We start from the raw sequence: 144,179 nt of genomic DNA on the forward strand, positions 1-144,179 counted from the left end.
CTGTCCATCCTGCTTTCCTGCTTCCTCCATGTCTGTCTGTCTGGCTCTAGCTGGCAGGCTGGCTCCCCTTTTCTCTCTGCCCAACAGCCCAGTCTATCCCTCCTCTGCCTAGCTATTGGCTGTTCAGCTTTTTATTAGACCAATCAGGTGCCTTAGGCAGGCATGGTAAAACAGCAACACATCTTTATATAATTAAACAATTATTCTATTTCACAAGCATTTTTCATTTTCTGGAAGTGATTGATTTTTAAAAGGAATTTTGCATGCTGAACTCTTTTTTTTTTTTAAACCCACTCCCTTTCTTAGGCACCATAAATTTTAAGTATACATGAAATAAAGGAAATTGTCCTCTGGCAGAGGGCCTCTGCATTACTTTATACAGCATCTTCCCAGAACTACAGACACGGTCACAGTTTGTATCATCCTTCTCAGAATTGTTTCCCTTGATTCGAATTTAAACCCAGAGAAATGTATCTTGGGCTTGCAGGCAACGGCCACAGTGTGTACTTAGAGCAACAACATTCCAAAACAGCAGTCAGAAACCCAAACAAATCCACACTCTCTCCTAAATTTAAAAAGCGCCAGGCACTATTGGAGACAACAGTGATGAAACATCTTATTACCCCCTGAATGTAATTTGACCTTTGCCTTCTGCGGTCATTGGGGTAGTCAGAGAAAAGGCTTGTCTAGTGTGGACGTCTGTCCAGAGGGAAGTGAAAAGCCCTGTAAATAGTTGGCAAACCTCTAAACTCTAAACAACGTTCTCATGGAAAACAAGATGTTGAGAGAACTCTCACGAGCTCACTTAGCGCAGGGGTCTGTGTTTAGTGCAGAGCTACCAGCAAAGACGCACAGAATCTTAGTAGGTGCGACGAGAACGCGCTTAACAACCATCATTTCGCTGAAAACTTCCTTTGGATGAAGCCTTGCCTGGCAGTCAGTTTTTGTTCTCAAACTATTCACACAGTGACACTTTACTGGGGAAAAGATACCACCTGGAGTACTTATTAGCTTAACAAGCTCCTGCCTGGGAGCTTAGGTAGATTGGCTGGCTCCTGAGTGGTTCAACTCCAGAGCCGAATGCGGTTGTTCTGGGGTAGAGCCTGGAGCATCACGCCACTAGAGGATGCTATTGCTTCTTTGTTCCAATTCCCGGCAAGATCAATTCTGACCTATCAGTTTCAGTGCTAAGGAGAAAAGGAGGCTTTTACTCTTGCCAAGAAAGTTTGTTCTTCTCAACTCTCAGAGGCAGCTGAGTCTATTGGAATTGAATTATTCCAGTTTTGTTCCCAATTCAATAAAATGGCTAGTAACGTAAAATAGGCATGCCAAATCATTTCCCTCAAATAGAACCACCCCCCCCCCCCCCCCCCCCGCCCCACTCCATGTTGGTACGTGTTATGGAACAAACTGTGTCCTGATATCTTGAGTAGCCTAAAAGTTTCCCCAGAAGTAGAGGGTCTTGTCAGATTCCAGGGAACTGAGTAGAGATGGGAAAGGGCTTCTGGGTCATAGAGATGAGGAGGGCATGTGCTCTTCCTGACCCCCTCCCCAGTCAGGCAGAAACCTGCGTTCCCCTTTTACTGATTTATCTTGGTTCAGATGCTATTTACCAAAAATGCTCTCACACTTAATCTCATTAGAAACAGGCATGTGGGGGATGTTGAATGAACTTGGGGAGTTCCGGGCTAAAGATGTTCAGTGAAAGTATTGCTTTCTGCCAAGACTTTCAGAAAACATACTTTACAACGTACCATGGATACGAACCTGGGCATTTGCTGGGAATATAGTGTAGCCATGATTCTCAATTAAGGGATGTGTTGGGCGTTTTGCCTCATGGGACATTTGGCACCAGGAGACATTTTCAACAGTCATGACCAGGGCAGGACCAGCTGGCATTCCCTACAGGCCAAGGTTGCTGCTGAACATTTCCCATTCCACCTGAGGATGCTTCTTCCCCAGAGAAGGAAGCATCCTATCATCAGGCCCCTAAAGTCAGGATCTTGGAAGCTTCCTAACTCAACTCTATTTTATATACTTACAGTCCTATTTAGCTACAAATTAAGGTTCTCTTTTTTTCTTTCTGGAAGTGTCCTGCAGTACTAGAATCATGTGGCAAAAAGATTGGAAAATGCTACCCTAAGTTTACCAACAAGTGTGCTTTCGTGGTTGGCTTGGTGTTCCCTTAGCATCCCTTCTTTCTGACCACCATTTCTCATTGCCCATTGGCTTCATCTCCTTGAAGTTCCCCGAACTGGATGATAGCATTGCTTCCCTCTGTTAATCATTTTCATGACCCCTCTTTCTCGCTCCCTTTTAAAAAATGTTTCTTGCTCCCCAAATGGGATGTTTCTTGTGGTTTATGCCTAAGTATGATCAGACTCCAGCTGTGTTTTTTCCACACCAGTAGCTCACTTACATAACTGGGGTGACCTTGGTCTTCCCGAAGACACCCCCCCCCCACTTGCAGGAATATTCTGGATGCTCTCCCAGACCACAAATATCCCTCTTTAAAAATCACCTCTTCCTCTTTGAATCTCTATTTCCTTCCTCATTTAGCTTCTTAAATTCTTGCATTTCTCGCAGTCAGACTTGAAATCCTGTTTAATCACTAAGGCCCGAGAATCTTTCTAGACGTTTTGTCTATCTCCTTAAATGAGGCTTTTACTGCCTTTTTTTTTTTAACTGAAAAATTCCAAGTTATGCTTTCAGTTCCTTCCCCTGCATGTACACATCACCACTGTTTGACTCATCTTGACCCTCAGTTTCAGGTCTTCCCTAAGACTTTTCCACGCACGAATTTCCACTGACCTTTGAAAAAGTCCACACAGCGTATGCTGGCAGCCAATCTGCCCACAGCGCAGACCCCATCTATATTTAAAGCTCTTGTCCTAATGGTTTTCCCATTGGAATTCCTGTTGGAACAGATAAACACTCATGTGACATTGTTACAGTAGTGTTAAATGTCCATTAGGGGAAAGCCATTTCTTTCTGGTCAAGAGAATGGAATCTGTGGCCTGGGTGGACACCTAACATTATGGTTGGACTGATCAATCACTTGGCTTAGGAAGGCAGATTCACCTATCACCAAGCTAAAGAGATGGGAGGAATATTTATCCCTTCAATGAGATAATGCACTTTTCCTTCCCAGAATTCCACCCTCTGTGCAGCTGCTAAGTGCTGTCACATGGTTCTGTTAGGTCTGTCTGCTCTTCTGAATCCCAACTCAAAGGTGTAACATTTCCTTTTTCTTCTCTTCTGCCTCAGATGCTGCCAGAGCCTAAGTATATTTACAGCTCCCTCAGGGACCATTACAAAGGGAGCGGCGAGTTAAGATTGTGCAGACACATTTTACAAGTCTTCTTTAAAAAGGTGAGTCAGGGCTGGAGAGATGGCTCAGCAATAAAGAGCACTGGCTGCTCTTGAAGAGGACCTGGATTCAGTTTCCAGGACCCACATGGTGACTCACAGCCATCCATAACTCCAGTTCAAGGGAACCCAATGCCTCTTCTGACCTTTGAGGGCACCAGGCATGCACATGGTACTCATACATACATGCCTGCAAACATTCATGCATGTGAAATAAAGTAACTCTTAAAAATAAAAAAAGAAAACTGGCCATCAAGATGACTCAGTGGGTGAAGGGGCTTGCTACCAAGCCTGAAAATCTGAGTTCGAATCTCAGATCCCACAAGGTGGAAGAAGAGAATGGACTCCTTATCCTTTGATTTCCAAGCAAGCTGTGACACCCAAATATTTTCTGTGATTAATTTGTGGAAGTTAAAGACAAAAGGATGAATGTGTGGTACTGTTATGCTCTATTTTGTTTCCAGAAAAATTCCGTGCTAGAACATTCCATTTGTTTTTGGCAGAGAGAACTATATCCAGATCTATTATGGTTAACATTCATCATTCCAAATTCCTGTATTGAAAATTTACTATCCATCATCCATTAGTAATATTTGAGGTAAGCCCTCTAAAGATTAGATAAGGTCATGAGAATGAGGCTCCTATTTTTAGCATTAGTGGTTTTGTATGACAAGGAAGAGAGACTTGTGCTACCACATTTACTATGTTTCACTATGTGATAACCTCTTTTGTGCCATGATGCATAAAGACAAGCTCTTACCAGGTGTTAAATGGATTCCAGCACCGTGCTCTTGGCCTTCCTAGTTTTCAGAACTATGAGCCAAATAGACTTCTATATTTTAAAGGTCCGAGTCTCAAATGTTTTGCTACAAAAACAGAAAATGGACAAAGAACTCTTCTTTCACAAAGCAACCTCAAAGCCTGCTTTATAACACCCTTTAAGAGAATCGTGAAAACATGTGCTCAGTTTAGTAGATTGAAAAAGTAAAGAGGTTTTAGCCCTTGTTTTACAGGGTCTCCTTTGATTGGAAATCACTTCAATGCTGAACTGAGGACATTTACTGTCTTTCCTGATTAGCAGATACATTTCCCAGAAATGTATCTGTAACTTCCAAACAGTCCCAGCTGGCTGCAGCAAGGGTCTGTGTAACTGACAAAATGCATCTGGCTTCAAGGCACAGATCAAGTACAGAGGCAGGCTCATTTATGTCCCTGGAGAATCTAGTTGGGGTAGGAGCTGAATCTCAGTGCAGCTGACTCTATAAATGAGTGGAAAAATAATCCAGAGCGGGAGAGGCTGTGGGGGAGACGAAAGCTCGTCTGTCCTTACAGATGAAATTTTCTTGTTCTCGTCTGTCCTGAATGTTTCCCAAGCATGAAGGTAAGATAATTTCTGACTTACTTACTTAAAGGCATCTCAAAGGGGAAGGTCATACTTAACTGAAAGAAATCAGATGACTGGAAGGATAGTGAGAAGGTCTGGGGGTGACTTTAAAAAACATCCTGATCTAAATAGATTTTAATAGTTCAGCCAAAGTCAGAAAGAGCTGGGGAAAAAGAACTGAAGGCAATGTGTCTGGAAGTCCCGAGAAAGCAATAAAGGAACACAATAGGATCATTGTCACTTCTAAGGCAGTTTTCTCCAGTCTGATTGTTTGTTTAATTTTAGGCCATGTAGTGAGGTCTTGACTGGATGATATATGAGCTTTTTATAGAAAACTGACTTTGTAGCTTTGGAAAATTAGAATTCAAAATCTCGAATGAAAATGGACTGTGTGGGTGGACAATATAAGTACATGGAGTGAAGCAATGAGTTTAATCATATACACACATGTTGGACCAACATAAAACAATCAAATATCTTTAAAAAGTTAATATACACAAAAGACCAATGATAGAAATTGTTATTTTAGAATGAAATTCTAGGATAGGAATGCAAGTTGGAATTGCTATTATAATTTGTGTGTTCACATGTATGTGTGCATTCCACAGGTATCTTCCTCAATTGCTCTTCTTTCCTTCCTTTCTTTCCTTCCTTCCTTCTTTCTTTTCTCTTCTTTCTTTCTTCCTTTTTTTTGAGATAAAGTTTCTCATTGAAACTGAAACTCACCAGTATGACTAGACTGGATGATTAGCAAACCCAGGCATCCTCCTGTCTCTTCCTCCCCAGTGCTAGGATCATAGGCATCTACTGCTGTGCTTGCCTTTTTGTGTGTGTGTGTGTGTGTGTGTGTGTGTGTGTGTGTGTGTGTGTGTGTGTGCACGTGCACGCGCATGCATGAGGTGGGGTGGGGAGAGTGTCTACAAACACCACGGCCATCAGAATGTCAATCCAGGGAAAGCAAGAAGGAAATTCGATTCAACACACCTCAGTAGCTATTGTTGGTTCAAACTTTGAGAGTCCGACACTGGATAGTTTATTTTCAGACATATTTAAGCACAGCACAATTTGGAAAAAAGATTCCTAGTATAAGCACACACCCTGTGTGCTTAAGACATGATTCCACTAAGTACAAGTGTCTTCTCCCATAAAGATAGGTCCTATAAATCACCTAAGGAAACAGGCTCAAGGAAAACAATGCTCATGGTTACAGTCTAGGGGAGAATAGTTATGTAGATTGACTGAGATAAACAGGCTCAAGATAAAGGTCAGAAGGAGCCAGTGTAGCCTGGCCATCCAGATAAGTGCAGAGCTCACTAGGCTATTCATCACATCTATGCCCAGCCTTCTGGGTAGAACCCAGGTTGTATATCTCTCATTGAAGAGACAACCCCATGTGTATAACATTCCTGGTTTCCCTAGTACTTATCTGTGAGCACACAGACCCACATGCCTCCTATGGATGCTGGGCACCAAGAACCTATATGCCTCCTATGGATGCTCTAGACCAAGGACCTACATGTCTCCTATGGGTGCTGGGAATCAAATGCAGATCCTTTGGCTTGCACAGCAGGTGCATTACCGATTGAATCATCTTCCCAGACCCAATTCTATCACTGCAGATTTGATATTTAAAATAAAAATGTTGCATTATCATCCTGGAGGAACAATTCTGCCACTCTGTCAGCTGTGAGGTTGTCCCACAGTCACTGTCCTGTCCACTTGTTTTACAGAGTCCATGCTCACTAGTGAGGCTGGAGCAGGACCGAGATGTAGATCTTTGGTAACCTTTGAATCAAATAGTTAAATGTTGAACATAAATTACAAAGTTGATGCGTTTAAGGCTACAATGCTACGACACCAAGGAAATTTACAAACTTTGATTTACAGTATAATATTCTGGTATTTATTTTACTGTGCTTTGTAGGTTTATTGAACAATTTAGAACACTTGTTAGTTCAAAAAGGAATATGGTATGCTTGCTAAAGTCATCTAGCTAACCTGTTTTCCCCAGTATTGGGATTAACTGCCAATCAATTTTCTTCCTTATTTTATGGTGAGACATCTTAATAATTGTTTTATGTTTAAAATGTGTTTCACAGCCATTAATTTATGACATTTTAATGTCGTGATAATAAATACACTTTTTTTCTTTTAATTGGCTGATAGGATGTCAACAAATGAAGCAACCGTTTCACTCCAAGATGCATGCAGAATTTCTGCTTGTCTTTAAAAGTAGATGTTTACATTCTTAGCATAAACCTGAAAGGCAGGCTTGTGTGATATGTTTCCAACAAGGGAGACATGGGAAAGTCTGGAGCTATACAATCGCAGAAGTGATCTCTAAGTCTGGTATTTTAAGGAGGAATGATCTTTGACCTCCTTCTCCATCCATGTCAGCTCAACTTGGGAGGATGGCTCCAGAATTCCCCTTGGTTCTCTCGGTGTCACTTGAATAGGTGGTAACTTGGGGCTGAGCTGCTGAAGAAGGGTTCAGAGTCAAGGAGCTTCCCTCTGAGCTAGCTACAGGACAGTTATGTAGCTTGCCCCCTTGGTCTGAGCTCACCCCAGAATCAGTGAAATCAGAATATGGCCCATGTCAGGCACAGCGATGTCTCAGATTAGCACGTCAGCTGGAACATAGTAGTGGAACCAGGAAATGCTAGTGTTCATTCACGGACGAAAAAACAAGACAAAAGAACTGGAGGTGCTGTAGGTCTAGCTGAGTGTCACAGACCCAGTTCATTCCCTATTTTTCAACATGGCAAACTCTAAACCGATTATTTATAGTCAGCTTGTGCTCAGGACTGTTCTATTTTCATGTGCATTATTCTCTTTCTAAAGGGCAGGAAGACAAATGGCTCCCATTTTAGGGACTGTCTTGGTTTTCTGTTTAAAAGTACTCTGACAAAAGCAGCTCAAGGAAAGGCTCATTTTAGCTCCCAGTGCAAGATGCAGTCCTCTGTAGGGGTACATCAAGGCTGCGGCAGCTGGTCACGTGACATCTGTGGTCAGGAGTCAGTGAATAAACGCTGGTGCTTAGTTCCCTTTCTCCATTTCTACAGTCTAGCGTCCCCTGTGAATGGTCCTCCAGTTGTTGTTGTTGTTTTCATACTATTCCACTGGCCTTTCTAGATATTGATGTCTAGCTATCTTTTCAGTTACAAGATCCTACTTGTTTACCTCTGTCCCTTATACATCTACAAATCGGCACTTTGCAGCATGTCTCTCTCTCTCTCTCTCTCTCTCTCTCTCTCTCTCTCTCTCTCTCTCACACACACACACACACACACACACACACACACACACACACACAGGTGCACGCATGTGCACGTACATGCGCATGCACTCATGCACTAAAACCTGCTGGGTCCATTTCATGTTCCTCTTGTGTATATGTGTTTAGTGCTGACCATTTGGGATTAGATAACGCATAGGTTCATTCCTGTAGAAACTGATTCTCCATCTCTCAGCAGCCATTGATTGTCTGTTGCTCTTCATCCAGAGTTAGGGCCTTGGGAGACTCCCTCAGCCATGTTAGTGTGTGGATCTTTAGGCAACAATAGTCATGAGATTTCTCAGGTGCAACTCCCCTGTGGTGTCTAGAACACACTATCTTATAGCAGGTGTTGTATTCCTCTTCAGTCTCTTCAATCTTTCCACCACCTCCTCAACCGTGTTCCCCAAGCCTTAGCGAAAAGGATGCAGTAGGTGTACCAGCTGGGGTTAGGAACCAGGTAGTCAGTCCTTGTTCACTCTCCATTTTACTTCCCAGAGCTCAGCATTTTTCGATATCACCTATAAATGACTTTTATCCTATGGTATTTCTCGTTTTGTGCTTGGTTTATCTTATTTAACACAATACCATCTAAGCTAAGCTATGTTGTTGCAAACAGGAGGTTTTTCTCTTTTAAGGCTCAATGCAAATTACTTAAGCACCAGTGAGCTACACTCCTGGTCTCCTCTTACTACCTTTTTCTTAATTCTTTCATCCAATGGTGGACACCCTTACATTTCTTGTTTTAGCTATCATGACTAATGCTGCAATAAATATGGGAATGCAGATATCTTTCTTGGCGTACTGATTTCATTACATTGGGATCGCAAAATCATATGGTAGTTCTATTTTTAAGTTTTTTTTTGAAGAACCTTCAAGCTTCTATTTAAAACACAGTCTCAAAAAGAAACGTCATTTATCTTCTATATGGTTCTTCCACTCATATTCTCCCAACCCACAAATCCATACTCCAGTGGATGTATTCATTTTTAACTCATTAAGGAAATGAAAGCTAAAGTAATATTGCATTGTTTTCTATTCTAGACAACACACTTACTCATTTTGGTGGGATTTATGGCAGAGTTTCAAATCTTCTCAAGGTAAGAATATTTCAGATTTTGTATGAAAATTTTAAAAATGTAAAAAATAGTAAATTCTTCAGAATGGTTTAACTTTTATGTAGCACACTGGATGTGTTTATGCATCTCATCTTTCCACATTTTTTAGAAAATATAATAACTATACTTTTATTCTTATTTTATTTTTTCCCTTTAGGAAGAAACAAGGACAAAAATACCTCATGGTTCTTGGTCCCAGTTCCAGGGTTTTACCTTAATTCAGAGAACTCAGAGGACCCAGAGCAATATTAGATTTTTAAATTTAGTCCTTGATAAACATTCTCCAGATTTTAAAGGTCAACAGTTTTTTTTTTAAGAAAATAGTTTTATTGGTTCCTGAAGGCTAGATAAAAGCCAGCACAATTTACCCATGCCCTTGTGTTTACTCACACTGTTGGATTGATGGAAATAGGTCAGTTCACTTGATGGAACTATTAGAATAAGTGTCAGGAGCTGTGCAAGACCCATGGACACAAAAGGATGAGATAGCATGTAGAGTCCACTGGTGACTAAGGTCCTGAGGCTAAGAATGTGCGTGCTCTAAGGGTTCTATGCAGAGTAATGAGGGAGACAGGTGGGGAAGGCTACAGAGTATCCATCCTGTGCCTCCATCCTTGGGGAAGGCCTCTGTTTCTTCCTGGGGCACAGGAAGGCAAGTAACAATACATTCAGAGGGCCGTTTAAGGGTCAAAAGATTTAGACATTTGGCTCACTGCTACCATATATAAACAGGTTACCAAGGTTCTTTCAATGCATACTACAGAATGGGATTCATTATTTTTAGGATCACCTGACAACTTTAGGATTCAAGAATCACCTGGACTCAAGAAGTCTCCCAGCCCAGTAATGTGCTATGAGTCCACAAATCCAGAGTCCTGGTTCCATGATCTCTTCCTAAGTCTTCCTTGACCTTTGAGGACTCACCCAGGTGTCTTCCTCCACAGCCAGGGTTTAGCATTATTTGAGAGCAGCTCTACCACCCACATATTCTTAATCAGAGTGGCATTGCTTAAACTCAGTTTTTTCACCTGTGTATGTACTTAAGAAGGGGCCTGAGTGAATATGGAAGACATTTAAATTGCTGTCACATAGTCTTTGCTAGCATTTTTCTAGTGTTCTTAGAGCTTGTCTCTCAAGTTTCTGGATAGCTTCAAGTCATTGTTGAGTTTCTTCAAAGGCCCAATAACTTCCTCCCAAATACTTTCACCTACTCTCTTAATTTTGACTACTCCTTTATTTATATTCCCACGATAACTTTTATGTAAACATTGTCTTGGTTAGGGTTACTACTGATGCGATGAAACACCATGACCAAAACAACTTGGAGAGGAAAGAGTTTATTCAGCTTATGTTTCCATATCACAGTTTATCAAAGGAAGTCAAGACAGGAACTCAAGCAGGGCAGGAATCTGGAGGCAGAAGCTGATGCAGAGGGCATGGAGGAGTGCTGCTTACTGGCTTGCTCATCATGGCTTGTTCAGCCTGCTTTCTTATAGAACCTAGGGCTACAAGACCAGGAATGGCATTACCCACAATGGGCTGGGCCCTCCTTCTCCCATCAATCACTAAGAAAATGCTCTCCAGGTTGGCCTACAGCCTCATCCATTTATGGAAGCGTTTTCTCTCCTCCTGATGACTCTCCTCTCTGATGACTCTAGCTTGTGTCAAATTTACATAAAAATAGCCAGGATAAACACTGTTATGAAATTTATCACATTAGGTATAGTATATGATGATTAGAAATTTCTGTGTTCCTATCCTTACAGCCTACTATGTTAACAATACTTTGTACAAAATAGATATTTAAGAAAAATTAAGCTCTAGTAAAAAGAGGTACCCCTCTTCCCATTTTCATGTATTTTTAGGATACTTTTAATACCTCTTAAAATTTTTTGGAAGTATTTCTTCTTTTTAACCAACATATAATAATTATATAAAATGTGCTTTATGGTGACATTTTCATATAATTACATTCTGCATCTTAAAGCACGTTTTTGTTGTTGTCTGTTTTTTTTTGAGACAGGATCTCATGTAGCTCAGGTTGTCCTCAAACTCATTGTACAGCTGAGCATGACCTTGAACTTCTGATCCTCCTGCCTCTACCTTCCTCCTCTCGTGATGGGGAGGGGAGGCTGGATGACAAGTGATCACCACTGTCTCAAGGAGAGGTGCCTTTGATGACTTTTGACTGTTCTTGTCTATTCTTTGTATTTTCTTGCTTCTCATCCCACCTGCTTTATGATGGACAATCTGGTGCCATGACAGAGCTTCTTCTCCAGTCCACTGCCAGTGGGACTCCTTTGGCCCTTGGTCAGAATGTGATGGCTGTACCAAGACACAGGTAGGCTCTGACAGAACTTTTGACTTGGTTATTGTTACATGAAGGTATAACCACAACAGAATCAACTCAACTTTTGAATGTTCATCAATTAGTGTTAATGTATTTTGAAACTTATTTTTGTAGAATTTTCCAGGAAGAAATGAGAACTTGTTTATAATACTGTTATATTGTGATGTCTATATTTTTCTTGACTTTTTTTTTTTTAAACACAGGCTGAAAGTTCAGGGTAACTCAGTAATTCTTTATTAACCAGACAAGAATCACATAGAAGTAAGTTCAAAATCTGTGTTTTGTTCACAAGTTTTAACTTTTCCTCCCATTTCAACCAGCAAACAGTGAAGCTGATGCTTCATTTTACTTCACAGATAGAGACTAACTGAATAAATCAAGTGTCTTCAATGTTTTAAATTTATTTCCTAAGTAATAATATAAAATAAAACAGTTGACTTGACCTGGCTATTGCACAATATTTCTAAAAATGTGTCTTTCTTTATAAAACATTCTCTGATGAGAATACAGAAATATGTAGTGAAAGAAAACAGCACTCATAATTTTGTTGTTTAGAAGAAACAAATATATCACTGTTTTGCTATTTAGTCTTCCAGCATACTTTCTCTCTGTGTGCTTATAGTCTTTATTTTATTTATTTTAACATTCATTATTATTTTCTGAGAATTTCATTCATGAGTAATGTATTTTCAATACTGCATATAGTTTTTAAATATTATTATTATTCTTTAAAGTGATTTTTTAATTGAAAATACATCTTCTATCATACAATACATCCCTACCATAGTTTCCCCTCCCATCACTCCTCCCAGCTCTCTTCCACCTTTCTCCCCCAGATCCCCTCTCCCTCCATTTCCCTTAAGAAAAGAGCAGGCCTTCAAGAGCCAACAACCAAACACGACAAAAATAAGACACAGTGGTGGATAAGGCAACCCAATAGGAGGAAATGAGTCTCAAGAGCAGGCAAAAGAGTCAGAGATACATCTGCTCCCACTATTAGGAATCTCACAAAAACACCAAGCTAACAGCCACAACATATGCAGAGGACCTGATGCAGACCCATGCAGGCCCCCTGCTTACTGATTCAGTCTCTTTGAGCTCATATGAGCCATGCTTAGATGATTCAGTGGCCATGTCTGCCTGGTGTCCTCCATCCCTCTGGCTCCTACAGTCTTTCCTCCCCTTCTTCCACATGGGGTTCCACGAGCTCTGAGGAAAGGGACCTGATGGAGACCTCCAGTTTAGACTCTTTCTCCACAAAATATCTGTAGTAGGTCTCTGCACGTGTTCCCATATTCTGCTGGAGGAAGCATCTCTGATGACAGTGGACAAGGCATCAATCTATGCGTATAGGAGAATATCATTAGGAATTATTATTTTTTTTGCCATTTGTGTTTGGTTCTACCCTAGGACTCTGGGTTATCCAGTCTGTGATTCCTGGCCATCCAGGCAGTGTCAGGCATGGGCTCCCTTTCATGGCATGGACCTCAAGTTAAACCAGACATTAGTTGGGCATTCCCACATGTTCTGCACCACTATTGCCCTGGCACATTTTGTAGGTAGAAAAGATTTTATGTAGAAGGTTTTATGGTTAGCCACGGCTTTAGTTTATCCAAACAAAGCATCAGCATATAACAGTAACATATCAGTAACAAATACAATAAAGTCCATTTTATGAACGTAACTATGCAACTTACCCATTTTTCTAATGTTTGATATTTAGGTTGTTTCCACTTTTTGTTGTTGTTTGATATAAGACAGAATCTCATTATGTAGCCTAGGCGGGCATCAAACTCATGATCCTCTGCATACCAAGTACTGGATCCATTTTTAAGCTATAAATAACAGTTTAACGAACATGTTTTCTTTATTTATTCTTCTCTCATATATTACATACTGACTGCAGTTTCCCTTCCCTCCTCTCCTCCCAGTCCTTCCCCTCCACTTTCCCTCAGATCCATTCCGTCTCCATTTCCCTTCAGAAAAGAACAGGCCTCCCAGGGATATCAACCAAGCATGGCATAACAAGTTACAATAAAACTAGGCACATAACCTTATATCAAGGCTGGACAAAGTAATCCAGTAGGAGGAAAGGAGTCCCAAAATCAGGCAAAAGAGTCAGAAACAGCCACTACTCCCACTGTTAGGAGTCTCACAGGAACACCAAGCTACATAACCATGACATAAATGAAGAGAGTGTAGCTTGGACCCATGCAGGCTCCTTGATTCAGTCTCTTTGAGCCCCTATGAGCCCTGCTTAGTTGATTCTGTGGGCTTTGTCTTGTAGTGTCTTTGACCCCTCTAGCTCCTACAATCTTTTCTTCCCATCTTCCTAATGTTTGGTGTTGGCTTTCTCTATACACTCCTATCAGTTGCTGAATGAAGCCTCTCTGATGATGATTATGCTAGGCTCTGGTCTACAAGCATAGTAGGATATCATTAGGAATCATTTCGTTGATTTTTTTTTATTCCAGTCATGTTTGGTTCTATCCTAGGTCTCTGGGCTATCCAGTTTCTGGTTTCTGGCTGCCAGGTTGTGTCAGGCCTGGGCACCCTCTAGGTGTGGGTCTCCAGTTGGACCAGTCATTGGTTGGCCATTCCCACAAGTTCTGTGCCACCTTTACCCCAGCACATCTTGCAGGCTGGACCCATTGTAGGTCAAAGGCTTTATGGTTGTGTTGGTATCCCAATCCCTCCATTGGAAACCTTGCCTGGTTAGAAAAGATGTCTAATTCAGGCTTGGTAATCTCCATCACTAGGAATCTTAATTAGGGTCACCCTTGTAGGTTCCAGGGAGTTTCCATTGCACTAGGTTTCTACCTTGACCTTGAAATGCCCTCTAATTCCAGTTGCCTCTTCCTCTACTCTCTCCCCTCACCTCCCACCTGATCCCTCCTGTTCCCAGTCCCACTGCTCCCAGTCCACCCATGAAATCTATTCTATTTTCTCTTCCCAGGGAGATTCATATGTTCCCCCTTGAGTCCTCCTTGTTACTTAGCTTCTGTGGGTCTGTAGATTGTAGCATAGCTCTCCTTTACTTTACAGCTAATATCTACTTATTAGTGAGTACATACCATGTTTGTCTTTCTTGGTCTGGGTTACTTCACTCTGGATGATCTTTTTTAGTTCCATCAATTTGCCTTTAAATTTCATGATGCCATTTTTTTAACAGTTGAGTAATACTCCATTGTGTAAATGTACTACATTTTCTTTATTCATTCTTTGTTTGAGAGACATCTAGGTAAAGCTGCTATGAACATAGTTGAACAAGTGTCCTTGTGATAGGAGGGAACATCCTTTGGATGCATGCCCAAAAGTGGTATAGCTGGGTCTTGTAGTAAAGTGAATCTCAATTTTCTGAGAAACTGCCATATTGATTTCCAAAGTGGCTGCACAGGTTTGCACTCCCCCCCGGCAATGGAGGAGTGTTCCCCTTACTCCACATTCTTGTCAGCATGAGCTGTTACTTGTGTGTTTTTGATCTTAGCCATTCTGACAGGTATAAGATGGAATCTCAAAGTCATTTTGATTTGCATTTCCCTGATGACTAAAGATGTTGAATATTTCTTTAAGTGTTTCTCAGCCATTTGGGATTATTCTGTTGAGAATTTTCTGTTTAGATCTGTACTCCAATTTTAAATTTATTGATGTCTAGTTTCTTGAGTTCTTTATATATTTTGGAAACTAGCCCTCTGCCAATGTGGGGTTGGTGAAAATCTTTTCCCATTCTGTAGGCTGCCATTTTGACCTATTGATGATGTCCTTTGCCTTATAGAAGCTTTTCAGTTTCATGAATTAATTTTATTAATTGTTGATCTTAGTATCTGTGTTATCGATGTTCTGTTCAGAAAGTCGTCTCCTGTGCCAATGAGTTAGAGACTAATCCCCACTTTCTCTTCTTTTAGGTTCAGTGTATCTGGTTTTATGTTGAGATCTTTGATCTACTTGGTCTTGAGTTTTGTGCAAGGTGATAGATATGAATCTATTTGCATTTCCTACATTTTAATGAATGTTGTAAATATAAAGACATCGGTCGTATGTTCCTATAATAATCTTAGGATACAATGTTTATTTTAAAGGTCTTAAGCATTTGAATGATTAAATATTTTAAATGGTTCACTTTGGACGAAGTATATATTTAAATTTAGTTTAAACTATTTTTAACCTTTTTATTATATTTAAAAATTGTATTTGTATGTACGTATGTGTGTGGACACATGTGTCCTCCAGCACATATGTGGAGGTCAGAGAACAATTTGTAATAGTCAGTTATCTTCTTTTACCATGCAGGTCCTGGAAATTGAACTCTGATCATCAGACTTGGCAGCAAGTTCTTTTAAACACTGAGCCATCTTGCTGCCCCAAGTTTAAACTATTAAAATAACAGAACTATCACTTCTTGGTCTTTTGTCTAAGATTGTGCATAAAATAACAAAACCCTATCATAGAAGATGATTTTTGTCTTGAAGCATCTTCAGAATCACTTTCTCCATCTATTTCCTTTGATGTACTTATGATCAAGCCCAGATTCTTGGGACTGCTAGGCGAGCACTCTGGCACTGAGCCTTCTCCAAGCCATTTTTTTTTTTTTTTGGGAAACAAAGCCTTACTCAGTAGCCCAGGCTGGCCTGGAACTCATGGCAAAATCCTCTTGCTTCAGCTTCCAAAGTGCTGAGATTATTGACATAAACCATGCCATTTGGCAATCATTTTTTAAATGAAGCATTCTTTTATTATTTATATGAGTGCTATTTTCAAAACAAGTTACACAAATGAAAAATTTGACATCTAGCAAACATAATAGAAGATGACTGCTTCCAGAGGGGGGAAAAACACATGAATAACAGAGTCAAGTTAAAAGAAACAGTGAGCCGGGCGGTGGTGGCGCACGCCTTTAATCCCAGCACTCGGGAGGCAGAGCCAGGCGGATCTCTGTGAGTTCGAGGCCAGCCTGGACTACCAAGTGAGTTCCAGGAAAGGCGCAAAGCTACACAGAGAAACCCTGTCTCGAAAAACCAAAAAAAAATAAATAAATAAAAGAAACAGTGAGCACACAAATCATTTTTATAATTTAAAACCCCCCAAAATGACTTTTAAGTAGAAAGACAGACAAGTGTGTTTGTAATGTAAGTATTTTTTTCTTTGATGAAGGTCATTGTGCAATGGATTTATCCCAGTTGATGAAACACAATTTTTATTCAGAAGGAGACAGGTGAAAATGAAAAAGGGTCAGAGGATTAGAATCAGAGAGGTGAAAATGAGTCTGTGGAGAATGGGCAGCCTTTAGGGCCCAGCTGCCAACATGAAGAAGGCCAAAGATTCCTGTGCAAAGTACACCATCTGTATTCAGAAAAGGGCACACTGATAAGATACCTATGTGGCAAGTCTTTGTCAGTTAAACAGAGAGACTAAAGGCATATCCAGAAACTTTACTGGTCCTATTTCTTACAACTCTGCTGTTAACTGCAATGCAAGGTGCCAATGCCAGGCTGAGACTCAGAAAAGCTCAAATTACACAGTGTGACCACTTGTCTCACGTGGTACCCACTTCCAACCCAATGCAAGATGGAGGAGTACATTCAAAATTGGTTTGTGTGCTTAATCTTCCCAGCTGATTGTCACTCAAGGTTTGATTCCTCTCGAAATGAGATGGGCTTCTTTTTATTAATAGAGAAGGGTTATTTTTGTTAGGGTTAATATCGCTGTGAAACACCATGATTAAAATCAGCTTGGGGAGGAAAGAGTTTATTACATTCACAGTTCCATATAATAATTCATCATCAAAAGCAGTAAGGGCAGGAACTCAAGCAGGGCAGGAACGTAGAGGCAGGAGCTGATGCAGAGACCATGGAAGAATGCTTCTTATTGACCTGCTCAGTCTGCTTTCTTACAGAACCCAGGACCACAAGCACAGGGATGGCACTACCCACAATTGCCTGGGACCTCCTCCATCAATAACTAATTAAGAAAATGCCCCACAGCTGGAAATTATGGAGGCATTTTTCTCAACTGAGGCTCCCTCCCTTCAGATAACTCTAGCTTGTGCAAGTTGACATCAAACTAGAGAGTACAAGGCCCAAGTGTAGGAGACCAGTAGTTGAGAGGGAAGATGGTTCAGATCTTCAGTCTGTTTAAGCATTAGATACATGGCTCCCCATTTAATGTGGACCAAGTGAATTTTAGGACTACCTTTGAATTTCCCACTTAGCACAGTAACTTCTTCCATTTTCTTCTTTTCTAAAAGAGACCCCAATTTTGATGCATTTCCCTATCAGAGCTCAACTCTCCATCAGCTAGTAAAATCCCATTGTTAACATCCCTTAACATTTGAATTGCTCACACTCATTTTGTACACATGGCCTTCATATCAGTACATTTCTTTCTGGGTTCTTTTTCCATTTTTGTCTTATTTTTTTTTTTCCTGGAAGGCCCAGCTCCAGTCAGTCACCTACCATGCTTATTAAGGTTTTCACTTCATCCTGCCACCCTCCAGACATGAGATCCGCCTGCCTATGCCTCCCAAGGTTTAAAGGTGTGCACCATCACTGTCTACTAACTTCATTTCATCTTAACTCTTCTCCCTGTAACCCTCTCTGCCCTTTCCTCTAACAAAATGCATTTCATTAGTCTTAAACATTTAGTGCTTAACTCTCAGAATATAGCTCTGGCCAAAATTTTGATCGTACTGTATTGTAATGTATTTACTCTTTCAAGTTACTTTTCAAAAGAATCATCAGGACTTTTTTCCCCCTCACTCAACACTCAAGTGAAAGTAAATATATAGTTTGAAGCTCCATGTAAATAGCAATCTGTCATTGAACCTGCAGGCTCATGGAATTTGTGGATTTTACTCCTGTACCACACCAGAACACGTTCCTAGACAGTATTTCTCAAGTTGAATTAATTCTTAGATTTTATTACTCAAGGAAATGGGATAACTAACATATAAAACACAAAGGGATCTTCTGCTTTGTTTCCAGACTCGAAGGCGATCAGTTGCTGTTTATGGGCAGTATGGAGGCCACCCATGTGTGGGAAGTGCTTTTGAAACACAATCCTGCAACCCTGATCTAGGCTGTCCAGTTGAAGAGGGCTGCGGAGAACGTTTTAGGTGTTTCTCTGGTAAGTTGTCGTCCATGGGCTCAGCATGCCGACTCTAGTTCAAGTGTTATTTGTTAACTTGCTCCATACATATTTGTTTGAATTTATATTGGCCTCCAAATGAATTTTCCCCAAGTATAAGCAAGATTTTTGTTAGTGTACTAATTGCATTATCAGATAAATCACACACTTAGATATCATCCATTCAGAAGCAAGAGAGACATCTGGTTATAAAGGAAGGGTATTCTTCGGTGTGTTGATAGAAGTATAGCTATCGACAGCCTCAACTAATTTCTTCTTTCCTTTTCTTTTCTTTTTATTTTGAAGGGGGAGGGACATGGTATCTTGTAGATGAGCCTGACATTCAACTCCCTATTGTAGCAGAGAATGGTTTTGAACTTCTGATGGTCCACCTCCCCAGTGCTGAGGTTACAGGTGTGAACCACTACACTCAAAAAAAGCAATGTATTGAAGTTTTTTTGTTTTTGTTTTTCCTGAGACAGGGTTTCTCTATGTAGTCCTGATTATTCTGGAACTTACTCTGTATGCTAGGCTGTCCTTGAACTCAGGGATCCTCCTGTCTCTGCCTCCGATGTGCTGGGCTTAAGAGTGTGTGCCACCACTCTGCAACATATTGGAGTTTTATGGACAGATTAGTAGCTAAAGAGTCAGTGTGTTAGATTTTTCTTTTACTATTACTTTAAAAAATTTTGTACAATATACTTAGATCATATTCTTTCCCCTCCCCCAAGTCCTCTCAGATCATCCCCACTTCCCCTTCCACCCAATTTCATGTTCTTTCTCTCTCTGTCAAAAAAATAAAAAAAAAAAACTAAGAAATAAAATGCTAAAAAGGATAAAACCCACAAAACCATAACAACAGAAAGCACTCAGGAAATCGTGGAGTCCTTTTTGTGTTGGCCAGCTACCCCTGAAAATGAGGCCTGTCCTGGAGTATGGTTCATCTACCCAGTACCTCTCCAGTGGAGAAAAATGATTTTCCCTTTGCTAGTGGGTAAAAGTTGTAAATAGCTTCTTGATAGGAGTGGGACCCTGTGTCCACTTTCCCTTCTCAGTGTTGGGACCCTGTTTGACCTGAACTTATGCAGGTCTTTTGCATGTTGTCATATGTACATATGTGCATTTTTCTACATGAAAAATGCTGTTTGCTTGGGGTCATTCATCATATCTAACTCCTATAATCTTTTCGCCTAGTCTTCTGCATAGATCCCTGGGCATTGAGGAGAGGGCTTTGATAAAGATAGTTCATTTAGGACTGAGAGCATCAAGGGCTATAGTTGCTCTTAAATAACAGTTGTAAAGCTCCTGTTTTATTTTGAAAACTCAAATCAGGTGATAGCTGCTTTGGGAAGCCTTTGCCAATCCCTCAGGAGAGAGAATTAACCAACAAATCACTTCTCTGCACTCACTGTCTATCTTACACTCTCCGTAATCCAAATTGGTGACCTGTATATCTCTCTGAGGTTTCGTAGACATAAGCTCTATTTTGTTTATTTTCTCCTGAGGAATGCCTGGAACATAACAGACTCTCAACAGATGTTTGCTGGGTTGCCTTGAGTGATACATAGAATGGGCTATATGCTGTACTGTAAAAATTTCTGTGCACAAAGCATCCTTTGAAGAAATAGATGAAGAATGACCTTCATGGTCTGAGGGATAAGGATAGTTTTAAAAACGGGATAATATTTAATTTGATATTTAAAAGACACATCAGAGAGGATTAGAGAATATGCTTCTAGACAAAGAGAATGATGTATTAGGTCACTGATATGACAGACGACTTGGACCTGCATTCATGCAAATGGTCCAGTATGGAGAAGGCATAGTAAGACTGGTAAGGAAAAGGCTGGGATGATGCTGGGGAGAAAGACGTGGCCAAGGTCATCTGATACTCACTGATGCTTTCCCAGTATTCTGAGTTTTCACAACAATGATGTTGCTGACTTATAATGGTTCCTGTTTTCATAGCCTTTACTAGCAGATTATACAGCATATGGAAAGTCTGGCAATGATCATACCATACATATTTGTTTCTCAACTCCAGCAAGTCTTCTGCAGAGTAGATGCTGAAAAATGCTGAATTTCAACCATTTGACCTAGTTTCTTTTTTAAATTTATTCATTTTTATTTTACTTGCATTGGTATTTTGCTATGGGTGTGCCATCCCCTGGAACTAGAGTTACAACTGGAGTTGTGAGCTGCCATGTGGGTGTCGGGAATTGAACTCGGATCCTCTGGAGGAACAGTCAGTGCTCTTAACTGCTGAGCCATCTCTCCAGCCCCTTGATCTATTTTCTTTGTTCTAAAAAAACTTAATCACCAAGAAAAGAGCAAGTCTGACATCTAGGTTAACAACTACAGAAACAAAATAAAAAGGTCAAGGAGTAGGACATCAATCTGTTTTTTACCAGTAAATAGCATTGCGTGGAACTTGGAGGATGTAGACAAAAATGCTCGATGATTATGGGTTTGACTCTGGACTTTTGAGTTCAGGTCTATTTTCAATTTGCACCTGGAGAAGGTGAAAATCAGTTCTGTGTGTTTCAAAATGGAGATCAGAACCATCCCTAGTTCTTTTCTAGACAATCTGCAGATTTGTCTGGGACCCACACTAGTCTATCAGCACAGTGCTGGGGTGGTCCCAGCCGCTGTTTTTCCTCCTCCTTCTTCCATATTTTATGAGAACTTCTCTCCTGTCCAGGTCAGTGCATTAGCAAATCCTTGGTTTGCAATGGGGATTCTGACTGTGAAGAAGATGGTGCTGATGAAGACAGATGTGAGGATGAGGACAGCAGACCTTCCTGTGACATTGATAAACCGCCTCCCAACATAGAACTTACCGGTAATGGGTAAGGTGCCGAGAGCCTTCCTAGAATACCAATGGGCTGTAGTTTTTACTTTTGTTCTGTTTTATGGCTTGATGAGTCTAATAATAAGTTATCCAACAGCTCAGACATCTTTGCCAAATCCTGCTCCAATTAAAAAATTCATAGCCGAATACCTACAGATACATGTAGTAAGATGTAGAGTCCGCTGTTGTTCCAGATACACCAGGATGTAGTGCTGAAAGTCTTAGGTCAAGGGAAACCCCTCTTCTCCAGGGAAATCTGGACAGTTGGTCACTCTAGGAGGAGGAGAAGAAGGAGAAGAAGAAGAAGAGAGAAACAGAGATGGGGAAAAGGAGGAGGAGGAGGAGGAGGAGAGAGAGAGAAACAAAGAAATAGAGAGTAAAAGAGAGGAAGAAGGGGAGGAGGAGGAAGGAAGAGAGAAGAGAGAAGAGAGAGGGACATAGTTGAAAATGAAAGGGAAGCTTTCTTTTAAAAAATTAGGATTAAGTCAATTCTAGACTTCTATTTTCTAAAATAATCTTAGAAAAATCAATGTGAATTTCCCTACAACAGCTTCAAGTTTATTAACAGAAAAACAGAGCAGAGTTACTTTAAGGAATACTCTACAGCATGCTAAGAGAATCAGCTGGGAACTCCGGGTGGAAAGCAATCTCTGCTCCCCAGTAACCTTAATTGTATTGGCTTTATCTATAGAATCAATTCTGAAGCAGCTGTTGCCATAGATACAACAGGCCCGCGCTTCCCAAATATGTTCTCAGGCTGACAGGATGTTGGATTTCCTTTACTGTTAGTGTTAGCTCTCCCGCCATCAGGAGGAGCTGGCTAATGCATGGCGGGCATTAGGGTGTTGCTCCTGTTTGTACAGCTTCTCAGGTGTTACACTGTAGATAATGATTGATTTCTAGAAGGCTTTGCTCATTTTTTTTTTTCCAACAAGTACTAGTTCTGGTTTTTAATTGCCACCCCCCTCACCCTTCATCCGTCTCCTTTCTCTTCTCCTCACAGTTACAATGTGCTCACTGACCAGTTTAGGAACAGAGTCATCAACACCAAAAGTTTTGGTGGTCAATGCCGGAAAGTGTTCAGTGGGGATGGAAAAGATTTCTACAGACTGAGTGGAAATATCCTCTCTTACACATTTCAGGTACTTAATTACACCAATTTAGTGAATTGTAATCCATGACTTGTCAACAATCGTTGTTTATAGGCATCAAGATTTCAGTACTTGTTAGGAATTTGCTTATGGCCTAATATGTGGTCAGTTTTTTTTTTATTGTTTTAAAATTTCATATATATATTCAGACCCATAGATGTAACATATATAATATAATAGATATTATATGTTATATATAGTGTTTTGATATCATTCCCTTCTCTCTAATTCTTCCCTGTTGTTGTTACTTTTGCCTTCCAACTTCATGTACTGTTTGTTAGAAAAAAACAAAACCCAAACCACTGAGTCCACTTACTGCCATCTGTGTGTGCATGGGCGAGGAACCATCTAATGGAGCATGGGCAGTGTCTCAGGTTGCACATCCCCGGAGAAAATCATCTTTACCTCTCCTAGCAGCCATCAGTTGCCAATAGCTCCCCAGCAAAGGGTGAGACTTCCTTAGCCCCTCCATCATTCATACTGGGATGTTGGCTGCTGGATCTTGTGTAGGCCTTGTGCATTCAGTCCTAGCTGCTGGGAGTTCATTGGTCCATTTTCATCAACGTTTTATGTATGCTTAAAGAGAATGCCTGTTTTTGAAGTCTAGGATACAAGTCAATAATACTTTTAACATGTCTTTTAAGCTGATGGTTCATGTGAGCTCAGGACCTTTTAGCATCTGCACTGTGTGAGTGTTAACATTCAAGGTTCTGGCTGTGACTGGTTACAATGATTTCCTTACTCTGTTATAATGGTAGTTCATTAAAAATGCTTTATTTTAAAATTGTGAAACAACTTATATTTACAAAGGAGTCTGGTAACATCTGTTTGCAATTGGCAGAAAACCAAAGAAGCAAATGCCTGCATTTCTATTATCCACATGTTGAAGTAGAGCATATCCAGTGGCTGCTATATACTCATCCTTGATAATATTCCTCTCACCCCCAGGAATCCACTGTCATATATTTTGTACTAATACTTTCCTTGTTTTGCTCTGAATGTTTATCACATATATATCTACATGCATCTATGTGTCTCTAAATAACTGCCTGTGACTTAGTTTTGCCTGCTTTTGTCATTTACAGAAACAGAATAATATTATTTTATGAGTTATTTTTTGTTGCTAAAATATGTTTTTTGAGATTTATTCATGTTAATGAAGATAGAGTTTTTATTCCTGTTCCCATTTCTTTTCTCATGAAAATGCTTTCAACATCCCTGTGCACCAACCTTACACAAATTCTTTGGGTTGTAAACCTACCATTCAAATCACCATTTTGTAAGATCCGCACAATGAAACTTTACTACGATTCCAAAATGACTGCATCAGTGTGGACAAGTAGTCACGGTTCCATGCTGGTTCTACCTGACTACTCGTCTTTGCTTTTGATGAGAGTCTCTCCTCTTGCTCCAAGTTCCTGCTCTTCAGATGCCATTGCTGTGTTCATCCTGTTTCTTGGCACCAACACCAAGTCTGCTCATACAAAAAACTTAAGGATTTTGGAGATTTTCCCGAGGATTGGGGTGGAGGAAGAGGGTTTTCCAGTAGAGTACCCCAAACACTTTCCACCCATTCTAGTTCATATCCTGACCCTCAAAACTCTTTTCACGGTCTCACCAAAGTGGGGTTTCTCGTCTCATTCTGTTTTAACCTCTATGCTGCATTCATCTTTTAGCAGCTACCTTTTTACTCTTTTTCCGTCCTTCATCTCAGAATTCCCTGCGTTTCTGGTTGAGTTACTCCTACATTTAACTTGCAAATTTTTAAACAAAAATGACTGCTGTGGAGGCAGAAGGACCTCTGCCCACTCAGATTAGCCCTCTATAGAAGCAGCTTTGACTATGAATACTAAGCATTAACCTCCAGTTTATAGTAGAATGAGTTAGTTACAGTGAATACTTATTAAATCCTGGAACTAAAGGAGTCCCAGGGATGGGGAAGGCGGCAAGGAAAAAAGGAATAAAAATGAATAATAGAGGAGATGAATATGGCGTAAGTGCATGATATTTGTGTACAGAAATGCCATCATAAAACCTCTACCTTTTGTACAGTTTCAATATGCTAAAAAAGGTTATCAAGCCAAGTAAGTGGGATATAAAACTGACTTGAGAAACAACTATAACTACCAAATTTTGAGTACCTACTCTGTATTTGCTCTGTTTTAAGCCACAGGGATAGATTTAATCCTTGCATTATTCTTGGAAGGTAACCGTTGGCTATTTTGTCATGTGTAAATTGAGGCTTGGAGGACTCTGGCTTATTCCACATTCCCACATTAAAGCAGTATAACCTAGGTCGAGAGAATCAGATTCTACAGCCCTTTATTTTCCTATTACATTTTGCTTTCCTCATTTCCTGAATTCCATTTCTTTTTTTCCAATTTGGAATTCTATATAATAAATAACACGTGCTATAATCTAACCTCTGGCTAGGAGGGAGAACGTGAGATATGTGCATGTAGATGCTAATAATTATTGTTCAATTACTGTTCCTGGAAGGATATGTTACTAATTCTTTCAGAATTATAAGGGAGAGAAATTGCATATAAATTTTCAAAAGGGTCGAATTTAGAACGTTACAAGAGGAGAGGAAATAACGGGGGAGAATATTTCCAAGTTAGTTGGAAGAGAGACATGCTAGAAGCCTGTGGCCTCTGAGGAGAATGATTGAACAACAGCATGATCCTGACATTCATTTTCCTCAGCAGGGCTTGGTTTGGGGATTGACGTCTGAAATGCCTTTCCCGTCACTGAGAGTGAAGGTGTTTGTCAGAAGTAGAGGGAAATTATAGCCTGTTACTGAGCGCAGAATAGTAATGATTTGCAAATCCAGCTCGAGCGAGGTGAGGTGGAAGCAACAGGCAGTGAACCAGTCATCTGAGTGCTTAATGCAGACATGGAGGCAGCAGGAGCTCCCCAGAGTTCCCAGTGACCCAGGGCTCACTGTGCGGTCAGCTCTCCACAGGGTAGAGGGTGGCTTGGACTTATTTGGGACACCAATATTAGTAAGCATAAACATGTATGATCTCTTGAAATCGGCATGTTGGTTATGAGCAATTCAGGCTTTTAGGGAAAACCTGGTTTCCTCCTGACTAAGCCACTGACCTTGTCATACACATTCTCTGCTTATTCGTACTTCTCACACACGAAAGGCTACTGAAAACCAATTACTCGTTAGGGCTCCTGAGTTGCTTGAGAAGGTGACACTCGGCTTCCTTCATTCTCAGCATGTGGCATGTTGTAGATGGAATGAATTATAGATCATGCTGGAAACAGTTCATTGAATCTCCTGATTTTGGTTATGAATGTATTTCATATTTCATCATGTTGTTTGAAAAGAGACCTTGCATACATACAAAGGAATAATGAAAAAGTCAACTATAGTGTTAAATTACTGCTCCCTTTATTGATGTGAGGAGGATAGTTAAGACTGCTTCATCTACCTTCTAATCAGGAGTAATTTGGACAGTGAGAAAAGTAGTTCTCATATGAGAACCTTCATTTTCTAGGCACTGTTCTAATATTTTCACATGGATTTTTATGCATATGGATATTTTTTTTCTTTATAAAGGTTGATTGTTGAGCTGAGCAGTGGTGGCACACAACGTTAATTCCAGCACTTGGCAGGCAGAGGCAGGTGGATCTTTGTGAGTTCGAGGCCAGCCTGGTCTAAGACAGCCAGAGCTACACAGAAACATCCAGTCTCAACAAAACCAAAAACCAAAATCAAACCAAACAACAACAAAAAAACCAGTTGATTGTACTTAATCTAAAAATCTCAATTAAACTTCTGGATTATTGACATGAAGTAGAAAATTCCACATCTTGAAACTATGTTCCATGCACAAAATATTATATAAGATTAACTTTAGGCTATGCGTACAAGGCGTATATGAAGCAAACATATATATTTTGTGTCAGACATGTCTCATTCTCAACATATCTCATTACATGTGCAAATATACTAAGATAAAATATCTGAGACCCAATTCGCTTCAGTCCCAAACATTATGAGTATGTGCCTGGCTCTAATAGTACATTGACATGATATACACGTATAGATCCCTATCCATGTATTCATATGCATAGCTGTTTATACCATAAATATTTATACTATGCTTTCGTAATAGTTTTAGTTATAATGGGAATGATAGAAGAAGGAGGAGGAGAGAGGGAAAAAGTGACAAAATAGTTGCATCTCAAAATAGCAAGTCTCAATAACTAAAAGGAGTTAAAACTGGCTGGACCAAAGAATGAAGATTAGGAAAGATCAGGAAACAGAGAGGAAAAAGGAGAGAGGAGAGAAAAGAGAGTTTCTGATAGAGATGAAGTGGTTTCTGGTATGGTCAGAGAAAGATACAATGTACTGAGGGGACAAGAAGAGGTTTTCAGAGAGAAGACACTGGTAGGGAAAGAACTATGAAGGCTAAGCTGAAATTCGAAGACAGTTAAAAAAAAGTGAAAAGTACTGGTAGCAAGAGAGACTAAGTTGAAGAACAGGTTTCTGTGATGTTGAATGATGGATGTGTAAATAATAAGTTGAGTCAAAATACCTTGAGATGTTAGGGTGTTGGATGTTTAAATTAGTGATTGGGAGAACCTGTTATTTGAAAATTAGTAAGATCACACAATCTTGAAAAAGGTCATTCTTGTAGCCTTGTGTAGGGTACATAGGAGTGAGGAGAGGTTGTGGTAAGGCAGCCAAGAGTATTATTTGCATAATCAGGAATCAGAGATTTGAATTGTAGATTTGAAGGTGGGGGAAAAGAAGCAAAAAAGTTGGCATTAGATTCTTGTCTCTCAAAAGAAATACAAATAAAACCAACCAAAGTATTGGTTATCTGAAACCAAATGGCACGGAGACATTGTTGTGACTGTAGAAACCTTCACAGTTATTTTATTACTTTTTGTGTATATATGTGTGTAGTTGTGCATGAAAACAATATTCTAATAGAATTAAATACATGAAAACCCACCTTTTCTTGATTTCTGTGTTTAGTATGTGTCCGTATGAAACAGTTTCATTATGATACTTTCCTTCTTCATTTATTTTTCTTTCTTTGAGATAGTCTCACTCTAACTCAAGCTGGCCTGGAACTCACAAATTAACCCAACCTCAACTGTGTCATAATTCTCCTGCCTCAGCCTTTGAAGTGATGAGATTACTCCTATGAGCTGCAATGCTTGTATCATATTTTCACACATGCCTGTCATCCTGCTTTGCTCAAATTTACTTTCATTATGCTCTGTGTCCCTTTCTCTTCTCCTACTGATGTGCTCTCTTCCACCAAATAGTCTCCTACTTGTCTGTTTGTCTATTTGCCTGTTTGTCTCTATCTCTATCTCCCTATCATCTATCCATCCATCCATCCATCCATCCATCCATCCATCCATCCATCCAGCTATCTCTCCTATCTACCATCTTTAACTGTAGACTCCCCATGTGAGAGAAAGCACACAGCAGTTGACTTTCTGAGTTTGGGTTATTTCACTAACGATGATGTTTACTTCCATCAATTTTTCTGCAAATGACATAATTCCATTGTTTTATTGAAGAATATTTATGGTATACACAGTCCGTATTTTAAGTTTTAGTAATATTTATTTATGCTTTTATCATGAAAACCGATGTGTGTGGAATAGAAGTGTTTGTGGAAGGTGAGCTCCAACTTGACTGCTACATAAAATGGAAACCGAGAAAGGAAACCTTTTAGCAAGTTTTGTTTTGCACTGTGGGAACTCACATTTTTAGCAGTTTTGTTGCCTGTAATTTCAAGAAACTAAGAAACATTTACACAAGGAATTGCCTTGCAAAATAGTGAAAAAAAAACTATGTTATTCTTTAGTGCTGGAGCCTGTAGCTATTGTGAATGTATGGATTTCGTGTTGAGTACCCTTTACACAGGGGAGAGACAGCCTAAAGTAGTCACCATCATGCTTTCCACAAGATTCTTGCCCTATTTCGCCAGTCCATGTGATCATTTTACTCTGATGCAAGGTAAAATCAATAATAAACGAGTCATTTGTTTCTCCACAAAAGACACTTCTCTGCCATATGTGACCAACCTGTAGTCTGTTTTAAAATTCTTGTGGGATGGTCCTTTTTTTCCCTATCATTTAACATTGGAAAAAGGGAATTGAATGTTAGCATTAATTCAATAGGATCAGGAAGTTTAAACTAGTGTCATGTCACAAAGTCCGAATGATCTAATTGTTTCACATCACCCATTTGTTTCTCTGTTCCTCAATATGGAAAATCAAGAGGAGAATGCTTCAAGTTCGCTGTTGGTGTAGCTGTATGAATTCGCTCACTTCTGGGCTAAATGCTAAGTAAAGAAAACAGAACATATTTGTACACAGATGCGTTTTGTGAATCATGTGGAGTTGCTGTTAGTGATACTACAGCTCCTGCTCAGCAGAATTGTCTTGGAACAAACACTTTGTGTAGACAGTTTGGTGCCAGTTATAGTTGTTTGTGTAAGTGCAGAGATTTGTGTTCGTGGGAGACCATGTGAAGGGAGCACGCTGCTGTGGGATGTTCTGTATGGCAAATGTGTTGCTTTGATTGGTTGGTAAATAAAACACTGACTGGCCAGTGGCTAGGCAGGAAGTATAGGCGGGACTAACAGAGAGGAGAAAAGAAAGAACAGGAAGGCAGAAGGAGACACTGCCAGCCGCCGCCATGACAAACAGGATGTGAAGATGCCAGTAAGCCACGAGCTACGTGGCAAGGTATAGATTTATAGAAATGGATTAATTTAAGATATAAGAACAGTTAGCAAGAAGCCTGCCACGGCCATACAGTTTGTAAGCAATATAAGTCTCTGTGTTTACTTGGTTGGGTCTGAGCAGCTGTGGGAGTGGCAGGTGAGAGAGATTTGCCCTGACCGTGGGCCAGGCAGGAAAACTCTAGCTACAGCATGCACCTTATTTTTTTCCAATGTATTTATTTTTATTTTATGTGCATTGGTATTTTGCCTGCATGTATGTCTGTGTGAGGGTGTTAGATCTTAGAGTTACAGATAGTTGTGAGCTGCCACATGGGTGCTGAGAATTGAACCCAGGTCTTCTGGAAGAGCAGTCAGTGTTCTTAACTACTTAGCCATCTCTTCAGGCCTGAAAACATGCATCTTAAATGATATAACAAAAGCATCTTGGGTACATACCAAGTCTTCATTGTGTTATAGTAAAAATTCTTCTTCCCCTTACAGGTCAAAGTGAGTAATGATTTTAACTATGAGTTTTACAACAGTAGTTGGTCTTACCTAAAGCATACATCCACGGAACATACATCATCTGGTTCAAAAAAGTTCTTGTTTTTCTCTTCCTCATCTAATAAGTACAGTCATAATTCAAAGACCAAGGAAATCTACATGAAAAAGGTTAGTATAAAAAATAAACTATTTTTTCTGTTTTTAACTAGTATTGAGTGTTATTAACATTAACAAAAGTATATTTTATCAAAAGTACTAGTTTTCTGATTTATATTAAGGCAAAAAATAACTCCTTGAAGAGACAATGCATTCTTTAAAGGTACAATTTTTTTTGTTATTTTTGACAATATATTTATCTTTTCCTTATTAAATATTTATTATTATTATTATTATTATTATTATTATTATTATTATTATTATTATTATAGACAGGGTCTTATGTAGTCCCAGTCTGGCCTTGAATTTGCCATGTAGCTGATGCTAGCTTTGAACTACTGATCATCTTGCTTCCACCTTCCATGTGCTGGGATTACAGGTGTGCACCATGGTGACTGGCTTGTTCCATTATTTCCCTTTCCCTCCCTCCCTCCCTCCCTCCTTCTCTCTCTCCCTCCCTTCCTCTGTTTCCTCTCTGCCACCTTCCCCCCTCCCTGCCTCCTTCCTTCCTTTTTTTTTCTTTTTTGAGGCAGGATCTTATGAAGTCCATTCTGGCCTTAAATTCCAGAGCCTCCCACCTCTAGAGTTCAGGCATGAACCGTCATACCTGATGGATTTGTAAAGTTAGCACTTGGTTTAATCATGAAAGGGCAGCATACAGAAAACAGATCTTACTTGTTTTATAACTAAGAAGCTGGCTGTGGAATAAGAACGGGTTGAGATGTTTATCATCTCTGTATTACACTGTTCACACTGTAGGGATTTAGTCCAAGGTCTGCTTTGAGTATTATTAAAAGATTATTATGGGGAGCTGGAGAGATGGCTCAGCGGTTAAGAGCACTGACTGCTCTTCCAGAGGTCCTGAGTTCAATTCCCAGCAACCACATGGTGGCTCACAACCATCTGTAATGAGATCTGGTGCCCTCTTCTGGCCTGCAGGGATACATGTAGACAGAACACTGTATACATAATAAATAAAAACAAATCTTTAAAAAAAAATTATTAGGAAATGTTCAAAAACCTATAAATATCCCACCATGGGAGATAAGTAATATATTCTCCTGACCTATAAATTATGGCCAAAATGTGACTCTAAAATATCTTACTTTGAACACTTTCTTCCCAACTAGTTTAGCAGGTGTATTGAAGTCAGTTTCCTTTTCCTGGTTGAGATGAGCACTGCTTAAATATTATCCTTATTTGGGCTCCAGAATTCTTCGGGTTACTTCTTGAAGGTGAGCTCAGCAGAAAACTCATTAAATCTTAAGAAAAATCAGACTGGGTGATGGGAATGGGCCGCTGATCAAGATGATGGATAGGGAACTATTCTTTTGTATCTTTCTATCTTCCACTTAAAACTCCCTTTGCTCTTTCTTTTTCCCACAGAGTTATAAATTGTTGGTTGTTCAGAACAGTGTTGAAGTGGCCCAGTTCATTAATAATAATCCTGAATTTCTGCAACTTGCTGAGCCATTCTGGAAGGAACTCTCCCATCTTCCCACTCTGTACGACTACAGTGCCTACCGACGGTTAATTGACCAGTATGGGACACATTATCTGCAGTCCGGGTCCTTAGGAGGAGAATATAGAGTTCTATTTTATGTGGATTCAGGATATACCAAACACAATGGTATGGTATTAAAAATGTTATCTGAAAGCATCCAAAGAGTTTAAATGGTAGAATACACATGGTTAACTTAAACTTTTAAGCTTTAAAATTTGATAGAGACTTAAACTGCCGAGGAGTCCAAAATTGCAGGAATCTATTATACTCTACTTAAATTCTCACATGATTTGAGAAATGTCTGCCTACTCTTTTGAATAATATCAAGTTAAACCATTACCATTATCAGCTGTCTCTAGGGGGTGTTAGATTTTTCTGTAATACTTTACAGTCTTTCCCATTTCTTGGATTAAAAAGTACCTCTTTTTTAAAACAGATGTCTAAGTTAGCTTACAAAGCAATGGTTTGTTACCCATCTTCATACTTTTTTTGTTCTTATTTATTCCCCTTGTTCGTGGCCTTTTCTCTGCACCCTGCTGCCCTCTTGCTGATCTCTTCCCATCTCCTATTACAGTCACTTTACTTCTCTGTCACGTATATTCCATCACTCTCTTTCCCCCACGGTTTCTTCTTCTTCTCTCATGGACCCGTTTCTAGCCCTCCTCTCTCTTTCTCTCTAATCTCCCCACAGTTAAATCTAGGTTCCACAGATGAAGGAAAACTGTTAGCATTTGTCTTTCCAATTGTGGCTCACTTGACTTAACACAATGATTTCTAGTTTCTTCAATTTTCCTGCAAATGTCATCATTTCATTGATTTTTCTTTCTAGCGGAATAAAATTCCATGGTGCTTATGTACATTTTCTTTGTCCTTTCTTCTGTTGATGAACATCTAGGCTGGCTCCATAGCCTTCTGCTGTGTCATGAATAAATGTCACAATAAACATAGATGTGCATGTGTCTCTCAGTGCATTGACAGAGTCAGTCCTTAGGAGACAGGAGTACTAGGGATGGTGGAGTAACATATGATGGCTCCATCCTGATTTCCACTGTGGCTATACCAGTTGACATTCCCAACAGTAATGAACAGGCTTCTCTTACCTCCTCCAGAGTTTATTGTCAAGATTAAACAATATTTTTTTAATACATTTATTTTATGCTCCACTGCAGTTTCCCCTTCCTCCTCTCCTTGAAGTCTCTCTCCCCACTCCCTCTGTTCCCATCCCCCCAATCCATTCCTCTTCCCTTTCTGTTTAGGAAAGGGCAGGTCTCCCATGAGTATCAACAAAACATGGCTTATCAAGTTGCAGTAAGACTAAGCACCTCCCCATGTATTAAGGCTAGGCAAGGTGACCTAGTATGAGGAGTAGGGTCCCAAAAGCCAGTAAAAGAGTCGGAGACAGCCCCTGTTCCCACAGTTAGGAGTCCCACACAGACCAAGCTACAGAACTCTAACATATATATATAGAGGGCCTAGTTGGGTCCCATGCAGGTTCTCTGGTTGTTGGTTCAGTCTCTGTGAGCACCTATGAGCATGGGTTGGGTTAGTTGTTTCTGTGAGTTTTCTTGTGTCCTTGACTCCTCTGGCTCCTACAATCCTTTCTCCCCCTCTTCTGCAGGATTCCCTGAACTCCACCTAATGTTTGGCTGTGGTTCTACATCTCTTTCCATCAGTTGCTGGATGAAGCCTCTCTGATGACAATTGGGCTAGACACCAATATGGTCCCAGGAGATGGCCAGTTCAGGCTATGTATCCACTATTGCTAGGAGTCTTAGCTGGGTCATTCTTATAGACTTCTGGGAGATTACCTTGTGCTCTACTGTTGTACTGTAAACTTAGCCTTTTAAAAATTTTTATTTTTAAAATTGTATTTTAGACAGGGTCTCATCAAATTGCTGAGGCTGGCCTTGAACTCATTCGAACCCAGGCAGCCTTGAACTTGTGATCTTCCTTCAGGCTGTAACCTCCCTCAGTTGCTGGGAGGAGAGCCCTGTGTCACCAGGACCTGCTTAGGAAAAAAAAAATGTTTTAAAGCAGTTCCCTGTGGACTTATTGTTCTTTGTCATTCGCAATTCTTTTAAAACTCATCCCTGAAAATCAACATTTGATAGATACCTTCCTTGGGACAGGCAAGTCACATTGATACCCAGAATCCTCACTTCTGTCTCATGAGGTGGGCACTATGATCTACCCCCCCCACCACACACACACTGAGAAATGGAAACTTGTGTTATGATGAGACTCTTTGAGGTCACATAGATCACAAGGAAAGGATTAGAAGCCAGAATGAACTGCTATCATAATCAACCTAGCTTTCTCCCTGTGCTGCTAAAGGTGACTGATTTTTTTTTTTTTTTTTTGACAATGATCATGCCACAGGAATCCTTGCTTTTGGGATTCCAGCTTGAAAGGATGGCCCACCCCATCTGCTCAGATGAGGGACACTTTCACTGTTCCTTCTCTTCAGAGAATTTTTTGTCTGCCTAGCTAATGTTTCAGGTCAAACCTCTTTCACCTTGTACAGTTGCCCATATTTCCTTCATTGCAACTCATCTCTTCAAGGTCTCTCACTTCAGTAAAGATTCTGCTCTGATCTCAAAGATGAGTAAGAATTCTTATGTGGGATTTAAGGAGAGCTTGTAGTTTTTCCTTATGGGGTGATTGTAATCTTTTCCTTGTTTCCACTGGACCTTTTCAGTTCCCTACTAGTTAAATTTAAATAGAATTTGAACTTTTCCTGTTTCATTTGTTGAGAATGAGTACACAAATACTGTTTTGTTTTTGTAGCAGACAAAGGCATTATTTCTTTGAAAGATTGATCTTGCATATGGCTTGATATAAACGTAGTTTCAATCCTAAATCCTAAATTTTGTGGCATTTCAAGGTAGATTCCAACTACATTGAGATTCCATCTCACTCCAGTCAGAATAATAGTCATTAAGGAAACAATAAAGGCTGTTGAGGATACAGAGGAAAAGAACCCTTGTATACTGATGATAGGACTATAAATTCATCCAACTACTATGGAAATCAGTATTGAAAAACTGAAAATGGACCTGCCATATGATCCAGCTAGACCACTCCTGGCTATATAAGCAAAAGACTCTTAGTCAGCCTACTGCAGAGGCTTTCACTATTGACAACATTAATTATATTCACAGTAACTAAAATACGAGATCAGCCAAGATGTCCATCAAGAGATGGACAGATTCTTGGTGAGTCAGAGCTTTCTGGGTTTAGTTCCTCAGCTCAATGATTAGGTAGATCTACTGTTAAGCCTTGATTCTCTTGGCATTGACTACCTGTTCCACCAGGGTGTGTAGACATTTTGTGTTCTTTAGGCCTAGACCCCTGACCAAACTGCTTACAAAAGAGGGCGATCTTGCTGCTAATTCCTTTCATTAGGAACCACAGAGACTGACCAAGAGGCCACGTGAGTAGGGCCAAGAGTTTAGGAATTAATTTGTAGAGGCTCATAATTCAGCTTTTAGAATCTCCATAAGTGAGAGGGAAGCCTTCATACTCCTGTGTTTATTTATTTGTTTTATTTCTAAGAAACTGACCGTGATTGAGTAGGAGATGCAACTCTTTGAAGTATTCAGTTTCTGCTCCCTCTACTCACTTATGTGAAAATTACTTGGGATTTCTTCACACCCTTGCCCTTCAGTCAAAGCTAATAGGAGGAAAAGAACAAATTACAGTACCCTCTTTTCTGAACTTTGCTCTTTGAGAGCGTTTGAAATGATTCATAGTTTATAAATCGCCACAGACAGCCGGGAACCACTTCTAATCCCTGCTTTCACCCCCAGCTGCACCCCAAAGAACATCTTTAATGAACACAGAAACTAAACCTTGGCTTTTGCATTTCTTCCCAGATTTGGAGTCAGACAAGGGGAAAGAATGTTCTTCTTCGGATTTCTGGCTCTTTTTTGTATCCTCATCGGATAAGAGATGCAAGGAACTGGATGAAGCTTTCGAATCAATTTCAGGTAAATGAGAAAGAGTCCAATTTGCATTACTAGCTTAGCCTTGATCATCTTATAATTAATTAAGTTTTGGTCTCCAGGGCTTTTTAACCGTTAGCAGGTGTTCTGCCCCTGGTGTTTGTACCTCCCTGTACTCTCCTCTTTTTCATACCCCTCCCTGTTTAATAATTTTATTCTAGTTTCCTCTTTATCTCTCCATAATGCTATATTCTATTTCCCTTTCCTTGGGAGATCCTCTGCTCTCTTCTGGTCCCTAACTAAGCACCCAAGCTTTGTGATTATTCAGGTTGTAGCACACCTGGGAACATCCACATGTGAGAAAAAACATGTGGTATTTATCTTTGGGGCTCTAGGTTATCTCATTTAGGATGATTTTTCTAGCTCTATCCAATTACATGTAAATTTAATTTTTCTTAACAGCTGAATAATACTCCATTATGGAAATGTGTCACATTTTCATTACCCATTCATCTGTTGATGAACATCTAATTTGTTTCCAGTTTCTGGCTATTATGAATACAGTAGCAATGAACATGGATGAACAAGTATCTCTCTATAGAGTAGAGGTATTGAGTCCTTTGGGTATATGTGATCTTGATGGACATCTTGGCTGATCTCGTATTTTAGTTATTGTGAATATAATTAATGTTGTCAATAGTGAAAGTGTATATACCTGGATCTTGAGGTAGATCTATTCCTAGCTTCCTGAGGAACCACAACACCCATTTTCATAGTGGGTGTACAAGTTTGTGCTTCCATGAACAATGGATGAGTGGTTATCATCACCAATATGAGTTTTTTTTAAAACATTTTTTAAAATTGATCTTGGTCATTTTGGCTGGATTAGGATAAAATCCCAAATTAGTTTTAATTTTCATTTCTCTGTTGCCTAAGGATGTTGAACATTTCTTTAAGTGTTTCTCAGCCATTAATATTTCATTTTTAAAAATTCTCTTACTTCTGTACACCATTTTTAAATTGACTTGTTTTTTTGATGTTCATTTTTTAAAAAAGTTCTTCATATACATTGGATATTAATCCTCTGTCAGATGTGTAATTGATAAAGATCTTCTCCCATTCTGTAGACTGTCACTTTGTATGAGTGATAGTGTCCTTTGTTGAACAGAAGCTTTTCAGTTTCATGAGGTCCCATTTATTAATTACTGATCTTAATACCTCTGCTATTGGTGTTCTGTTCAGAAAGTCATCTCCTGTGCCGATGAGTTCAAGGCTATTCTCCATGTATTCTTCTTTCAGATTCATGGTATTTGATCTTATGTTGAGATCGCTGATCTTGGCTTCTTTTTGAAAAAAAAATTCAGGTATACAGAGGTGTGTAGAATTATGTCTAGATCTTCAATTTGATTATGTTGATCAAAGTGTTAAGTTTTCATGCAATATCATGCCATTTTTATTATTATAGCTCTGTAATACAACTTGAAATTTTAGATGGCTACTTCTCCTGAAGTTCTTTTATCATTCAGGATTTTTTTTTTGTGTGTGTGTGTATGTTTTCACAGTAAATGGAAGATTGTTAGAGTTTAATAGGGACTGTATGAATCTGTAGTTTGCTTTTGGTAGAATGGCTGTTCTCACAATATTATTCCTACCAATCTATGATCATAGGAGTTCTTTTCATCTTCTTGTGTCTTTTTCAATTTCTTTCTTCAATATCTTAAGTTTTTATTGTATGAGTCTTTCTCTTGCTTACTTAGAGTTATCACAAGATAGTTTATTTTTTTTGAGGTTATTGGGAAAGGTGATTTTTTCCCTGATTTTTTCTGGGTCTATCTGTCTTTTGCATATAGCAGAGCTACTGATTTTTTTTTGTGTGTTAATTTTGTACCCTACTACTTTGCTGTTAGTGTTATGTAGATCAGCTGATATAGATTATATAGGCATGGTGTTAAGGAATTTGAATTTTATTCTGGGTGTCATCAAAACAATTAAAGCAGGAGTAATTAAGTGAAGGTTTACATGGGTGTAGTTGTAGAGAGGGAGGAGGAACAGGGTACAAATGACCCCGTAAGGTGAGAAGTGGAAGAGAAGAAAAGCAAAGGAGTGAGAATTCAGCAGTGAAGAGCTAGAAAGAAGTCAAGTTAGACAGGAGCAGAAAAAAGCATCTCTTGAGTGTGGAGAGTAAAGCTTCTTTCCCATAAAAGGAACAGTGCCTTCTATAACGTGGTGGACTTGGCAGTATTAGAACTTCAATCTTTTTGGGATAAGGGTAGAAACAGGAGTGAAGGCTGACTTAGGCTGCTGTAGTATTCAGTGAGGAAGTACTGAAAGATCCCAAGTGAAGGATCCTTGGGGAGGTCGTGGGCACCAAGGATATGGCAGAAACAAAGCCAAGGAAAATATTCAGTTCAAGGGAATTGATATGGTTAATGGAGAACAGTTTTTATAAATTAAAAAAATGTAACTAAAGAATAATTACATCATTTTCCCTTCCCTTTCCTCCTTCCAATTCTTCTCATGATGTCTCCCTTCAGGCCCTCCCACTATCTGCCTCAATTCCCTCTTGAATGACTTTGAAAAATATCCCCCTGGATGCAGAGGTGGAGAGGGAAGGTCTGGGAAGATGTTGACAGGTGTCCACTGTGCTAGCAACAGAAAGCTGCTCACTGACTTTAGTTTGCATATAATAAACACATAGAACTTATTTTCTTCCAGAACAATTTTAAATGATTTACAAAAGCTAACCAATGTACTCTTCCTGTGATACTTAGAATTTATATTCCCATTCTACTCACAGGCACACTGATCACCCAAGATCACACCTAGCAAGAACATGAGATGTATGTTGTGGAATATTTGTTTACACTCTAAAGATGTAGCTCTGCCTAAGGTGCCTTCTGATTGGTTTAATAAAGAGCTGAGTGGCCAATAGCTAGACGGGAAGAGGTTAGGTGAGACTGCTGGGGACAAAGAGGATTCTGGGAAGAAGAAAGGCAGAGTGGCCAGCCAGACACAGAGGAAGCAGGATGGGCAGTATGGAATGAGGTAACGAACCACATGTTAGTTGTAGATTAAAAAATATGAGTTAGTTTAAGTTATAAGAACTAGTTAAGAAAAAGCTTAAGCTAAGGCCATGCTTTCATAAGTAATAAGTCTCTGGGTCATTATTTGCAGGCTGGAGATCCAAAGATAGTCTGACCAGAAAGCTTGCCACAGATGTGAATGCATGGAATTGTGTTCTTCATTGTTGCACTTGCAATGCTTTCTCAGGGGAATGAGTTTGCCAGAGCAGAGGGTTCATGGGGTCTGGAGACAGAGCACATAAGCTTAAAAATTGCACCGATTCTGTAGAACCTGCTCATCTGAACCTGGTGTGTCAGTAAGGCAATGAGTCCCAATCTTCCATGCTTACGAGTATCACGTGGGGGAAGGAGGGAAAACGTAGATTCCGAGGCATTTTCCCCTCAGATTCTCTTTCTCGTAATAATGATTATTTATTTTTATTCTATTTGCATTGGCATTTTGCCTGCATGTATGTCTGTGTGAGAGTGCCAGATCTTGGAGTTACAGACAGTTGTGAACTGCATGTGGGTGCTGGGAATTGAACCTGGGTCTCTGGAAGAGCTGTCAGTGCTCTTAACCACTGAACTATCTCTCAACTCCCCCAGATATTTTCTTATAAATCTTGCTTGAGCTCAGAAACCTGCAGGTACTCCCCCCCCCCCCCCAGCCAGTGGTGATTCGTTAGCTCAGGGCTTGGACTTGTGAGATACTGCATTAAAAAAGCTACTATTTGCATATCAAACCAGAATTAACAATGAAAATGAGGAGGCACTCAGATAACTTATTAAAAATACCAGGCTTTCATAATTTCTCATTATAAAAGTACACTGTGTTCATTTGACAAAATTGCAAAATTTGGACTGTTACAAGAAGGGAAATGGAAATCACTCAAAATGTGATCTGTAAGATTAAATATGTCTAGTTGTGACCTTTGTAAGGACCAATTATAAGTGGAGATAAAAATACGTCTAAAAGTATGAGGCACAAAATGGAAAATAGGAATTCAATTAGTATTCAAACTTTTCAGAACACTTCCCATGTTTTAGGTAATGTATTCCTGTTAATTAACAGCTTTTAAAAAATTGTTAATATGCTAGACCTAGGGCTGTTGTTTTTCTTCAATATTTTATTGTAAAGAATTTCATATACAGAAAATGTAAGGATCATAGTAGTTGTTTACATACCTATTACCTATATGTAAAAATTATTGTTTTGACATTTTGCCACACATATACTTAAATATTTATATTATTGGCAAGTTACTTAGCAGCATCAATGATCATGTATTTAAAATGCTTATGTTATTCATGGAATTATTTGAAAGTAAGTTTCACCTCCATGATACTTCATCTTTTAATATAAGTATGCTTTTTCTCATGATATTCTTTTGCAAAGCATGCCTGATATTCTTATTGAACTAAGGCATTTAAAACTAGCAGTAGTTTTATAATATCTTTTATATCAATCCATAAATGCTATCTTTTTCTTCATCACCATTCATCATCATCACTTAGATATGGTCTCATGTATCCCAGGAAGACGTTCAACTTTTTATGTAGTAGAGGGTGACCTTGAACTTCTGATCCTCTCTACTTGTTGAGTGAATGTTAAGGTTATAGGCCTGTGCTTGCTCCCACAACTAGCTTTGCATAGTGCAGTTGTGAGTTTAGGGTTTCCCAAGGGTTAGCAAATGCTCTGTCAGCTAAACTATATCCCCAGCCACCCACTTTTCTTTTCAATCTTATTTTTTATGTCCATTGAAAGTCACAGCACAAGCAAGAGGAAAATATAAAGATTTGCCCTATACTTCCTGCCCCCAAACTTCTCACACTAGCCACATCTTCTACTATGGTGAAGAAATTGTTAAAACTGATGAATCTACATAGACATATTATCTTTTCATATAATACTAATTGACATTAGGGTTTGCTCTTAGTGTTGTATATTTTATGGGTCTTCTCAAGTATGTCTTGATGGATAATAGTGTTGTGCAGAATGGTTTAACTTCTCTAAAAATCCTCTGTGTGTTCTGCTTGTCCATCATTCTACTGTCTTTAGGTTTTGCTTTTTTCAAGATGCCACACAGTTTGAGGGAGTTTTTTTTTTTTTAAATTGACACACTTTGCACTTTTACCTCATTAATTTTGTTTTATCTGTGCATACTGACTTATGCTGACTTATTTCACTTATTTCTTCCTGTGTAGGAACCCAGGGCAGGAAGCTTCAAGGAGAACCGTTTATCAGAGGTGGAGGTCCTGGCTTTGTAGCTGACCTAAGTTTTCTGGAGCTGGATAATCCTGCTGGAAACAGACAGCGGTACTCTTCCTGGGCTGAATCTGTAACCAGTCTTCCCCAAGTCATAAAACAAAAGGTATGTGATGCTCTGCTTGAAGCAGTGGGGAGCAGTCATGTTTATTTGTGTTGGGAAATGAGATTACATCAAGGTGATTAAACAGAATTGGCTGCAATTAGCATTTCCTGCATCTCAATTATGCTTTATATAGTAAAATGAATGCATACATGATAATAAGAAACAGAAGATGTGGTTAGTTTGTAGATCAGCAGTAAAGTTCAGAGTCCTGTAAACCCAAGGCAAATTAATGAGAGGATTTGTATTTTAACTTTTACCCTAAATATGATTATGTTTTCTTTAAAAAATTACTTTCTTTGATTTATTATCAGTGTATGTGCATGATCTATGTGTCTTAGGATTTCTATTGCTGTGAAGAGACACCATGATCACAACAACTCTTATAAGGGAAAACATTTAATGAGGTGGCTCACATTTTCAGAGGTTTAGTCCATTATCATCATGGTGGGACATGGCAGCATGCAGACAGACATGGTGCTGGAGAAGTAGCTGAAAGTCCTGTATCTTGCAGGCAACAGGAAGTGAACTGAGGCACTGGGTGGTATGTTGAGCATATATGAGACCTCAAAGCCCACCTCCACAGTGACACACTTCCTCCAATAAAGTCACACCTATTTTAACAAAGCTACACCTCCTAATAGTGCCACTCCCTTTGGGGGACATCTTTCAAACCACCACAGTGTGTGTGTGGGCTCACACATGCCGTTGTATGCTTGGGGAGATCCGTAGACAACTTTGTGTAGTCAGTTCTCCCCTTCCCCCTTTGCATGGGTTCTGAGGACTGAACTCAGGTTTTCAGGCTTGTCAGGCAAGTACCTTTATCTGCCAAGTCATCTTGCCAGGCCCTGGATCATATTTTCTTTGGTTTTTAGTTCAGAGGGGTTACAGATTTTCCCAGAGGACGGCATATAGACTCACTTGCTGTTACATCTGTCAGTCAGATTATTTCTCTTCCTGTGTCATAGTTGATGGGCTCCAGAGTCCCATAAATAACAATAGCACCAAATGACAGGCAGAGCTGAGGGTGTTTTTACTACAAAAGTGATTTTTATTTTATAACATAATGTATATATTCCAAACAACAACAACAACAACAACAAAACAAAAACAGAGAACCCTACCCCCTGAAAAACTCTCCAACCCCACTCAGTTATGCAAACATGTACAGTGAAGACCAAAGATCATACTGGAAAGTGGGGTTAAGGCCACAATATTCAAAACTAGCTGTGATGCTTCAAAAAGCTGAAATTGATAACAATGGACGCAAGGTTTTGTACATGTTAAATTATTAATAAATGCATCAATGCTACCGTAAATGAGGCACAATGTCTAGAAAACCCTGAAGCTTCCTCGGTGCTGGAAATGTTATAATGTATTAGATCACATGAAGAAGAACAATCAGAAATCTGGTAGACAGTTCAACAGATGGATGGATGTACACGGTTTATAATACAGTAGGTGAACAAACATGGATGTGTGTGCGCGTACATCACATGTGTTCTTGAGCAGCGAGGGTCTGTGCTCACTCACTCTGTGCATCTTCTGGATACAACTGCACATAAGAAAACACAGCATTTGCAAAATGCTCATGTTGTTCTCTAATGTATCAACCTCAATAGAGCAAATCTACATTTTCTAAAGAAACATTTTGGTAGAACTGATTGTATGATCTATTTTCGTTATGGTAGTCAGTATCCAAGATTATGTCTAATTTAAGGAATTAAGAGATATGTACATATTTTATATAATAATAATAATAATAGTAATAAAAGATCTACACTAGCCCTTCAAGCATTCATAACACACTGCACTTATTTACCTCAAATAGGAAGACAGCATTCCCAGGAAAGGTCTCAGAGGGTGCCACCTTTTAGTATTCAGAATGGGCCATTTTCACTGTCCCATATGGTCTTTAGCAATGAAAGTGCTGATGACAGGAAAGTAGACATTTTTTTTTACAGCCTTAATTACATCCTTTTCCACAAAGGACTATGAGGCAACTTCCTGGTTGGGCAGGAAAGGAATAATGAAAGAACAGACACCATCCAGCATTATGACCATTGAAGGCTATTGCTCAGAAGAGCTTGGCTGTCCAATGCAGTCCTTGGCGACATCACTGTGGTAATCTGAATGTAGCCATCACAACAGTGTGCAGGAAATTTTAGCACCTGTTACAAAGCAGAGCCTTCTTGCTTCTGGGAAAGCATATTTCCACATAAGTCTTGCTGTGAAAATTTAGCCACCACACCCTTGACCTCAAAGTTGCTTTTCTTCTGAAAAAAAACCAAACACAAAGTACTACTGTCTCCCTGCTTTAAGGCATTTCTTCAGGAGAGGGCCTTGGTCTCCAGGAGAGAGATATTACATCTCTGAGTCGGGAAATTTAATTCTAAGTATAATTATACTTGCTTCCTTGCTGTAATTTAAGCACAATTCCTTCTCTTTTGTACTCTGTGGAGGTGAAAATGCATTGTCTTTGAAACAGTCTTCCATTAGCTAGACAATGAATGTTCTTTGACTTTTTTGTTTTTTTTAATTTAATGCATGCTCAAGCTGTAAACACTATTCTTCCCCTATCTGTTCTAAATTTTCCTAGGTTTGTGGAGATTTTGTTGCAAGGAGGGTGAATTTCCTCTTTTTTTTTTTAAAAAAAACTTTCTACAAGAAACAATTGTACAGTAGTACATACTTATCAGCACTTTCACTTTCCTTAATTTCACGATCTGAAGACATTTAATAGAAAATCCAGAAATAGTCAATTCACAAGTTTCATTTTATTATTAATTATTATTGTTAATTCTATGCTGTACCTGATTTATAAACTAAACTGTGTCACAGGGAGCTGGAGAGATGGCTGTTCGGTTAGGAGCACTTATTGCTCTTCTGGAGGACCCCATTTTGGTTCCTGCCACTCATGTTGGAAGACTCACAACTGCCTGTAACTAGTTTCAGTTCCAAGGGATCTGACATGCTCTTTTTGCTTCTATGGGCACTTGAATATATGTTAACATTCATTCACAGACACAGACACAGACACAGACACAGACACACACACACACACACACACACACACACACACACACAGAGAGAGATGGAGAGAACCCTTTATTGCTTTATCATAGGTGCATGTGAACAGGAAGAAGCAACCTGTGTAGGATTTGATTCTAGTCTTGCTTTGGTGACTGTGTTAGGGATCTTGAGACATATGTGCTACAGGAGCAACATTAATGAAAGCAAGAGGGCCTTTTCCTTTTGTTCCAGTGGGATTGCGTGTGCATACGATAAAAAGCACCGTCTCACTCAGAGCTCCGAGAACTGACTGATGTCTTTCTTTGGTAGCTGACGCCATTGTACGAGCTGGTCAAGGAAGTGCCCTGTGCCTCTGTGAAGAGACTGCATCTGAAGCGGGCTCTTGAGGAGTACCTGGATGAATTCGACCCTTGCCATTGCCAGCCTTGCCAGAATGGTGGCCTCGCTACTGTCGTGGGGACACAGTGTCAGTGCCACTGCAAACCATACACATTTGGTGTGGCGTGTGAGCAAGGAGTCCTCGTTGGCAATCAAGCAGGTCAGCGTAATGGGTTTTCACTCATCATGAGGGGCACACTGAAAAGGGACCTCTCCTTGGCCCTTGTCATGCACTGCTTCGTGTTTGCAGAAGTGAACTTGTGCTTGCATGAAGACTCCCTCGGTTTTCCATCTCCACGTTATAGCTGTTGAGGTTAAGGTCCTTTGCTCTCTCTTTTTAACTCATCCGAATTAAAAACACCGTTCTGGTTTTGACCCCTCATGCTCTCATTCTCTATAGAATAGAATTACATTTAGAATATCTTCCATCTTTTTTCATCATTATCTCACAAGGCTTTGTTTTAAAACAGCTCTTTGGGAGCTTCTATCTCCTGCCTAGCCTTTCTGATGGCAAGCTCTTTGGAACATAACACAATTTTGTATTGTGTACCATTAGTCAATATTTTTCAATAGGTAGGTGGAGTTTCAAATATCTGTTAAAGTGGAAGCATCCTTCACTGGTAGGACTTGGAATACGAAGTGGGCATGATTGTAATGTCTCCCTCCCTTCACTTTGTCTGGAGAAGCAAATAAATGATGTAATGTACATGAAAGTATTTTGACACTCACAAAATAATCAGCACACTTAAGATATTGCAAGAATTTCTCTACATCAGGCTGGATATGGATACTTTAAGTCAGTGAGGAGAGCCTTTCTGGCTGTTGTAAAACCCTAGAGAACACTAGGAGGTACTTGGAGAATAACAAAGGAACAAGAAGTTTGAATGACTTGTCCAAGACTGTGAACTAATAGAATACCATCCCTGGATTCACACCCAGCCCCTGCAAGATCTTACAATATGCCCTTTGCAAATCTCTCACAAGGCCATTATCCCCCTCCCCCAGTAAACACGTTAGCAGCAAGCCCATCACTAAAGTCTGAAGTCTTGTTCTCCAGCAGTCAAGAGCCTCTTTTCTTATATTACAGGAGGCGTTGATGGAGGTTGGAACTGTTGGTCTTCTTGGGGCCCCTGTGTTCAAGGGAAGAAATCAAGGAGTCGAGAATGCAATAATCCCCGTCCCAGTGCGGGTGGCAAGGACTGTATTGGAGAAACAACTGAAAGCAGGCAGTGTGAAGACCAGGACTTGGAGAACTTGCGGTAATGGAGATCAGACCTTTTGGCAGTTATTTAAAGTATACTGTGCAGTGAGCATGAGGTTGACGATAGCTGCCCTTAGATGATTAGACGTGGAGCTGTGATTTTTATCACTGTTCACTTTGTCCCTTAGCCCTGGAGTCAACAAAGGAGGGACGCCCGTCATGGCCAATAACACTGGCCGTTAGCTTCAGGTTTACCAGACCTCAGGGAGTATACAGGGCTAGAAAGTGGGAGTAGGGCCATGGGTTTGCTCCCTACTTGCTGTGTAGTCTTGAGCAAGTCACTTGATAGACCTCTAAAATCAGAATAATAGTTGTAGGTAAGCCGATAACAAAATACACGCGCTAAATGAGATCAAACATGTAGAAGTGGCTGGCACAGGCACATGGAAATCTTCACTGAATGTGTTGACTTTCAGCTACACCAATGCCTCCTATTTTCTTGTTCTCTGGGTCAAGCACAAAGCCAGACACTTTAGATGGATGGTATTTTGCCAGGCTGGTCTGGTGGTGATCTGACACTAACTGTACGTTGGCTGGGATCATGCAGAAGCTCTCTCAGCTTTCTTGACTCAACTGTACCCCTATGCCAGAATTATTTGAATATAATTATTTATTCACTTCAGTGGGACAGGGTTTCATGTAGCTCAGGCTGTCCTCAAACTCACTAAGTAACCGAGGATGACCCTGTACTCCTGATCTTCCTGCTTCTCTGTCCCAAGACCAGCTTGTGTTACCGTGCCCAGGTTTTTTCCCCCCCCCTGTGGCAAAATTATTTCATTTTTGTAAGCACGAAGACAATTTTATTAGAGTTTAAAAGAAACACTCCTAGGGTGAGTGAGCTATAAATCTCATCAGCTTCCCAGAGGAGAAAAATGGAAGAGTAAAGAGGGAAGGAAGGAAGAAAAAAAAAAGCAAGAAAAGCCATGCTGTTTAAACTGACATTTGGGGGGTACTTTTTGCAGTGGACCTATCTAAAAAACTCCAAAAATGCATTGATTGGTCCATCTGTGGCATATTCCAAAGTTCAGAAACTAGACAAAAAAATCTTCCAGTAAGATAATTTGAAGGTCATGTGAGTTAAAGAAAGAAACAAGGTGTTTAGGTATGTGATAGATAAGGACATAGGCTGTCTTTCATGCCTTGTAAAATAACAATAGCCAGTATCAGTGAGGAAGCCAAAGGACAATGAGTTATAATGAGAAAAGAAGGCGCATGTACCTCCAAGAGGATGAGTGGGTGGAAACAGTTCTCTGCCTGAGGGGGCCCATTTCCCTCCCTTTTACACTAAATTAAATCTTTTCAATGGAGGAGTAACGAACCCTTATATGTAAAGCCAGAGAGAGGGGAACATTCTAAAGGAAACATGTAAATAATCTCCTCCTCATTCTCCTCCTGTTCTTTTTGGTTGTTGTTGCTCCAATGAGGGAATGTATCCTCCTGATCATCAGAAAGAGGAAAATTTTGATCATCACTTCACATTTCTGGTTTCCTTGCGGTATTGCAAAAGATGAGGAATTTGTCTGAGAAGGAAGAGTTATAGCCTACTTGTGTTCCTCTCACTCAGATTTCACTCACTGGACAGGATTGGTAGTATAATGATCACAGAGGCACTATGGACAATCACTGTTTAAAGATGGATGTCTCCATTATCATTATCATAATTAGAATCTCTTGTTGGGCTGATCATGGTGATGGTAAATTTTCAGGAATAGCACTGGTGATGTGGCATTAAGAATCTCTGCTCCTTTTAGACTTGATATTCTTTCACCAAGTAGAATTACTTTCGTGATAAAAGGATTTCAGAACCCAACATCAGTAGGCACAGTGATATCTGAGACAGACAGACTCCAGAAATAATATAATGTAGATGCATTACCTAAAGACTCTCATCTTGCTTCCTGCTTGCTTCTCATACTACGGATCCTATAGATATTCAAATCACCATCTTTTGCTAGATTGAGTTTATGCTCAAGGTATTTAAAAAAAATATAATGTGGTCACATATTTGTTTCTGAGAATGACAAAAAATATATATGTGTTCTTATACTTTCTACTTGTATACTTTCAGATATAAGTGAAAAATTTAATGTAATATACTATATCAACTAAATTATGGAAACCAATCACACTGATTTCTATTTATTTCTGTTTTTTTTCCAGATTAATTGAGCCACATTGCTTTCATTTGTCTTTGGTTCCAAAAGGATTCTGCCCATCACCCCCCACCTTAAAAGATGGATTTGTTCAAGTTGGTTATGAAAAGATATCTTTTTCTTTTATAAATATTCCAACTTATATCTCTTTACTTGGCCATAACCTATCTCCTTCTCCATGGTGAAATAGTGGCAAAATATTTTATATGTGCATTTTAACTTCAGTAGTGGGGGACTTCATCTGTGACATTTCCTCCTTAGCCCAAGGAGATCAAATTTTGTAGAAGGTAGCATTCCTTCAATGGTTTGGGATGTCAATACTGACGTACCTGATAAATTAGAGATACCATCATGCCAGAGGGCTAGTCAACATCAATGTTACTGAGTATGAATGTACACACAAATTCTTAAGACTAAAGAATTTTCTTTATTCTTTTCATCAAAAAAGGCTTTTCTTAAAAAATTTCATCATGAAGCATTTTATTTACCTAAAGAGATATTTTTTTAACCATTGTCTGATGAGATATAGGTTATCATACTTTTACCAATTTTTATGTTTGTAAAAGGACCCTGCTCATCTTCCATTGGTTGTTCTAGTGATGTCACTTGGCATTGCGATGCTCGTAATTAGTTCTAGTCCCAGTTTTCCTTATGATTAAGCTTTGAGTCCAAAGTTCAGTGGCATCTCTTCATGGCTCACACAAGAGATATGGCTTCATAAGGATGCCCTCCATGCTGCCAGCTTTACCTTCTTCGTGAGACATTTTGATTCTTAAATTCCAGGCCCTTAAGCTCACAACAATGAGAGTTTGCTTAAGTTTCCACAAATGTATATGCTGTTGAGAAAGTGAAGAGGCAGAGGAAGAAGGGGATAAGGTGGAAGAAAGTGGTAGAATGTTCTACACACTCTCCATGATCTCTGGGACTTTAAATAAAACATGTTTAGAGAGCAATATAATGTAAACTCATACCTTAGCAACCCATGAAGCTCTTCTGCTTTTTTAGGAGTCAACATTTTTAAACACTGTTTCAGAATGTCCACCACATAGGTCACTCAGGGAACGTCAAAATAGAGATTGCTGCTTGATTCCCATCCTCCAACCCTTTCTGTCCAGTAGGTTGGGGGTGGATCCTGGGAGTCTTCTTTTTTAATTTCTCTAAGTGGTTTTTATATAGCAATGTTTGGATGGTGTTGAGTCAAACTTCCTTATCATGAAGTCCCTCTTGCAAAATAGAAGAAGGTCGAGGGCCTATAGTCAGTAACTGACATGTGCCTTCCCCATTGTTTCCCATTAGTGGCTATGAAGGAGGCAGACAAGCCTGCAGTAGTATGTCTGGCAATGATAACGAGGCACTGGGAAATTGGGTTCTATTTTCTAGAGTAGAGCTGGGTGAGATGCCATCTCCAGACCACTTCCCAGGCCTATATTTCTTCAGCATATCCCTGGGGGCAGAGAACCAGAAAGAAAGGAAAGGAAGCAAGAACCCCAAATAAGGGCAATTATCCCCTCCCAGGCTGGGATTTGAAATTCCTTGCTTTATTATGACGACTTACTTCCCAACATTATAGGCTAATAAAATATGTAATCCATTCATAGCAGTGTTTCCATAACTATAGTGAAGAGTGGGAGAAGATCAACATCGTGTTTTTTAGTAGTTGTCAATGAGCTAGGTGTGGTGGTCCATGCCTGTAATCCCAGTGCTTGGGAGTTGGAGGGGTGAGGTTCTGAGTTTGAGGCCAACTAGGGCTCCTTAGTGAATTCCAGGTTAGCCTGAGAGGCACAGTGAGACTACCTCAGAAAGCAAAACCAACCATGAGCTGACAAAATGTCATCAATCTGAAAGACTTCCATGAAGATATTGAGAATCATTTCTGTTATGCTGACATTTATTAGGTAGTGTTGTCAATGAATAGAATACACACCCTTTACATGAAGAACTAAGGAAAAAAAACTACTTCCAAAATGTGGTGGCAAACTGCCCTTTCCTGCAAGTGTATAAGGGAAGGGAATTATTATAATGGTGTCCACTAAAGCGATTTTAGTGAAATGCTTACTTAGTGCAGCACTTGGTATTTTGGGAGCAATCTATACATTTAAAATATGTTGGCATTTGTGACTTTATTTCAACCAATGGTGATACTAGTGTTGTTGAATAGACCCTTACAGGGGAAAATGCTTTATATTGATTTTCTAAATCAATTGTTTGAATGTAGGTTGATGGATGATTAAAGTTAATTATGATTTGCAGGCCAAATAAACCTAAAGAAACAGTTTGTTAATGAGAAATAGGCCAACTCAACCTTTCTCCATTTTTTATCTTTGTTTAGAATGAAGGTACCATGTTTCCTGCTGGGAAAAACATAGTATATGCTTGCAAGGAAGGGTATTCCCTTATTGGAGATCCTGTGGCCAGATGTGGAGAAGATTTACAGTGGCTTGTTGGAGAAATGCATTGTCAGAGTGAGTAGTCTTGGTTGTAGCATATATCCTAAGATGACAGAATGATAACGAAGAAAGTGGATCAGGATAAATAACCACTCATGTTAACCCCAACACTATAGAGCAAACTGTCATCAGCTTTACATCATCAGCAACTCGCCTCCTTTTCCTGAAAAGCTGACAGGAGCCTGCATTAGTTATTTTTCTCACCACTCTGACAAAAATACCAGATCAAAACAGTTTAAGGAGATAAAGACTTATGACGGCTCACAGTTCACAGGGAAGGTCCATTATGATGAGGAAGCCTTGGCGGAGGGAGATTGGGTGGTTGCTCCCATAGCATCCACAGTCAGGAAGCAGAGAGAGATGGATGTTGGTGCTCATGTCACTGTGTATATAATACTTTATATTCTTTGCTTTGCTTTTTCATGTTAAGTATTTCTATGGATTTATCTTTCACTCATGAATTTTCTGTGTAATTGTGGTATAGTCTTTTAAGAATTCAATTGAACTGTTAATATATTTTTCTGTTATTTATATTTTCCAATTTTTTGTTTTGTCTTGTTTTGTTTTTCAAGACAGGGTTTCTCTGTGTAGCCTTAGCTGTCTGGGAACTTACTCTGTTGACCAAGCTGGCTTCAAACTTGGAGATCTGCTTGCCTCTGCTTCCTGAGTGCTGGGATTAAAGACATGTGCCCGCACCACCCTGATATTTTCCAATGTTTTGCAGAAAATTTCCATTTTGTCATTTAGGTTTTTGCTTGTTTTTATTTTGTTTGTTTGTTTTTTTGATACAAAATTTCACTCAATTGCTCACGCTGTTGTGGAATTCACCTGATCACACTAATGGAAATCCTCTTGCCTCAGCCCCCCAAGTGTTGAGTTCACAGGCATGAGACACTATACTTGACATCATTTAGATTTCCCAACACAGTAGTTGCAGCTTTTTCAAGGCACATAACTGTTAATTTCATTCTTTGCATCTCTTGTGTCTGTTGTATTTTTGTGAACACATTTTGGTCATTCATATGGTTTTGAATGTTAGATTAGTTCTGACCAAATGCCACTCTACACATGAAAAACTTTAAGAACAATTTGAGGCTTTGATGACATCTTTGGAGAAGACAAGTTTTCTATCTGGTCAACAATGAGGCTGCTTTAATGACTGGCTAACCTTTATTCCAAAGGTGTCTAGCCACTAAGTGATCTCAATGAAAAGTAGGACTTTCTATCTGGGTATTTCTCCCCCCTACACCTTTTTGACAATACTGGAGCCCTGGATCTTCTACCCTGTGACTCTCCTGCAGTCTCCATAAACAGTTTAGTCCTGAACTGCAATTCTCTCCTCAGTCTGTTCTTTACCACGTTCTTATTTTTATTTTGTTTTAGTTTTTCAAATTTACAAATACCATGTGGAGAAAAGCATTACCAAATCTGTAACCACTACCTCAGATTTCTCTTCCGTCTGAAATCCTGGACCTTCAAATCTCCGCTCTTTTGACAGCTCTCTGATTCCCAGAAACATTTTTCTTTTACTCTTGTGCAACTTTCCTATTTGTCTTGGTGGGAGAGAGCTGAAGGACATTCTTGTCATAGATCTGGCAGATGTATCATGCCAGAAACACACTCAGTGCCAGATTTGAAAGGCACATCATGTGACTCATGCTTAGCCTTGTTCCACCAGTACACAACATATTTGGCAAAATACAGGCACTCAATAAATGATAAATGCTGTGTTTGAGTAAATGAATGATTGAGTCTTCTGATAAAGGCAGTGCCGAAACAAAGCATTGTTGTATACTATTGTCCAAAACCCATGAGGGACTTTGCAAAGATTTTTGTTTTCAGTCATGATTTCTGACTTGCTCTTCCTAACCATATCCATATTTTTCATTTTTTTCCTGCTGTTTTATTTTTAAATAGATTTGGACTAATGAATGCCAGTATGGGGAGGTTTGAGATGGGAAAAACACAGAACGTTGCACACTTTTATGGCTGCAAGGTGAAAGGTGCTGCTTTGAATTTTTAGATAGTGACATATCTAATTAGAGCTAATGATATGCAAATGAGTAAAGCTCTTGGGGAAATTCTGGTGGGACATCACCTCACTACAGAGATAAGTGGCAGCTGTGAAGTCTGCTTTTAGCAGCAGCCTGGGCTTTGGGGCTCTATTTGTGGGCTTGTTCATTCTAGGTTGTCACATTGCTTTGAGGGCAGGGGAAGGAGATGACAGCTGTTTTGTCTTCACTCATCCATTGGTCAATTACGTGTCAGACACCACGGAGTGTACCTTTTGGAGCACCCTCTGAGTAGACTCTCTGTTTTCCCTGCTTGTCCTCTGCTATGAAAAGGCAGAGCATGTATATCAGCACACCCTAAGGCTGTCTTTAAAAAGGTTATTTAGGAAAGCGGTGACCCTTGTGTTCTGTTCTGCTTTATCTTCAGAAATTGCCTGTGCTCTACCTGTACTGATGCATGGCATGCAGATTCACCCCCAGAAACCCCTTTACACGGTCGGTGAGAAGGTGACCCTCTCCTGTGCAGGTGGCATGTCCTTAGAAGGTCCTTCAGCGTTCCTCTGTGGCTCCAGCCTTAAATGGAGTCCTGAGCTGAAGAACAGCCAGTGTGTGCAAAAAGGTGAGTGACCTCTGTGTGTCTTCAGTGCCACCTGGGCCCAGACAGGTGAGAGTCCTTAGGGTGACCTTCATGGCATTGTGTCACAGTGCATCATTCTCGCCATCTGGTTCCCTAGGAGAATGAGGTCAATGTGTAGACTCGTGAGAGGTTAGAATAGTCTCATGGAGTACAGGGGCAGGAGAGGTTGCCGCACTGAACTTCAGTCCTCCATAGGGAAGAATAGCTTTATATCTGTTAGAGTACCAAGAAAATGAAGGCTTTTTGAAAGCTGATGTCTGGTTTTCTTCTGATTTCCTAAGCTCAGAGTTAGGATGAAAATTTATTTTCAATTTTGAATGCTTTATTTCTGGGTTATCAGAGTTTATTGATATTAAAGCTGAAAATTTATAAAGCATTTATATTTAACACTGCAAAGTAGACATTATTCAAAGAGAAGTCTTGTAGGGTGGGAAGCTACTCTTTGTAAGGCTAAGTAAGATCTACATTTTCAGGAAGAAATAAAAGATGAGAATTTGGATGAGCTCAGTAGTTAGAGCCTGTTTTATTTAATACCAGAGAGGTGGCGTCTCTAATTCTGGCCACCCCATGATCAAGGCACAGGACCCTATCACTCAATGACCAGAGTTCAAGAGATGCAGAATCCAGGCTTTAGGCTGATGTTTTTGTAACTAAGTACAGGGAAGAGGAATGAGGGGCTTGTTAGAGGAAGTTAGCTGTTTTTCTTAGAAAAGCCTTGTGATTGCAGACCTGTTGTCTCTGCAACCACTGACTCCTGGGGTTGGAGTCAGCTGTCTTTCTTCGGCAATCCCCAAATAGGTACTTTGGGGGACTTTGAGCTCAGTCTCAGTCCCTTGGCTTTTAGCTGAGGGTAGGGGGTATAGGAGTTGTGGGTGATTTCTTGGTAGTGGAAATCCAGCAATCTAGTATTCTAAACATTAGTCACATGTGAATGTTCTTTTAAGAACCTAAGATAAACTGGGTGTTGTGGTACACATCTTTAATCCCAACACTCAGAGGCAGAGGCAGGCAGATCTTTGTGAGTTTGAGGCCAGCCTGGTCTACAGAGTGAGTTCCAGGACAGCAGAGCTGTATAAAGAGACCCTGTCTCAACAAACAAACAAACAAACAAACACACACCTAAGACAGGAAAAACAATTGAGAAGGACAAAATTATGTATTTTCAGAGGTTTTTAAATGGGCCAAATATGTTTTCAGAAACATATTTATTGTTTGATTGTATAGTAATAAATGTAAATATGTTTTTATTTAATAATTTAAAAAGAAGAATTTGTTTTTATTTTGTTTGCATGCATATTTTGCCTGCATGTATGTAAGTGCACTGTGTGTATGCTCAAGGCTTGCAGAGGTCAAAAGAGAGCACTGGATGCCCTGGAACTGGAGTTAAAGACAGTTGTGAGAGGTTATGTGGGTGCAGGAACTGAGCAAGAGCAGCAAGTACTTTTAACTGCTGTGCCGTCTCTTCAGCCCGGAAAGATGCTTTTAACAATTATAACCAGGAAAGAAGGAAAGCTCATGTACATGCTAGTCTATGTAATATTTCTTTAGTGTAAAAACTTTAATTCAGTGCTAAAATCTGTCTGTTCTTTGAGGATGAAGCACTAGATTCTATAACGATTACAGTTAAGTGAATGAGACGCTTACAGCTGAGACGAACAGGCTTCTTGGAGCCCTGATCCACTGAATTAGATATGGACTGTGGTGATGCATGGCCAGTAGAGAGGAGCAGAGTGGACTAACGGAGCGCCTTCCACATTAGCTCTGATGTGAACTCTCTTCTGAACACATCAGAAAACAATTGCTGTCTTCTACATTCCCTGCAGCATAGAGTTGTGTAAAGTAACGCACCTGTACCTGTGATCCTAAAATGAAAGAGAACAATATATACTTAATGAGGATTTACTTTGGTTTCCAAGGAAATTAGGTAGTTGTTTTTCTGAAATGCCTGCTTCTGTCACTTTACAGTATAATTTAGTATGTTTTTTTCCCTACTCAGACAATGGTATTATGGTTGGTTCTAATTAAGGATGTTTTAAGGACTTGTGTATTTTTCTGACTGTGTAGATCACAATAATAACTGCACTGAAGACAGACCTGTAGCAAACAAAAATTCCTATGTTTATCAGCTTTCAAAGTTAGTGCTTTAGAATGTTGCTTGTGTGTGGGGGTGAGGACATGGCTCAGTGGGTACAGTGTTTACTGCATATGCTTGAGGACCCTAGTTTGGATCTCCGCCTTTCAGATGAAAGCCGGCCATTGTGGATTGTGTCTTTAATCCCAGCACCAAGGGCATGGGGACAGGTGGATGCTGATAGCTGGCTGGTTGGCCAGTCTAGCCAAAATGGCGAACTCCAGGTTCAAAGAGACACCTTGTCTCAAAAATAAGGTGGAGAGTGATAGAGGGAAACACCCTGACATTGATCTCTAGCTTCTATATATGCATACACTTGCACACATGCAGACACACCACCACCACCACCACCACCACCACCACCACCACCACCACCACCACCACCACATGTACCTCTTCCTCTCTCTCTCTTTCTATTTCTCTCTCTCTCTCTCTCTCTCTCTCTCTCACACACACACACACACACACACACACAAAGCAATAAATCCACAGAGTCTGCTTAAAGGGCAAGAAATTTATTAGGGCTAAAACTCACTACAGCATGGGAGATTTATCGTAGGGTCCTGGAAAGCCAAACTATGATCCACACTGTTCTTCTGCCTGTTCCATCTCAGCATCCAAAATCCACGAGGGGAGAGAGACCACCACATGCATCTCAGTACTTAAGGGTCCCAAGAGGCCATGTCCCAGGGGGATGTACTTCAAGGTCATAGGCATAAAGCAGTTAACTGCTCCCTCTCTAGGGGCGGCGCTTCAAGGTCAAAGCCAGAACGGCTACCCACTACCCACAGACACCAACACATACACCTTTGACACACATACAGGCACACACCACCACCACCACCACCACATACACAATATTAAATAATAAGTGAATAAGGTACTAGGTCTTTGAATATTCAATCCTTTAGAAGTTGTGCTAAGCACACAAACACATGCATATTCTACACACATACAAACACAAACACAAATATCAGTTGAGTAATAGATAAGTGAATGAAGTACTAGATCTTTAAACGACTAAATATTTTGCTAAGCTATACATATCATAAGATTTACTATTTTAATTATTTTTATACACAGGTAACTAATATTAAGCACACTCTTACTGGTGAACAGCTGTCATCTATGCCTATTGCATATAAATGTGTTTTGATGTAGCAAATAAAATTAAAAATATTTTACCAAATAGTAACAAATTCTGGCAGTGCAAGGAACCCTTACACACGATTGATGGGAATATAGATTAGTCTAATCACTATGGAAACCAATTCAGAGATGCCTCAAGCAATCACAACTAGAACTACATATATCCCAATGACATTACTTACCCGATGGGATATAAGTCACCACAGGACATAAATGCCTGCACATCCGTATTTATTACAGCATTTATAACAGCAGAGATGGAATTAGCTTAGGTTTGTACCAACAGATGAATGAATGAATAAAATTTGATTTATTGTACACAAGACCCGCATAAGATTAAACTAGAAAGAAACTAGCATGCCTGGCGAAGGAAGTCATGAAGTTCCACCACTAACTAAGGAGCTAGGTAATGGATGGCTGCCGTGTGTATGGTCAGTTTTCTTGAGGAATGCAACCCTGGCACCAGTAGATGGTCAAACACCCATACACATATCAGCATCACTGCGTCAACTCACTGGGCTAAGAAAAGAAAGAAGAGCATAAGAAGTTGGGAGGAAATAGGTGTGTTTGGGGAGGGTAGTAGAAGAATTCAAGGGGGAGAGAATGAGGTGTAAGTTCGATACTTTAAAAATATTAAATACAAATTTAAAAATTAGAACAAGAAGAAAATGTGGTATATGAACACAGTGGAGTGTTGTCAGCCTCAAAGAGAAACAAAACTGCATCATTTGAAAGAAAATGACGGAGCTGGAGGGCATCCTGATAAGCGGAATGAGACAAACACATGTTTTTCTCTCATACATACAATGCACGCTTAAAATACGTATGTGAGGCTTGGTCAAGTAGGTAGAAGCCCAAGCTACACAAGTGTGATGACTTGAGTCTGACCCTTGGAGCCAAGTGAAAAGCCAGATACAGCAGCGAGCATCTGTAACATGGCGAGAAGGAAGGTCATAGGTCGGCTATCTGGAGTGTGTGGTGAAGCAAGAACCCTTGCCTCCAAAACAGGTGGAAGAAGTACACCTACTTCTCCAAGTTGTCCTCTGACCTCCACACACACACACACACACACACACACACACACACACACACACACACACACACACACTGTACACATATGTGCTTGTGTACAAACAACAATAAAAATTAGAGCAACAGTACTAAATTTTTTATCAAAGTAGACAGCTATTTAGAGGAAAGAATGGGAGCAAAAAAAAGCAATAAGAGAGAGTACTAGAGAGCTTAATATAAGCAAAGTACAATGATGTACATCAATGAAGATATCATAACGAAATCTATTAGTTCATAAGGTAGATTAGTTACTTTTCTGTTGCCTTGATAAAATACTATGGTCCAAAGCAATTTACAGAAGAAAGAGTTTATTTGGTTCCAGAAGGAGAGTCCATAATGGTGAGGGACCAGGTGATAGGATCCAGAAGCTGACTGACTGCATCACAACTGCATCCAGGAAACAGAGTGAGAAATGAAGGTGGAGCCAGGCTAAATTCTCAAAGCCCAGCTCTAGTGATGCATCTCCTCCAGCAAGACTGTCCCTTTGCAAGGTTCTATAACCTCCCCAGGCAGTGCCACCAAGGGCTCAAATACATGAGCTTATGGGAGACATTTTTAATTCAAACCAAAATATATGCTCACAAAAAGTAGAAAACCATTTTACTTTGAAATCATTTTAGATCTCAGAAGAGTTACAAAATATAGATTCTGTACACCCTCCCCTAAATTCACATTTTTCATAAATTGACATAACTTAGTCGATGAAAACAAAGAAACTGCTGGTTGTGATGGCCCATATCTCTTGTCTTAGTTACTGCTGTATTGCTCTGAAGAGACACTGACCAAGGCGACTCTTAGAAAAGAAAGAATTACAGTTTTAGCTCATTATCATCATGGTGAAGAATGTAGCAGCAGCCAGGCAGGCATGGTGCTGGAGAAGTAGTTGAGAGCTTTACATCCTGATCTGCAGACAGCAGGCAGAGAGAGAGAGAGAGAGAGAGAGAAAGAGAGAGAGAGAGAGAGAGAGAGAGAGAGAGAGAGAGAGAGAAAGAGAGACAGAGAGATAGAGAGACAGAGACAGAGAGACAGAGACAGACAGAGAGGAGGGGTCTGGTCTGGGCTTTTGAAATGTCAAAGCCCACCCGCTATGGCAAAACTCCTTCAACAAGGATACCCTTCCTAATCCTTCCAAACTGTTCAGCTGGGGACAAAGCATGCAAATATATGGGCCCATGGTGTGTTATTCAGACCACTGCATAGCCATCCTAGTATTTGACAACTGGGACAGGAGGATCTCAACTTTGGAGCTATCCTGAGCTATATTATAAGACCGTGTCTCAAAAGCAAAGAAAACAGCAAAGCAAAACAAATTAAGAGAGTAATATTACTAGGACATTATTGACTAATCTATAATTCAGATACCATGTTTCTCCCTTATGCCATTTTAATTTCTAGGATCTGATTCAAGCTTCTGTTTTGCATTTGGAGTGCCACTGCATCAAGTTGAAGTGTTTAGAGAACGTGATTGTTATTGAGATTTCTAGCTATGGAAGACATGCTTCATATTGTTACCATTTTTCCAATTTTGTGAATTTCTCAAGGGATTGTGTTATCTTGTCTAACTTTCTTGTATTTTCTTCAGTAAGGGATGTACGTATTCTATGATATTTTTACTTATAAAATTACGCCCTTAGGCCAGCAAGATGGCTCAGTGTATAAAGGCACTTGTTACCAAACCTGATGACCTAAGTTTGATCTCCCAGGACTAACATGGTGGAAATTGTCTTCTGACCTCTGTAGGTGCCACATACATGCACACACTAAATAAATAAATGTAGTTAAAATGAAGAAAACAGCCGGGCGGTGGTGGCGCACGCCTTTAATCCCAGCACTCGGGAGGCAGAGCCAGGCGGATCTCTGTGAGTTCGAGGCCAGCCTGGACTACCAAGTGAGTTCCAGGAAAGGCGCAAAGCTACACAGAGAAACCCTGTCTCGAAAAACCAAAAAAAAAAAAAAAAAAAAAAAAAAAAAAAAAAAAAAAAAAAATGAAGAAAACATGCTTTCCTATAAACCGTCTTTATAATATACTATATGACTATCTAATTTTATACCCCAAAGTTTGATGCAAATGATTTTCAATAAAATGAAGCTACCAGAAAGTGGGAAAAAAATGAGTGCTTTAGATTTCACATTCCCATCTGCCAGAGCCAATGCAAAGGCATTCAACTTATGGTACTGTAAGCCACACCAAGGTGCTTTCCTATCATAATAAACATAAATAAACATAACTGTTTATTTAAAATAATGAGTTTCTAGACAAAAAATAGTGGATTTTTAATGTAAGTACCTCCAGACATAAGCACACTGTTGAGGGGAGACCAACTGGACATTTGCACGTAAGAGACTATAGCTCTCCTTGGGTACCAGGATACTCTCCGAGATAAGTTTCTTGTAAAAAATAGTTTTATTTATGTATTTTATGTATATGGTTGTTTTGTCTGCATGTATATATGTGTATTACAAGCATGGCTGGTACCCACAAAAGTCAGAAGAGGACATCAGATCCAATGGAACGGGAGATTCAGACAGTTGTGAGCTGCCATGTAGGTGCCGGGAGTCAAATCTGTATTCTCTGGAAAAGCAACCAGTGCTTGTAACTTCAGAGTTATCTCTCCAGCGTTCTAAGTTCTTTTGTGGCTTTGTGACCTGTGGTGGGCTTGTGGTGAAATACAGTCCAAAGCAACAGTTCACAAGGTGTAGCTTTGTGAAAGGAACCTTCTTTACTAACCATGGATTCAGACAAATGTGAACATTTGTTGAATATTTGAAATAGCATATATTTCCAAACTTTTTTTTCCTTTAGTTTTTCATCTCTTATATAGGCACTTGTTAGCAGGGAGCAAGTATCAAAATGTATGAACAGAGCATGATCAGTTAAACATGCCTAGGAAAGTGGTATCTTTTATCACTATGCAGTGTTTTATAGAGTGAAATGCTTTAGAGCTTTATAATGTATACATTCATTTTTTTATTTCTTGAAATTAAAATATAATTGCATCATTTCTCTGCTTCCCTTTCCTCATTCCAGCCTTTCCTGTGCACCCCCTTGCTTTCTCTCTAATTCATGGCATTCTATTTTTTAAATTGTTGTCTCTCTTTCTCTCTCCTATATATGTAAATACAACTTGTTCAGTTCCCATAATATTTTAACAGAAAAATATTTTTTCATATAACATTCTGATCATGGTTTCTCCTCTTCCAACTCCTCCTAAATCCTCCCCAGATCTTTACCCACAACTCCATGCTCGTTTTCTCTTTCTTTAGAAAACAAAAGGTAAGCAATAACAAACCCAAAGAAATCAGAATTAAAAAAAAGGAACACACACCCACCCCCCACCACAAAACCACAAAACTGAAGACCATAATATACAAGTAAAATACCAGTAATGCAAAAAGTGCTCTAACAAACAAAAAGTCTACAGAAATACCGTTGAGTTCACGGTGTGTTTGTCTTTCAATGTTGGGCATGGAGCCCACCCTTAAGTGTGATTAATATACAGTAAGATGTTACTGGAGAAGAGTAGTTTTTCCTTTGCAAGCAGATGTCACTTAGAGATGGTGTCTTGGTTAGGGATGATAGCATACTGTTCTGATTTTTTTTAACTTTTGAAATTGGAAACACATTTTTGTACAATATTATTTTTATGGTTCCCCTCCCCCCAACTCCTCCCTGATCCTCCCCAACATTGATTGCACCCACCCAAATCCACACTCTTTCTTTTAACTATAGGGAAATCTTCACAGTAGGGAAGCCTAGGGATCTTGATTCAGCAAGTTCTATTGTAAAGCAAGGCTTAGTCTACTAAGGATCACATCTCTCTTAAATGTTTCTTCTAGACACTGCCACTCTGCCTCCTGCAGCTCCTGCGTGTCAGCCCTGGGAGAAACTGCAGAACTCTAAATGCGTCTGTAAAATGCCCTATGAGTGTGGGTAAGCTCTGTCTTTATTCCCTCTTTTCTTTGATTTTACCCAGGGTAAATGGGGTGGCTTCATATAGCTTATTGAATGAAGGTACAGCTTATGAATAGCTAAGGGTCTTTGCATTGTAATCTCTTCCATTGCTGCCTGTTACAGGTCATAGGCTGACAGCCATGGTGTTCAGCAGGATTCTAATCTGGAGGGGCAAGACACTGAAGGACTGCTCGAGCACTGCTTGTTCTATATATGACGTGAAGCAAAATGACAGAACTGTCACCCGAGGATTTAGGGCTTTCTAGGATTAGGCTGAAATTCCCGTGGGACATAAACTTTAAAAAAGCAGTACCATTAGATAATAGAGCAGCTGCTTTTCTGATGCTAGAAGCTGCCTTTCTAGACCTGCATTCTAAGAATGCCACCAATTTCTGGTCACTGCTTTTAAGAGGATTTGAGACATGGCTCCTGGATGCCTGTGTCAGGATCCTAGCAAGATGCAGGTTGTACCATTAGGTGAGGAATAGGAGAGGTTTATCAGCAAGCCTACAAATATGCGGGCAGATTAAAGCAAACTATACTATTGTGTGTGTGTATATCCACACCCAGGCCTGAAAGAGGGAAAAAGACATTTAGAAACCTGAAGACAGAGAGGGCTATGATGGGGCAGCTTCTAAGGAGGAACAGACTCTGTTTAGGGACTTGAGAGGCACCACAGGTATAGTCCCGAGTTATAAACATTTCCCTACTCTGTCTTCTGTGCTTAAAACCGCCCCACTAGTGCTCTCCAATGACAGAACCCACTCACAGCTAGAGGATAAGGATGCTCTGATATGGTCTTTCCATACCAGACTCCCAAGAAAATGAGCAGAAATGGAGAGGGGTCTGGGAGGACATAGGAGACATTCAGTCTCTAGACTATTTTCATTTTTAAGATTAAGGACTTCAGTTGGTTCATCTTTAGGAATCAACATGGCAATTTACTGAATACTTTGTACTTGCCATGCTCATCATAACCCATATCCACTTCTTGAATTAATAGTAGATGATAATGATAACATATCATAACTTTTAGTATGCAGAAAATTAGTGAAGAGTACAAATTAAAATTGTGACCAGTCGAGATACATTCTTATTCTAGTGTCCTAACTCTGTTATTACTGTCTTATAGTCATTATTTATTTGAATCAATATTTTCTCTTTCTAACCCCTCCCCCAGTTCATCCTCATTCTGTTATTTGTAGTCCTGGCATGACTCTTAGTATAATTTCACAGTATTGGATGCCAATATCAACATCACATTATAAAATTCCTGCTTTTTAAACTACTCTAAGTAGTTATATTCAAATTTTAAATAAACAGAGAAAAAGATTTGTGCAAAATAATGAAGTTTTTTTTTTTTTTTTCCTACATAAGCCACTTCAGGTGAATTTAGCTTTAGGTCAAAGAGAAAAAAAATAAAGCTAAATAAAATAGGTGAATATAAAATCTTTCTGATTAGTATATGAAAACATGCTTTGTTGTGTAAGAGTTTATCTACAACAGTACTTTTCATATCCATCAGAATTCAGAAATGGAATTTTTTGTGGGAGGAGTATGGAAGCTGGGGAGGAGTTTGAGACAGGTCTTATGTGTCCAGGCTAGCCTTGAACTCACGGCATGGCTGAGACTGGCCTTGAACATCTCATCCTCCTGCTTCCATCTCTAAAATTCTGCGATTATGTATGCCACAATGCCCAGTTTAGGGACTATTCCTTTTTAAAACGGTGTTTCTAAATAGCTATGTTATATCATGTTTTAGTTAGTGTTTCTGTTACTGTGACCACAGCAACTCTAACAAAGGAAAAACATTTAATTGGGCTGGCTTACATTTTCAGAGGTTTAGTCCATTATCACCACGGTGAGACATGGTGGCATGCAGGTAGACATGGTGCTGGAGAAGGAGCTGAGATTCCTACATCTTGCTTGCAGGAAATGGTCTGTCTCACTGGGTGTGACTTGAGCATATATGAGACCTCAAAGCCCACCTCCATGGTGACATACTTCCTCCAACAAAGCCATACCTACTCCAACAAGGCCACATCCCCTCCAATAGTACAATTCCCTTTGGGAGCCATTTTCTTTCAAACCATCACAGATCATTTTAGCAACAGAGGGTAGGGAAAAAAAAAAACCCAGTAAGATGTTTAATGGAAATATTTCTTTTTTTTTTTCCTTTTTTTTGGGAAATATTTCTAAATCTTTTGTAAGCACAATCACTCTTATTGGCTGGGGTGGGGGGATATCATGCCACAGCTCAAGAGGGGAAGTCAAAGGACAACTTGCTGGATTTGGCTCTCTTTTTTTCCATATGTTGGTTCTGGAGAGCAAACTCACATCCTTAGATTTGGTGGCAAGTGCCTTTATTCAATGATCTATCTCACTTGCTACACAGATACTTAAAAAAAAAAATCACATTAAAGGAATTGGAGGGATGACTCAGTGGTTAAGAGCACTTGCTGCTCTTCCAGAGGACCTGAATCTGGTTCCCAGATCCCACATCAGGTAGCTTAAAACTGTCTGTAATTCCAGCTCCTGAAGATCTCACTCCTCTGGCTTCTGCAGGCACCTGTACTCATGTGTGCACAGCCACATGCATGCAGACATATACATAATTAAAATAATAAAAATCAACCTTAAAAACAGCATTGAGAAATAATTTCATCTTCTTTGTTTACGTAAGGGTTTTAGTGAACACTGCTGAATTATAGACTCAGAGGACTGCCTAGCTGGGGGGTCAGTGGTTTCCCATGATCTCTTGGGCTTGTTCGGTCTTTGCTGATTTTCTGTTTCCTTTGGTATCAGTCCATCTGCAGTTGCTGGCAGACCTCACCTTCTCATTCAATTTGCTGCATCTGGTCTGTCCTAGATGAAGATAAGCCAGCACCAGGCATCTGGGCATATAAAAACTGTGAGCGCATAAAGAACAAACACAGTTTTGGTGGTTGTTGTTGGGTTGGTTACGTTGTCAAGTCATGAGTACAAGGTCTTACTTATCTTCCTTGGCTCTGAAGAAAACACATCTTGCAAATAATGTCATTCAATGCTCTCTCCAGCTCCTCCTTGGATGTATGTGCTCGAGATGAGAGAAGCAAAAGGATCCTGTCTCTGACCATCTGCAAGATGCATGTTCTCCACTGTCAGGGACGAAATTACACTCTGGTTGGCAAGGACAGCTGTACCCTGCCAGCCTCAGCTGAGAAAGCTTGTGGTGCGTGTCCACCCTGGAGCAAATGTGATGGTAAGGAACCTTCCATATTTTAACTGTGAGAATGCCAAGCCAACGGTGCCAAAAATTTAAACAATGTAGTTTCTAGTGTATCAGCATATACCTCAAAATGCCAAATTATTTGGCAGTAAACTGCTTCTTAAGTCCCCTCCGTGGAGAGGGGTTTGGATGAGATAGGTAAGAGGACAAAAATCCATTCCTGGTCATCTAAGTGCTCTTCCAAGCCCCACCAATTCTCACTCTACCTTCATGGTATGCAGGCACGCTTACAAGCAAAACACCCATGCACATGAAATTAAAATTTAAAAAAATTTAAAGGAAAAAGAGGACTTACATAAAAATGTCTTCTAAAAATCGAATTGTTATATTACACCCTTACAAAAAAGTATCACTGGGCTGATTAGATGGCTCAGTGAGAAGAGGTGCTTGTGGCCAAGCTTGACATCCTGAGTTCTATCCCTGAATTCCACATGCTGAAAGGAGAGAAATGACCTCCCATGAGTTTTTTTCTCTGACTTCCACATGTACATCATTGTGGGTGAACACACACACACACACACACACACACACACACACACACACACACACACACACTGGAACAAAGTAAAGGTGAAGATTTGAGCCAGGTATTTCTCTGAGACTAAAGACACCCTCTCTTTGTTATAAGGAAATTTAAAAGTGTTAGAGAGGCATTAAAAAATATGAGTGCCAAACTGACGTTTCTCAAAATAATTAGAAGGCCCTGAAGAGATTAGACAAAGGAGCTGCGTTCTCAGATTGTGGTTCATTATCAGCTAGGACATAGCTGAACAGAACTTAGCAATGATCTTCAACACCACTCACACTTTGGGGAAGAGCTGGGTTGCAGGAACCAAGCTTCTGTCCAGGATTTCTGTACTTGTAGATGTGGAAACTGAACTATGTGGTATTTACATCTGCAAGCTCCTTGATTCTCTGTCCCATGTGCCTCATGGGAACCTTGCCCTCAGCACTTCATAAGTTGCAGTAGGATGATATATGTAACTCTTGCCCCATCTGGCTCATGTCTGCTTTACTGTTCTCTGCTTGACCCCCTTACTCTCCCCCTGGAGGACCTAGGTGATGGCTTCCCACCAAGCTACTTCTCATGTTTTCTCCTTGTTTCTGACTAGTTTTTATAGGACAAGTGGCCTCTTCTGAATGCTACACTTTCTCTTTCAAAGAACTTTCTGTCCTTTCCCTTCTGTGTCTCTGAGCTTTGGTTCTCCACTCTCTGCTGAAACCTTCTGATTTGGTCTGGGAAACAAAGAATTATCCTTGATTTCTGGCTCACAAGGATGGCAGCCTGCATAAAGAAAGAGATAGAGAGCTCTTGACTTGGATAGACCTGCCTCATATGTGTCCAGCCAGTAGAGAGCCTGGCACCAGTTTCAAAGCCCATTTGTTCCGAGTGAAGGAAAATAGCCCCGTTTCCTGGTCTTACTGTTCTTCCAGCAGATAGTTTATTGTATCACTCAAGGCAGGAACTCTCTAATCACCATGCCATTATTTTGTAGGTGATGTGCTTTGAGTCTCCCACCTACACAATGCACCATTAAGTCTCTCCCACTTGTTCTTTCCAGCTCAGAACAGCAAATGTGTCTGCAGAGAAGCATCAGAGTGCCAGAAAGCAGAGTACAGCATCTGTGTGAGCGTGAACGGCAAGGAGGAGACAATGTCTGAGTGTGCGGCAGGTGTCTTAAGGTGCAGAGGACAGAGCATCTCCATCACAGCCATAAAACCCTGTGCTGAAGAAGCCCAGTAGGACCCAGGAGGCCCTGGTCCTCTTCATCAGAACCTAGTGAGCAAGGGATGCTAAGTTCAAACATCTGTAACTGGTACTTAGATACTTTCCCAACATGAAGGCACCATCTTTTCTCCTTCCCCTCCAGCATATAATCTATATATTTCCCTTCTGTGTCCAACCACTTGTGCAAACAAACCCTTTGTTTTTCCAAACTTTAGTCCAGACTTTTTTTCCTTTACAAGTGACAAGCTATTTGTGAGTTTTTGGAAAACCATGTTGGGCTTTGATTTTTTTGTCTGTAAAATTACAGGATGGGATTAGAGATGCTTGTGTTCCCCATTCATCCCTGTGATTCCATTAATTATGATTGACCCAGTCCATGGGCCAGTGTGCCTCCTGTGGATTGATTAGAAAAACAGAAATAACATAATTTCCTGATTAGCAAGGTTGACTTTTCCTCAGTGGAATCAAACACATACACACACATACATCGGAAAAAACAGATAGATGCAATTATTTCCATCCTGAGTGCTTTGCCCCACAAAGTCAAACCCACATGTGGGATCCTTATTCTTGTTAGAAGATTGAACCACTTAAATGTCAGAGCAGAATTCATCATGCAATGGTCACAGGGCACCGTCTGCCTTCTTGTCTGAGAACAAATATGATTCAGTCTCTTGGGAGGTTTTCTTCAGTATGTGTCAAATACAAGCACTGAAATCACTCTGTTTTTGAAAGAAGCATCAGTTTATGCTAGAGCCATTGAGTGATGCATATTTGAGAATAATCTTCCCTGATGTGGTTACTCTCCTAGATTTTTCCAGAAGTACACAACTTGAAACATTGGCATTTGTTTTATTTCTTATTCACCTTTCATCAAAAATATACAAAAAATGCAGCTGTGAAAGGTGAAGTGTGTGGGCTTAAGTAGAGTTTAAAATATGCACAAACACTATGTATTTTTTTTGAGGCTGATATATTTCAAACAAACTTTAAGTTGCTAAGAGTTAGAAAACTTATCCAAGATACTGTTCTTTAGATTTTTTGAAGTGTATAGTGTTTGATATGACTGATTCAGATTTGGCTTTTTTTATACTAGAATTTCCATTGAGGGTTGTTGCAGATGTTAATATATGGGAGGTACAGGGAAGTGGGTTTCATTTATTGAAAACAATCACATGTAAGCATGTTAACCACACTGGTTAGAGGATGCTATGGATTTGATTTTCTACGCTAGGTATTGGGATAGATTTGAAAATGTCAGGGTTGCCTGTTGACCCTGCTCAAAGAAGAACTAGATAAGGAATCCTTTAGGAGGATTGATCTCAACATTCTGCAGTCTTTCCTTTATTTACTTGTCTAGTCTGGAATTAAATTTCAGCTACATATGAGCACTTCCAGTGTGAAAATCCAAATTCTCAAATGCTTTAAAACTTCAAACCTACTGATGACCCTAATGGAAATTTTCCACAGGTGGAGAATTTCACCTCTGATCTCATAGTGACAGATCACAATCAAAGTGCTAAACATGTTGTCTAAAGACGACCTCCAGGTTATGCAGAATATAAATGAATTTTGTCTTTAGCTTTGGATCCTAGTCTCCCAAATATTTCACCGAGTACATGCAAATATTCTAATACCCAAATATATCTGAAATTGCAAACTCTCCTGGTCAAAACCTTTTGGATGAGCACATTTAACAGCTAAGGTATCCGGGAAAGAGGTTTCAACAGCATTCTTGGAGGAGACATAGAGGACTGATGAATCACTGTGAAGAATGGAAGGAGGGAGATGGCTGTTGATAGGTATTTTGAGATACTCTATTTTGTATCCCCCTCCTGCCAAAGCACCCCCCGCACCTTGAACATTTTTATGCCTATTGACCTTTCCTCAAGTCAGGCGGGGACATTCACAGTTACCTACAAAGAAGAATAAGAATCGTTGTAACAGGTCTTTAAGAAGGAAGTTATTTTTGATAATGACTCATTGAAGATGTTTTGAAAATTTAAAAATAAGCTCTGTAAGCAGAAGTCTGTGAGGAAAGCGAGAAGGAACTGTTTGTGTCATAAATAAATAAAAGTCAAAAGGAATGAATCTTTCCTGTCTGATTTTCTCTGTCTCAGACCAAGGGAGGATTACCTGATTGAGGGCAAGATGTTGCCTAAAAGGCTGAAAGCAGTGTTGAAATTAAGGTCCTTTGGACCTGGGGAGGAGGAAATGGGTCCTTTACTCTCACTACTTTTAGAAAGCTACATAGAATCCCTGAGCTCCATTTGAGGCCTGGCCGTGGATCTCTGCATCTGCTTCTATCAGTCATTGGATGAGAGTTCTACCACGACAGTTAGGGTGTTTGGTCATCCGATCATCAGAGTAGGTCAGTTCAGGCTTTCTCTCGACCATTGCCAGTAGCCTATTGTGGAGGTATCTTTGTGGATTTCTGGGGACCTCTCTAGCACTTTGCTTCTTCCTATTCCCATGGGGTTTTTATTTATCATGGTCTCTTTTTCCTTGTTCTCCCTCTCTGTTCTGTTCTTGATCCAGCTGGGATCTCCCGCTCCCCTAAGCTCTCTTTCCCTTGACCCTTGCCCTTCATTACCCACCCTCATGTCCAGTTTGCTCATGTAGATCTCATCCATTTCTCTGTCGTTGGGTGATCCCTGTGTCTTTCTTAGGGTCCTCTTTACTAGGTAGCCTCCCTAGAGTTGTGAGTAGCAGTCTAGTCATCTTTGTTTTATGTCTAGTATCCACCTGTAAGAGAGATTGTATGAGCGAGAATTGTTAGACAATGTTTGGAAAAAGCACAGGGACAAATAGCCAAACTAGTGGAAACACATGAACTATGAACCAATAGCTGAGGAGCCCCCAACTGGATCAGGCCCTCTGGATAAGTGAGACAGTTGATTAGCTTGAACTGTTTGGGAGGCCCCCAGGCAGTGGGACCTGTCCTTAGTGCATGAGCTGGCTATTTGGAGCCTGGGGCCTATGCAGGGATACTTTGCTCAGCCTGGGTGAAGGGAGGAGGGGACTGGACCTGCCTCAACTGAATCTACCAGGCTGAGCTGAATCCTCAGAGGAGTCCTTGCCCTGGATGAGATGGGAATAGGAGGGTGGGGGTGGGGTGGGAGGAGGGAGGACAGGGGAATCCGTGGCTGATATGTAAAATTAAATTAAATTATAAAATAAAAAAAAGAAAGCTACATAGGAAACAGATCTTCACCCACCATTTACATAGACTTTGCAAGTTACTGACAGGCAGCCTTGGATTTTGGGGCAGCATTCCTTTGATCTCATACAGTTCCTATTAACTAATCAACAGAAGTGCTGTTCATCAGTGCCCTGGGCTTTCACAGCTCCATCTAAACTGCTCCACATGTAACTTCTCCATGCCCCAGCTCTCCAGATTCTTGTCATTACCTTGAATCTGAGCGTGGATAGGCACATGGGGGTATGGTAGTGGTATAGAGTGGTAAGTGAGATTGTCTGATGAATGACTCCTGCAACTCTGGGTTGTCTAGCAACTACTCATAACTTATATAACTCTTCCCACAGCCACCTAATTGATGGCTGATCTCAGCTGCATATCAGATGTGAACTTAGCAAACTGTGTAAAATATGCTCAGAGTTGTAGCTACTGGGCACCTGCTTTCCCCAGCATTCCCTGAAATGGCTTTAGATGTATCTGTACATAAATCATTACTACTTTTCTGTCAGGTTCAGATGTTTGTATCCTATTGCTTATCATTCTATACTTTTTTCTACTTCAACCCAATGTTCTTCCACTCACACAATCAGCCTTCTGTATTAGTCATCTTCCCATTACTATAAGAAAATACTTCAGACTACCAATTTATTAGAAAAAGACAGATTATGGTTGTGGAGGTTCCAGTCCCAAATTGATGGACTCCACAGATTTGAGCTTCAGGTGAAGGTGTCACATCACTGTAGGAGCCTGCAGGAGAGCAAAAACACTCACTCCAGGGGCCAAGAAGCAAAAAAGAAAGAGGGAGAGAGAAAACCTATTTTCCTTTGAAGATATATCTTCAGTAGACCTTCCCCCGGGCTCCCATTACCAATAGCATTACTTTGTGGAAATAGCCAAACTATCACACTCACCTTAGGCATCTATATTATTTGTGAGGACAGCGTCATAGCTAGCAGATGGCATGATAAACTTGAAGGTGAGATAAAACACCAACCTCTGGATGAATGATGAAGTGGATGTTTCAGACACGTTCACTATTCATTCCCTTTTGATACAGGAGTAGATAGGCAAGAAGAAAAAGGGGGAGAAAAAGGTGAGAAAGGAAGGGAGAGAGGAGGGGAAAGAAAAGGGGAAGAGGAAGGGAGGAGAGAGAGAGAGAGAGAGAGAGAGAGAGAGAGAGAGAGAGAGAGAGAGAGAGATTTTAAGAACAGGATTAGAAGAACTGTACCACTAGGTTATCTGTCTCCTCCCGGTCCATAGAGACTTTCCTCATGATGGGCTGGTTAAGGGAACTTGATACTCCCATTGGAAACAGAATGGCCTGCATTTCTCTCAGCATTCTAAGCCAGAAAGCAACTTCAGTAGGAGGCAATTTCAGTTAATACCGAGAAACCAGAGAGGTTTATGCCTGCCTTTCAATTACCCCGGTCTTTCAGGCAGTTTGCACATTTAGGAACATGAAAGCTGATGGCATGATAGGGGTCCCTGCTGTGACAACCACAGACCTACAATTTGTCTTTTTATTTATTCCCGTCAGGCTCGGAAGGCAATGCTCCAGATTTATACTCAAAACATCAGTTCCACTGAAATATGTTTCTTTAGCCTAGGGTTGAGGATGCCGGATAGAGAGGCTGCCATTGTTCCTGAGCAGGTGGGCTGGAAGTGAAAGCGTGGACTGCGAATGCCATGTTTCTTGGTGACAGGACACTTGTGACATCATTCTAAAGGAAAGGCCATAGACACATGACAGGTCATGATTATCAAGAAAGAGGAGAATTGCCTGGAAAAATATACGGAGTGTAACCAGTCGGTTAGGGGAGCTCGGGAGAGAGAGAGAAGGCAAGGGACATTTCTGTCATAGTGAAATAGAATTTTGCCATGGCAGAAAAATTTGGTCTGAGAGTCTCAAGAGAAAGTGACTGATACCGAAGGCTGAGGACTCGTTTTGTTATACCAAGTACAACCAAAGCACCTGGAGACAGTATTTACTAGGCCGCCATGGCTGAAACCACCAAACAGCTCTGTGTCTTCTTTAAATAGACGACATAAGAGCAACTCCTGCCCGGAGTGATAAAAAAGCATGTTGAGACTCACTAACCTGACTTTTGTGGCCGTAGGAGTTCAGTAGCTTGGATAGGATCATAACGAGCCTTCCAGAACATCCCAAAGTCCTCAGTAGCTTAATGGATGTGGTTTACAGATCCATTAAAGCAACAGATAAACACACCTTTGAGGAGATGTAGGCCTCCCTCTCCTCTAGCCTGGTTAAGGAATTTCCAGGGCTAAGCATACTGAATGAATGTGTTCAATGAAATATCCACTTGGCAAAACGGTCCCGGTTTTAATAGCTAGTTAGCAGAAGGCCTTGTGTGCCTCATCTGAAATTGGCTCTCATGCTTCCCGTTCTGTTTCATGATATTGCTGCCTCCTAGATGAGTAGGGGTGACTTCTTGTTGTGGGGCTTTTATTCTGAAGCATAGGTTGAAGTGAGTGTCTTTTCTTTTCTACTATGAAAAACATTTCACTCCTAATTTTCCTCTCCCTCTTTTTTTTTTCCTGTTTCTTTTCCTTTTTGTTTTCTTCCCAAGACAGGGTTTCTCTGTGTAGCTCTGGCTGTCCTGGAACTTGCTTTGTAGACCAGGCTGGCCTTGAACTCACAGAGATCCATCTGCCTCTGCCTCCCGAGGGCTGAGATTACAGTATGTGCTACCACTGCCCTGCTTTCTGTTTTTCTGTTTTTGTTTTTTGAGGCAGAGTCTCATTATGTAGCTCAGGCTGACCCTCAACTTGCTATGTAAGCCAGGCTGGCCTCCAACTGGCAATTCCTTCTGCTTTGCCTCATCTCCTGAGTGCTTCTTCTTTTCTACCTTGGAATATAGGTTGGGGATTTCCTTTCATGTCTCTAAAGATGGTGGTTGCTGAAGGATAAAGAAAGATTTCTGTTGTAAATTGTGGCAGTTGAAGGAGGTTTAAAGAGGAAACAGGGACATTTCTGAGAGTTAGACAACGTTGACAAACAAAGCGAGGTCCCGAAGAAGAAATTTTTCTTGGGATGATGATTTATCAACAAATGATGATCATGCTTTAAATCCTAGAGGCATCTAAAGTGGAAAATTCCTCTGATAGACAGGAAATGATAATCCAGAAGTGAACATTCTTTCTTGTTTTCAGAGAAAAGGGAGATTCAGTCAGTGTTAGCTGTGATAACAAAACATCACGGACTAAGTGACTTATATGAGGGCTGCTTAAAGATTTTTCTATTTCTAAATCCCTTTTACCCAACCATATATTGTATTTTACATAAAATAAGCAAGCATACCAATCAAACATATTTGCTGGTGATAAATCACAAAGAAATTTATTTTAGAATAAGTTTTGGGCATATATACAGTTTTCCCATTTGTTAAAGATGGAAGTAGAAGGATGGGGAAGACAGCTAGGCAAAGTACTTATGAAAGTGTGGAGACCAGAGCTCCATCTCCAGGACCCATGTAAGAAGTGCGGCATGGTGATGTACACTTGGAATCCCAGTGGAGGAAAAGCGAAGGCAGGCATATTGGGAAAAGAAAGACATGCAGATCCCTGAGGTTCATTGGTCAGCAAGTCTAGCATGGTTGATGAGTCCTGGGTCTCAGTGAGAGAACCTGTATGCCCCCCCCCCCCAAAAGCACTTCTGAGGAACAACACCCAAGATTGACTTCTGACCTCTACAGGTACATGTATGTGTATGTACTCCCTGGAAAAAGATAAAAGTAAATTTTCATACTAGCACGATGGATGTGTATTTTTATTTTTATATAGAGAAAGAATATTGGCTGATTTAATACTGCAGGATACAGGGCATCTTCAACACTTTTCAAAGTTACTTAATATTTTGATTTTATAATGGTCAACCTGAGGATGTTGCCTCACGTAAATATGTAGTAAAAAAATGGGAGAAGTATGTTTACTATTTCAAAAATTGTTTGAAATTTTGTCTTAATCTTGAGTCCAACCTTATTAATGACTTTCAAAAAATAAAATTCAAGTCAACAACTCAAACGGCAATTTGAAAAATTGAATGTTCTAACTCAATTCAATCTGAAGATGCACTAATTTGATACATGCTGCCTAATGACAGGAGGAAAATAATGCAAGTGTTGTTTTATGTAATTAAACCATTATGTTATTATAAGAGCAGAAACTATGTATGCGTGATAAAAACAATACATCAATAACACAAAATAAAGAGTCTTGAGTATGAGCTGAGGTGTTTCTGATAGCATGGTTGTCATGCTACATTCACTACATACATAGTGTGGATGATGGATTGGATGTTCAGACCTAAGAGCTTCCAGGAACACCCTAGATTCATTATATTGATTTGTTTGAATTGGCTTTTGGTCATTATACATTTTAATGTGGTCAAATTTTTCATGACTGCCGCATTTATTTACCTAAGTCCAAATGGAGTTGTGACCACAGTTAAGATTCTGTGGATTGAACAACCAACAATCATTTTTCAATGTTAAGAGGCTAGAAAAATCAAGATTGAGAAGATCTGGTGTCGGTTGAAGACGACTTCCTACTTTGCACATGGCTTCCTTCTTATGGGATCCTTACACGGAGAAAGAGAGCTCGTTATCTTCTTCTTACACAGGCACTAATCCCATTACAAGGGTCCACTCTCATGACTTTATCTAAGCATAATATACTGTTTCATTTCAGTCACGAGGTCTTAGCTTGGATATTAGGTTCTACTGAACAGGATGGAAGGTGCTAAACCAACGAGAGGTGACATTTATTACTGCCCTCTTCCACTACCCAGTCTGTGTTCTTTGTCATCAGCAAGCATCTAAATGGGTAGTGGTTCTTTATATTCTGAGGATGAACAATCCTTCTTTTATTGAAGAAATTTGGCCTTTAGTAACCATTTCCATATTAGGTTAAAGCTTCTCATTGACCTTAATCACAGGCTGTGTTAACATCACGAGACATCCTAAAAGAGCTCTCATATACCAGACATGTTCTTCAAAAACCACATGGTGCTGTAGAGCAGTGCATTTTGCCCTGGGTAGTCAGAATCCATCACAATGTCCTATATTACAACATCTTTTACAGACCTTTGCTGTCTGATTTATGACTGATATCCTCTGAGGTAGGATAATGAAAGTGTTTTGTTGCTCTGTCTACATGAACGGAAATTGCTTTGGATGGTCGTTACTGATAGGTCTGGAGAGAAAAGCATTTGTTAGATCAACGGCTGCATGTAGATGCCAGAGGGTTCGTTAATTTGTTCAAACAATGAAATCACATCTGGTGCAGCAGCTAGCTGCAGTTGGACTCATCACTTGGTTGAGCTGTTGAAGCCTCTACTGCCATTCTCTAAGATCGATCTCTCTTTTGTATGGGCAAAATAGATGAGTCAAATGGAGACGTGGAGGTAATCAGAACACCCGAGCCTTTGAAGTCCTTAATGCTTGTACTAGCTTCAGCAATCCTTCCAGGAATGCAAGACTGCTTGGGGATTAATATTATACTAGACCGACGCACTTCTATTACTTTCTGCTTGGACTTCCCCACCATAATGGACTTGACCCTTCAACTCACAGAAGCAATAGAGCTTCTGTCAGCTGGTGACTATATGTACTACTGTATTACCCATCCTGGACTAGTAAGATAAATACAAGGCACGTTAAGGCCCACCATACATGGACTTGTGTCAAAATTCTATTGATTGCTTGACCTTCACAACTGGCCTCAAGGGCCTAAGTGGTGTTTTGTGTCCCCTGTACCTAGTGTCAGCGTACCGACAGCATGCAGTAGTCTTAGAAGTGGCCTCTTGTTTTCTTTCTGTAAAATTTTCTTTCTTTTACCCTGGTAAAAGGCTCAGGCAGCCGGGAAAGAGTCCGTTTCAGCTTTCAGTAGTGCATTAGAGAGCTAAGCTCTCCTTCATTAGCGATTCTAGGTCTGTAAGCTAAGTCTGGGAATTGAAGAAGCAGCTGGTCTCTGCCCTTTATTTTTCAGGTTAGAGTTTTAGTCACTTGACCCAGAACTTTTCTGCTTATACAAATCAAGTAAGTACCAAATAAGCATCCAGTTGATTTCATTTCTAGAGACACTGATCAAGCAGAGACTAGATGTTGCTTTGACCCTGCTGCCCAGCATGATAATCACACACACCCTCAGTGCTGCCCTTATCTGAATCTGCTGCCTTGGTGTCTGATAATTTCTATTACATTCTGATCTCTTAATTAAATGGCTTCTCTTCCCAGTGGTAGTTCTTCTTTGCAAAGAATAGTGATCATGGCTCTCTTCAAGGATGCCGTAACCTCCCAGTCTGGATGAATAGATCTCTAACAACAAATCCACTCTAACATTCCAATTTTTCCAAACTTCTGACGTCTATGTAAAACCAAGGCAAGTCAGGCGTTTCAGATTTGTTCATTGTGTTCCACACTTTAATCCATGTTTAGTCAACCAACTGAAATGTGGAACCTTTTCTTACTCCTTGAGCCACAGTATCTGATGTCTGCTCAATAAATTCCTATCGACAAGTTGGTCAGTTCAAACCTTGTTTCATTCATCAGTACCCAAATTCCACACACAGTATCCATTCTCACACTTCGATCTCTGTAAATAGGAATGCTCAGCTTGTTCCTTTGGAGTGTAATATACCTCCTTTATGACCATAACTTGTACTTCACCTTTAATATGGCATATTGGGTTTAAGATGGCATATTGGGGCTTAAATTTAGTTATAGTTTTAGAAGCAAAGTAGGGTACAGGTTTGAGTCCCAAGGAGAATCAGCATAGCCTTGTATAACAATTGCCTCAGGGAAGGGACTCTAACTACTTGTATTGGTGATGTGACAAAATACCTCTACAGCAACTAAGAAGAGCAAGGGTTAGTCTGCCTTACAGTTTGAGGGTACACTCTTTTATAGCAGAGAAGTTAAGTGGTAGGAGCTTGAAGCAATTGGTCACATGACATCTACGGTCAGGAAGAAGAGAGTGATAGACAGGTGCTACTTAGCTTTCTTTCTTCTTTGTAATCAGCCCTACCCTCAGCCCAGGAAATGGTTCTGCCTGCATGCAGGGTGTGCCTTCCCATCTCAGTTAGCCTAATCAGTGAAATTCTTCACAGGCATGTGGAGACTAAGGCATCTACACAACCCTTCACAGGCATGCCTTGAGGCCCCTTTTATCTGCGATTCTAGATTCCTGTCAAGCTGACAATCAACAAAAACCATCACATGGCTTTGTAGTTTCTGGAGCAATCCCTTGTCTTGGGAAGGAAGATGGTTGTTCATTTCTTCCAGGTCCTGGTACTTCAAAAATGCTGTTAATGAGAAATGTTGCTCTCTGAGAGATGTAATGGCAACTTTACTGCTTTTATAAAATAAACATTAATTTTTCTCTTTTATATGTGTAAACTTTAAAATTTTACACACCAATTCATGTAACACATATTAATATACAAATTCTGAAATTGTACCCATTATATAATATTTAAATGAGACCAAACATATTTATCTCATTCACTTTTATTGCTTATTTTTAGTGAGACTTTCAAAAGAATCCTAGCTTTGGGGGATGTAGAGTGCATGACTGTTACATGCAGTTATACTCTACTGTGCCAGCTCTTCTTGCTCCTACGTGGCTATACATTATTACCCATTGGCCAGTCTTCCCTCATTCTTCTCTCATTATTACCTACTTTCTGCTCTTTCTGGATACTGGCAATGACCTTTCCTTTCTCAGCTTCTATGAGATTGGGTTTTAGGGTCAACACATGGGTGAGACCGCATGGCACTTGTCTTTCTGTGCCTGGTCTATTTCACTTACCGTGGTGACTGTCCATTCCCTTTATGTTGTCATACATGGCAAGATTTCATTCTTTTCTTATAGTTGGAAGACTATTCTGTTGTGTATATGCACCACATTTTCATTATGTGTTCATCTGTTGATGGACGTTTGTTTCCATTTCTTGGCTATTGTACATAGTGCTGACACAGGAGTCCACATGTCCCTTTAACATGCTGACTTCATTTTGAATATACAGTCAGTAGCTGGAATGCTAGTTTGCATGAGACTTACATTTTTAATCTTCTAAAGTGTCTCTATGATATTTCCATAATTTATATCTCTATTCACATGCACAAGGACTCCATTTTCTCCATATTCACACTTGCATTGTTATCCTCCGTTTTTTAATTTCTTTTGTAATAGCCATTGTTTCTGAAGTAATAGCTCACTTTTTGGTTTTGGTGTGCATTTCTCCTGAATCACCATTATCTCTTAGTAAAACCTTTCTGCTGTCCAGATGCGATTTCACGCTAAGAAGTAGCAGACTGAAAAGTAATAGACTGACCCTTCCTACAGGCCAATATAGTCCATCCATAGGTGTGACACACTCTCATGATTCCAACTCCAATGCCAGGCTCTGATAATATGAAATTATAGTTTTCTCATGATGAATCAAGGAACAGTAAACTTCTCCCTACTTTTCTGCAGAACTGAAAAAGTTCTAGTTAAGCTGTCCTGTAGGCAAAACAGTTCCCCAAGCTCTCTATTTCTAAAGTAGAGCCCCATTTTGACCCCTTTGCAGTCAAGAATGGATGTAGGGAACTGATTGATCCCTAGACTTTGCCTATGAGAATATTTGGAGGAAGTGGTAGGTGACACAGAAAGAAGGCTTTCTTATCTTGTGTCTTTCAACGGCTCTCAAATTGAAAAAGAAGTAAGTCCAATGCAGTTGAAAAATCATGTGCTCCAAATTTACCTTGCCTTCAGGATAACTACATAATTTAATAAATGTTATCTAGGACACTTCATCCCAGGGGAATACGTGTAAGAGTGTTTGTTGCATAAATAAAGTTTAAGACGTAGAGGCAAGAACAAATACTATTATTTTAGGTCATAACTTTTTAGGGTAACTTGATATGCATATAGGCACACAGATCGTGTATACACACACATGTATACACACACACACAGAGGTGCAAACACACACACACAGAGTTTTACTTTGGTAAAGAATCCTACTGACCCTCGTGTTTCCCTTGATTTCATCATGTTTTCTAGTATTCAAGTATAAGGGGCAACAGCAAGAAAGTGAGTTAAAAAGAGAATAAACAAGAAGGTAAAATGTGGAAACTTGATAGTCAGAAAGTTGCTCTTGGTCAGGGGTTTCTGACTAGTTCCCAGGCTTCTACGTATCTGATTAACTGGGCTTCCTCTAATTTCTGTACAATGGTGATTTAAAAGATAATTGTCAGGTTTAGGATGACATAATAAAAAGTACTATTAGAAACTATTTGCTTAACTTTGGAATCTCTTGCAGGCTCCACATGAAATGCTTTATTCTGAATTTTATCTTCTAAAACTCTGGCAACACAGAGACAATTCCAGCTAAGTGATTCTTCAGGCGTTCCCTGGAAACCTACTTGTTTTCTTCCCGTCTGTAATCTCTGTTCTCTATTCCAGTAAAACTGTCCTCATCTAAGGGTCAGCAGAACTAGACACCCCCAATTAACCAGCAGAACACTGGCTCTCACTGTTGGGTCCAAGGGAAGCAAGGAGAATTGCAAAAGAATAAGATTTATAGCCTTCTGCATCAGTTGCTGGACCTTTTGGGCGGCCTGTGCACATTACAGAATCTGCCTTACCTCAAACGTGAGTTGAAAAGTGGTTGCACACGCCAGCACCACTGGGCAAACAATGGGAGTGCCTAACAGGGATCCATAGCGCCTCCAACAGCAAGTCAACGCATATCTCCTCTGTGCTGCTAATTTCCCGAGAGCCACAAGAACACCTCCTCTCAGGGCGAACACGCTTGAGTTTAAACTCCCAGGAAGAAGCACAAAGGACTCCTGGAGGACTGACTGGAGTCACTGCTGGTGGCAACTGTCTGGTTGCAGTTATAGCAGGTGGGAGAGATTAATGGAAGGGATTATCAGGAGCAAAAGATCCAAGTTTTTTCTGCCACAAAGCCTACTTTATTTGGTTTATTCTGTGGGTCAGTTGATCCAGGTTTTGTATAGATCTATGAAGAATTATTGGAAAAAGTGCTCTATGTCAAATTTATACTACCATTGAGGATTATCTATAGTTCCAGCGTGTCTCAAACCAATTTATAGTTTTTTAAAAAATTTTATTTTGATTTAAAGATAGAATCTTATATAGGCCAGGTTGACCTTGGACATGATGGGTACCTGTAGAAGACCTTGAATAGCTCATTCTTTGCCTCTGCCTGTTGAGTGCTGGCATTGAGGGCACTTATTACCATACCCAGCTCAAACAAAATTCTAATAAGGCTTTTCCTATATATTCTGAAGTTACCAAGCACAGTGTTATAATGGCAAACTATACTCAGATACACATTGAAAATTAATTGAGACTAAATTGAATTAAATTTCACTTTCTCAGATATGTAAACCACTTTTCAAGTGTTTAGTCTCTGAACATGGCTAGTGGTTGTTACATCAGTTAGTGTAGAAAGATGAAATTATTTAATCAGTGAAGAAAGTTTCATTGTATAGTACTATTTTGAGAAGTTATTTGATTTAAAATAACCTGCCAAAGGAGGTCAATTAAGCCCACATTCCACTATTTTCTTCTTGCTCTGTTTCATGTATGTTATGCTTGGGAATAGTTTGTTATTCCATTAAGAATTTAATGAAGGCCATTACCCAGATAATATATCTATTTGATTACACATAGAAGTCTGCAAATCATTTTGGTGGGATCATGGACCCTCTTGGCAATGATTACCTATTGGTGCATAATAAATTACTTTCAAAACTTAGTGGCTTAAAATGCCAAAGATTCATTATCTCACTCAGTTGTGTGGCTCAGGAATTTGGGAATAACTTAGCTTGCCTCTGGCTTAGAAATCTCATTAGATTGCACTGCTTCTCTGGAGTGAGTGAGTGACTTAGAAGAGCATCATATCTTTTAAGAACCCATCTTGGCCACCACACTCATGAATTCACAGTAGCTATAGTTGCCTGCATAAGACCTGCACAAGATCAAGCCAGTCACTATTCTAATATGGAGGGAGAAGGGGTTCATGAGATCCCACTCCTGAGGGTATCTGGACAGCTGATGGCTTCTGAAAGAAGGAGAGGGTCAGTTTTCTTTAAGGGTGTGGCCGCTGGAAGGCTAACCACACTCCAGTGGATTGTCCTATACCCAGAAGTATATGGGCAGCACAATTGAGACTCAATGGTATTAAAAAAAACAAGGACATAAAGTTAGGAGAGGGCCACAGGGATGGGGGGGGGGAGATATGGGATGAATGTATGTATGTGTGTGAGTGCGAATATGATTAAAATACATTGTATGAAATACCCCCCCAAAGGCATGGTGCCTTCTATGCAGCTAAGACTAAATAAATGTGACTATTGACTAAAAAAGAAGACCCTGTCTTGGAAGTCACATGCTATCATTTCTGAAACAATCTGTTGATTGTAAAGGTCAGTCCTGTTTATTGTTGAAGGAAACTACATGGGGACTTAAATACCAGGACCCAGGACCATTGGAAATCATATTGGAGACTAGCTCTATCCCCTAGAACAGTGGTTGTCAACCTTAGTGCTGCAACCCTTTAAATACAGTTCCTTACATTGTGGTGACCTCCAACCATAAAATTATTTTTGTTGCTACTTCATAATTCTAATTTTGCTGCTGTTATGAATTGTAATACAAATATCTGTTTTCCATTAGTCTTAGGCAAATCCTGTGAAAGGGCCATTTGATCCCCCAAGGGGTCGTGACCCACAGGTTGAGAACCACTTCTCTAGGACATACACAAGTATTCCATAGAACATTGGCTTCATGAGGACAACTGTCCTATTTTTTCACTCATTTTTATGCTCCAAGTGGCTGTAACAATGTCAGGAGGCTTGTAGGCACATAATGAATGTTTAAATGAATGAATAAAGGGACCTTAGGTCCATAATCCTCAACTCAAAAGACTACTTCAAGTCTCTAGGTTTTGTAGAAACAAAAAAAAAATGTTTCTTTGAAGACTGAAGGCGAGGATAAGAGCATGTAACGAGTAGGAATCTTCATGGACAGTCTATACAGAGGAATAGATGAATACACAAGAATATGTCACCATGTTTGTTGTTAAATGATTATTAACGATTATAAATACACACACACATAACTTTCAATGTGTATTTTGGAAAACATTAGACAATTGTGATCCAGATATATATGGAAAACATCACTACATCTATGCATACACAATGCGTGTGCACAGATCATGCACACTTTATCGCTGTAGCTTAAAAATAGAAACTGCCTTTTAGCAGAATGTCAGAATGGCCTTTTACAGAATAATACCTAGCACAGTCTTGATGCATAAATTACAACCTTGGAGACAAGATACAGGTTAAAGTTTACCATGTGATGATACTTGAGAAAGGGAAGATTGTGGGTGTGATTCAATGTCTGACAAAAATATTTATTGAAGGCCTGTGTATAGAAGAGAACAGTAGCTCTCTTCTTTCCAAGAGTGTGATTGGGTCAGGCTACACCACTCTTTGGTATCTGTATCTGCTTGGAAGTAAGTTTCTTAAGAGAGAGGGCTAGCTTGTGCAAACCATGTGGCTGTCACCAATCAAATTATAGTAGACTGTCTCTGACATGAAATTCTATCTCTTACCAATGAAAGCCACCTGAAAGGCTCTGGAGAATAAGGAATGTACTTGAAGATTTTTAGCTTAGGTGCCATGTCTGCCTTCAGGAAGATGTAAGTTTGTGAGTTCATAGGACAAAGACAGGAGTTGGTTTTAGAAAAAGCCTAGTGGTTTATTCCTTGATGGTTTACAGTAGGATGCTGGTCTCTTTACACCTTCTCAGCAGAGTCTGTAAGGCAGCTTCAGAAGCCCTCTGGACACTGACACAGGAGTCCTGCCGAAGAGCTTGGAGCCCTGAGATAGAAAATTAAATGAACAAGGAGAGTCAGAGCCTAGTAGGAAAAGCAACCAAGCCAAGGCCCTGTTTATACAGCCCCGCTGTACTGTACAGGTCAGTTCTGCGTGGGACCCAAGTCAATGCTCACCTCCTACTCTAAAAGGTGAAAAATGATGAAGGATGTAGCTGAGTGGTAGAGTGAGTACTTAGCAATTATAAGCTTCAATCCCGAGGAGAGGGAGAGAGGAGAGGGAAGGGAAGAGGAGGAGGAGGAGGAGGAGGAGGAGGAGGAGGAGGAGGAGGAGGAGGAGGAGGAGGAGGGAGAGGGGGAGGAGGAGGAGGAGGAGAACGGGGAGTGGGAGGGGGAGGGGGAGGGGGAGGAAGCAGGCATGATTTTTTTTTATCAATATGCTTAGACAGCTTGAAAACTCATAGTTGATTGGGAATGATGTCAGCAAAGGAGCCAAGCTGGAGGCTGCTATCAATTCATAGAAATTCCAGGGTCTAGGAAGCCTCAAACAATGACTGGATGCCAAAGTTTTCTACTTCTGGGCTGATCCAGAATTGGAGCAATCAGCTCTCTTTTTCTAAGAATAGAACAGAAGTATATGCACGAACTAGGGGTGATACTTACGCATGGTGAGTTGCTCTCTGTCTAAGAGCTCCACATATTGGCTGGTCAAGTGGAGAATAATGGCATCTAAAGTCAACAAAAGAAAATGGTACTGATTTCATTATAAGGGGAAAGTGGGCCTGATTAGAGCCAGACAGCAGGCAAATGGACTGATTGACGACTGAACAAATTTTGTAAGTCTCCATGTGCCTCTGAGGTTAATGTGAGGAGAGCTTCTATTAGGTCTTAAGCAATGTGCTGGGGAAGTGTTTACATATCCAGTTCATTTGTAAAATTCACAAACTGGCTTTCTTGGGGTGAGGAGAAGGTATTGTCAAGTTTCAAACTTGCATGAAATAGGGTTTCTGCATTCGTCCAATTTATAATGTAATTAAGGCAAGGATGTGCATGATCCAATAAAAGTCGTTAGGCCTTGGTATTAAACCTGACCACACCAGTGGGCCTTTTTACTGTGGGATGGGTTAGTTAGAAAAGGCTTACAGGGAACACTTAGGATCTCATGGTAGAAGAGTCTCTAGGGATTCACTTATTTTTCTATTTCATGGACTTGGCAGGGAGGTGATAAAGGGAAGTGAAATGTCCCGGGTAACCCAACAGAATCAAGGGCTCCTCTACGGATGTGCGTCTCCCTTCGATCATGCTGCTCATGTGCTCAGCTTGAGGATGCAGCATGTGGTTCACAGAAAGGAACGAGGCAAAGCAAAGTGTTTATTCTGGGGTACCAGGCTAGGAATCCAGACTCCAGGAAAATAAAGACCAAAGACTTGGAAGCAGGGGAGAGCCTGGGAAACTTATGAGAACGGTCAGGTCGGGGGGACAGTGAGAGAGTGTTGGTGAATTGGAAGAGACTGTCGATTTTCATTTGTGAAAGAAAAGACGACATCACAAGACAAATAACACATTTCTTCCTACTTCCTCCACTCCTGTCTTTCTCTGCTGTACCAGTTTCACGCTGGGGCAGCTTTCAAAGTAAAAACTAAACAGAAAAGAACAGACACATGTGGGTCAGGACTGGGAAGGGAGCTCACCCATGAGCTTGACAGCGGCGCTCCTGATCATCTCCCAGCTGCTGTTGAAGAAGGTGAATGCGTGTGTGTGGAGGATCCACAGAATTTCCTGGTTCTTCTTGGCCTGGAAGAGAGGTGGTTGATTTCAAAGAGAGCAATTGGAAAGTAACCCTTACCATTCCGTATGGCTCAGAAGAGAACTGTAAAGGTTAGCTAACACCCACAGCCACTTGCTGATTGACTGAACGTTGTCTTATGGCCATTTCGATGAAGATTTAATAAGGAGGGCACTGGGGCTTAGAAAACTAGGTAACAGACATAGTTTCAGGACCACAGAAGAAATGATCCTTATTGGTCTTGAGGGAGAGGGCGATGCGTGAGAGTACTAGGGATCATCGACATCCTTGCAAGGGTATCCTGGCCCTGATTTTGTTATTTCAACAAAAAAACATTGGAAATACAACAGATGTGACCCAAAGAGGAGACTTCAGTCAGCTCCTTGCTGGAGACTGATACCAGTTATGTATATTCTCGTGAGGTTTGTCTAGACTCCTGTCTTGCTATTTTGGTGGCACCATCTGCTGTACACTCACCAGTTTCATGCAGAATTGCCTGTAGAAATCCCTGGCCCGGGGCAGGTCCTGTTCAAGGAGGTGGTCTAACACCCCGTAGAGCTCCTGGAGGCCCAGGAAAGGGATACAGATGACTAAGACATCACGACAAGCCTAGAATACAGAAGTTTGGTGGTCATAGTCTGTGAGACTGGGGTCATCTGCCGGAAGGGAATAATTTCTCACTGACACAGAGAAAGAAACAGTAAAAGTCTGTGATTTGAAAGTAAGAAAAAAAGTGGAAAAGAACACTAGTGGAAGCCAATGAACTGTGGACTGGTGGCTGTGGAGCCCCCATGGGACTGGACTGGGCCCTCTGGACACGGAAGATGGTTGTTTGGCTCAAACTGTTTGGGGGGCACCCAGGCAGGGGGATCGGGATCTGTCCCTGGTCTATGGGCAGGCTTCTGGGAATCTGGTGCCTGTGGTGTGACACCTTGCACAGCCTTGGTGCAGTGGGAAGGAGCTTGGACCTGCCTAGGCTCAGTGTATTGGGCTCTGCTGACTTCCCATGGGAGACCTCAATTTGGGGGATGTGGGGATGCAGGGTGACTCAGGAAAGAGGGCTGGGTGTGGTGGGGGAGGGAGGAGAGGAGATCTGTGGATGGTATGTGGAGTGAGTAGAAAATTTCTTAATTAAAAAAAATTCGAAATGAAAAAAAAAAAAGTGGAAAAGAGACAAAACAGAATTCTGAATTGGCGAAGTGGCTTTTCCAGCTCACTTCTGAAGGGTGACCTCTGAGGTGGCTTCTGGTTCAGAGAGACCAGGCTTGCTTGTACTTCTCAGCCCTGGGGAAAGAGGAGGTGAAGGTGTCTACAGGACTACTTACAGCTCCAATCTTGGGATTAGGGTCCCAGAGGTGGAGAAGGAATGAAATCATGCTCTTTTTTACTTCTTCAGCAAAAAATATCTTCCATCTTCTTCCTGTGAGGGATGCTAAATCCTCAAATAACAGGATGGCAGTCAGTCTCACATCATCTTGCTCCTGCAGTGACAAATGGATCTTCTCACAGGATGTTCCCTGCTGGCACCCCCTTGGTACCCACCACACCTTGCCACACTTCAAGCAATGGAAGGAAGGGCTATAATCTGGACACTGGTGCATTCATGTCACTGGCTCTGTGCATTCCAAGCCTGCAATCCCCCAAACGCAGTTTCAGATGATGCTGTGGAACTTAAGACTCGATTTCTTCCTTTGTGGGGACGTGTGATTGCAGAATGACAAATAGCAGAGTTGGCAGCAGGAGGCCAGGGAGGGTTCCCATTTGTTATATATTTTCATAAAATGTCCTGGTTGCGTAATTAACCCTAAAGCTATGAGTCCTCTTATCTAAGCTGCATAAAGCCGAACACTCTTCTTCAAGATGCCAAACATTTTGTAAAGTGATGTTGCTCAGGAATCTTGGCATTGAGTCTTAGGCCAAACAAAATCCTGTCTTGGTCCTCCTCCTGTGAATATGGGACGTTATCAAAAATCTCATTTTTTTCTTTTGTCTAGGATAGTTGGAAATTATTTCAAGGAGCACAGTGTGAGATGATGAGGGAAGACTCTGTTAGCTTACTTGTGTAACTTGTTGATGTGGTTCAGAGTCACAAGAAGAAAAAGAAGCAAGGGTGAGTTTTCTGTTCAGGCCCACAAAACTGGTTTAAAAATTAGGAACTGTCTCTCAAGCACAAGGTCCTCACTTTTCAGCTGAGAAAAATGGATTGACACTGAGCAAAGTGAATGCTTGAGGTGGCCAAGGAGCGAGAAGGGGGTGTGGGTGGTACTGCCACGTGTTTTCAGTTCTGCCCTCCCTTGAAGCATCATCCTGCTTTGAGAATTACAGCAAAGCACTTGCACACTGAGAGGAAGATGGGGGGTGGGAGGGGGGAAAGTAGACTGATCACAGAACTGCATGCTTATCTTACACCAAAGTACAGAGGAGCAGAGGACAAAGCCTTACAGGGTTACGCACACTTGCAGGAAGGCGACACCGCTAGAGGAAGATTCGCATATCTTTACTAACATCTAGGTTTTGTAAAATCTTTATTCACATGTGATAGAATTAATCCCTATCGGGGGTGAGAAATGACTAACCTGATAACCAGAAAGAATTTGCATTTTTTTCTTTTAAAATAGCACTGTGTGACATTGTTTTAAAACTGTCAAAGAAGACTTGTAGCTTACTTGGGGCTCAGATCCAAGAGAAATATTATTATTTAAACAAGAACCCAGGGAATCTAACACATGCGGCCCAAAAAAGCAGACTTCAGTCAGCCCCTTGTTGAAGATTGATATCAATTATCTATGTATTGAAAAAATAAACCTTTTTCCCCCCAGGAAATTCTACATTGGGTAGGAGCCCAGGAAGCGTTTTTGAGGGTAACTTGAGAATTAAAGAAAATGGTTGGGGGAGAAACAGGCAGAAAGCTCTTTTCATATGCCAGGTTGCACTAGAATATAAACAAAGTACAAAATGCAAAAATGCAACACTTTAGAATTATTGGCAGTGGGCATACATTATATATTAAAATTTGTAGATCCTAAGTTAATAAATCACCAAAGTTTCAGGAAGAAAGAGAAATATTAAAAATCTGGAGTAAATAAACAGGGAAATGTTGTACTTGAAAGGTAATTTTTCCTTAAATTCAACTTAATACTTCTCAGACCTCAATAGGAACTTAACTTAGTAAGTGGCCTATAAAATATATAATGAATAGAAAAATTGGGTTTTTGAAATCGAAATTTTTGGTCTGGAGACCAGAAGGTAAGTAATTTTATGAAGCCTTAATGTTTATGAAGGGAACACTAGAGAAGGCAGCTAGCAGCTCTCCTGGCAACAGGACTTGAGGAAATGTCTACAGACCTCAAAACGTTAGGTTGAAGTTGTTGTGAAACAGATTTTCACATCCACAGCAGTGAATAAACAAATAAACAAACAAACAAAAAATACTAAAATATAGTTTGTGGAATACAGAGAGGAAGTGACTCCCCTTCACTTAGAGTTGCTAATTGATCTTTTGGGATCAGTCAAATAAGTTACAATTTATGAGCCCCATAGTCCCTTCATCAATTATCAGCTCTGCAGGAAGACTGTGAAAGCAGCTATGGGCAATACATCATCAGTGAGTGTGACTGTGTTTCAATAAAACTTTATTGACAAATGCAGAGTGTAGGCTGGATTTGGTTTGTGTGTTATAGCTGGCTGACTTCTGGATGTCTTTGAATTTGGAAAGTGGAACAGATCATGTTGGAGGAACTAGAAATTGTCCCAGTTCATGTATTCCCTAAAGCAAATTAGGTGTGAGCAAATTATTTGGAAGATAAACCCAGGAAACAAACCTGGGGAATGAGAATATAGGAAACTAAAGAAAGTAAAGAAAGGAGCATTTGTGGTAAAGAAAGGATCATTTGTGGGTGTGCTGACCTCACAGGCAAATAGTACTCAAACCTTCTGTGGAATGAAGAACTTAAAAAATTTGTTCAAGTTTCTTCCCAGGGCTAGCTACCTTGGCTACAATCCTACCTCACTCTGCTTAGGTCATTTGTGGTTTTTTTTGGGCCAGGGAGTATGCTCAGGCAGAGAGATGTTGAGGGGTGGGCAGTAGCCTGAGTTTTCTTGAGTGTGAGCAGCAGGAAATATTAGATAGAAGGATTTATTGCAGAGAATCTTGCAGAGATAAACAGATAGAAAATAAAGGACAGCCTCCAGAGGGCCTGGAACCTTTTCCAACGCCCCAACTGTCTCTGCCCCAGGGTATTAATAGAGACACCAAGGGGTGGAGCAAAAGACCTCCTCCCCCAGCACAGCCAAATGCAGACCATCTCAGACACCTGCACTCAGGCCCGTGGTCCTAATCATGCTCTATGCAGACATGCTGGGTAAAGCCACGAGGAACCTGAAAACGGGCTCCCACATCCCTCCACTTCTTCTAGGGAAGGGAAGCTCCCAAAGAGGCTCACTTACGTCTTCAAAAAAGGTTCTGGTTTGCAACACTATTTCCTTGAAGTAGAAGCTGATGTCTCTTTCTGTGAGTAGCTCCATGATCTTTTTCAGAGCCTTCAAACTTTCACAGACGACTTCAGTGCGAGCCAAGTGGTAGAGGCCTCTGATGATAGATTCTAACATTATCTGCTTATGCTTCTTCACCTGTTATGGAACAAGGTCTCCTAATCTATAAAATTATTCCACGTGTCTCTTGAATAGGGTAGGAATTCCCAGGCATGGAGACTATAATGTACTTCACACGTACTTCAATCCCAAAGTTGTTACTCCAGCTAGGTCATTGGGATTTTCCCTTAATTTCCATGAAGCTATCAGATGGGGATACCTGGAAAGTCTACTTAAACAATTCTTTTCCTCCAAGAATGCCTCTTACCTTGTGAGGAGCCCCACATGCTGTGTTACCCAGTCCTCGGATGGCCATTTGTCTCAGAATAGCATTGGAATCCCAGGCACTCTGATCCATGAAAATCAGTACATCTCGAAGATTTCCATGCTTCCAGAGGATTGGCTCCCTCATAAGCTGAAATCAACAAACTCCTCCCCTTTAGAGACCCTCCCTTGAGGGGACAGCTCAAGGCACCTTAACTACAATTAATGATGGGTCCTTACTACTGTGCAGCAGAGGAAGGAAACCCCCCAGTGAACCAGCAAATCTTGTATCGGCTGAGCTCCAGATGTGAGCTACCCACAGGTCAAGGTAACGAGGACCAGAGTATCTAGATAGGAGGATTTTCTCAAAAGGAAACTGTAGCAGCAAAAACAGAAGTTTCTGATCACTGCCCCTTCTCTGGATTGGCTAGTCCTTATGTCAGGAGAAGAGCTAGTGACATGCTGGCTTTGTGTCCCCCCACCCCCCACATTTATTATTCTCCCTTCCCTGACCTGGAGTTTGGTTTCCACAACAGGCAGGAGGAGGAGCTGGTTGAGAGAGGCTTCACGCTTTACTTGTGTACCTTTGACAGGAATGGGTCCCTTCACTACTAAAACTCCCCTTGGAAGGCCCCTTTTCGGGGTTCCAGGTATCACTGAGCTCCATATCCTATACAAGAAATGTGGCAAGGGACCAGTGAACGTGCCCTGATGACTAATCCTCCTTGCCTCAGAGAAGAAAGCTGTGCCAGTTATCCGGTAGTTCTCAGAGGAGGAGGTGAGAGATGAAAGTAGGTATTCCATGATATCCAGTATAACCCCCTGCTGCCAGACTGCCATGCTTCTGGAAAACACACATTTTAGAAGGGACTTAGTTTCCTCTAACAGAAGAAACTGTAGTGTACTTACAGGTTCCTCAAGCCAATATTTGTATCTCAAGGGAAATACTAGATGAAAGACTGTCAAGCCTTACATTTGAAAATGGCCCATCAAGTAGTCAATTTATTTAGTTTATCTAAAGTAGTTCACTTGGGTCATTTTCATTTTTGAAAGAAGTGGTAAGTTTGGGGCTGAAACACCCACATCTTCCCCCTCCTTCCCCTTGATCTGTGTTGATTTGATTGCTATCAGTGAGGTTGATTTTCATTCTTAGCTTTTGTTTTTCTCTTCTGTATTCACTTCTAGATCATCTGCATATTACCTGGCCAGTGCACACACGCCTAGGTGATGGGTATCAGGATTGCTAAGTAGGTTCCATAGATTGTCACCTTCATCAGATTCTTTCGCAAGGCCTTCTTTCATGGCTTGGGCTTGCAAGCATTTCAGAGTTGCAGCTGAGAGTCTAGAGGAGATAGAAGATGCTACAGATGTAAATACACCCTACAGAGGAAGTTGTGAATTCCCTAGTTTATTCTTCCTACTTCTGGTAAGTTCCCAATGCTAGATTAGTGGATGTTGTTCAAGACAAAAGGAAGATAGTCTTATTCTCACACTAAAGTGTGAGTCTTGGGGCCAAAGGTGACAACAGGTGACAAGAGGATAATGACATAAAATCTTGTCAACTGCCCAGAAGGAACAATCATCAAAAATAAACCAAGCCAAACACTACAAGTGGAAAATGAAAAATAGCATGTTTTACTGGATCTTTGAGATCAGATTGCATCTTACTGTGAACCTGTCAGTTGCCATGATGTACTTGCTGTTGTCTATGCATTTATACATGATGTGTTTGGATTCAAATATGGCCCTTTAATCTGCTGTCATTTTGGTGAAGTTACATATATTATCAGAGCAGCATGGGCTGAGTCTAAATGCTGTTTAAAATATCTTTTCAAAGGTTGCTTTGTGATCTGACATTGGAATGAAAAGCTATACAAAAGGTCAGGGAAGCAGAATGACATGATATAAAATGAGAATCTATACCTTACAAATCTTGACAGGTCCCTTGATGAATATAAAGCAAGCATTTAAAAATATGAGAAACATAATAAACTCCATGTTTTTTTGGTTTTATTTGGCATTTTTTGTCATATTGGTCTTATATTTGTTTTGATTTTTATTTTTTTGTGTTTTTCAGAAAGAGCAAGAACATAAGGTTGGGTGAGTAGGGAGGTTGGGAGGGTCTGGGAGGAGTCAGAAGAGGGAAACATGATAAAAATGTATTAAAGAAAAGAAAAGAAAGCACTGACTCATGGTCTAATGAAGAGTCTGCCTTTCCTTAGTTTTATATGGACTGAGATTGCTTTTGTCAATTGCTGCAGTCTTAGATTGGATGGAATATTGCAATTGTTTTCTTCTGTGGCTGTCATTGTCACAGAATTCCAACTCTCCCAGGAAGATCTCGAAAACAGACACAGCGTGGGCCCTCTAGGGAAGAAAGCACAGTGCCTCACTCCTCAGGTGACCATTCTTAGCAGACACCTTAGGAACCACCAGGCCTGGAGCCACAGTTAAAGGCCAATAAAGCCTTGTTCGTTCCATATGGGTTTGATACCAGGGCAGACGGCACAGAGTCTGACTTGCACAGCCCTTCTTCAGGAGTATGGGGTCAGGAGCATCAAGGAAGACTTTCCCTGATGGGCCATTTACCTGCAGGGGTCTGGGATCTGCTGCCGTTCCCCAAGCTGCATCACGCGTCGCCTTTGACTCAGAGTAGAAGTTGGCATTTTCAGGCCCAGCGAACAGCTGACCAGCTTCAGGAGGAGGGTGAACAGCTCTGGATACAAGTGAGTGATATGAGTCCCTGTTAAGATCACCTCATACATAGCACAGGCCACCTGAGGGAACAAAGGACCTCCCAGTCAAGCAGATTTCTTTCCTCCAAGGCTGCTACAGAAGCATGTTCTTTGTCTCTGGAATCGTTTCCTAATTTAAGCATGCCCATGACAAAACACACAGAAAAGAAACATAAAATGGCCTCTAAACTACTCAACAGGCTGTGTTCCTTAGGACTGCCATGGTGGTGTCATGACTTTGGGCGGATGCATCTTGGAAAATGGCATGCTTTCCAGCATGGGGGATTTTCAGGGATGACAACAATAACAAGAGCAACAGTCATCTGGATCTGGATATATAGAAGACTTATTTGGCAATATAATTTCTCTGGGGCTGATAAGAAATTGGCTTCTGAAAATGATTAACCACGGACAACACGGCTGTTACGTTTGTCTAATATGAACTAGACCATAGTTAAATTTAGGGCACTTTAGAGGTATGGTGAATGAGCCATCACCTGGGACCAGGTGGGAACGGGTCACAGAGTAGAGCACAGACAGAGGCAAGTGATCAAATGTCCAACTTACTGAAATTGCATCTATTCCGGCTATGTCATCCTCTAACCTGGCTTCCAGTTTCCTTATCAGGGCTTTCAAGAGTTTGCCACTAGAGGCCGGGTTTTCAGCCAATGCTTTCCACAATGTCTTTGTGTCCCTAGGACGACAAGTCGGGAAGTTGACAGATAAGGCGCAACTCTCTGGACTGTGAGCTTTTCCATCTGGCTTACTTTAAAATTGCATTATGATGAATCATGCTTGCAAAGACAGATAGATATGCTTCTATGTCAAGAGGCAATAAGGATGGTTTGTTTAACAGCCCAGCATGTGGCCTTGGGTTTCTGAGGCATGTGAATGTCCAAACAGATGGAAACCAGAAAGAAGAGGAATATTAACTTTCAGTATGTACTTATTACAAGTGCAATGCATTTCTATTTTAAGATGAGCTCTTTTGCATTCAATAAAATGCTTAGAAAACTATTACCTGTTGTTTAAATATCAATTTTAAAAATGATGTTCAGGTGAGATGTTATCAACCTTTGCTATCTTTCTCTCAAACAATACATCCTTCCCAGTGCCTTGTAAGATGGTCTTTTCCGGGAGAAGAGGCCAGATGCATTCGACCCTACCTGTCAAAGGGCAGAGGCTTCTGTAGCAGGTTGACAACAACTGCATCCATGTGAAAACTGGCAATCTGGGAGACAGCTTCTAGCATAAACTGGAAACTTTCCTCCTTTTGTCTGAGGACTGGCATGTGATGGTAAGTTGTGCTCAGGATCTCCAGGAGCTAAGAAGAAACTTTAAGTTGTCACTTTCTCTCGACACGAATGGTACAAGGGAGGTACCATTCACACTGTGGTGGGTGGTTGATGAATTGCCAATAATGTTAAAGACAGTAATTGTTTCTATGCATGACTCATTTCTCACTCAATATTACTGGTGAACTGGGTATTTTTTTTAGCCCAGCTTAGTGAACACTAGAAAAAGGGTACACTATGCTGGGTATTGTCAACAGTACTGTTGGGGAATATATTGAAAAGGAAAAGGATGCAACCCTTTTGTGAGAGAAGGGAGGTATTTAATAAAGTATTTCAGTCATCTACCCAAGAGACTGGGTTCCAGGTGGTATAAGGCAAATGGTGGTCCAGAAGCAACCAGAATGCTTTGGAGGAGCCGTGGGTCTGGATCTTAAGTCATCAATTCTACAGGGCAAGGCAGAGATGGTGGAGAATGGCATCCTTTTCAGTAAGGACACAGTACAAATGTCAAGGTGAAAAGCACGGGGACAAGGGTGACGTCACAGGAGAGATGCCAGCCACTTTTCCTAATTGGGATGTTAACCAGTGACAGTGGGGAATACTTTTATATATATTCAGATTTTCTGTATGGGTAAGGACATGAATCCATGCAAAGATACTTTTCCTCTACTATAATTTTCTTTTTTTGTATGGATATTAAAGTTAGATACTTATTATAAGCATAATATTTTTATCATAAGCGTAACATTTTCTAAATTATTCAAAAACAATGCAAGCATCCCTCAAGATGATTATCTCAAAGGTCCAGTTCAATGATAATTGGGGAAGGTTTAATTTCCCTTTCAAAAATTTTACCATAGTTTGTTAATCAATCTCTCTCCTTATGCCAATCACACAAACACACAGGGATTCCACACTTATCAACTATAATTTCCCTACATTTAGCCTCATGCCTAACACGTGGTTTGCCATTTTTTTTTTATAAAAAAATTTATTGGAAAGTAACTAGGACAGAAATAATTTCTAATAACCTTACTCAAAGCTATATAATTAGGATTGTTGACAACGGGATGTGGGGTAAGAACCTCTTTCCTTCAGAGATGGCCTAATTCAGTTTAATTCTCTTTCTTGCTGGTTAATCTTGGAGTAGTGTGTGTTATCTCTGACTTGAGAAGTCAGGATAGAGTGTCTCCACTTGGAGCTCTTAACAGAGACTCCTGAATCTAAATTCTGTTCTTTCTGCTTAAGTCCCCAGCTGTGACAAAGGACTGAGCACTTTCCTCAACCCACTGTCAACCTTGCTTTCCAGATAACATACACTAATGGGGTGGGAAAGAGCAATATGAAGAGCAGCAGTGAACTGGAGAACCTCCCAGGGCTTAGTGGCCATCTCCGAAGCACCTACCTATTATAGAATATTATTTTAAGATGTACTACTTTTGTTCATGTTGCATTTGTTTAACTCTGAAGCTGTGTTACTGTGCCTGTTTAAAACACCTAATGGTGTTTAATAAAGAATTGAATGGCCAATAGTGAGGAGGGAGAAAGGGTAAGTGGGGCTGGCAGGCAGAAAGAATTAATAGAAGGAGAAATCTGGGAGGCAAAGAAGTAGCCAGAGAAGGAGGAGGACATCAAGGGCCAGCCACCCAGCTACACAGCCAGTCATGGAGTAAGAGTGAAAATAAGATTACAGAAGTAAGAAAAGGAAAAATCCCAGAGGCAAAAGGTAGAAGGGATAATTTAAAGTTAAGGAAAGCTGGCTAGAAACAAGCCAAGCTAAGGCTGGGCATTTATAATTAAGAATAAGCCTCCATGTGCAATTTATTTAGGAGCTGGTGGTGCCCCCCGCCAAAGAGCAAAGAGCCAAAGAGTAAAAAGAGCAGTAACAACAACAACAATACCCACCTACTCATTTTCCTGCCTTATAAATCTATTAACCCAATTTCAAGAGACCAGAGTTGTTTTCCTTGGCCAGACAGAGTGGGAACCATTTTGAGGTGTGTGTGTGAGTGTGTGTGTGTGTGTGTGTGTGTGTGTGTGTGTGTGTGTGTGTGTATGACAAAGTCTCATGTATCCTGGGCTGGCTTTGAAGTTCATATATAGCTAATGATGGCCTTGAACTCCTGAATCTCCTCTCTCCATCCTCCAAGAGCTAGGACTACAGACATATGCCACTCTGCCATGTTTATGCCATGCTGGGGATTGAACATAGGGTTTTGTGCATGCTAGGCAGGTACTCTATTGTGTTTTGAAAGTTGTTATAATAATTAAAGATTTAGCTAGGCCACTCAATCTTGTTAACATATAGGTTGGGACTCAGCTGAGGACCCAAAACTCTTGCCTGCTTCCCACTAGACTCCAATGATTAGAGGAAGAACAGAATGGGAATTTGACTCGGCACTCTGGAGCTGCTAGAATCTTGCTCTGTTACATGATTGGTTGTCAGTTCACCTGATCTTCCAGCACAGCCCCATGCTCCTTCAGGGCAGCAATCATCCATATACCACAGGCCTTGGTGCACATGGGGTTGAGAGTTTCCAGACCATCTAGTGTTTCCTCCAAGAACGCCTGAATTTCTTCATTGGGAATGAATTTGCAGATAATCTGAGGATATAGCCACAAATGCATTATCACACACATCACTTTAGATCCAGACACCTAAGCCTTCTACTATGGTATGTTTTAGGATAACAGAAACCACTGTGCTTCCCAAATGGTTAGCATATGACTGAAACCACAGAGACCAGAGAAAATAGGACCTATTCTGACTTTTTTGTCTCTAAGCAAACTACCTGGGGTGGACTCTTCTATCATTTTATATTTATTGAATCTCAAGCCTACTGTGGCGATTTCTTCTCCAAATCCAAAGTTATAGCATATTGCAGAAGGGAAAACAGTGGAGAATAGATAGATATATATGAAAGTACCTTCACACACATTTTATGTATTATAGAAATGTTTCAAGTTTTGGAGAATTTGTCACATATACTGAGAATCATGATGAATAATCAAGTGGCTGGCAGTATTCATTCTTCACTATTAAGAGCAGTCAATAAGTCAAGGAAATAAAAACTGCAATTTTGATCTCTAGGTATAGTGAGTCCAGAGCGTTTGATTGATAGCAGTGTGTGGACATGAGTGTCTATGTCTGAATATGATGCTGATGACTGAGGGTGGGCAGCCAGGTGGACACTGGCAGACTGAAAGAGTTCCCTGGGGCATCATCTTGGCCTTTGACTATCTTGAGTTGGCTGAAGTTTATTGACAGGAGAACATGACTATGCAGAACTGCCTCCCCCCCCCCCCCCCAGTGTTAAATGGTCTGATGATGTTTTGTTGAGAAAATAATGAACTGTTTTCCACTCTTTTCATGCAAGCCAGTTTGTGAGTTTTTAATGAATCCAAGAAAAATGATCAGGCTCCTACAATATGCTGTGAGCTAACATCTCTTCCTCATTCGTATCTAATTTTGACCATCTCTGCTGTTGCCACCTTGATCCAAGCTATCTCACCTAACAACTGGATTCCTGTCATTTCCTCCAAACTTACTTCATTAATTTTGCTCTTATTCCCTCCATATTATGACCTTCAAGATCTTTTAGAACCACGGAGACAATACACACTGTCAGGATACCTCTACTCTGTAAACATGATGTCATACTCTACTGACTTCACTGGACACATTTTTTTCCCTCTAGAGGGTCATCTTTAACCTATTCCTTATCCTCTTACTCGATTTTCTTTTGTTCAGTTATTTATTACTTGATGTTTTATTCGATTAGGATGCAATATAGCTTTGGGTTTCTTTTCCTAGAGCCTAGAGTTGGTCTTGACGCATGCTGTATAGTCAGTATATGCGAGTGATTGAATAAATAATCAAATAAATGACAGAATTGATTGGTCAATCTTCACAATAACTAAGAAATAAGCTGTAATCTTTTGTCTGAAGAAGGAGAAAGTACTTCCTGCAGTGTACAGAGGGTGCATTTTATTGACTGGAAAACACTTTCTCTGTCCATTCTACTCCAGGGCCACCCCTTTCAGAGCCACATGGTTCAGAATGTTTTCCATATGGCCTAGTTAATCACAGCTGAGGACTTGGAACATGTACTCAAAGTTAGTAAACTTAGGAACTGACAGAACAAAAGGTCTCTCTGAAAGGTCAGTTTGAACATCTAAATCACTGCCTTCCTGCCTTCATAATGGGGAGGACCACAGCTCACTCATTTGGAAATTAAACCAGAAATAGCTTTGTTTATGAGGCCAGGCTTTCACATCCATTACCTTAGCTATTTTGGAGGCTATCTTGATCTGGACCTGCTCATCGTTAGATTTCAGCCCTTCCTGCAAGTCTTGCAGTCTGTCCACCTCCAGGCAAATGCCTACAGTCAGCAAAAGGAGAAAGAGGCTTTCAAAACCCAAACAGAGTTGAAAAGTCTTGCTGTGTTTTGATGTGACAGTAAGTCAGCTGTTGAATGCTTTTTTACTAAACATGCAAAAGGTCACCTGATGAGGGGGTGATCATAAAAGCCGTTTCTACAGGTAGCTCTGGGCTAAACACTCTGCACACTATGATCTCATTTTCTACTCATAGAAGTCATCTGAGGTATGTGTGTTCTCTGCTCCTGTTTCTATTTTTGCAGGTGAAGAAGCTGTGGCAGAGTGGGGTGAAGCCATTTGCCTGAGGTCACACAGATAGGGCTGTCTGAATTTGAACCTATGTCTGTCTGACACAAATACCAGAGCCTTAGTAACTACCATTACTACTCTTTTTCTTGAAGTTTCATTCTGTGGTGAGTTACCTTGAGGAAAATTAAAAAGGACCAATATTGATTGGAAAATTTATCAGCAACTGCATAATTCATTAATGGTAACAGTTTATAAAAAGATCTAAATATTAATGTGCTGTGGAATATTAGTTAAAGATGTATTATATTTGTTTATGCTGTGAAACATTTGTTGCATGGTGCAAAGATGTGTTGCATTCTCTTATGTTGTATTTAACTCTGTGAAGCTGTGTTACTTTGTTTATGCTGTGAAACATTTGTTTCATGGTGCAAAGATGTGTTGCATTCTCTTATGTTGTATTTAACTCTGTGAAGCTGTGTTACTTTGCTAGTCTAAAACACCTGATTGGTCTAACAAAGAGCTGAATGGCCAACAGCTAGGCTGGGGAAAGGATAGGCAGGCCTGGCAGGTGGAGAGAATAAATAGGAGGATAAATATGGGAAGTAAGATTAAGGAGCAAAAGAAGGAGAAGGAGAGGAGGATGTCAGGGACCAGCCACCCAGCTACACAGCAAGCCATAGAGGAAGAAGTAAAGAAAGGTATATAGAATAGAGAAAGATAAAAGCCCAGAGGCAAAAGATAAACAGGATAATTTAAGTTAAGAAAAGCTGGCCAAGCTAAGGCCAATCATTTATAAGTAATAATAAGCCTCTGTGTGGTTATTTGGGAGCTGGGTGGTGGGCCTCCAGAAGAGTAAAGAGAAAAAAAAAACACCAAAAAACAAGAAAAACCAACTACAGTAATGATTTCTTGCATGTCATGAGAATGTATTTTAATGAACTTTGGACCATTCTGTGGGAGGCAGCCCAGCCAAATGCAACAGACATGGGACTTAGAATCAGATGTAGCATTGCCATGATGTCACACACCTTTAATCCCAGCCCCCCAGAGGCAGAGGTACATGGAAGGCTTTGAGTTTGAGGCCACAGTGTGAGTTAGTTCAAAGCCAGGCAACGCTATGTTGTGAGACCCCACTCATCCTTCCTTCTTTTTTTTTAAAGCAAAGAATCAGATATACCTAACTAAAAATCCCTACTTTATTACTTTTAGTGGTCTAAGTACTGATGTATTTTTCAATATCTAATTTTCCATCTTAAAACATATTGGCTATTCATGGGCACTTAATTTAGTATCACACTAGTTACTTATACCAAGTTGATGTTTAATAGTACACATGCTTCCCTACCCCCCATGTTGCTTATTTGATCAACCAAAGAAAAACAGTAATGTTAATTATTAAAGCATGGCTTTCTTTCTTTCCTTCTTTGTGTGTGTGTGTGTGTGTGTGTGTGTGTGTGTGTGTGTGTGTGTATGTGTATGTGTATGCCACAATGCCAAATGTTCTTACACTCTTTGCTCTATACCTCTCATTGAACCTAGAGCTGAACATGGTGACATATAAGCTCCAGAGACCCTCTTGTCTCTTCCCAATGCACTGCTGGGTTACAGGCAAATGTGTCCTGCTCAGCTTTTTATGTGGTCATTGGAGACTTGAACTCAGGCTGTCACACTTGTGCAGCAAGTGTTCTTAACCCATGAGCCATCCCCCATGCCCTAAATATATAGGTCAATCTGACCCTGAATTCCCGATTCTCTTGCCTCTTGTCTCTACAGCATATCTTTCTGGTGGGTGCCCCCACAATGGGCAGAATTTCTTGCAAATCAAGTGTTTGAGGATCTGTGTTCTGTATGTGTTAGGAAATCAAAGTAGCCTGCAGGAAAAATAGCTATAAAATAACAATTCTGATTCTTTGTTCATCAGAGCTCCCCTTTTCTCTAAACAGATGGTGACTAGATGGGTATTAAACTTATATGCAGTGTCTGAAGTGACATTTGACCTCTGTGGAGCTATGCTCCTGTAATGCCAAGTTGCCGTTGCTGATACATGTGCTGGTTTAACCTCAAAATGGAGAATGAAATTTTAAAATACTTTAAAAAATATTTCATATATATTTGGGTGTTGTACTGGCTGGTTTTGTGTGTCAACTTGACACAAGCTAGAGTTATCAGAGAGGAAGGAGCCTCAGTTGTGGAATTGCCTCCATGAGATCCAGCTGTAAGGCATTTTCTCAATTATTGATCAATGGGGGAGGGTCCAGTCACACATGGGTGGTGCCAGCCCTGGGCTGGTGGCCCTGGGTTCTATAAGAAAGCAGGATGAGCGAGCCAGGGGAAGCAAAGCAGCACCCCTCTGTAGCTTCTGCCCTGCTTAAGTTCCTGTCCTGAATTCCTTCAAGGATGGACAGTGATGTGGAAGTGTAAGTCGGATAAACCCTTGATCACGGTGTTTCATTGAAGCACTAGAAGCCCTGACTAAAACAGGTGCTTTTCCTGCATGTCTGTCCAAGCACTTCATGTGTGCCCTGGCTCCACAGACACCAGAACAGATCATTGGACCCCTGGAACCAGAGTTACTGGTGGTTGTGAGCCACCATGTGGGTGGTGGGAATTGAACTCAAGTCTTCTTGAACTTCTGAACTTCAGAGCCCCACATTCTCTTTTTAAAAGTACAGACAGTTCACACGTAACTGGAAAACTGAGGGTGGGAAGTCTTTGTCTCTAAGATAGAAACAAAACATCCACAAAATGCTCTCTTAGGGAACTCTGGAAATTACACAGCACCATAATAATTGTGTAATTTTCTCCTGGAGAAAAGTGTGTGATATAAAGACACTGCTAATATGTTCAATTTCCCAGTCATTTAAAACAGAGGTTTCAAAACATTTTTACCTACTTTAAGAAATCATTGTAATGCTTTTGTGTTAGTTTCTTTTTAAATCTAGGTGTGGTGGTAGACATCTTTAATTCCAGCACTGTCGAGGTGGAGGCAGCTAGAGTTCTGTGAGTTCCACATCAGGTTGGCTTAGTGAGTTCCAGGCCAGCCAGGGCAGCACGGCGGGACTTAAATCAAAACAAGACAGAAACAGAAACAAAAATAAACCAACAAACAAAAAAGGAAAATTAAGCTGGTGGTGCACACTGTTAGTCCCAGCAGTTGGAAGGCAGACTTACACTTGTGAGTTCAAGTCCAGCCTAGTCTAAATAGTGAGTTCCAGAGCATCCAGAGCTACATAGTGAGACCCTGACTCAAAAAGACCAAAAAAAAAAAAAAAAAAAAAAAAAAAAAAAAAAGGGAGTCACTGAGAAGGTGACGACATGTTGCAAGCCCAAAAGACAGTGAATTCTGTGATATAATTAAGGTATGAGAACTGAGAGCTGGAGAGGTAGGAGGTGGTTGTTGAAATGGAGATTCGTGGAAAGAGAAGGCAGGAGTTGGAAGTTATGAACACGTCTCCTGTTTGTACTCGACCATCCCTCGCCTTGCCCTCACCTTTTACACAGAACAGACCAATAGTGGAGCTCGTAGCGGCCTGGCGGATGCTGGGCAGGGTGTCACACAAGTGAGGAGCCAGGAGCCCAAGCAGTGAGCCAATTCTGAAGTTCTGTGGTGCCTGCAGGATAAAGGAGGCGCCCATGTGATGGGATGGCTTGACGGTATATCAGGGTTAAGTCCACTCTTTTCCCTGTGCAGGTCCTTTAGAAGGATGTTAAATCCTGAACACCTAGAAGGTACCTGATTCCTTATGGGCGGCAGAAGACTCCAGCGAGCGAGCATGCAAAGTCACCACAGTGCTTCCTCAGCTCTGGAGCTGGGAGATAACACCCACAGCTTTGCCGAACCCCTCCATCTGCGACCTGAGACCCATTATGTGAGAGTCTCAAGAGTCCCCATTGTTGACTAGCAATGCAATCCCTGCTTAAGGGAGTACTTGCCTCAATGTCATTTGTTAGGATTTTCGAGATGATTTCGAATGCTCTTTCTCTCTCCCACTCTTTCTGGGAAACAAGCCACATCCGGAGAAGCTGTTGGGCAAAGAAGGAAGGTCTTTGCTTAGTACTCTTCATTTGCATTTGATTTTTCTTCCCTTCTCCCTCTCTCTCTCCCCCTTTCTCTGCTTCTTCTATAACTGGGTGTCCACCTGCCTGTAAATTAAAAAGAAAAAAAAGATTGGCCCTGTGTGGGAGGGTAATGCTGGATGTCTTCCTGTGGAGAGGATGGGAGGGGCTGGTTATCGGAGCACTCTAGCAGACACGTTGGGGAGGGAGTTGGGCAACCAGTGTGAATGGTGGCCCTACTCACGTTAAACATTTCTTCACAGTTCTGGGCATCCATGTCATCCCATATCATGGACCTCAGAAGTTTCCCCAGGGCATCCATAGATCGTTCATAGAGAAACTGAAATCAAGGGTGACTGTTGGTCTCAGGCTGCAGGGAAAGCAGTCCCAGGGGAACTTTTCTCTCTTCTCGGGCCCCCATCACATACGTTAATGCGTTCCTTGTCTTTGTCTGTTTCACCGGCACTTTTGAGTTTTTCCAGAGGTGGAAGGGGCATCAGCCTCCGAATATTCTCTTCAAGAATATTCAGGTGGTCATTTAGTGAGAGCAGAGGCTTCAGTTTGCTGAAATGAGCACCATGTGGAGGGAAGGATATAATTACAAACACACTTGCCAGGACAATGATGAAGATCTGTCTATAAAAATCTGAGTAGGTGACAGATACCTCACACTCTCTGAACTATTTTTGAGATGTTGAGAGAAGTCGTGATAGCACAGGTGAAGGAGACACATTGCTCCCTGGGATATTGGGAAGATGTCAAGCCCTGTTAATCTCTGTTAGAGTCGCTATTGGTGTTAATGATAAATTCTTATTGTGAGCATTTCTGTTAAAAAAGCAAAGATGGCGAAGGATGGGGCAATTTGGCTCTCTCGCTTCCTCCCTCCCTTCCATCCAAACATTTACTATATAGTTATCACAACAATACTTTACTTGGGAAAGTGCAAATGTTAGTTCAGTATGAAAAGGCCCTTCATTAAAATTTATGACAATAAGGTACACTTCAGAGCTTCTGTATTAGGGGAAAGAAAAACTAAGAGTGTGAAAAGGTACTCAGAGAGGAGTGTAAGTCAGTGCCCAGTTGGGAAGATCATTTCCCATCTTCTCATTGCCATCGTTTGATTATTTTCTTAAAATTGGTGTACTGCTATAAAACTGATGCACAATAAACTGCATCTATTCAAGTCTACACTTTAATGAACTCTGACAAGCACACAGAAGTGAGAACGACAACATGATTGACACATGACCTTTCTAGCATCCCCTGATTTTCTTCCTGCCAATTTGTGGGTTGCCTTGCCCTCCACTTTGGCCCCATACAATCAACGCTTTTGTGTGTGTGAATAGAGACTAGTACAGTTCTATACAAACTGAGTGTAGCCAGTAGGCACACACGGCCATTGAAGCTGATAATATGAATTAAGATGTCATGTGTGATGCATACTCAACTTTGAGAATTTTGAGTAAAAGATAATGTAGTTTAAAAAATACTGAACAAATGATGAAATAATCATGTACTGGATATATTGGGTGAAATGAAACAAAACATGCACTAAGAATTAATTTGATCTTCTTTTTAGTGCTGGGGAAGGCTTTGTGCATGCTCAGCAAGTACTCTATCAGTGTACTACATTATACCCAGCTCTTAACTGATTTTAAAAGCGTGTTACAATGTCACAGTAATTAAAAGAGTGCAGTGTAAATATATAGGTAGACTCATGGACCCATGGAATAGAACAGAGAACACAGAAATAAACCTTCAAATAATATAATGATTGATATTTGATTTGGATGCTAAGATAGTTCAGTGTGGGGAAAGAAGAGTATTCTTTTAATTTCTTCAGACACACTTACTGTGTACATTTTAGAAGTCTTAAACATGGTTTTGCTATATATGTATGTATACAACTACTATAGGAAAACAAGTGAACTCATGTAATAGGTCATAAAACCTTCCCACACTGTAGCAACATCAGCTATAATTTATTCATGGAGTTAAAATCTTGAATTAGCATGCCATTTGGAAGCACAGCTGTTAATGGGACACATTATCTTCAGACTTATTCATTGCACAAAACGTTACTCTGTATTCTTTGATGGATATTGTTTTATCCCCCTTGGCCTTGACTTTAGTAGCCATTGTTTTATTATCTATTTTTTCTTTTGTACTTGACTTTTTTCTTTAGATTTGCCATATAAGAGAGACCCAATGGTACTTTTTCTTTCCATGTCTGGCTTATTTTATTTGGCACAATGTCCTCTAGATAAACCCATGTTATGACAAAGGACAAGATATTCTAATTTCTAAGGCTGGATAATATTCTATTATGCATATGTTCCCCACAGTCCTTTATACACTTGTCTATTGATGAATACTTAGGTCGCTCTCTTACCACGGTTTTTATGGAAGACCCTGCGATGAACACTCCAGTTATTTTACAAGGTGGTGATCCTTGGGTATCTACCCACAAGAGACACTGAAGGGTCATGTGAAAATTTTGTCAAAACTTCCATACTGTTTACCACAATGCACCAACATCCATGCCCAAAACCACAGTATAGGATTCTCTTTTCTCCCACCCCCACCAACACTTATTTCTTTTTAGGTAACAGCAATCCTAATGGGTACAAAGTGTTATCTCATAGTGTTTTTGATATTCATTTCCTTGATGATTAGTAGTCTTGAGTATTTTATATATAATCATTACACAGAAATAAATACAAATAAAGAAAAATGTAATTTGTGAAGAATCGATGATACTGTGGGAATTTGTAAGACGAAGTGTGAAAAATTAGGGTGAAAGGTCTTATGCAAACAGGATCTCAGGTCTATGAAGAAAGTGAGGACACAAAAGATGTTGTCAAAAATGTCAACAGGAGCATCTTGGGTGAGTTTTGTTATTTTAACTTTACTTTTCAAATTTTAACAGTAAACAGTATGATTCTAGATTGCTGTGGGGAATATGACTCTACAAATGTGCACACAATTATTTTCTTTGTCAGCTTTGTCATGGCGAGCTCCCTAAAGCTAGAGCGTGATTAGATATTTCCTAAGATTTTAGTTTGAAGATGAAAATTTACCTGTAGGCTAAGATCTTGGATGAGAAATTTCCCTTTGTGTAGAAATGTAAGTCTCTCATCTATGAAGAAACCTGACTCCTCTGAATAGCTGTTTGACCCTGTCAGTTATCCAATGATCAATATCTTAGCCAGTTTGGTAACTCTTCAGAAGGAGAGAAAGCTGTCATTTGTGAGTCCCACTGAAGAAACGTGGTTGTTTGGGGGAGGATGTACTGGAGCCTGCACTGACAGATTAGTCAGTTGATAGTCAGGAGGAGGCAGAAAGGGAGAAAATAAGAATAAGAAAGATTTGTGGTGGAGTGGGTGAGTCACAAGCATGAGGTCCTGAGTTTGCATCCCTAGAACCCAAAGGATGGACTCTGAGAACCTGCATACAAAAGCTGCGGTGGTGTTGTGTACCTGTAACCCCAGTGCTGAGGTGAGCAGAGAGATAGATTAGTGTTCGGGTGGGTAGAGAAAGGGGGTCCCACTGGCCAGCCAGTCTAGCAGAAACTGTGAACTCTGGGTTCTAGGGATTCTGTCTAAAAATGGGGTAGAGAGCAATTGAAGAGGACACTCCACGTCCACAGGCATGTGTGTACACACACACACACAAGAAACACATAATGCACTAAGAATAACGAAGATTTCTCCTACCTTAGGTATCTGAGGGCGATTAAGACTTTCCATCTAACAGGGCTGGCCAAGGAATTCAGGGGTTCATCCTTTATCAAGTCCTGGAACACAAGAGAGGAGGCAAAACATTTCAGAAAGACTTGGGTCTTTGGGTGCCTTGGGTCAGAAGGATTCAAGAGATGTGTTTCATGGTGTTGCTGAATGTCACCCACTTTTACATGGAATACTCAGGACCCCCTTTCTTCCTTCTTGTGTACACACCAGCATAAAACCGACCAGCACCTCCTTGTAGGTAAATTGGAACTTGTGGTCCTCGGCGTCTTGGATGGCGATGCCAATCTCAGTGATGCTTCTTGTGAAACTCATTTGCAGATCCATGTCCTGAAGCAAAGTGAGCCCCAGTAAAAGCCTAGGTCTTAGACACCAGGCCTGGGTCTACAAATATGACTAAAGGTGACACATTGGCTTCTTTTGCCATCTCTACCCCCCACTTAGGGTTTGAGTGCCAGGAAAGTTAGGACATGAAGGTCAATTTCTTCCCACACACATTATAGTTTTTCTAGAATGGTGTTTTTCAAACTTTTTTTCTAACCATGAACCGCAGAAGGAAATAAAACAATTAAGACTTACTTGCACAAAAAAATCTAAGACATAATTGAAATAAAAATTAATAATAATCTTGTTATTTGCACTGTATTGTTTAATTTTTCACTTTTACTTTGTTTTATTTAACATTTTGCTGCTTGTGACTTATTAACTTGATATTATGGTCCCCCTTGGGGGAGTTCACAATCTGCAATTTGAAATACACTGCAATGGTTTATACTTCTAAACCACCTAGAACCTTAATATATCTCTTTGTTCTTATATTAGGCTTATGGGGCATGGCTTCAATTGGGTCAATTTTGCATGTTGAGATCCTTTTCAATAGAATCAGATCAAGAGGTCATCTGTACTTGTCATACTTCCCAGGGGGAAGTATGTTCAATGTATGCATGTATTTTCTTTTTTATCCACCCACCCACCCACCCATATCTATCTATCTATCTATCTATCTATCTATCTATCTATCTATCTATCTATCTATCTATCATCTCCTACCTTATTTATCACAGACATGCCCAGAACCTGAAAAATTAAAGACAAAAGTAGATACAGAATAAGCAACAATCAAAGACATTTCCAACCCTCAAATACACACCCCTTACGCAGAAACACAGCCACAAGAGGCATCTCGTCTCACTGGCAGGTCCATTAAGGACAGCAACAACAAGAAGGGGAAAGACAATGTTTTCAGGCTAAAACCTCTCTAGCCAGTTTTGGCAGGGAGAAAGGGAAAAGGCTTTCTGGAGTAAGTCATAGGCAAAGCTATAAAATGGAGGGCCACAGGGTCACTGACGGTAGAGCTGAAAGAACAGTCAGAGCTGCAGTCAAACTTGTGCTGGGAATTTGAGTCTGTTCTGGTGGGATTGAAGCATTAGGGATAATTTTAGCATGTGGCAATTTTCTGTTCCCTTATTTGCAGCTCGATGTGGGAGAGGAAAGGTATCCAGTTGACCTGAGCCCTATCAGAATGTGTAGCGTGCAAGCATGCACACAGCTCCCAGCGAGCTCGTTTACAGTGTGCTGTGAGCCACTCTGTTGAAATCATGTGCTACAGCTGTCCACTGGACTCCACACAACTCTGCCTCCCCCACCTCCACCGCTTTATAACTAGCATATACCACTGAATTCAGGTGTTTCAAGGTAAAAGGCAATCTGTATGCTCTAATTTTAATTAACTAATTGTATTCTGTGTTTTAAGTTGTATTATTTATTTACTTGAGATAGGGTCATGTTATGTAGCCCAGGCTGATCCCAATTTCTCTTTTCTTCTGTTTTTTTTTTTTGACTCCCACACAAAGAAATGGATTTGTGATGTTTTCATATAAGTAAATAATTATATTTTCTTTTAATTTCTTCCTCCACTACCTCCCCCATCCCTATTCCTTGCCTCTAACTGGTTCTCTCTTCTGCTTTCATGATACATACATTCCATCACTTGCTATTGAGTCCTCTTCCCCCTCCCTTTAAGCATCACAATTACCTTCTACTTTTTTTTTTTTTTTTTTTTTTTTTTTTTTTTTTTTTTTGGTTTTTCGAGACAGGGTTTCTCTGTGTAGCTTTGCGCCTTTCCTGGAACTCGCTTTGGAGACCAGGCTGGCCTCGAACTCACAGAGATCCGCCTGTCTCTGCCTCCCGAGTGCTGGGATTAAAGGCGTGCGCCACCACCGCCCGGCACACCTTCTACTTTTATGACTGTATGTATATAAGTAAATTCAAGCACATATATGTATATATTATACATACGACAGAAAATGCAATATTTGTCCTGACCTATTTTGCTTAACAATAATTTTTAGTCTTATTTCTATTTCCTAAAAATGAAGTAATTTCATTCTTTGTTTTGGTTGAACAAAATTCTATTGCATGCATATATCACATTTTGCTTTAATCTGTTGATGAACATGCATGCTGGTTCCACATTTTGGCTCTTATTACTAGTGCTTCAAAAACATGGGTGCACAGTTATCTCTGTGCTATGCTTAAAGTTCTTTTAATATATACCCAGGGATGCTAGAGCTGGGTCATATAATAATTCCAATTTTAGTTTTGCAAGGAACCTCTGTATTATTTTCCAGAGTATCTACACCAGTGTACATGCCCACCTAAGTTTTTCTCTTTCTCCACATCCTCACCATCATTTGCTGGTATTTGTTTTCTTGTCAAGAGCCATTTCTCTTGTGGTGAGATAGAATCTTAAAGCAGTTTTAACTTGTATTTTGCCCTATGACTAAGACATTGTAAAGTATTGGCTATTTCTATTTCTTCCTTTGAGAACTGCCTATTCAATTCATTAGTCAACTTATTGACTGGGTGACTTGCAACATCAGTATTTGACTTTTGAATGCTCTGTTGAACCATCCTCACTTCTCTGGAATGAAATGAACTTGGTCATGGTATGTGATTTTTTTTTAAATGTAGTCTTGAATTCTATTTGCTAGTATTTTACTGATTTTTTTATATGTTCGAACTCTCAACTTCATCCCATCATCCTTCAAGACCTATGGTTACAGGCACATAGTAACACACAAGACTTTATTTTTACTTAAAAGACTAGGTTTAGTCTAGTAAAAATGAAAGACTAGATCTCTAGCATTGGTTTTAATTGTGTGTGTGTGTGTGTGTGTGTGTGTGTGTGTGTATCTATAGTAATTATTTTCAGTATAATGCCCTAGCCACATTTACCCACAAGTCTTATTATTTTCTTTACATCACTTCCACATATAATAGCAGAATTTCTTACTCTGAAACACTCATATTAATTTCAATTATCTTTATCTCCCATTTTCTTTTAGTTTTGTACTGTTTCCTCAGTGGATGACTAAAAATTAATGTATCACAAAACATTTTTATCATGTTTTAAAAAATCCCTCATTGTTGCTAATTAGATTTGAGGGCAAGAGAATCATCTCCTGTTGAAATGAGAGCCCTGGTCCTTTGCAAAACTGATTCTATGTTGTCCTTCTCTGGCTCTATTTTAGTCTTTTTTTCCATTCCTGATTCATTCTCTTCTGCAGTTACACTGGATATTAGAAATGACATGACTGATTGGTCAACATTTTTATAACAAGAGACTGAAGTCATCCTTAAGTTACAGTGAGCCTTGTCAGACAGATTGTCGTTGAAATGAGAGCAATTATCAAGGATGGTGAGGCTGTACCTCACAGACTGCCTCACAGGAATGAGGTTGCTCCCCTTAAATGATGGTGGTGCTAACAATTTCCTCAGAACCTTTTACAGAACCAGAGCTAAGATAATGATCTATCTTGGTCTGACCAAGATTATGTGCTTTGTCATACCCTGACCCATTTTCTTTGGTTCCCTGTCCAGTAACACCTCACTTTCTGTGAGCCCCTGGAAGACAGACCTGAGATCACTGACCTCCACTCTATTTGTTCTTCCCAACATGGACACATTTCCCTAGAAGTCTAGAAATTCGAGGAACGTGTTAAACATCCAGATTTTGTCATCCATTCCTAAAAGCGGACTCACTGGTCAACTCTGTCTTTAACGGGCTCTTCTGGTGACTAAGGTGTGGGATTCACTACCCTACACACTTCTCCTGGAATATGCTTATATCTATAATTTTATGAACACCCTACAAAACAATTCTTATCACATATATATAGGAATTCGAGTCAAGGGCACTGTTATGGTCTGAATGTAGAATGTCCCCTGCAGGCTCAAGTTTTGTGCTCTGTCTCAGATAATGATACTATTTTGGGAGGTTCGGAAAACTTCAAGCTCAGGGGATAGGGCATATCTTGTGCATGGATCTTTATCCCTCCTCCTCCTTCTTGTGTGCCATGGAGAGAAACTTCAGCATATACTCCTGCTACCATACTAGTCTACCCACGCTTGTGGGGGTCAAGCAACCATGGAGAGAACTCTCTGAAACTATGAGCCAGGTTAAGACTTCACTCCCTTAATTTATTTCTCTGTGGCAGTTTGTTGACAGCAATGTAAACTTCTGTCAGATCTCAACAGCAAGAGGGTCTGCAATGTAACGTAGAAGCAAATGTGGAAATAATCAGGGAGACCTCCCCACACCTACTTTTGGATAAGAATCACTTGTAAACCTCCTAAGCCTACAGGTTTGCCGATTCGTTTTGTGACCTACCCAATCAATATCCCTGGAAATCTACTCTGTAAAGCTGAACTTTGAATTCAACCCCTCGGTGATTCTTATGGGGTCACCGTGACCATGGTCAGCAAAGCGGCTTTGAATTGACAATATGTGTGAAGTAGTTTGTGAGAGGAACAAAGAAAATGCTCTGGGGGAAGAAATGATCAGATGAATTGCAGCTCAATTTGGTGGCTCTGAGGCTGGCTTCACATTCTTGGTGTGGAAAAGAGTCAAGAAGGTCAGGGGTGCCAGGGATGAATGAGGAGGAAGAAATGGTACAAAATGAGATGGATGGAATAGCTTGATAAATGACACATTTTATTCAACTTAAAAATAAATATATGGTGCTTACTATTTAATGTCACAAGTGACATATGAGAGGTGAAGTGGCTGACTCTCAGCTATACTTATAAGATTATTACAACAGGAAAGTGATAAGTCAGCTGCCCTTCAGTGGTGTGGGGTAATTATTTATATTCAAAGAAGGCTGAGATCACCATGGATACAAGTGGCCTGGGAAGGCATCTGGAAAGTTGCAGGACATGCACTGCCTAGAGCCTCAGGAAAGAATTGACATTTGGCCTTACTCCATAAGCTAGTGTCTCTGATCATATGTGCTCATCTCTCTAACATGCTAGATCTTATTTATTGATTTTCATTTGGCGCCCCAGCCTGGAAATGGAAGCAGTCCTGCGACAGGTGTTACCTGAGAACACTGGTTATAGAGAAGCAGGATTTGAGCCATGATGTCTTGATCAAGCCTGACTAGAAGCTGCTGCTTGGGGGCATGGAGGGCCACAGCCCCATAGATCAAGATGAGGTCTGTCTTGGTCAGGCTCTTTTTTCCAGAAAAAATACCCTTAAAGACAAGAAGAGGGAGATAGAGATCATGTGAGGGAATTTGCTTTCTCTCATAGTTTGTCTTAATCCCGTGGACCACCACAGGGGTTAAATAACCGGACTGGGATGATTGCAGTGATTCTAAAACTGGCATGTTCTTGCTTGTACAAATGTGGACAACCAGGACTGCGGTGGGGCCGTGAAGCTTCTGTTAATTAGTGTCTACCCCATCCCTCCTTCAGGGAAGTGAGGTAAACGTCACTGAAGCTGTGGTTCGACAAACGCAGACACGCGTAGGCTTTCCTGATCAGTGCTAGCGTCAGTGAAAATGGAGTAGCCTCCTTACATAGCTGGCCATCCTGTAGCACCAAAGCTCAGAATTGAGAGTGGTAAGAATAGTGTGGAATAGAGATGTTCACCGAAGAGTTAAACATTGCTTGCCTCTGAGGTAACTGTGGGCTTCAGAAAAAAAAAAAATTAGTCCTTTACCTTACATCGATTGATAAAAAACTTCTCCTTATCTTGGAATGTTTTAAGAACTTTTAGAACAATATCCAAGTGGTTCTCAGAGCAGTATCCTAAAATAGATGTTGTCCCCTAAAATCAGAAGGAGTAGATTTTGAGTATAACCATGCATTCAATAAATACTTATTGAGTATCTACCACTGTGTGACAGACACTTTTTTGGTCATTGGAAGATACAGGGTTGAACAGGGCATCCCGAAACCTCCTTCCCCGTGGAGTACACAGCCAGATAATACTGCTGGCAGGCCACAGGGAACTGAGCAATACAGTATGCCAGAGCGTGACAAGGCAGTGGCTGATGAAGACTGAGGAAATCTGTCATGTCAATAGGGTGGTTAGAGATTTCCGCACAGACACAGTCAGGTCAAGCAGAGGCAGCGCCCTGACTGTAGGGAAAGCATGAGTTGCTGGGATTCCTACAAGTTGCTGCAGAGTTCTAAACACAGAATAAATGCAAATGCCTGAAGCCACTGAAAAGAGCTGAGGGACTGATCTTAAAGGTCGAGGAACCCTGAGGTCTACAGCTGACCCTCAAGAGTTTGGATGCATGACTCATGTTGGTGTTTTTTACATTATTTTTTAAGTTTAACTTTTGTTCTCAATCAACAAATAAGAAGTGGTACAACAAATATTTAAGGGGTACAGTGGTACAGTGTGGAGTTCTGATGCCTGCCTACCCTGTGGGATATTCAAATGAGGCTGAATATCATATTTGTTGTCCTAAATACCTACAGTTGCTTATGAGTGTGTGTGTGTGGGGGAGGGGTGAGGGTAACATCTAATACCCATTATTTTGGGGCATTATGAAAGGCCTAAAATACATTATAACCAGCAATGTTTGTTGATAATTTTACACTGTTGAAATGGCCTCATATACGAGGTGATTTAATTCTTGAAGTCTGGTTGTCAAGACCTGGTTGTTTCCTGTTCTAATGATACAGCCCCTGCCCATAGTCTCCTTCCCATCTTGCTTTCTCAATATGGACGTCACCATAAAATCTTCCTTATGATTCATACAAGAATCTTGTCATGGTTCTTTGATTACAGTTTATTTCATGCGTGCTGTCACATTTCATCTGGACACACAACACTACTGGGGTACTGTGTTTAGTTCTGACACACAAGCCCCACCCCTGACAGTGGAAGGCACTTGGCACACATACTCCTACCAAATAGCCTGTGGCCCAGTGGCCTCAGTCAAAGCCCTAAGATGCAAATTTGTTTGAATCTTGTAGACTGTCTCATAATACTCCGTGCTTTTTCTTGTCCAATTCATCTGTCATTCCAGCCTGACAAAACCCAGTCCCTGGACAAATAGACTCTCAGTTGACCCAGCGCTTGAGCTGCTGGAGAACATTTGAGAAAGCCAGGGGAGTTCCACCTTGGTGGGGCCCTCAAATCCATAGAACTGTCTCAAGACTTTTGTTTAGTTTTCTTCCCTCATTTCTTTCAAGTTGCAAGTTCAACCTCAAGTAGTCTGGTGTTACTCAAATGATATCATGTGTGTGAGATGCACAGAGAGAAAGGCATGGTCTCACTTACCATGTCATGTGTGGGCACTCAACTCACCTACACGGCATTCCTAAGTGACTTGGATGTGTGGGAGTACTCACTAACTTCAATGAAAGTAAACAAGTTAGCTGAGGAGCTCCGAGGAATGTCATATTTTGTCATAGTTGGTGAAACTCTAAGAGCTTGAGTGAGAATCTTAACGGATGCTTACACTGGGCCCAAAGTTACTTTGCTTCTGAGTGTATAGCTCCATGAAAAGGGTCAGTATGATGGGGAAGTCGTGTTAGAAATATCACCCAGGAAGACTGGCGGTCACACATCCTGAGAAGGGGAGGACAGTGGTGCAGAAGCAGCGTCACACACCCACAAAAGTTTAGTTGTTTCTCCTATTTACTGTGAGAGAAGGAAATTTAAACATCTTAGAATTTCTGGGGAGAGATGTAACAAGATAACGCTACAAGATTTTTTTTTTTTTTAGCAGTTTCTATTAATGGGGGAGCCCTTCTCATTATTTTCAATATAAACCTTTTCTTTTCTCCACAGTAGCACACGCTCTGCCAACTAGGCTAAGCAGGGAGTAAATAAAAACATTTCTCTGTCTCTCTTAGGTTCGTGCTCATTACTCTTTCTAGATGACTGTTAAAGTCACTCTCAGCTTGAAAATTCAGTCATCCTGACGGTCATCACCATACTCCAAGAAATCAGTGCTAAGGCATAAGATGCATCATAGAGGTATTAAGTGAGAATGTTTGAAATTCATGTTGCAGTATTTTTATAGACGTGGCAGAAAAAATAATAAGGTACTGACATTTAAACAGGGAAACTTTTTTTTTTCTGGAAAGAAATCCTTTTGGACTTTTCTAAATGTACAAAGGAAGAATTCTAGTTAACAAGACAGCCAGGGTTGTCTCAAGTTCTGTGGAGAGGAATAACAGCTATCACCAGAAGAGGGGACTGACATGGGGACTCACCTGTCTCTGGTCCCCCAGCTGGCTGGGAGTGACCAAGAACTCCTTGATCTGTGAGCTCACAAACTCTGTGTCTGGGCAGGATGCTAAGGTAGTTCCCAAGGCTTTCCAAAGGAATTTCTGGAAAACAAAAGATGAGCTGTAGGATTCTGAAAGTTTGGAAAACAGGATTGATGAAAAAGGGGAGGAGCTGAAGTAGTGATAAGGAAAAAAAACCCAACTTGGTCTTAACTTATGATAGCCTGATAGCTGCGTGCCTCGCACGTGTTCTCTTTCTGAGAATGGGCTTCCTTCAGGCTTTCTCTCCACTGGTGTTCTTCTGCATGCCTTCAGAAAGTGTTCCTAACGCTATCATGACTTTCATTCTCTATCATAGCTTCTTTTTGAAAATGTATACCTGCATATAGTATATCTTGGTCATATCCATTCCCTATTCCCTCCTTCCAGCTCCCCTTGGCCCTCTCTAACACATCTCCTATCTTCTTCTCAACCCATTTTATCTAGTGCTGTCCATATGAACTTATGAGTGGGGGTCATCCACTGAGGCATGGGAAACCTAGTAGTGGCTTTCCCCAACCCTAACCAATGAAAAGTGCCTCTCTCTCCTTTCCTCTGCAAATGTCTGACAGTAGGGATGGGGCTTCTGGATACCTCTCTCTTCCAGGCTGGAATTTTTAAGTCTCTTTTATGCCCATGGCCAAGGAAGACCTTGTGTGTTGTTAACTTATGAGGTCAAGTTAGCTAGCCAGTTAGGAATAAGAGACTACATGGAATAGAAACAATCTGTCCCAACTAAGACCATGACATACAAAGGAAGCTCTAGTATACACTGAGAATCTGCTTGAGAAGACTGAAAGCTGAATCCACAAAGCCCAGTTCTAAGACAGTTGTCAAAGTGCAAGATTGTGGAGGAAATGAATGACTGTTACTTCAACCTGTTAGAAATGACTTGTTATACAGTGAAAACTAACTGGGTACACATTTAATTAACTTATTTTCAGTGTAAGGATTACATTGTTCTGCCTCTCCGGGTATCGTAGCTCATGCCTGTTATCTTAGCACTCAGGAACCTAAGGAAGATTTCCATGAAGTTCCAGGTTTGTCTGAGCTACAGAGTAAAACACTGTTTGAAAAAAGCAAACTCCTCAAAATTGGTCTGACTCTTTAGAAGGTTATTATCTTGGAGCAATCTTGTAGGTTTGGAAACTGCTGGGTGAACGGTGTGACTTCAGGTACACAGGGACTATTTGTACAATGAGGAAAAGAAAGGCATTGCTTGCATAGTCTTAACTGGCATCTCCAGACTTTGTGGACCAGTCTGGAGAATTGGTACTTTGAACCAAACCAGAGCCAGTCAGGGAGAACTTGGAGAAGCATATGGAAGAACTGAAGTTAATAATGAATAATAATCATTTGGTATTAGAAATTGTAAAACTTAGGACATGTTTTTCTTGAATACTAAAATTTATGAATGATTTTTAACCTAATAACGACCATGGTCAAAGCTGCTTTTATACCCAGCACACATGTACTACTTAGGGACCTGCTTCTGCACCTGTTGAAACCCTTGAAATATATCAAACCATGCATATTCTGAGGATTCAGAGATTTAAACAGTTTTCCACAGGCAACATTAGGAGTACATAGCAGACCCTAGATTCAGATTCCATTTAGAATGGAACTCTGCAGGGTGGAGGGTTATGGGCATGACACAAGGGAACTCAAGAACTGGATTTTGAACAACCTCTTGTCTCTAACTTTGCTCAATTTTAGTATTGTTTCTGGCTGCCTGGCTTGTAACACTGGCATAATGGGAACCAAAGCACAAACTGACTTTTAACCAGCTCAGCCATTTGCCTTCCTGTGTCCATTCTTCCTCCTCTAGAAGAGATCCCTGGATTGTAGCACAAACCTATTGCTCACCAATATTCCTTAAAGATGGGTGTGGTCTTATGAGCGTGGTAGGCTACATGTGAGAGAAGAGAAGGAGGAAATACTCAATACTCAGCAAGTGACCTAAGGGGAGTCCTTTATCTAATCATTCTTTTCTCCTTTTGGATGCCCTGAAGACAAGATAAAGCACGAGAAGCCGTTTTGGGTCATAAGGTGGATGCCAAAGTCCCTTTGTTGAAAAACCAACCTTTTCTATGGAGCTGTTGGAGTAACTGCCCATTTGCTGGCTGAAGTCCCGACTCAGTTGACTGGTCCAGGCTACGTCACTAATTTTCCGTAAAGATTCCTTGAGCAACTGTTACAGGAAGTAAAAGTTACATGTGAGTTTGACTATTTAGTGGGTTTTCCTGGTACTTTTTTTTTTTATTTTCTAAAATCTATCTATCTGTCTGTCTGTCTGTCTATCTATCTATCTATCTATAACTGGGATCATTCTTTTCAAATTAAGTAACTTATTATTTTGGAAACTTTCCCTTCATTTATTTTTAAAACTACTTTTTGATGTTATGAATTCCTATTAAGACTAAAATACACATATGTAGAAATTACTTTATGCAAGTACCTTCCTTTCCTTTCTTAAACAGAACTTACACAAAGATTAAAATAGAATATAATCAGAAACATAAATTGCAGTTAACATTTTTCAAGTTTTGGTAGATTTGGAAAAACTCCATTAGTCAATGTTTGTGTGGCTTATTGCCTACAAAATGTGAGAGAGAGAGCTTTCAAGTAGGGGATGGAATATCTTCAAGAACCGAACAGAGACACAGGTGCATTTCTGCACCTCATCCAAGTGGACCTTCCTGAACTTACCAGATGTTCCCAAATAGAACCATAGAGAAGACTCTTGAATCCTTGTATTGCCTCATCGAATGGTGTGTTAAAAAGAAGTTTTATCTTATTGGAGGACAAAAATCTGTTGGGATTTCTAAAACATATTATTTCTCTTACATTTCCTCCTCTTTAAGCTTAGAAAAGAACACTTAATGTCAAAGGCCCGTGAAGAGATTGTGTGCATTTTTTAAACCGGAGCTCAGCTAGTGGGCCTCTTAAGGAAAAGAAATGAATCAGTCTTGGAAGTTTGAGGGAAGAACATATGTTACACGGCTTTGAAAAAAGATTAGTTGCACACTCAAGCCTGGAAGAAGGAAGCGACCTGCTCTGGAGGCTTCCTGTTGGAAGAAAGAAATTCCCCATCGCAAACAGCTATTTTTAAAAGAATAGCTAGTGAATACAGGGTGAGGATTTTGAGACAGGAAGGAGGGTATAAAAGAAGTAGGGAACTGAAAACCAAGGACCAGCTGAGCAGGGCCACCACTTTCAGATCTTCAAGTGCATTTATATCGAAAAAGAAACAAGTCTTTAAAACATGGCTGTTCTTCAGTCCCACTCCTAGAAAAGGTGATTTCTGAAGAAGCATTGAAAAAAGGCAGAGGAGGTACTGTGGGGAGACCATTGAATACTGACACTTTTGTGATTTTTCAAACATATTTATTTACTTGGTGGTGCGTGGGTGGAGGTATGAGGGCAATTTGTGGGAGTTGGTTCTCTTCTTCCACTGTAGGGGAATAGAAATGGAACTCGAGTTGTCAGTCTTGGGAGTAAGCACCCTTATCTGCTGAGCCATTCTGCTAGCCCGAAAACTGCCATTCTTAAGAAGTCATGGGAGATTCCTATGTGGACAGATGATGATGGGAAATCTGCCTTACCAAAAGCTTCCTGTCCATGAGCCCCTCCACTGCCCATGAGTTCCTGAGATGAAATTCTTGTACACTCCTGCCTGCAACTTAATAACCCCCACAGCACTGTTTATGTTTAAAAGTCCAATGAGTTGACTGGCTACAGAGGAGTTTGTTTTCTGGAGAAAGGACACAGCATGGGCTGTTTGGGTTTTAGAAACCAGGGTTGGGTGAGGATAGCAGAAAGCAGATAGAGAAGAAAGAGTTTCATTTTGGAGCATAGAAGTGGGATTTGCATTAATCTCTGTTTTGTGAATGACAAAGGAATGAAGGGGGTAAAATTCTTGAAGAATCAAGAGTTAAGAGAGAGAAAAATAGTAAGTAAAATAGTGAAAGTTCTCTTTAACTCAGTCAACCCGAAGAACAAACATTAATGTTCTCATTATGACCTAAAGAAGGTTTAAGAGATTGCTGTTACATGCTAGTCATCTTCCCAAGCCAAGATGTGCCCTCCTCTTTGGAATAAATTGTTTTGCTGTTACTTTAGTTGATAAGAGGGATACCTACCCGATTTTACCCTCCATTGTCAATAGTTCTTGAGGATTCACACTTACCTGGCTGCTCATTAGTAGTCAGTGCAGGACCTACCCTTACCTGCAGCAACATGGTTTCCCACAACACAATGCTGGAATTATTTCCTAGAAATGAAAACAGACATAAGAACTTCAAGTAAACAAAGATCAATTCTCCCTGACTCAACAACTAGTGGATGAGACACTTCTACCTCAAAGGTTCTCTTTGTTCAGGATGAGTGTTTTGAGAGGAAATTTACCATGTTGGCAACTTTAAACTTCTCATCAAATAGACAGACTATCTCTAAACTATGATAAAATCTACTTATTTTTACTAACTTCAGAATTAGTAACTTAAATGATCACATTTCATAATGCATATTTTAACATGTTAATCTGAATAATAATTTTTTCAGTTATTTTTTGTTTTGGAAAGCTTTGGTGTGTGTGTGTGTGTGTGTGTGTGTGTGTGTGTGTACGTACATGCACACATACTACCATACACAGATGGAGGGCATAGGACAACTTTTGTGCATTGTTTCTCTTCTATCATGGAGTTCCAGAGACCCAACTCAGGCTGCCAGGGTGTGGTTGGTGGAAAGTGTCATTACCCACCAAGACATCACCCAGGCCCTGTTTTTATTTTATCATGTAGCCCAGGCTGGCCTCAAACTTCACTATGTAGCTGAGAATGACCTTGAACAGGATTATTTCTACTTCTCGATTATTAGAGTCAAAGGTATACATCAGCAAGTAGCGACTTTTTAGATCATAGCAAAGGAAAATGTTCCTATATAAAGGAAAAGATCAGAGCAAAAATGTAAGTTCCTGTACAGCTCCCACTCCTGCTCTAATCACCATGACCATTTGAGAACTAGAGGGTAAGAAGTCAAAGAAAACAAGGCAAACAAAACCTATCCAGCTCATTGCCTTAACTGCCTGAATTTGGCAGTTTTTGCCTTATGGATTTATAGATAAACAGTGCATCATTTCTTTGTGGTCTTGCCTCCTAGCATAAAGACCCAACCACACTCCCTCATACCTTCAAGAGGTCTCAGGAGCTCAGGCAAGCGTGTTTTCCACAGGTCTACCAGCTTAGGATGAATTATCTCAGGCACTATCTTCAGAAGGCCTATTGCGCTGACCCCACATAATTTCCCTAAACTGGCCAGCATAGTTATGACCTAAAGGCGGAGGAGGACATGAACATCAAGTAAGAACGTATTTAGCAGGCCTACCCGCCTTTGCCTTATCATGCTCTGTTAACAAAGAACACAAGTCTCTTCATACTTATTCAAGAGCAAAGGTAATATTTAGACTACCCTTTCATTTTTTTTTTTTGCCCTGAGGATAAAGCTTAAAAATATGGAAACAAGGAACAGGAAAATTAATGGAAAAAATCAACACTTGGATATACTTATTAATTAAATAAGGACATGCAGAATATTGTCTGCCTAAGTGATATGTAGGTGGCCAGATAGGGAGAAGAGAAATAAATACTGTAGGTATGAGATTTATTTGATGGTATTTATGGATGAGATTCAGTACACATTTGTTTTAATTTTAATTGGGGGGGGAGCTCATCTTGGATCTGAACCTGCATTCTGTGCTTATTTTTAAATAATTAAGTTTTAATAAGAGTTTCAGAGTGAGAAGATAATTTTATCAGTAATAATTTTCATGAATGCCACAAGCAGAGCAGAACATTCATCATTGAATTTTTAGTATTTCTTTTAGAGTGTTTTGCCAATTCTCAGAATTTTATTTTAACTGGAACTGTCCATATTATCAGCTTAAATTTATCCTACATTGATTCTTTGTAACTCACCAGAAGTCGGGCCAGTAGCTGCTGCGGTGAAGGGAGTTTCACTAGAAAGAGAAAGCAATTTTCGTCATCACCATAGGGGGCCAGGAAAAGTTGTATCGGGGGTTGGGTGTGAGCTCAAAGTGTGGCTGGTAGCCATTGTGAAATGAGTCTCTCAGAAAAGAAACATTTTGCTTTATTCATGGATGTACGAACCAGCTCCCGTAGAGATGACAAGTGCTGTTGACTCCTGGATGTCACGCTTCTTCTTCTCTTCTGCCATAACCAGAATTCTGATGATGTTGAACAGGTAGTCTAGCGTGCCCGTGTATTCTTCGGGTACCACAAAAGTCAGGATTCGTGGCCATAACACCTGTAGAAAGCATATTCTCTTATTTTTCCCTCTCTATTTTAGAAACTTGTCTCTCGTGTGTTATTATTTCAGTCTTCAGGTCAAGTCAAAGAGAAATCAAGAAATAGAATGTCTGCACATTCATGTTTGAGTGCTAGTTGTAGTGAGTGTGGGTAGGTGTTTCTCCCTGGAGTTGCTTCTTAACTGTGGAGCAAGGAAATTCTTCATTTTGAGCAATGGTTGCAAGCACCATGGGTAATCCTGCCTCTCTGGGCTTCCTTAACAATGCCAGGGTTCTTCTTGTCAAAGCGACAACTGAAATTACCCCACATATTTTCCCAAACTCTAATGTTGAAGTGAGTCTGGCCCTAGCAAGGGTGAAGTTGAGAGAATGATTGGGCTGCTGTTATTCCTTGTGCTCAGCGGTTCCTCTGCCACTCTCCCTAGTTCTGAATCTTCTCTCTATTCAGCCTGTGATTAACATTTTCATAGTTCATCAACCACAAGGCAAGAAGTCTGATATGCCAGCTTCTGTAAAGTTTAGGCTCCCTTACAAGTTCTGGGATGTTATTTTTTCTGTTTTACTGACTCTTTGATCAGAAGGTTTCAAACTTTAGTGTGCATCAGAAATACTGGCACTTTTTCAGTTGTAGACTCTGATATGCTTATTAGCTACATTTGGGATGTAGCTTCAAAATATGCTTTTGAAGCAAATATTCCAAATAACTCACAAACTACATATTAACCTCCACCACAACTGGAGGAAGAGGGCCTATTGATTGTCTCCTGGTTCTGCCAAGGATTTTGAGCCATTAAAACCTATTCTCAGATGATTTTTCTCAAGAAAAATAGTTTCTCAGGAGGCTCTCTTTGAAGTTCAGATTAACTTGGTCTCCAACGTGCTCTGAGCTTGGGTACACTAAAACTACTCTCTCTGCTTTGCAATATTCCAGGTATGTTAGGATAAGATGAGAAGAAATATGCTAGAGATATTATGAACTACAATGTGCTAAGAAACCCATACCCATTGCCTTAATTATAAAGTTTATCTTGTTTTGAGAAACCTCTCTGTGCTGTGTGCTGAGCATCAAATTGTAATTCTTACAAACAGAATATCAAACTAGCTAAGGACACACCTTGTGCAAACTCAAGTCTTTACCCAGAAGTGAGCAGCTACCTAAACAAGTGATCACAGTAACTTAAGTGGTAATGAGAGTCCCTTACCTGGGGCATCCCAATCACCAATGGGTCCAGAGATTTTAAGACCTCCAGGCTTGTTTCTTGAATAGATCTCTCTTCCTCTTCATCGTCTTGGGAGTTAGATTTCACTGGTTTCTCCTTTAAGAAAGGTTAAACTATTTCCTTTAACCTTACTTTGGAGTGTTTTCAGACTCTGGGGCAGAAGATTCAACCAAAGGCTCAGGGGGCCCAGTGATCTTGATCCCTAACATCAATCAAGTCCCCACCTGAAAGTGCCCCTTGGAGGAACGGTTAAAACACAAAAGTTAGGTTCCTTCCTCAGAGAAAATTGATTTAACCTCCTGCGTGTTCACTTTAAGCTAGAAATGGCATTAGTAAAGGGGAAAGGGACCAGAGAGAACCAGGGGCTTAGAGAAATAATAAAGAAAAGTGATAGGACCAAGGTTATATTTGGGAACCACAAGTTTCTTTGAGCTCCATTGAATCAACTGTACTTGAAGGAGGACAATAATCAAAATTGTAGTGTGTTCATACCAGGTTCCTGTTGGACATGGCAAACTGGGAGAAGATATAATTAATCAAGGGCCATCCTTCTCGAGCTTCAATGTAGCCCTTTTCACACATGGTTTGGATGAGAAGAAGGGTAGACTTCCTTACCTGGAGGAAGAGTAATAAACCAGAAATGTTTTCTGCTTCACAGAAAGGAGCTGACCTTCCAATTTCCTGTCATGAACCATCCAAAGGTGGGGACTTAAAAAAGATACGTTTTCACATGACTATGACTTAACCCAGAATCTCTTAGAAGAATTTGTTCTCTTCATAAGGCTTTCATAAAGGATTGGCTCCAAAGTATTGTTTCATATACAAATTAAAATAATTGTTAATTTCTTTTTTTTTTTTTTTTTTTTTTTTTGGTTTTTCGAGACAGGGTTTCTCTGTGTCGCTTTGCGACTTTCCTGGGACTCACTTGGTAGCCCAGGCTGGCCTCGAACTCACAGAGATCCGCCTGGCTCTGCCTCCCGAGTGCTGGGATTAAAGGCGTGCGCCACGACCGCCCGGCTGTTAATTTCTTTCTTATAACTTTTCTAACATGAAAAACTTGAGTACCAGGACACAGGAAACATCAGGCAGTCTTTTGCCTATAGGACTTCTTCTTGATGGTGTTAGGTTGACAAACAGAATATCCATGCTGAGAAAAAGACTCATGGCTTTTTCATGAAGGGGGAAGAAGATGCATTGTCTTTTTTAAAAACGTTGTTTATTTTTTGAGATTATAACACAATTATATCATTTTCCCATTCTTTGTCCTCCCTCCAAACCCTCTCATATATCTTCTCTTGCTCTTTTTCTTTTTCCTTTTTTTTTGGTTTTTTGAGACAGGGTTTCTCTGTGTAACTTTGCGCCTTTCCTGGAACTCACTTGGTAGTCCAGGCTGGCCTTGAACTCACAGAGATCCACCTGGCTCTGCCTCCTGAGTGCTGGGATTATAGGTGTGCGCCACCACCGCCCGGCTTCTCTTGCTCTTTTTCATACTCACGACCTCCTTTTTTTCATTAATTGTTGCTACACACATGTACACACATATATATTTACTAAATAAGTATGTTTAACCTGCTCTATTTGTATGCTACTTGTTTGCATGTTTCAGGGCTGACCATTTATTATTGGATAAGCAGTTGTTGTGCTCTTCCCCAGGGAAGACTATTTCTCTGTTCTGAACAATCCTTAGCTGCTGTAGTTCTTTGTGTAGGGTTGAGGCCTCATGAGCTTCCCTCTATGACTAGCATGTCTATTGTTGTTCTTGTTCAGTTCATGTTTTTTCTTAAACATTTCTATTTATTTTGTGTGTGTGTGTGTGTGTGTGTGTGTGTGTGTGTGTGTGTGTGCATGCTGCAGCACATATGTGGAGGTAAAAAGACAACTTTTTTTCTTTCCTCTACATGGATTCCCAGGATTAATTCCCAGGTTGTCATACTTAACAGCAGGTGCATTTTCTCACTGAGCTATCTCTTTGGCCCACATCTTTATAACCATCTTTGAAAAAAAAAATCTATTTGAAGAACATTGCAATGTTGGGATGGGCAAAAATCTTTTGTTCCACTAGGAAGCCTTAGAACTGTATGTAAATTAGGATGTAATTTGTCTTTGGGGGTTGAATTCTTTGAAGAATGTCATTGATCTCATAGAGCAATTTGTAAAGAAGCTTCACACTAGAACCTCAAAGAACCAGAATAATTCCAATCATTCCTGAAGCCACCACCAACCAAATAAAAGTATCTATTAACTCTCTTACTTTTACATTGAGGTCACTCATGACAACTTTGACTGATTTTTCAATTGAAGTTGTGTGATTCCTAAACCTGGGCTCTGAAAGACAAAAAGAGAAACTGAGGTCAGACCCAGTAGGAATACAGTATGATCTAGACTTGGTGAAAACCCATTAGAATTAAGTCACAAATTGGAAGATTCTGGTTGTTAACATCATATGCTATTCATTCCCTTCCTATCTGTCTTCTTTTCTGATCATTAACCACGACAATTTCTCTTTTGGTTTTCTGTTATACCTGTTTCTTCCATCACAGATTAAGTTCCAGCATGTATTCAATACACTATGCTCAGTGTGTTAGCTGTGAAATTCATAAGAATTGGTATTGTTATCAGCTGAGTCTTCAACAACTAGGTTTTTAAAACTACCATGTTATGAAAAACTGAATTCTTGTATTTTACTGAATTCATGATATCAACCATTTTATAGTGTATAATTATTTTTAACTATACTAAAAAAGAAAAAAATATAGTGGAAAATCAGAATTAAAGATGTTATTGAAAGACATGCTCACTATTATAAAAATATGATTTTTGGAAGTAAAAAGATATAGTAATTAATTACATTCTACCTTGTTTTTTTTTTTAATACAAAAGCAAAGTTACATTTCCATTTACCTCTACTCTATGTGGATATTGCAAACAATCACAGTTTACATTATAGTTCTTCAATTAACACATGATCTGGTAATCCAATTGGAAGTATGTCTTGTGTGACCATACATAATAAAGGCATAATATTTAGGAATTCTATGGATACTCTCTAAGCAAACAAATATTGTTTATAACAAAAAACTAACCAGAATTATTTAGAGACTACAAAATAAATTGCAGAATAACTACATTGTAGCATAGAAAAGAGTATAGTTGAGCATTGTAAAAGTAAAGATTTCCAAACATAAATGTATACATATATAAAAAGTATATACAATCACAAGGATGCACATGTGTGCTTGTTTATAGATTTATAAATATTTGTCTACTCATGGGGTATTTGTGGAGGCATACACAGGAAACCATTAGCAATGTTTACCTTTGCGCATGGCATTGTGGATAAAGCAAAAAATGGCAAATATACAAAATAGCAATAAAGAGATGTACAATTGATTTGACGTCACTCTGAAGTGCTTTTGTTTTGCAATATTAGCATATGCTATCTCTGAAATGAAAGGAAATCAAAACAACTAGCCAGCAACATAGAGGAAAGACATTCCAGCATTTTAAATCCTCACTGTCACTCTAACTTAGCGCAAACATGACCCTGGTGTCTTAAGGAAGTGGGAAATGATTTCAGCGTTCACACTGAGTGATCGTACATGAAGAACAAAGAGAAGGGCAGGGCAATTATCCTTGGCCAAACATGGAATCTGTGGGTTGTTTGTTTCAAATAAGCAATCTTTGCTGTTGTTACATTCCCGCCATATGCTTCTACCTTGTTTTTAATGTAGAGAATTCTATATCCCTTTACTATTTACAATTAAGCCACTTCACTAAATTGCTGTATCTTCCAAATTTTAAATTTAGTTCCTCAAATTTCTTTCTTCCTCAATGAAATGCATTTGTAAATTTCACAAAAGAAGAGAAGCAACTGAAAATGCCCGCTTCAATGGGTGAGACCGCAGAAGAGCCAGAAGACAGTTTCATTTTTAGGGGACCTTGCACGGAATACGTAGCACAGGATTTGGGAACCGTGGACCCCTGTTACCGTCTTGCTGATAACTTGAACTGTCCTGGCTTCATCTCTACTACTCACCCTCAGCATTGATAGTCGATCTCAACAAAGTTAAAATTCCTGTTCGAACAGCCTCGTTGGTACTTCTTATTTGTTCATCAAAAAACTCCAGCAGGTCTGCAGGATTGGCATGAGCTGCAGGTTTAGAAATACCAAGTTTGTGAGAATGCCTCCGACGAATTCATATTAGTATATATTAACTATACACTATGTTGTTTTGATATGTGCATGTAGCATATACAAGAACTCATTTTCTGCTTAGGTAAGGTACTTGTGAATGGGAAGACAGGAATTTCTTCATGAGGATTGTCAAAGCCGCTCTGCGGTTGGTTTTGTGACTTCCAGGCTTCTGTAGTAATCAGAATTAGTTAAGCAGTTTGTTCTCTAGAAAGTCGCAGGACCTGGGTTACTCTGCTTGTACCTGTGACTTTGGTCTCATGTGGAAGTTAGGGATGTTGGCAGAGACAGTCTAGAGATGGCCCGTAGAATGGGTCCTAATTCAAAGGAACTAGTGTCCCTTATAAGAAAAGGATATGAGGTATATGAAGGGGCATGGTGAGAACACTGAAGACGGAGCTAGAGCCTGGACTAATGTCTCATCAGCCTAGAAACTGGAGGGCTACAGGACAGAGCAATACAATGACTGACTAGAGGGATAGCTATCAGAGTAAAGTGAATTAGTGAATTTGGCTGGCTAGGAAGAAGAATGTACATAATCAGAGGAGTTAGGAGAGAACAGAGAGCACTGAACACTCATCTAGAGGACCTTGGCTTGATTCCCAGCACCCACATGAAGACTCTAAAGCATCTTTAACTCCAGTTCCATGTGATTCATTGCTCTCTTCTGGTCTCCAAGGGCACTGCACACAAAGCACACAGACATACACGCAAGCAAAACACCCAAAAATGTAAACAAAAAGGTTAAAAATACTTAGAAACCATAAAGATATGCAATGAGGTGGGAGAAATGACCTGGGGGAGGTGCTTTCAGAGGAACCCAAAGGCTGTTTTCAATTGTGGTTTTATACACTGATCCAGGGACCTTGGCATCTGCTTTGTAATCTGTGCTGGGCATTTACCAGGTGATAGAAAGGAGACCTAAGTAAGGTGTTGCAAACATAAGATGAATAGAAAGAAAAGGAGAGAAAAGAGGAGAGAGAATTTTTTTTTACTAAAGTGCTTGGAATCAAAGGAATGACCAAGAATGAAACCAACCAACCAACTATGACTTCAGACTTGACAGTGTCACAGTATCTTATATACTCAGAGAAATAGCAATTTCCTATCTTTAGAGTGAGAAATTCATGCTGGTTTCCTAGAAAATCCTCTGGCTGGTAGCATATAATTTTCTCTACCTGGAACCTCCTGGTCCCAGGGCAGCCTGACATGACTGGCTGCCAACCTATGCCACTCATCCTGTGTTCTTGTGAGTAGAAGGGCAGGCAGAGGATGCTGTGAGCGCTAGGAACATTCTGTATGTGTGGAAGCAATTCCACTGACAGCACACTCTACCATCTTTGTCATTTTGAGGTATTTTTATGAACGCTCCGGATGCTGGGTCATACCTAGAACGAGGAAACAGCTTGAAGCTTCAATTTTGTTTTCCTTTATCGGAGGCTCTGGTACTCTGCAGAACTGAATAGAAAGGAGCAACAATCAGGCATAGACAGGAGTTAAAAGTAGAGAAATAGTTCAGATTGAACAAGCAGGCTTGACAGCATGGACTTCCTACCTGGTGGAGCAAACTGGAGAGGATGGATCTTCTCAGGTTCATGGGAAGGGCAATGTCATAGAGGACTGTTGCGGTCAGTATCTGTTTTAGACTCTAAAACAGAGGCACTTGTGGGTTAGACAGATGATGCCAGAGAAACAGCCACGCAAGAGATAAAGGTGAATGACTACATTTGGTGAGAAGAACACACCCGACCTCACTGCCCTTACAAGTTTTCTTAGTGATTCTGATCTCATCAGCTTGGAGGGACAGTTCTTTGGTCCCCTTTGGAGTTTCCATCAACAGTTGTGACAAGCTCTGTATGTCTGTTGTGTCCCCAAAAGTATTTAAGTGGAGCTACTTACTGAACAGGTGTTTGAGCTCCCCCAGTGTCCTTGAGACTTAGTGTCCTCACAAAGGTTGCACGTGGAGCCTTTTCCTCTCACCTGTGTGATGTAGAAATCACTCTCCTTGTCTTTATACTGGGTCAGGAGCCAGGGTATTTGGCTCAGGGCATATTCACGAAAGTCTTCCCGATGCAGCAGCAGGCTGATGGTGGGGCCATGGATCTTGACAATGGCAAAAGTCTGTAAAGGCAATAAACAAAGGTCATTGTCAACCCTGTGCTGTACTTTGTGTATAGATTTCAGTGCACCGAGTGCCTTGGGGACTCCATAAACACAAAAATCTCCTTTAGGGAAAAAAACTCCTTTAGGGAAAAAACACCTTTAGAAATGAAGCAGTTCTATTTTTTTTTTTTTTGGAAAATGCACAGGTAAAGAGTGCTGCATGAACAACATGACCCTCTATTGTAGAACAGTTTCTTCCAGATTAAAACCTTCCACTTTGGAGGGAAGTTGCTAAGACTCAAGATGTGAAGTGTAAAGCAACAGGATGTTTTAAGGGGAGATGAAATAGTCCTTCCAGCAGGGAAGTTTGTTTCTAGTGACAGAACACTTCACTATCTGAGATTACAACCTTTTATTTTACAGGGAAGCTCCTCAAGGCACCCCAGATGTTCCCAGACTTAGAAAACAAACCCTGTCTTAAACCTTTTATAAGACAGCAAGAAGAAACATAAACAGGATATAATTTAGCCTACTTTAAAATATATATTAATTAAAAATTATATTAAGCAAAACAAGGATGGAATTATATATGTGAAAGTATTTTGTAATTCATTTGCCATAAAGAATTGCAGTACTTCACATAGATGAGTGAATTCTTTTGTCACAATTTATCTAATTGTGTTATTGGTAGACACCAGCCAATTTTTTTTACCTTCTGCTTTTCTCAAGTTAATGATTTAGTTCAAATGTAGTTTATGATATATGAAACACAAGAGTTGACATTCTCTCATTTACCCATTTGTTTTCTTTACATATTGGAATACCAGAGTGTGATTTTGGTCTATTCAATCTCTGATGCATCTTCATCATCTGGAAGAGGATCTGGCATGTTGTTGTCTTTCACGAAACTTTGGATGGGACAATGGATAAACAGTGACTTGAAGTTTCTAAAATAATTGATAGACTTGATATACCCCCTAAAACATGACTAATGACACCCACAAGAATTGAACTTACCATCTAAGAAAAAGAGAAAACTTAAAAAGTTCCATATTTGCAAATTTAACGCTCAAAGATTCTTTTTCAAAAATGCCTTAAAAAGCCAGCCTGGTCTACAGAGAGAGTGAGTTCCAGGACAGCTAGGGTTACACAGAGAAACCCTCCCTGCTGCAAAATTGCTTCAATAGCTGAAAGTGTAGACAAGAAACTAAAGAAGGTCACTGAAATTTGAAATACACACACACACACACACACACACACACACACACACACACACACACACACACACACGTATGTATGTGTGTGTGTATGATACAACTAAAGTCTAAATAGGGTGTAACCAGCATTAGGGGGTAAGGATGCAACTTGAGCCTATCTGAAGCTCCACTCACGGTCATGGGTGAGACCTGGGATGTCCATTTCTCCATTATGTACCGGAACAGCATGAAGATCTTGTCAGAGAGCCGGTTAGCATCCAATTTGGGGTAGGGGAAATCCTTCCAGTGGTTGACATATTTGTAAATGGCCTTACTGAATTTTTCAAGGGCTGCATTAAAAAATATACAACCACAGATTGAGAAGAACATAGAGATGGGAAGAACCACCAATTTATTCTAAAAGAGAGAACAGACAATTAGCAAGAGTTTCTAAATCATCTTAAAATTGTACCAAATAAATGTAAACATTGTTTTGGCAATGTTAATTAATAATTAATTAAATGTAAAGTTAAGCTATCATGATATACTATTACTAGGAGATAGTCTGTCCAGATGGAACACATTTAACAGTCAATACCACATGCCAACCAGATTAAGGTATAGCTGGTATTCTTACACACTGCGGGCAGAGTAGAGTTGATTGATATAAACTCTTTGGAAGACTCCTTGTGATCTATCTGCACTATCTGAGAAGTGTCCTGGAAGCATGTCTGGTCTTAAGCAAAAAAAAAATAATAATAATAATCAGAGGGGTACCCACCTATACAGAAGGTTTGCCTCATACTTTCATCCTCTACCAGCCTGAGCATGGTCTGCATGGTGAGCAGGGTCATCATCATGAAGGGGATGCTCTGGGACACTACAATGAAGGGTACAAGAGGAAAAGGCATCATTCACCTTTTCATGTGGGAAATCCTGACTGTTTCTTGTATCTACAACACATACCCCAGGACTGAATGGCATAGAGTCGATAGGGGAAGGGGCAGTAGGAAGACTCTGTTCTTGCTCTTCTTCCCCCATCTGAATATGGTTAATCAAGGTGTGGTGGGCCTGAAGGAAAGCACTGGCTCTGTCGCCAGCTATACATGCTGATTAGTAATAAGCAATTGCTTATTTGGGTTGCTACTTCATTCATGTTCGTATCTCCTATCTAGCTTTGCCCGTCCCCAAGGTACAGCAAACATGACTGGTGATCGATAGCATCTGTTCAATAAAGTACTGTAGAAACAAATGGTGGGAAACATTTTCTCATGTCAGTGTCCTGTGGCTGGCCTCTCATGCCTCATGGAGAATGTGCTCCTGTAGATCCAAAGACAGAAGAAGGGGAGGAGGAGGATGGTGGGGAGCTCAGCCATATTTAGTGCATCCTGAATCAATGGCTGGTCATCGGGTACATCTATGCTTACACCTCTCATGTCTTTCTATCAACGTTCTTCACTGCAGTCAAACATAGACATCCTTGTGCTGTGGGATGTTCTGTATGGCAAATGTTTTGCTGATTGGTCAATAAATAAAACACTGATTGGCCATTGGCTAGGCAGGAAGTGTAGGTGGGACAAGGAGGAGGATAAAGCTGGGAAGTGGAAGGCTGAGTCAGAGAGACACTGCCAGCCGCCATGATGACAAACAGCATGTGAAGATGCCGGTAAGCCACGAGCCATGTGGCAAGGTATAGATTAATGGAAATGGATTAATTTAAACTGTAAGAACAGTTAGCAAGAAGCCTGCCATGGCCATACAGTTTGTAACCAATATAAGTCTCTGTGTTTACTTGGTTGGGTCTGAGCGGCTGTGGGACTGGCAGGTGAGAGAGGTTTGCCCTGACCGTGGGCCAGGCAGGAAAACTCTAGCTACATCCTTGCTTTTGCCTTAACTCTCTTTTTGATTTTAGGTAATTAGTTAGGGGTAGTTATTTCCTAGGGAAAATTTAGACTGTTCCTTTCATACCATAACTATTTGCCAGTTCAGCCAGGGCAAGCACAACAAATTCATTTGGAAGCTCTAGAATCCTGAAGTTACTTTGTACTTCATACATCACAGAGTTGAAATCATGAGCAGCAAGAGACACCAACACCTCACCAGCCAGCATTCTGATTTCTCTGGGAATCTGAGGAGGAAAGTAAAAAAAAAGAAAAAACATGTAGAAGAATGAGTCTAAGATGGGGGAATAGTCTATGCAATATTCTAAGTTCACCTAGATTTGAGACAGAGGAAGAACAGACTGCTTCAAATTCATAGTACAAATCTCTCAGGTAGGTGTCAGTAACTGGGAAGGCAGAGGCAATTTTTATGCAATTCTTAATAGACTTGGGGCTAATCACTGCTTTTTTGCCCTTATCTTCAGACAAAGTTTCACTTGTATAGTTCAGGCTGACCTTTAACTCATGACTCTCCTGCCCTAGCTTCCCAAGAACTGGTGTTACAGGCATGGGATACTAATTCTAGCTCATTATTTTCTTGTTACTTGATCAGGTACCTTGGTGGCAGAGTTTTATATTTTAGAAATATGAATTACCGTGGCTGGATAAGTAATAATAAAATGAATTGGGCCTGAAGTTTACAGCTTTAATTTTGGTGTAATTCTGATTTAATTATCTTAAAATTTAGAAATATTGGGAGACACTTCTGTTTATTGTGATGGTGAAATTGGTAAATTTGATCAACTCTTCCCAACTAAGGAAAATAAAACCACAATATGATTAAAAAAAACTGTACTCATAAAAGCATCAGAGAGCTTAAACATAGAACATAAGGAATTCTTGCATTGAGATGTGGGAAAAAATCACACAATGCAAGATAAGGAGGCAGATACAGAGACAGGAAGTGATATGGGACCCAAGAAAACTGGGGCCTAGGTCTTCTTTTTGTCAGCACATGGTTGTGTTCCACTGAAATCAATTCTCTCAAGTATAAACTTCCTCATCAAAAAGATGGTTGAATAATGTTTCTTACATTTGTCTCATTTCCCTAATCTGTGCAGTGGTAACCAAGAGATTCTGCAAGTAACTATGTAAGCTACCATGAAGAACAGACATTTAAGTTATGATTCTGGAAGCCATGAAGGAGAGGCTTTTGTGTATTTACATTTTTTTTGAGTTACCCAAAGTCTTCAATACCAGCCTAGTGTACATTCACCACCAAGAACCAAACTTACATCCTCATCCCTCATGTCTTTAGAAGTGTAATAAATCAACTTTTGGACTATTGCATCATCCAAGATGTCAGTATTCTGAATAAAAGAAGCGAGATGACTGTAAATGTCTTCCTGTGAACAGAAAAGTGTACAAAAGAATCAGCATTTCCAAAATAAAGAACTCAGATGAAGTCTAAATAAATGACTCCACTAAAATAAGCAAAATATATTTGCTGCACAGTGGTCTAGACTTCTAAGCATAATTTGCATTTTTAGGAGTCAAAGGCTTATAGATCGAGCAATATTAATTCTAAAACTTATTTTACCCTGTTACATTTTTAAGAAAAGGTATAATTGAATTAGAGGCAGAGCAGTCAGTATCTGCCTCTCAGATCAAAATGTCTGACAGGCCTGGTTGTAGAGTTCTTATGGAAGTGTCCATCACCTGATTCACTGCTATTACAACTGGGGCCTTTGTTACGACACTAAGAACCTCCTTGTCTCATCTAGGACATTGCTGCACTGTGAAGCGGCATCCCAAGGTGTGTTATAGGCTTTCATTTCATCCATGCCTTTTCTGAGACAATATGGGGGGACGTTCTTGGACAGCAGTGTAGCTCTGGGAGACACATGATTTGAACACATGCACATGTTGGGGCTGTTACAAAACTTGTAGATGCTGACATATCCTGTAGAAGATGAAAGGGAGAATGGAATTCTCAGATCTCCAATTGCCTAAAGCATGTATGTCTAGGGTTGTACCCATGTTTATAACTGTCTTTATACTATGCTATAGGGCTGGCCCTAGGAAATGGTAGAAAAAGGTACAGTTTGTCTTTCTTCTCTGTGTTTCCTGAGCTTACCTAAGCACCTGTAAGACCCTGCCTTGCTTCATGTTTGTTTTCTGATTTTTGAAGGCCTTGTTCTCTTTGCAAAGGTCACTTTACGGAGCCTTTACCATGTTTTGGAGTTGGGATGTACCCTTTAGTTGGAACATTTCATTAATGTTCACAACAATGCTTTATCAACCTATGAACACCACCAATAGACTCATAACTGGGGAAAGAGTCACAGAGAATTTCATTTGTGGTTCCTGTTGAGTGCTGATGCTATACTCTTGACTTTGAGTACTTGAATCTTAGGTGAGACTTTCACCCATTGCTTGTAGTGCTGGCTTTTTTGATACCACATCTGGGCCCATTTTCATTTTTTTGCTTTTCAAGACATCTCACATGTAGACATGGCTGGCTTGGAACTTGCTATGTAGACCAGCCTGGCCTCAAACTCATGACGGTCTGCCTGCTTCTGCCTCTTGAGTGCTGGGATCAAAGGTATGATCAACCATGCTTGACCCCATTTCTGTTTCTTGCAAAGTTTTTATTTCTTTTTATTTATGTGTATGTCCTGTGTGTATCTATATACATGTGAGTACAATGACTACAGAGTCCAAAAGAGGAAGTTAGATTCCTTGGAACTAGGGATACAGACGCTTATGAGTTACCAGGTATGGATGTTGGAACCAAATCAGGTCTTAAGTAAGAGCAGCCTGTGTTTTTATTTTTTTAAGATTTATTTATTTATTATGTATACAGAAGAGGGTGCCAGATCTCATTACAGATGGTTGTTAGCCACCATGTTGGTGCTGGGAATTGAACTCAGGACCTCTGGAAGAGCAGTTGGTGCTCTTAACCTCTGAGCCATCTCTCCAGGCCCAGCCTGTGTTTTTAACTGCTGAGCTGTTAAAACTGTTTAGACCCCTCCCCAATTTCCATTGATCAATTTCCCCCAGCATTAAAGCAACTTAGAAGCAGTTGCTAAAAGTACTATTCTTGAGTCTCTCCTCTAGAAACCCTCAGTACTTAATCAGTCCAGAAATCATTTCCTAAGTGTTTCCAAGTGTTTGAGAAACAGTGCTCTCTGGGAAAATTAGTTTCTGCTGTGAGATTCATAAAATGGTTGCTAATCATACCGAATGCCAGGACCGTCTCTGTGAGCTTCATATGCCTTGTCTTGTCATTGAAGGATATAATTAATAATACCTGACAGTGAGGCCTATTCTGGTATTTTCTTCAAGCTAACCATATGCAAGCAGGGTTGAACATCCATAAGTCCCAACATAACAACATAGACATTGCCTTCCCCAAAAGGCAATGTTGAACAATTATTAGGGTGACTTTATTGGCATGAGATGGGCTTCTGTCTGGATATGCCACAGCTGTCCTTATTTGGGTAAGTCACACACTGTATCGGTGTTTCATTTTTCTCAGTTGTCAAAGGAAAATAGAAATACAACATCGTAGAGTTGTGAGAAATGAATGTTGCATAACGCATGTTATGTAGACAGCATCAAGCACTCCACTTCATAGACAAGTGTTCAGTGAAAGGCAGTAACTGTTATTGGGCTCTTGATGCCAAAAAAACCTTCAATTTCCAGAGAAATTTTCAGGTTTGGGACAGCATGATAGATGGGCATGGGAAGTGTGCACATTTTCAAAGCAGCTTTCACAGTACAAAGGAGGAGAATCTAAATCGCATGGTTATAAATCTGGCATTTCCCTCGTCCCACTTCTACCTACATATGGTTATGAACAATCATATCCTTCAGTAACTTCTGTGATTCTTGAAATGCTAAATACCATTATTTTGGCACTGTAATAACTTCTATTACAAATGCATTTTTTAAAAAAGATTTGATGATGTAAGAGATGCTAGAAAGAAAGAAGGAAGCTAAAGCAGAGGAGACCATGTACAGAATGTGTCAACTGCTGGATTTGAGAAGATGAATGGGAAAGAGATCTTGCATACCTTGCTAATGTTGTCCTCCTTACTCAGCATCCCAATAGTGAGGTTAATATCACCAAACATCTCTAAAATACACAGATGAAAATTAAAATTTGCATCAAACTGTGCTCCCCCCACCCCATTAGCAGCAGTCACAGAAATTCAATTCTTGTCTGCCTCTACTCTCCCCTTTTAAAAAAATCTGTCTCTCTTTTCATGGCTAGCTCTTGATAATAGGAATGTATTGCACGTATATTTCCTATCCCCAAGGGTCTTGACGCTAACAGATGCATAGTGATCATTCTGAAACCAAAGTTCAGTGTGGAGGTGCAGATAGAACATGCTGGATTCCTATTTATAGCTCTGATCAAGTGTGTAGCACCCTCTCTGAGTCCTCTTGCAACGTTTGACTCTCGGGTTCAATACGATAAATCCTTCATCTGACTTTAGCATTGGAAGAAACAGTGGAAATCATTTCTTCACTCTTCTCCCTTCCTCCCTTAATGAGCCCCTGAGTTTTCCTCCCACACTTTCTTCTTGTTTATCTACCCTTTTGTGCTTTCAAAGACCTTCTTCTGACCCCATGTTCATGACACTTTGCCTTTTCCCAATAAAGACTTCAGTATTGGATTTGTATTTTCCAGAAATATGTGTTTTTTTGATAAAAGACTATAGAAAGTTATTAAATGCTGTCACTGCAGCCGACACCATTACCACCACTCCCACCAACCACCCCTACCGATACTGCCACCATCAACAGTAGCAACACAAAGATGGAATCAAAAGACTGCAGCAATTTCAGGCTAATGGCAGGCTGGCAGGAGGAGGGGGTAAAGATTTCCCATGAACCTTTGAGTCAAGCACACACCCTGTTAGTGTAGAACTTTAGGCAAAGCAAAAGATAGCACTGTTAAAAATTGGAAGAAAATGTTATTCAAAGATTTTAAAATATCCAAAATTAAATGAGAATCAATTTTTCTGATACATATAAATTCACACATGTAGCTATACACACACGGCCCTTTCCCAATCATTATTTTGTCATTATTATTTTTTTAATAAAGAAGAAATAGAGGGAAATAATCTGACCTCAGCAAGAGCATTTCAGAAAACCTTTAAGGTGTATAATCATGCAGAAAAAACATGCATCAGCTTATATTAGACTTCTTACTCCTCAGGAGCCAGAGCTGCTTACCTGTGTATTCCTCCATGCTGGGAGTTGTCTTGGCTGTTGTAGGCTTTACAAGAGACAGCACCTAAGTATCGGAAGCAGTTCAGCTAAAAAGTCAGTGAAGCAAGTTGGCAAGTTTCTCACATAAGGTTCCCTAAGCGAAAATCCTTCCTCACTTGATTGGCAGGGTGATCTGGGAGCTCCTGGTAATGGGTTTGCTGTTGACGTGGATGACACTTGATTCTGCCACCCTCACATTGTTTTGCTTCTGAGCTCCTGCTAACCAAGATTGCTGCATCTCACCAAATGTTGTCCCTTTGGAGGAGACCAGTATATCTGAGGAGGAAGAAATTAGAAAGTAGGACTCAAACCATTGCTATAGATGAAAGGAACCGCTTTCTCCATTGTTGGGTTCATGGATCACAAGTTTAAGGATGATTTGTTTTGGTGGCCACTTTACTGGCCGGATGTTGGTAAAGCTTTTAGGTGGTCCTGATAGTTCTATTTGGTGAAAAATCAGTCACACAACTGGGCATGCTCAGTGTACCGGAATGCCTGTCAGGGGCAGTTGCAAGGAATGACCAACTGACACTGAGGCAAGACCAAACCACTCTGGCCCCGTCCCCGCCACTCCTCACCGACTTCTCAGAACCTTAGTTATCCCACAGGCTCAGGCTTTCCCTAGGCTCCTTTATATCTACTTGGTTTCAAATGATTTCTTACATGGATTTCTTGGCCATGGTATTTTCGTAAGGTGAACCTGAATCTTGTCCAAGTGCTCCTAAAGCATAAAGCTGTGTGATTGCGGTCTCCAGTACAGGGAAGGTGATAGCTACTGTGAAGTAGTCTTAACAATCCATAGGGCTGGGCGTAAATGAAAGATGCTCATAGCAATTTTGATGGCTGTTTTCTCAGGCTATTTTCATTAAGGAAGCTTATTGCAGATCCAAAGATGAAGAGCTTAAAACTAAGCCTTTGGCTTAATCATTCTTCAGTTGAGAATTTTTATTGGTGTATTTTTTTATGAATGGTATTAGATTTCATAAAGACAATTTCAAGTATACCATGCATTTTTTTTTACCATATCACTCCCATCCTCTTTTTTCTCTATTTTCCTTCATACTCCATATATTTTCTTTCCTTCCCCCAGACCCCTTCTGCTCATGTCGTATCATATATACATGATACTTTATATATATATAAAGTCCAGGATCCAAAAATGAGAAGAAACAGATAATATCTGTCTTCTGAGCCAGGCTTATTTTACTTAATATGATAAAGCCCAATGACACCCATTTTCTAGCAAAAAATAATTTGATTTTGATTTGTGACTGAATAAAACTAGATTGCATACATACGCAGCTTGTTTCTTTCCCTCACTTGCCTCTGGGCAGACATCTAGGCTGGTACCACGTCTTGGCTATTGTGAACAATGCAGCAGTGGACATGGATGTGTTAGTATCTCTGTGGTAGGGTCAGTGCATGGATACATACCAGGAGTGCCTCAGCTGGGTCAGATGGTAGTTCTAGCTTTGGATTTGTGAGGAAGCGCCGTTCTTCCCATTGTGAGTGGTTGCAATAATTACACTTCTACCAGCTGTGTATGGGGATTTTTTTCTTTCCCCACATCCTTCCCAACATTTTTTTCTTTTCATTTTATCCCATTTATTGATTGGGCTGTTTTGCTTTTTCAGTATTTAATTAGATTTTACTTTTTAAATGCATTCTAGATATCAATCCATGTGAGATGGATGGTGAGCAAAGATGTTCCTTTCATTCTGTACAGGTTGTATCTTCACTTTCCTGCTTCTCTTGCTGTGCAGAAGCTTTTTAATTTCATGTAATCCTATTTGTCAATCCTTGGTATGATTTACTGAGCTGTGGAGTCCCTGTCAGAAAGTCCCTGCCTTTGCCTATTGAAGAGTTTCCTCTATGCTCTCTCCTAGTAATTTCAGAGTTTCAGCCTTACCTTAAGGTCTTTGATACATTTTGAATAGATGTTGTTGATATCTGTCTAATAGACACATATTTTTCTGTTTTCAAAGTCCGCCTCACTTTTCCTGAGTGTGTCTTCCACAGCACCTTGTCCCAAGATGCACCTGGTATTCTTACTTGAAATGTAAATTCTATGCCCCACCTCCATTTTAGGCCTGGGAAATTAGAATAAGGCAGCAGGAATCTGGATTAGAATGAGCTCTGATCTATATTTTAGTGAGTAATGAGCATGAAAGTCTAAGAAACACTCAGCAGGATCCTTGTCCAAAAACCCACTAATAAATAAACAAAAATTTCAACATTTTTTGAGGGTGTTCATTGCAGTGGGCAAGAATAGCAGCTGCTCTTCTCCAGAATCCTGATTCATTCACACCATTACCAAGATGGTCTGAGGACTGGTGAGCCTGACTGTTACTGTGATGGTTAGCAGCATCCTGGAAGACAATGCTGTCCCCAAAGCATATACATATAAGTCATGTCATTCAGATTGAGCAGGCTGTATTTGCATATTTATGAATACACATATTTACATTTTTATGAATACACATAAATACACATATATTTATTCCTAAATATATATGTGTGTAGATATATATGTATATGTGTATGTATATAGGTTTATATAAATAGGAATATATATGTGTGTATGCACACACACGTATATGTGCACACACACATATGAGAATACACACATATGTAAAAATTAATGAAAAAGATATCATAAATTTTAGTGAGAGTGTATTAGGGGATGCATTGGAGGAGTTGGGGGAGAACGGGAAGAGGGGAATGATACAATTGTAATCTCAAAAAAATTAAAACAATTATAAAAATGAAAAAGATAAAAATAATATGCTTTTGGAATATTGAAGATTGTGCAAGAAAGTTAATAATTAGAACCTAGCTATTTAGGAAATTGTTACAATTTTCTTTTTTCTGTGAATGGCAACAAATAATTTTTCTGCATTTCCATGCATAAAGATTTTGTTGATTTCATGGAAACTAGGGAGGTTAGGAGATGATTGATTTATATTAACTTTGTCATTTATTCATCAGCACAATCAAAACAAATTTTCTTGACTAATGTCTTTTCAGAGAAAGCACATTTAAACAGATTAGAAAACCCCATATTCTCAGAACAGCCAATTTTCTGTAATTTTTCCCTTTTGGGGGGCCTTCTTCTGGCATATTTTCATCACTTCCTCTTCTCCTTACACTAGATGAACACAATGTAGATTTGATTCCTCTGAGGCTATAGCAGCATATAAAACAGCAATTCTAAAGGCTGATAAAGATGGTGTGTACTGAGGAATTCGGTACTATTTCTCAGTGTTTGTTTATGAAGGCGCCTGAATTCAGCCTTTTAAGAACTAGGGTGCCTCTCTGGGTGAGCAGCAACTCTCTGGTTTTGATGTCATTCAGCTGCTTCAGACTCCCTGTATTCCTGGGGAAAATCAACTAAGGCCCTAGACTAAATTTGAATTTTCAACTACAAAACTGTGAAGGGATCCATTTAGTTGGCTTTATGATCATCTCCTATGCCAAGGGACCCCGTCCAATTTTCATGATAATTCCCCAACTGTTTATAATGTCTCCAATTCCAGAGCAACAAAACTCTAAGTGCAGCTTTGTATCAGAACCTTGGTGTGGAGGGAGTTTCTTATTTTTCTGTCTACAAACACAGTAGGAAAAAACCTCCCCTCTTGTTCAGGCAGAAGTCAGGGATACAGTGAGAGTCGACTGGAGAACCTAGCAGGGCTTGAACCCAAGGCAGTCTCACTGTGGATCTGGAGCTAAGGGAAGTTAAGTATGTGTCAGACCCCAATTGGCTGGCTGGACTTGAATGAATGTTCCTTGATTAAACATCCTCAAGATGTTAGCCAGGAATTACTAATGTGAAACATGTGCAAACAGCACTTTCCTGTCTCCTTATCATTAAGAGGAACTGCATTTTAAAATGAAGAGCACAGTTTTAAAGGTATTCCTTTAGGGACGTGGAGAGCTTGAGGACCGCATCCCCTTAGAACCTGCAGCTTTTTGTTTCCTCGCTTATGTGATGCTTTTACTTATTTGCAAATGTTTCACAATAAAGCTTACAGTAAAACCAATCTTAAGTTAAAATGTTCAAAAATGTTTCTATGGAGAAGTGAAAGCAGACTGTTAGATAAAATTTCAAATAATAAATTTTCTAGCTACTAATAGAATTCAAACAACCGTACGGATTTTGTTGGGAAAGAGGCAAGTTAAAAAGCCTAAGTTGGATCCAGGATTGGAAAGCATGACCGACTTTCATGGCTTGTCCTTTTTTTTAATGTCTGTAGCTCGTTAATGTCTCCCTCCATGGTGCACAGAAGTGCAGACGTGCAAGAAGGCAGGGCTGCAATCCACCTCAGCATTGTGCTTACGACAGGAGGGCAGACATACCTGCTAATAGGAATTAAACAGGCCTTCAGTGAAGTTACTCAGGACATCCAGATCACCACAAAACCTGCGAAGAGAAAAGTATTGGAGCATCAACAGCAACACAAGGAAACTGTGTTGCATCCACTTGGTAGTCTTACTGCTATTTGCTATTGCGGTGGCTCTCTTCTTTATAACAACCCCAAACAAAAATGATCTAACAACAACACAAAACCAGACCAAAGGGACCACACCATGCCAGCTGGATAGGCTTTCTTGGAGGTCTTCAACTTCTGGTTTCTTACTATGAGAATGTGTTCTTCCAGGACTTTACAAAATAACCATCCTTGTCATGTATTCAAGCTAAACTGGTTACTAATTACTCAACTGTTAATTAATTATTAAGCATTTATCTTTATTTTTTTGTAAAATAGTGTTTTTAATACCAACACTGCTTCTTGATATTGTATTGGTTCTATTAAAAACAAATATCCAGAGTCTCCCTTGCTGTTTATACCTGAAAGTACATAATAAAAAATAAAATAAACTCTAAACAAAGGATCTTCCTGAGATATTTTAATAAAGAGATTCATTCTCACAAATCACACTCTGTTCTCTAGGGATAGTAAGTTGCAGGGCAAATAACCCTGCGAGTACTTTCTGCTGTTATGGGCATCTATAGTTAGACAAAAATGTTCAAAAGGCTCACAACAGGCAGGCCTCAAGAGGTGAGTGATCAAAATCTGTTGAAACAACCTGGGGCATGTGGAAAGGTCAAGTGAGTTCCCTTGGGATGAGGCTGCTTAAACTGTGAGCACACTGAAAAGATCATCCCCCTCAAATGTATATGTAGGTTATGATTCATATACAAAAAAGTACAAGTATTTCAATGTAATCTTTGAAGGACTATGAGTCAGCACTCCAAGGAAATGTTTGTATGCCCAGGTTTGTGTAGCAGTCTTCAACCTCAGTGTCTATCAACAGAGAAATAGATAACGAATATCTGGTGTGTACAAACAACAAACAACTTTATTCAGCCATAAAGACAAATGAAATTATGTGATTTTTGGAAAATGGATTTGACTGGAGGTCATCATGTTAAGTGAAATAAGCCAGAATCAGAAAGACAAATACTTCACGGGGTCATCCACGTGTCCCTCCTAGGGTCTTTTCCTGTTAGCTAGCCTCTCTGGAGTTGTGGGTTGCAGTCTGGCCATCCCTTCCCTCCCATTTAGTATCCACTTATGAGTGAGTACATACTATGTTTGTCCTTCTGAGTCTGGGTTACCTCACTCAAGATGACATTTTCTAGATCCATCCATTTGCCTAGGCCCTCTGGACACGGAAGACAGTTATTTGGCTTGAACTGCTTTGGGGGGCATCCAGGCAGGGGGATCTGGATCTGTCCCTGGTGCATGGGCAGGCTTCTGGGAATGCAGTGCCTGTGGTGTGACACCTTGCACAGCCTTGGTGCAGTGGGAAGGGGCTTGAACATGCCTAGGCTCAGTGAGCTGGGCTCTGCTGACTCCCCATGGGAGACCTCCATTTGGGGGATGTGGGGATGTGGGGTGGCTTGGGAAAGAGTGCTTGGGGGTGGGAAGAGGGAGGAGGGGGTCTGTGGATAGCATGAGGAGTGAGTAGAAAATTTCTTAATAAAAAATAAAATAAAATTTAAAAAAGAAAGACAAATACTATGTTTTTTCTCATTTGTGGGTTCCAGATGTTATATAGATACACACATAGACAGACACACACACAGAGGCAGACAGAGACAGAGAGAGACAGAGACAGAAAGACAGAGACAGAGGAAATGAAAGTAGAAAGTAGACTAAAGAAAGGCAGAGAACTTGGGAAAGTAGGGAGGGAAGGGGGTGAGTTTGGTTAAAGTAATACTGTACATGAAGGAAACTGTCTTTATGAAATCAGATCCTAACTGTAATGCCTATAGGCCAATAAAAAGGGGAAATACCAGAAAAAGCAGCAAAAACTTTAGCATAGTATACACTTGTGAAACTCCCATCACAATCAAGGCGTCTATACATCACTTTAAAAGCTTCGCTGCTCTTATCTGTAACACCACCTTCCTGTTTTTGTTCACTTGGAATTTGTCATGAGGAAACTACAATTTCTAGAATCTTAAGAAAATGCATTGATAAGGTGTGTATGTTTTTGTTTAGTTTTCAATTTCAGCAAAAATATTTTTGAGATTTATTCATATATCATTTCCTGGACCATTTTCTGCTGTGTGAATAGACTATAATTACTTTGTCTACTTATCTATTGATGGCTATTTTTGATGTTTCTAGTTTTTTTTTTTCTGCTATGAACGTTCAGGTACAAGTGTTTCTGTAAACATATGGTGAACATATACTTCTCCCCTGAGTAGTTAGCTATGGATGGAATACAGTAATCATTCTTTTAATTTTTTAAAGGCTGTTAAATTGTTTTCAAAGGCGGCAGTACCCATTTAGATTCCTGATAACAGTGTGTGTATGAGGTTCTGGTTGTGTGCCAACACATAGCATGTTCATAATACTTGATCTTAACTGTTAAAGTGGTATCTCAGGATGGTGTAGATTTGTAATTACCTCATAGTTAATGATCTTCAGCAATTTTCTACATGTGAGTATCCAGTTGTTCCAGAATCATTTGTTAACAAGATGTCCCCCTCTTCACTGAATGGTCCTTACACCTCTGTTAGAAACCCAATTGATCATATATCTTGGACTTATGGACTCTATTATTTTATCATGAGCTATTTCTTTTTTGTATTATTAGGAAATTTTCTATTCATTTTACATACTAATCACAGATCCCCCTCTTCTCTCTCTTGCTGTGGGATGTTCTGTATGGCAAATATGTTAATAAATAAAACACTGATTGGCCAGTAGCCAGACAGGAAGTATAGGCGGGACTAACAGAGAGGAGAATTAAGGGAACAGGAAGGTAAGGAGGAGACTGCCTGCAGCTGCCGCCAGGACAAGGAAGATGTAAGGTACCAATAAGCCACGGGCCATGTGGCAAAGTATAGATTAATAAAATGGACTAAATATACAATGATAGGCCTGAGCTAATCACCAAGCAGTTTAAATAATATAAGTGTCTGTGTGTTTATTTTATAAGTGGGCTAAGGAACTGCTGGGGCTTGGCAGGATCCAGAGAGAAAACTCTCCAGCTACAAATGGCGCCCAGTGAGGGGCAAGAGTTTCCACTTCATCAATTGGACTCCTGAAGCTCGCCCTGGTGCCCAGCCGTGTATCTCTGCATCTGCTTCCATCAGTCACTGAATGAACGCTCTATGATGGCAGTTAGGGTATTCAGCCATCTGATCACCAGAGTAGGCCAGTTCAGTCACCTTCTCAACTATTGGCAGTAGTCTAAGGTGGGGTCATCTTTGTGGATTCCTGGGAACTTCCCTAGCACCCTGCTTCTCCCTATTCCCATGATGTCTTCATTTATCATGGTGTCTCTTTCCTTGCTTTCCAATTCTGTCCCTGTTCCAGCTCTAACCTCCCATTCCCCTATGTTCTCATCCCCCATCCCTTAACCTCCCTTACCCCCACCCTCACCCCCAGTTTGCTCATGTAGATTTCATCTATTTCTCCCTCACTGGGCAAGCCATGCATCCCTTCTAGGGTCCTCTTTGCTAGCTATCATGATCTATTTCTATACTTGAGCCAATACCATCTGCCTTGATCACTGTAGTGATCAAAACCCTCCAACTTCGTTCTTTTTTCTGAAAATTGTCTTGGGGTTTGTAAGTTCTTTGCATTTACATGTCAACTAGAGTCAACTAGCC

At 40.3% G+C, this 144,179-nt stretch overlaps 2 protein-coding genes across 2 annotated transcripts; one reads left to right on the forward strand and one right to left on the reverse strand.

The window, feature by feature from the left end:
• The first annotated feature begins 4,572 nt into the window (after positions 1-4,572).
• On the forward strand, positions 4,573-68,180 carry C7 (complement C7). The gene is made up of 18 exons (XM_052743216.1): positions 4,573-4,750; positions 9,072-9,127; positions 11,411-11,486; positions 18,476-18,617; positions 21,319-21,466; positions 22,472-22,610; positions 29,831-30,001; positions 31,376-31,619; positions 35,369-35,482; positions 40,705-40,871; positions 44,211-44,439; positions 45,367-45,538; positions 47,701-47,788; positions 50,023-50,155; positions 52,580-52,771; positions 60,978-61,071; positions 64,149-64,333; positions 65,923-68,180. The coding sequence occupies exons 1-18, from the start codon at positions 4,745-4,747 to the stop codon at positions 66,102-66,104; spliced, it is 2,538 nt and encodes an 845-aa protein (XP_052599176.1). The 5' UTR covers positions 4,573-4,744; the 3' UTR covers positions 66,105-68,180.
• Positions 68,181-82,104: 13,924 nt separating this feature from the next.
• Mroh2b (maestro heat like repeat family member 2B) lies at positions 82,105-136,028 on the reverse strand. The gene is made up of 42 exons (XM_052742808.1): positions 136,013-136,028; positions 134,842-134,903; positions 132,058-132,168; positions 130,851-131,010; positions 129,664-129,762; positions 129,078-129,232; positions 127,564-127,704; positions 127,139-127,231; positions 126,972-127,041; positions 125,428-125,541; positions 123,643-123,716; positions 121,884-122,006; positions 121,374-121,487; positions 120,014-120,170; positions 119,822-119,862; positions 119,036-119,177; positions 118,076-118,119; positions 115,930-116,037; positions 113,793-113,909; positions 111,274-111,381; positions 110,651-110,803; positions 106,317-106,343; positions 105,477-105,596; positions 105,237-105,316; positions 101,949-102,084; positions 101,765-101,860; positions 101,398-101,487; positions 100,955-101,075; positions 97,120-97,217; positions 95,287-95,439; positions 92,707-92,864; positions 92,108-92,234; positions 91,395-91,582; positions 90,007-90,147; positions 89,535-89,649; positions 88,810-88,956; positions 88,398-88,580; positions 85,277-85,432; positions 84,429-84,560; positions 83,857-83,959; positions 82,829-82,894; positions 82,105-82,211 (listed from the first exon to the last, which is right to left on the reverse strand). The coding sequence occupies exons 1-42, from the start codon at positions 136,026-136,028 to the stop codon at positions 82,105-82,107; spliced, it is 4,746 nt and encodes a 1,581-aa protein (XP_052598768.1).
• Between the last annotated feature and the right edge of the window lie 8,151 nt (positions 136,029-144,179).

Source organism: Peromyscus californicus, unplaced genomic scaffold (genome assembly GCF_007827085.1).
Source record: "Peromyscus californicus insignis strain IS unplaced genomic scaffold, ASM782708v3 Scaffold_18__1_contigs__length_77618521, whole genome shotgun sequence".
In the NCBI taxonomy this organism is placed as follows: domain Eukaryota; kingdom Metazoa; phylum Chordata; class Mammalia; order Rodentia; family Cricetidae; genus Peromyscus; species Peromyscus californicus.

What these genes read in the sequence shown, in the direction of transcription:
- C7 (XM_052743216.1), top strand. An exon ending in ACGTTTTAGGTGTTTCTCTG is followed by an intron (nt 18,618 to 21,318) that starts GTAAGTTGTCGT and finishes TCTCCTGTCCAG; the next exon opens with GTCAGTGCATTAGCAAATCC. An exon ending in CCTCGTTGGCAATCAAGCAG is followed by an intron (nt 44,440 to 45,366) that starts GTCAGCGTAATG and finishes CTTATATTACAG; the next exon opens with GAGGCGTTGATGGAGGTTGG.
- Mroh2b (XM_052742808.1), bottom strand. An exon ending in AGGAGGACAACATTAGCAAG is followed by an intron (nt 132,169 to 134,841) that starts GTATGCAAGATC and finishes TTCTGTTCACAG; the next exon opens with GAAGACATTTACAGTCATCT. An exon ending in GGGCTGTGCTGGAAGATCAG is followed by an intron (nt 92,865 to 95,286) that starts GTGAACTGACAA and finishes GTTTCTTCTTAG; the next exon opens with CTCCTGGAGATCCTGAGCAC.